This window comes from Gorilla gorilla, chromosome 4, assembly GCF_029281585.2.
Source record: "Gorilla gorilla gorilla isolate KB3781 chromosome 4, NHGRI_mGorGor1-v2.1_pri, whole genome shotgun sequence".
Taxonomy (NCBI): Eukaryota; Metazoa; Chordata; class Mammalia; order Primates; family Hominidae; genus Gorilla; species Gorilla gorilla.
In genome coordinates, this window is record NC_073228.2 from 16,894,341 (window position 1) to 17,031,965 (window position 137,625).

Genomic DNA, 137,625 nt, shown 5'->3' on the forward strand with positions numbered 1-137,625 from the left:
TGGGAGGACTTGGCGAGGAAGCCCCTGTCCTTGCCAGCCCCGTGATGTGGGAAGACTCTGAGATGTATGCGGCTGCTGCTACCCGCTTGGGTCATGCACTCACCTTTTCAGCATTTCCTGACCTGAGCGCTCCTCTGCAGAAGCCTGTGGCCACTGGTGCCAGGAGGAAGACTGTGGGGTGGGGAGGCAAGATGTGGGTTTTGGGTAAAAGGTCTTTCAATAAGGGGCAAAGAATTCGAGCTCATTCCTTACTTCACAGGGGCAGCAGCCTGTGGGGAATGAGTCACTGGGCTCAGAGCTGAGCGAAGGCTCCAGGGAGAAAGGCCACCACGAGGCTGTAGCCAGGGCTTCCTCAGAGGAGCCCCCCCGCCCCCACCAACCTTCAGAGAACACTCTGCTCCCCCTGTGCCCTCCTGGCTCCAAAATGACCACCTTGAAGGAAAAACCGGGTCACTAATTTTTCCCGGAACAGGCCAGGTGGAGACGGAATTCAGGAACACCCCTGGGGCACCGCGTGGGCTGGTTCTGGAATGCGTTGCCCTTGGGATTTTTTTCTTCAGTGATTTGTATCAGTTCCTCTTCAGAGCCAATCATTAACCTCGCTGAGAACCCTTGCTTGAGAAGCCACAGGAACAAGTGGCTGGTTGAGGCTGGAAATGTGGAGGTGGCTCCATGGTGCACCCAAATCTTCCGCTTCCCCAGACAGAGGAGCTGAGTTCTCAGTCATGGCCTGGCCAGGGTCCCCTGGTAGGGTCTCGGCCTGGATTCAGCCTCTGGTCGGATGGCAGAGGCCTGGATATGGACGTAGCCCCTCTGCTGTGAGCAGTGCTACCTTCTGGGAGCTGAGTGGGTTGGTGATGGCTGGGGATGGGGAAGCCGCTTTCAGCAGCATTCAGCAGGGTGGAGGGGGTTTAAGGTTTACCCACCCACGACAGCGTCACACCCCCTCTGGGCTGTAAAACACCAGCTGAGTGAGCAGCTCTGCTCTGGGCAGCAGCCCCACCCCTGCCTGGGCTTGGGTCCCCAGCCCAACATTTTTGGATCTGAGGTAGGCCTGGGCTCCTCCAGTTTAACCTCTCAGGCGACAATGAAGCCACTCAGACAGCCCACCCGTACCCCAATCCAGCTGGCGCCACCTCTCAGTCTGACCACCTGGCCCAAACCTTGCCCACTCTCAGACGACAAGGCCTTTGGGACAGGCCCCAGCGCCAAGCGGCCAAGACCAGCCTAGAGAACCAAGGCCAGGGGACGCTGCTGGGATGGCGTTTGGGAGTGGGCTGTGCACTGCAGTCAGGAATCCCCCACCCACAAGGCCACGGGACTGTCCCCCGTGCCTGGGGGAACTCTAGCCGGATTAGAGCCCTCCTGTGGCTGTGGCGAGAAAGGGTCGCCTGCGTTTTGGGAGGTGGGATGTCGCAGGGCCAGGAACCCTCCTGGCGCGCCAGCCAGCGCTTAGATAAGTCCAGGTTTATTTATGGGGTGCTGTCACGGGCGGCGCGGGCTCCGGGCGCCGCTTGAGCGTGGCCGAGGCGCCGCTGCTGACCATGACCGCGGGGTAGAGCGGCTCGAGGAAGGCTGCCAGGAAGCGGTAGAAGAGGCTGGCGCCACCCGCCAGGCCGTAGAAGGACAAGCCGCCGGCGTCGCAGTCGAGCGCCACGCCCAGCGTGCGGTGGTAGGCGCCGTGCAGCACGGTCTGCGCGTTGTCGTGCCACACCGATAACTTGAGCGAGTCCCACTCCAGGCACCACGAGTAGGGGTTGCGGCCCAGCAGGTAGACCACGCTGCGGCTCGGGCGGCCGCCGAGCGGGGAGCTGCGGTGGTAGGTGACGCCCAGGCACACCCACGAGTTGGACACCTCCACCTCCCGTCCTAGTGGCGGCCCTCGGACAGGCCGCGCGAGCACAGCATCTGCGGTCACTGCTTGAAGCCCGGGAAGGGGCCGCCCCCTGTCAGGGGCTCCAGGAGGATCCCCAGGTTCAGCACCCAGGGGGTCTCCTAGAGCTGGAACAGCTCGTCGCCGGTGGTGGTGGGGTCAAAGTTCAGGTTGCAGTAACCTGGCGGGTGGAGGTGGGGAAGCAGGGTCAGCAGCCTCCAGGGCAGGACGCTGGCTTGCAAGGCATTTGCATACAAGTCAGGGGATGCTTCCACCCACGCTCCTGTCCCCAAACTCAGCCCGCTGCTCAGACACAGCCTGCAGGGTGAGTGGGTGCTGCCCCAGGTCGCCGTCCTCCCCCTGCCATCAGACCCTAACATCGTCTCCCTTTGTATTTGTTCAGGCACACAAGACTGAGTGGGGGCCCAGTGAGGTGGCTCACGCCTGTAATCCCAGCACTTTGGGAGGCCAAGGCGGACGGATCACTTGAGGTCATGAGTTCGAGACCAGCCTGACCAACATGGTGAAACTCCATCTCTAATAAAAATACAAAAAAATTGGTAAGACATGGTGGCAGGCACCTGTAGTCCCAGCTACTCGGGAGGCTGAGGCAGGAGAATCACTTGTACCCAGGAGGGGGAGGTTGCAGTGAGCCGAGATGGCGCCATTCCACTCCAGCCTGGGAGACAGAGCGAGACTCTGTCTCAAAAAAAAAAAAAAAAAAAAAAAAAAAAAAAGGCCAGGCGCGGTGGCTCACGCCTGTAATCCTGTAATCCCAGAATTTTGAGAGCTGGTTAAAGAAGCTGAGGCCCATGTCCAGCAGCCGCATCCAGAGCTCAGCCAGGGTCTCTGGCAGCTGGGGGAAGCTCTGCGTTTCCTCACAGTTGATGCCCATCAGAGGTTCCATGCAGGCTGAGAACTGCTTCAGTCGGAGGAACCCCTGGATGCAGGGAGGGGCCAGAGGTACCACCCGTTAGCCAGGACCTAGGCCGATGCCACAGGCCCAGAGGCCTCCAGAACCATGGGCCGGTGGAGCAGAAGCTTCCCCTTTCCAAACCTGGGCATCTCCTTTCCCTCCTCCTAGCTATTTGGACATCAGAGGTCAGGGCTTTGCCAAGGGCTTGGCCACTGTGGCCTAGTGTGCATTAGGCAAAGGGGATTTTCAGAAAATGATGGGAGGATTTTTGTTGCGCCTTGAACTGCTTAGTAAAAGCCATTGCCAAATGCTTCCCATTGTGCACAGGGGACAAGGTGAGCAGTTGCCCTAGATGTCTGCCCAGGGTATGATGGCAGCTTAAAGGAAGCTGGAGTTCCCAAGCACAGGGTTTGGGCAACTCCAGGCACCGTCCAGAAAAGGCTGCTGCTTGGCCCCACCCACTACTTACAGCAGCATCTGTCCAGGCTTCAGGGCCAGGCCAGGATTGGGGAAGGAAAAGGGATTTCACGATTCTTTTTTTTTTTCTTTTTTTGAGACAGAGTCTTAGTTTGTTGCCCAGGCTGGAGTGCAATGGTGCAGTCTTGGGTCACTGCAACCTCCACCTCCTGGGCTGGAAAAGGGATTTCAATCCAGGCTATATAGATTGTTCTGGTCTCACTCTCAGCCATGATCCAGGGAAGTCTGGAGAAACTTAGACTGTGTTAGATGCCTGGAATCCCATGTGTTCCAGGAAAACCAAGGCAGGAAAGTTAGGGTAAGGCTGAGCTCTGAAGTGGAGAAAGCCAAGGGTGTTGGTGCAAGCTCAAGACAGAAGACCTGGAATGGGGAGGCTCCCTGAGGCAGGGGAATGGACACAGTGATGCACCCTAAAGGCTGATCTATGTGTGTGTGTGTGTGTGTGTGTGTGTGTTTTTGAGACGGAGTTTCGCTCTTGTTGCCTAGGCTGGAGTGCAGTGGCGCAATCTCCGGCTCACTGCAACCTCCGCCTCCTGGGTTCAAGCAATTCTCCTGCCTCAGCCTCCCGAGCAGTCGGGATTACAGGCATGTGCCACCACACCCGGCTAATTTTTGTATTTTTAGTAGAGACGGGGTTTCTCCATGTTGGTCAGGGTGGTCTCGAACTGCCAACCTCGGGTGATCTGCCCGCCTCGGCCTCCCAAAGTGCTGGGATTACAGGCGTGAGCCACCGCACCCTGCTGTGTGTGTGTGTGTGTGTGTGTGTGTTTTGTGTTTTTTTTTTTTTTTTTTTTGAGATGGAGTTGTGCTCTTGTTGCCCAGGCTGGAGTGCAATGGCATGATCTCAGCTCACTGCAACCTCCGTCTCCCAGGTTCAAGTGATTCTCCTGCCTCAGCCTCCCGAGTAGATGGGATTACAGGCGCCTGCCACCAAGCCTGGCTAATTTTTGTATTTTTAGTAGAGATGGGATTTCACCATGTTGGTCAGGCTGGTCTCCAACTCCTGACCTCAGGTGGTCCGCCTGCCTCGGCCTCTCAAAATGCTGGGATTACAGGCATGAGCCACCACTCCCGACCGAGATCTGATGTGTTTGTGGGTGGAGGGAGAGTGGAAGCTGCGATGGGGCCTGAGCCAGAGGCAGAGGGGTGGGACCTTGCCTGCAGACGTTGCTGGTCACTCTGGTTGATGAGCAGGGTGTGGAGCCAGACGCTGTCTCCTTCCAGCTTCAGGAGCTGGTTGTGGCTCTGCTGGATGGAGCTGCTCAGCATCCCCAGGGCGGCTGCTTCCTCTTTCTCCACGAAATCCAAGATCTGCATCTGCAGCTGTTTGACCTCCTGATGATCTCCGAGAAGTGGGTGTTCGCCTTACCTCGCATTGTCTGGATCAGTTTCTGGAGATTGTGGGGTGTGTAGAGAGGCATCCGTGAGCTCCACTCCAGCACCACCACTGTCACAGCCCGGAGCCCACCTAGGCATCCTGTCCGTGACTGCCTGGTCCCATGCCATCCACTCAGAGTCCTGGGAGGTCCCTGCAGCCTGATGCAGGGCACTGGGGAAGCCTGGGCCTGGGGTGGGGTGGGCCAACCTTACTGAGAGAAAGGCCACCCAACCCTGGTGCTTTTGGCTGTCAGCAGCGATGATCAGCATCTGCTTCCCCACAGTGTCCTGGACCTTTTGAACCTCGACCTGGGGTAAGGTGTTGGGGGAGAGGAGGAGGGGCCCCTGATTCAGAGAGGTGGCCTCAGAGAAGCCCTACTGCAAACAGGCCCATGTCCGAGCCCAGAAGAGACGTCCCTCATTCATTCTTCTGCTCAGCTTAATGAGAATGAGAGTGCAGTGCTGGATGGCCCACGGCCTAGCCCTCTGCTTGGAGGGCTGCTCCCACTCCCTGAGAGCCTGTCTCTAATTCGAAGGAATCAGGTTATTTGCTTCTAACAGTGATGATCATAGGGTTTCAGGCCACAGGAAAGGGCCTTGGAGAGCTCAGGAGGCGGCAGGGCCAGAAGGGGCATAGCAGGTATACAGCCATGTGGGCGCCCTGCGGCAGTGCTGCCAGGCCCAAGTCCCACATAAGCCTTTAGTCTCCACCTATCCCAGCAGCGGGGATTTTCATTGTTATATTACACAACAGTGCAATTCCAAGTGCTGTCCATGAACCACTGCTGGCTCTTAGCAACATAAGAAGCTCATGCCAGGTTGTAAATCAATGTAGTCCTTCCTTCACTGACAAAGTCTTTTTTTTTTTTTTTAAGGTGGTGTCTCGCTTTGTCCCCCAGGCTGGAGCACAGTGGTGCAATCTCAGCTCAGTGCAACCTCTGTCTGCCTCCCTGGCTCAAGCCGTATTCCCAGCTTAAGCCGTCTTCCCACCTCATCCTCCTGAGTAGCTGAGGCTACAAAATCTTGCAATGAAAAAAGTGTCAGCCGGGCGAGGTGGCTCACGCCTGTAATCCCAGCAATTTGAGAGGCCCAGGGGGGCAGATCACTTGAGGTCAGGAGATCGAGACCATCCTGGCCAACACGGTGAAACCCCGTCTCTACTAAAAATACAAAAATTAGCTGGGTGTGGTGGCGCGCGCCTGTAATCCCAGGTACTCAGGAGGCTGAGGCAGGAGAATAGCTTGAACCTGGGAGGCAGAGGTTGCAGTGAGCCAAGATCACCCCATTGCACACCAGCCTGGGCGACAGAGCAAGACTCCATCTCAAAAAAAAAAAAAGTATATATATATATATATATGCCGGGCGTGGTGGTGCATGCTTCTAATCCCAGCTAATTGGGAGGCTGAGGCAGGAGGATTGCTTGAACCTGACAGGTGGAAGTTACAGTGAGCTGAGACTAAGTTACTGCCATCCAGAGACTCAATATATATATATATATATATATATATATATATATATATATATACAGTATATTAAACACAATTTTTTTTTTTTTTTTTTGAGACAGAGTCTCACTCTGTTGCCCAGGCTGGAGTGCAGTGGTGCAGTCTTGGCTCACTTCAACCTCTGCCTCCCGGATCAAGCGATTCTTGATTCTCATGCCTCAGCTACTTGAGTAGCTGTGATTACAAGCGTGCGCCACCACGTCTGGCTAATTTTATTTTTTTTGATATATTTTAGTAGAGACGGGGTTTCACCATGTTGGCCAGACTCGTCTTGAACTCCTGGCCTCGAATGATCTGCCTGCCTCGGCCTCCCAAAATGCTGGGATTACGGGTGTGAATCACCGCTCCCAGCCTTAAACACAATTTGAAAATGGAGGCGGCCTGGCACCAGTGCTCACGCCTGTAATCCCAGCACTTTAGGAGGCTGAGGCAGGCAGATCATCTGAGGTCAGGAGTTCAAAATTAGCCTGGCCAACGTGGTGAAACCCCGTCTCTACAAAAAATACAAAAATTAGCTGGGCGAAGTGGCAGGTGCCTGTAATCCCAGCTACTTGGGAAGTTGAGGCAGGAGAATTGCTTGAACCCAGGAGGCAGAGGTTGCAATGAGTTGAGATCGTGCCATTACACTCCAGATTGGGCGACAAGAGAGAAACTCCATCTCAAAAAAAAGAAAGGAAAATGGAGGAAAGGGGGAGAGTCACACAACCTAAAGTGATGCGCTTGGATTTTGATATGTTGATAGAGGTTTCATACATACAATTCTGAATCGTTATTTAACTCACTAGTACTTTTTATGTCACAACATGACCCTGGTGACCATGACTTTAATAGCTGCTTAATTTTCTTCCAAGGAAATGTGAACAAAATAATGTCTTCATTTAGAAATATGACTGATGGGGGCTTGGCAGGGATTACTAGGCTCCGGAAGAGGCTGTGTTATCTTCCAGCCCAACTGTCCACATTTAGAAGTGACAACATTCATGAACTAAGTCAACATCCACCAAAAATAACATAAGATAAAGCTCACCGTTTTGGAACATGAAAATGACACACACAGACCTCACCCACCAATCTCTAAGCTGGGACGACAAACGCTTGCATTTAAACTTCTCTAAAATGTCAAATTAGCATATTCTTTCCCTCCATGTAAAGTTTCAATAAACTTGACTCAATCTGCCTTTATTTTAAAAACCTTACAAAAGATGTATTTAAATCCTTGAAAAAATTAACTTTAGGCTGGATGCGGTGGCTCAGGCCTGTAATCCCAGCATGTTGGGAGGCCAAGGTGGGCGATCACATGAGGTTAGGAGTTCGAGACCAGCCTGACCAACATGGTGAAATCCTGTCTCTACTAAAAATACAAAATTAGGCAGGCATGGTGGCACATGTCTGTATCCAAGGTACTCAGGAGGCTGAGGCAGGAGAATCACTTGAACCCAGGATGTGGAGGTTGCAGTGAGCCGAGATAGTGCCATTGCACTCCAGCCTGGGCAACAAGTGTGAAACTCTGTCTCAAAAAAAAAGAAAAATTAACTTTATACTGTGTGCACAAATAAATTTCTCTTATACAGCTAAATATGGTTACATACTTTGTCTAAAAAAATATTTTTTTCCACTAATGACACTTCACATGTATTTCTACATAAACTATCTTTCCATTCTTCTGGGAATGTGTCCTAAGAGCTGACAGACGGATGGTTGAAAATACCCTCACACGGCTGGGCACAGTGGCTCAGGCCTGTAATCCCAGCACTTTGGGAAGCCGAGGCAGGTGGATCACCTAAGGTCAGGAGTTTGAGACCAGCCTGGCCCACATGGCAAAAACCCGTCTCTACTAAAAATACAAAAATTAGCCGGGTGTGGTGGCGGGCGCCTGTAATCCCAGCTACCTCGGGAGGCTGAGGCAGGGGAATCGCTTGAACCTGGGAGGTGGAGGTTGCAATGGGCCAAGATGTGCCACTGCACTCCAGCCTGGGCAACAGAGCAAGACTCCATCAAAAAGAAAAAGAGAGAAAGAGAGAGAAGAAAAGAAAGAAAGAGAGAGAAAGAAAGAAAGAGAGAGAGAGAGAGAAAGAAAGAAAGAAAGAAAGAAAGAAACAGAAAGAAAGGAAGGAAGAAAGAAAAAGAAAGAAAGAAAGAAAGAAAGAAAGAAACAGAAAGAAAGAAAGAAAGGCAGGCCTTGACCACCCAGGCTCAAGCAATCCTTTTACCTCAGCCTTGAAAGAAAGAAAGAAAGAAAGAAGGAAGGAAGGCAGGCAGGCAAGCAAGCAAGCAAGCAAGCAGGCCTTGACCTCCCAGGCTCAAGCAATCCTTTCACCTCAGCCTCCCAAGTACCTGGGTTTATAGGTATGAGCCACCACTCCTGGCCAAGCATATATATTTTTCTTTTTTTGAGACAGGGTTTCTCACTCTGTTGCCCAGGCTGGAGTACAGTGGCACAATCATAGCTCCCTGCAGCCTTGAATACGATCCTCCTGCCCCGGCCTCCCAAAGTGCTGGGATTACACGAATGAGCTACCACATCTGGCCGATATTTTATTTTTATTTATTTATTTGTTTTTGAGACAGAGTCTCACTCTGTTGCCCAGGTTGGAGTGCAGTGGCGTGATCTTGGCTCACTACAACCTCCACCTCCCGGGTTCAAGTGATTCTCCTGCCTCTGCCTCCTGAGTAGCTGGAATTACAGGCACCCGCCGCCATGCCTGGCTCATTTTTGTATTTTAGTAGAGACGGGGTTTCACCATATTGGCTGGGCTTGTCTCGAACTCCTGACCTCAGGTGATCTGCCCACCTTGGCTTCCCAAAGTGCTGGGATTACAGGCGTGAGCCACCACGCCCGGCCCCAATCTTTTTTTTTTTTTTTTTTTAAATTGGGCAGTCCTCTGAATCAGAGTAAGTTCAGAAAGATTCTAGGAAAACCATGATCTTAATGAAAGTATTTAAGTAAAAATTAAAATGAAAATAGAAAACTTAGAAGCAATTTAATTGCCCTGTATAGAAAATTGATCAAGGAATTAATCTGGCTTCATGGAGTAACAGTTTACTCCAGGGGAAAGCTTTACTGATGAAAATCTTTCTGTGTGGTATGACTCTTATTAAAAATTTAGCTCTGTGCTGCCCCCTGGGCTTTATGGCTGGGGAGATCCAGTGATACTGAAATTATCTCCTGCCAGTACAGATGCTGTATCAGAGCCTCCTGCAAGTCCCAACTGGACTGTGGCCATGCAGAACTCCAGGGTTCTGGGCAGGTCCATGTCCTCTTTTGCAAGTAACTATTTCACTGGGCCCTGACCGAGATGGAACACCTAGTTCATGGGACATCAAGTGACCCTGTGGCCTGAGCTGCCCGTCACCAACTAGGTGTTGTGTATTACACCAACCGAATTAGGAGTAATGAACAAAAATTTTTTTCTTTTGTAGAGACAGGTCTTGCTATGTTGCCCAAGATGGTCTTGAACTCCTGGCCTCAAGCAATCCTCTCACCTCAGCCTCCCAAATTGCTGGGATTACAGGTGTGGGCCATGGTACCTGGCCAATTTTTTTTTTTTTTAAGAGACAGGTTCTGGCTGGGCATAGTGGCTCACGCCTGTAATCCCAGCACTTTGGGAGGCCGAGCCGGGTGGATCACGAGGTCAGGAGATCAAACCATCCTGGCCAACATGGTAAAACATTGTCTCTACTAAAAATACAAAAATTAGCTGGATGTGGTGGCACACGCCTGTAATCCCAGCTACTCGGGAGGCTGAGGCAAGAGAATCGCTTGAACCTGGGAGGCGGAGGTTGCAGTGAGCCTAGATGATACCATTGCACTCCAGCCTGGGCAACAAGAGCGAAACTCCATCTCAAAAAAAAAAAAAAAGAGAGAGACAGTGTCTCACTCTGTCTCTCAGGCTAGAGGGCACAGCTCACTGCAGCTTTGAAATCCTTGGCTCAAGTGATCCTCCCACTTCAGCCTCCTGAGTAGCTGGAACTACAGGCATGTGTCACCACGCCTGGCTAATTAAAAAAAAATTTTTATAGATGGGGCCTATGTTGCCCATCCTGGTCTTGAACTCCTGGCCTCAAGCAGTCCTCCCACTTCAGCCTCCCAAAGTACTGGGATTCCAGGTGCGAGCCTGGCAATTAGGAGCAATTAACATAGCCCAGAAATAGTGACTGCCTCTGAGACAGGGATACAATGACTTGGCACTTCGTGTTTATTTTGGAGGGAAGGAGAGATTATTTTTGCCTGTAGAAGGGTAGTTGTATCTTGTTCCATGGAGGCATGAAGTTGTTTTTTCACCATCTTTTTTTTTTTTCTTTTTTTCCGAGTCGGAGTTTCGCTCTTGTTGCCCAGGATGGAGCGCAATGGCATGATCTCGGCTTACTGCAACCTCTGTCTCCTGAGTTCAAGCGATTTTCCTGCCTCAGCCTCCAGAGTACCTGGGATTACAGGCACCCGCCACCACGCATAACTAATTTTTTTTTTTTTTTTTTTGAGACGGAGTCTGGCTCTGTCGCCCAGGCTGGAGTGCAGTGGCGCGATCTTGGCTCACTGCAAGCTCCACCTCCCGAGTTCACGCCATTCCCCTGCCTCAGCCTCCCAAGTAGCTGGGACTACAGGCGCCCGCCACTACGCCCAGCTAACTTTTTGTATTTTTAGTAGAGACAGGGTTTCACCGTGTTAGCCAGGATGGTCTCCATCTCCTGACCTCGTGATCCACCTGCCTTGGCCTCCCAAAGTGCTGGGATTACAGGCGTGAGCCACCGCGCCCAGCCTAATTCTTTGTATTTTTAGTAGAGACGGGGTTTCATCATGTTGGCCAGGCTGGTCTCAAACTCCTGACCTCAAGTGATCCACCTGCCTTGGCCTCCCAAAGTGCTGGGATTATAGGCATGAGCCACCACACCCAGCATTTTTCACCATCCTATGCAAGTTCAAGTATGTGCAGAAGCATATACATGTGAGGGGAACCAAACAGGTGGACTGAGCCAGTCACCACATTGTTGTCTCTCAGCCCCAAACCCACCCTCTGAACTCTGCTCCGAGCCACATTTTCCCCCTCCTAGCTCAACCTGGTAGGACAGGCTGAGGGAGACTGCAAGACGAGAGAAAAAAAGGAGGGACGATGTATTTCCTGTTGTGAGCCAAACCACAGAACACTGCTGTGTGCTGGCATAGCTGATTCCAGGAGTGGTGCTGGTTTCTTGGTGGTTTCTCTACCCTCTGAGAGGCAGCAGCTGCCACTGGCCAGCATGTCCTTCTCCATCGGTCCCCTCCTCTTGAATCTCCATCTTATTTTGAGACACAATCTCTGTCACCCAGGTTGGAGTGCAGTGGTGTGATCTCGGCCCACTGCAACCTCCACCTCCCGGGTTCAAGCAATTCTCGTGCCTCAGCCACCCAAGTAGCTGGGATTACAAGCATGTGCCACCATCCCCGGCTAATTTTTGTATTTTTAGTAGAAACAGGGTTTCACCATGTTGGCCAGGCTGGTCTCAAACATCTGACTTCAAGTGATCTGCCTGCCTCGGCCTCCCAAAGTGCTGGGATTACAGGTGTGAGCCACCACACTTGGCCTTATTTTATTTTTAGATTTAATTTTACATAGAGACAGAGTCTCACCACGATGTCCAGGCTGATCTCACACTCCTGGGCTCAAGCAATCCTCCCAGCTTGGGCCTCCCAAAGTGCAGGTGAATCTTTTTTTTTTTTTTTTTGAGACCGAGTCTCGCTCTGTCACCAGGTTGGAGTGCAGTGGCGTGATCTCTGCTCATTGCAACCTCTGCCTCCCGGGTTCAAGCCATTCTCCTGCCTCAGCCTCCCGAGTAGAGTAGCTGGGATTACAGGCACCTGCCACCATGGCCAGCTAATTTTTATATTTTTAGTAGAGACGGGGTTTCACCATGTTGGCCAGGATAGTCTAGATCTCCTGACCTCGTGATCCGCTCGCCTCGGCCTCCCAAAGTGCTGGGATTACAGGCGTGAGCCACTGCGCCCAGCCCTTTTATTTTTTTGAGGCGGAGTTTTGCTCGTTGCCCAGGCTGGAGTGCAATGGCGTGCTCTCGGCTCACCACAACCTCCACCTCTCAGGTTCAAGTGATTCTCCTGCCTCAGCCTCCCGAGTAGCTGGTCCGGCTAATTTTGTATTTTTTAGTAGAGATGGGGTTTCTCCACGTTAGTCAGGCTGGTTTCGAACTCCCTACCTCAGGTGATCCGCCTGCCTCGGCCTCCCAAAGAGCTGAGATTACAGGTGTGAGCTACCGTGCCCGGCCAAATCTCCACTTTAATAACCCCAATGTCTTCCCACTGTTCTCAGGTCCCAGGAGTGAGGACTGCACCCTGCAATCCCTACATTGTGATGCCTCAGTGTCCACTCCTGCCCTTTCCTTTCTCCACTACCAGTTAACAACTGCTGTGGTCTCAATTAGACCCTGACGGATGCACCCACGCATCCTGTTCACTAAGCTGTATGAGTCCATTTTGTCTCCCTACCTGAAAGTGCTGTCTGGAAGGGACTAACACCTTCTGAGGATCCCATGCCCCGCCTGATGCTGAAGTGATCAATACTTGTTTGTTGGTTACTTGTCACCAAACGTTCCTCACTCATCCTCTTCCTTGTACCTAGTCACTCACTCTCTTCCAGAAAGACTTGTCCCTTAAAAACCATCTCATGGCCGGGGATGGTGGCTCATGCCTGTAACCCCAGCACTTTGGGGGGCTGAGGCAGGAGGATCACCTGAGGTCGGAGTTCGAGACCAGCCTGGCCAACACAGCAAAATACTGTCTCTACTAAAAATACAAAAATTAGCCAGGCGCGCAGGCAGGCGCCTGTAATCCCAGCTACTCAGGAAGCCGAGGGAGAATTGCTTGAACATGGGAGGCAGAGGTTGCAGTGAGCTGAGATTGCACCACTGCACTCTAGCCTGGGTGACAGAGCGAGACTCCATCTCGGGAAAAAAAAAAAAAAAAAAAAAAATCTCACACTCCTCCCCTTGTCTCTTTCCAGCTCTCTGGTGGGCAGCCCATCTGTCCCACCTTCTGTTTCTCTGCATTCTCTGGGTCTTTTCAGATTCAGTAAAATGAAAGGGAGGAGGGAGAAGGCCCAACACCCCCTTTGGTGGTTTCAGTAGCAGGAGAAAAGGACTTGGTCAGCTGTCCTGGTAGGAAAGGTAGTTAAGTCATCTCCTGAAACCCATGTGAGAACCATCGACAGGAAGTGACAGTGGGAACCAGGAGACTGCAGTAATGGAAAACACACCACAGTTCTTGAGATTCAGAAGTTTGTTTCATATCTTTATTCACACAAAAAAAGTCACAGCATTTCAGACTATTCAAACACACAAACAGGAACAGAGGGTGCCCACCAGTGACAGCCTCGTCCCTAAGGTCCGGATCAAAGGCCACGCTGGAGGGTGGGGTGTCCTCTCGGGCCTCCTCTCTCATCATCCCGTGGCTCCCTGCTCCCAGCCTCACTGACACCCCCAAGAGCAGTTACAACTGTGCAGAAACAAAGCCACTTTAGAGGAGGCTGGGCCCCACCTCATTGCCATGGAAAAAGGCCAGATTCTGAGGAAAAGACAGAATCAGTGCTACTGTGTCATCAGTTGCGGGATGCTGGGCACTCCTGGGCCTGGCTGGCATCACCTGCATCCCAGACCTGGGGCAGAGAAAAAGGCAGGACCCTCCCCACTTGGCAGTACTGGGCAGCAGAGAGTGTGGGTCACTGGTCACGTGACAGCCCCAAACTGCCACGCAGACCTCTCTGATGTGATCAGCCAGACACTCAGAGGGCACAACGCTTTCAAGCAAGAACACCAGCCTGGCTCCTAAAGGGGGTGGGTGAAAAACGCTCCCAGAAATCTTAAGAACCCAGAGTCCTGGAGCGCTGGAACAATACAGGTGTCATTGGGTTGCAGCGAGGAGGGAAATTTGGTGAACACCAGCCCTCCGAGAGGGCGGAAATACCACTCCTATCTATTTCCCAGAGCACGTGCCTGTGCCTTGGGGCTCAAGAGCAGTCTTTTCATGGCGGCAACTATGGAATCTAAGAGGAATGAAGGAAACGGCGCCCTCAGGAGGTGCTCAACATCGGTGTCTGCCCCCCAGGCCTCCTTGCTGAACCTGGTGAGAAAGCTGGGGTTGGTCTAGGAGCTCCAGCCCACGCTGATCAGGCATGCCCCAGGAAAGCAGACAGGGACAAGCGCCTCAACGAGACTGGGCACAAGGCCGCAAACCAAGCTGCTTTTCCTCTGTCAGTCTGATGTTACTCATTGGACCTGGCCAAGGAGCGCCTCTTCCAAAGTCCTCCATCCTACCCGGCTCAGAGCAGTCCTTCCCGTGATCACTACTTTCCTTGGCTACATCTAACTTTTTTTTTCTCTGAAAGATACGACTGGATGGATGCCTGTGACTCTTGAAGGGGTGGCTGCTTTTACTGAGGACGGCAGTTCATCTAACACTTCACAGCTGTAAAATGTGGCGCATAGGTGTGTAGACGTCGATGTGTCAGCAGAAACCCCTGTATACCGGGTTCTATGCTATGCTACAGATACAGAGAAACAAAGAGAGTGAGGGTCCTAGGGAAAAGTTATGCCATCTGGGCATGGTCAGGTCAGAAGCTCAAAAGACATTTGGCACAGTCTGCAGTCATTTCCAGAAACTACTACCCAGACGTACCTTGGCAAGCAGGTGAGCTGTGGAGCACACAGGACATCACTTCCGAAGGTGCCCAGGAGCACCTGGCTCGAGGATGCTTTCATAGAAGGAGAAGTCCCCAGAGCCCCTTCCCTTTCTCTGTGCCACCTGCCATACTACTGAAGTTATTCGGGGCAGACAGGGTCCCCTGGCTCCACCGCATTCCATGACTGCTCAGCGAGACCCACATGCTCAGAAAGTGTGGACACAAACTCTGTGGATGCAGCCCGAAAGAGGGTGCTGCCGCATCCGGATCCTCGCCAGCATGGCACTCCAGAAAAGAAAGTAATGGCGGGGGTCGGGGGGGGGGGTGGTCAGAGACACAGGGGGTCCCCAGACTGCCTAGCACATACATACATACCACTGGGGACAGTACAGAGGGGAGCAGGTCCGCCAAGGTTAGAAACCAAGAGACACAAATATTGCACATTCAGTCAAGGCATTTCCAAGACAGTCACAGAAATAACTCTCTCTGAGACACAACATAACACATTTGGCAACTTTCAAAGAAACAGCCTTCCCCACTCCAAGCCATCAAAGGGTCCATAAGTGCCTTCATCTTTGGTCCAGTTGAAAAAGCCAGGGAAGGAAGACAGGGTCAATAGGGAGTAAGAAGAGGCTGCAGGTGCAGTTGCTACAGCTCCCACTTGTCTGTCTGACTCAGTGCAGGATGCCGCCTGTCTCAAACCTCCTCTTGGAGGGAAAACAAGCTCTCCAGAGGGTCCCGGCTGCTGGAGAAAGCTGAGGCAAAGCTGCATGTGGTGGCAGCCGGGAACCCCAAATCCAGAGCAATGATCACCAACCTCCAACCACAACAAAGGACACCCCATCCTCCCTTTCCTTGGAGGCTCTATTCATGGGAATGCGGGGTACTCTGGCAACTCTATGCTTTACCTAAAACCTCAATTCGACAAACTGCAGCTAGAACACTTTGCATCTGCTGCAGGTCTTGGAGGGTGCACAGGAGGGACGGTGTTCCGAAGCAGCTGCTAACGTCCACTGTGGCACACATAGGGTGAAACCATGGCACGGCACGGGAACAATCCTCTTGGCTCCAGCGTCCTTAAAGTACAGGCCATTTCCAAGGAGCTAGGCCTTCCGCCCTCATCCCCCCGATCCCCGAAAGGCTCCGACTGGGAACCCAGCCCAGCTGCTGTTGTGAAGATCTGTTCTAGTACTGGCTAAGCAAATGAAAGCAGGTTTCTGAAAAGGTATTCTGCAGCCAGAAGCCGCACTGTCTTCGGAGTCCTGCAGGTGGGGAGGGAGTTCCTTTAGTTTTGACCAGAACACTTCTTCACAGGGGGCCAGGATCAGCTGTGCTTTGCAGTGGCTCGGTCACTGGACAGGAGCGAGGTTTCACTTCACAGAGGGGCTCTGCTGACTGCTCTCCTGAAGGTCTGGAGTTTTTGGGGTCTTAGTTTACATCCGCGATCCTCTCTCCTGAAGAATCTGAAAGTTGGAGATGGGGGAGAGGCTGAGGCTGCTGAGGGAAAGACAGAGATGTCGGGGGATGCTTTCCACTGGACCCGATGAGTGGCATGATGGTCCTGTCATCCCAGGAAGCAAGCAGGGGTGCAGCCGCAGCCTCACCCGCAGTGCTTCTGGTGCGAAACACTCTCTTGCTGGGCACAGCTGGGTCTAAAGCTTATATGCTGTTGGACCAAAGCTTTGCCAACTGAAAGGAAGTGGTTCCAGCTTACCTGGTATCCATGATTTAGAAGCTGTGTGTGTGTGTGTGTGTGTTGGGGGTGAGGGGGGTGCACAGTGGAGGGAAAAGAAAGTTTTCCAGGAACTTAAGGGAGGTAAAGGTCACCAAGGTTAAGAAAACACCCTTTTCTCCTGAGGCAGTGAAAAAAGCACAGTTTTAAAGAATAAACGCAAAATACCTTCCAAGTCTGAGTTCAGAAATCCTACCCTGTAGTAATTAGTGGCAACCAGCTTTTCTTTTTCATTGATTTGGCAGAGGATGGAGAAAGTCTACCCTTTTTAGGTTCATATTTTCTAACTAAAAACACCTGTCAGTGCTCCGTAAATCCCAATTTAAATTACAACAGTCAAAAAGAACAAAACGAGGGGAAAATGCAATGCTGGCTCTAGAAGGCCAGGGAAGAAGTGAGGAGCAAGAGTTCAGGAAAAGCCCACGGAGGGGGTGCGAACAAGCAAGCCAGAGGCAACTGCCCAGGGAAGGGGCTCCTTACCTTCGCCTTTTCGCTCGGCTCTATGACAATGCCATTGGTAGAATTATTTAGTTCTCTGGAGACAACACAGAGGAATTCTGCCTGATCCTCATTGCCGTAGTTATAGGAAGATCCGATGCTGATGAGCTGATGAACCAAGAATACAGTGAACATTCATGTGGCAACCTTAACATACTTTCGAAAGTGCTACACAAATCACCCCTCTTCCGACTGAACTTTTAAGTTATCAAAGGTTTAACTCTTTATATGAGTTCTCTGTGACTACCAAAGCCCCCGGGGAGAAATGGGCCTGTTCTTCATCAGGACATCATTGGTGAGGCCTCCCCAGGAGGAAAAGTATGAGCTCCACTGTCCCCTCACCCAAGCTCTGAAGTCCCCCCCCAGTCAGTGGCAGGATTAACATGCCCACGCCCCGTCGAGCACACCAAGGGAAGACAGAACGCATCTGCCAACAAAATGGACACTTGCTTCAGTCACACACACAGCTGGCTCCTCTATCAGCAGAAGCCCTAGACTGGAGACAGGAGGCTCTGGAAAGCACCAAGCCAATCACTGATCAGCTACTGGAAATCATATGCTGCTGGTACTTTTTATTTCCAGACAGGGTCTAGCTCTGTCACCCAAGCTGGAGTGCAGTGGTGCAATCACAGCTCACTGTAGCCTCCACCTCCTGGTCTCAAGTGATCCTCCCACGTCAGCCTCCTGAGTAGCTGGGACTACAGGTGTATGCCACCATGCCTGGCTAATTCTTTTATTTTTGATAGAGAAGGGGGGTCTCGCTATGTTCCCCAGGCTGGTCTCCGAACTCCAGGACTCAAGCAATCCTCCCACCGTGGCCTCCCAAAGTGCCGAGATTACAGGTGTGAACCACCGTGCCCAGCATGCTGGTACTTTTAACCTTTTTGGATAATAGAATTCAGAATTTAATTCTAAAGAGGAAATACACACGCAGGGGAGCAGCTCAGGCAGAGGGTGAGGGCATCCCAGTGAGCAGGCGAGGCCTCACATGGGTGGCATGGCTGACTATGGTAGGATGGGGCTGGGGGCGCCTCCGCCTGTCTGAAACAAACTTCCTCATCCAGAAGGGAGGCAATAGGAACACCCTCCGTCTTCCCACGGGACAGTAATAAGATGAGAAATTAACAAGAAATTATTCATTTTAGTTTCACAAAGAATACATTAAAAAAATCCTTTGCTTAAGAGCTCATATTAGGAAAAATACTTCTGGAGTGGAGGGCATTAAACTCTTGGCAACGTTTTACAACCCATGCCCAGTAAGAACCAGGATGACAGACACAGGCAGAGTGGATTCCGTGGTGGAAGCTAAGTGTGAGAAATAATCACCGCTGGCTCTGAAGGCAGAGACAGCTTTGCACTTGATCTGTGAGATAACAGCATTAATGCAAAGTGTGAGTTTTCTTTTAGAAGGTAAGCATCTGGTGAGATAGCTGTTGACCTGTTAAAACTCTACATATAAGTAGGCATAATCCGTATAAAATCATATTTACTCAGGCGGTTGATCCCAGGGTGGCGAGTGGCGGCGACCGAGACCCTGAGTGCAGCCTGACCCGCCCTCGCACGCACGCCCTCCCTGGCCGGGCCCACTCGCCGCGCGCCTAGCCATGAACCTGGCGAGCCAGAGCAGGGAGGCCGGCGCCGGCCAGCTGCTCTTTGCCAACTTCAACCAGGACAACACAGAAGTGAAAAGGGCATCAAGAGCAGCTCGTCTTGGCTGTCGCGCTGTTGTCTGGTTAGTTCCAACCCTGGTTTCTGAAAGTATCACCTTGGAAGGCTTATGTTAGAGGACTTTTTTGGCTTTTTGAAATTGAAGTGAACCAGTTAATAAGTGGCAGAGGATCACTTGAATGTGAAATAGAAATATCAAGGACTACATTTTTCCAGTGGACACCACAGCTTGTGGGAAGTTAGTGATGTAGCAATGTCTGTTTTAAATGCCATGTCTAAAAGGTATGGAATGAAGAAAGGGACTTGACTTTCCAAAAAAAAAAAAAATCGTATTTACTCTATTCGCTCTGGCCTTCCTATGTTTTGAAGGCAACAGAATTTAACAAGTCTGCCATCTAATGGAGGAAAACAGTGAAGCTCCAACATAGCTTTGTTTTGATAGCTCAATCGTAAGCACGAGGCGGAGAGAAGTAGGGGAAACGGCCGCACCACACTTCCCATGGCGCCTGATCCTTCCTAGCACAGCTGTTCACCAAGCTCTTCATGGTGGATTACATAAGACATTCAGAACCAAAAAGTTCTGACCCTGGGAAAAGAAATGGAAGGATTGTTGTCGAATCCCAGTCTCCTTTAGGGACTCATTCTACAATCCCTGTGAGGGAACAAAAACCAAAGGCTTTGAGGCACTTCAAGCCTAAACTGCTCGTTGGCTCCCCTGGAAAGTCTGGGTGTGAAGCTAAGACATGATGCTCCTCTGTTTCCCCAACTCCTCACGTACCACTAGGCCAGCAGTGCCCACCAAATGGCTCTTTGCCCATGTTTTGGAATAGGATCCCACCTGGCCGTACCCGTCTCCCATGGTTATTAATTGGCCATCCACACTGATTGTTTGAAGAGCTGCAGACCCCTTGAACGGGGCCTGGGATTGCTGCTCTGTTAAAAGATGTACCTGTTCGAATTTCCAGCCGTCGGACATCGTGGACACCATCTGCGTGAGCTCTTCTTCCTGACACTGCAGGACTCTGTACACGTGCTTCACGGGGCCCTGCAACGACCAGGCGCAGACTGAGAACAGCACCAAGGACACCACAGTTTGCAGCTGCCCCAAGGAGGCTCTTCAAATGAATAAACACTGAAAAGGAGTTTGCTTGGAAATCTTTTCTTGGCAGCCACCCACTATCCCCTTTTACAAGTAGTACTGTGGCGTTTCTTTTTTTCCCTTCTCTTTAAAAAATGTTTTTCTTTTTAAATGACCACAAGCCAGCATACTGTGGCTTTTCAATAAAAACGTATCCAAAGAGTGAAAGAAAAAAAAGGTAAAATAATTCTGAACTTCAGAGGGATGAATGCTTGAGCAACTATGCCAACAAACTTAGATTTAATCCATTTCCCCAAGTCAAAAATAAAGTAAAATTATTATTATTATTTATTATTATTATCATTTTATTTATTTATTTTTGAGACGGAGTCTTGCTCTGTCGCCCAGGCTGGAGTGCAATGGTGCAATCTTGGCTCACTGCAGGCTCTGCCTCCCAGGTTCATGCCATTCTCCTGCCTCAGCCTCCCAAGTAGCTGGGACTACAGGCGCCCGCCACCACGCCCGGCTAATTTTTTGTATTTTTTAGTAGAGACGGGGTTTCACTGTGCTAGCCACGACGGTCTCGATCTCCTGACCTCATGATCCACCCGCCTCGGCCTCCCAAAGTGCTGGGATTACAGGCATGAGCCACCGCGCCCGGCCTATTTATTATTATTTTTTAAGACACATTCTCACTCTGTCGCCCAGGCTGGAGTACAGTGGCGCGATCTCAGCTCACTGCAACTCCGCCTCCCAGGTTCAAGCGATTCTCCCGCCTCAGCCTCCCGAGTAGCTGGGATTACAGGCGCCTGCCACTAAGCCTGGCTAATTTTTGTATTTTTAGTAGAGAAGGGGATTCACCATGTTGGCCAGGCTGGTCTTGAACTCCTGACCTCATGATCCACCTGCCCTGGCCTCCCAAAGTGCTGGGATTACAGGCATGAGCCACCGCACCCAGCCTTATTATTATTTTTGAGATGGAGTCTCACTCTGTTGCCCAGTCTGGAGTGCAGTGGGGTGATCTTGGCTCACTGCAACCTCCACCTCCCCAGTTCAAGCGATTCTCCTGCCTCAGCCTCCCGAGTAGCTGGGATTACAGGCATGTGCCACTACGCCCAGCTAATTTTTTATTTTTTTTCCTTTTCTTTCTTTTTTGAGAGAGTCTCGCTCTGTTGCCCAGGCTGGAGTGCAATGGCACCATCTCAGCTCACTGCAATCTCCGCCTCCCGAGTTCAAGCGATTCTCCTGCTTCAGCAGCCTCTTGAATAGCTGGGATTACAGCCGCCCACCACCACGCTTGGCTAAGTTTTGTATTTTTAGTAGAGATGAAGTCTCACCATGTTGGCCAGGGTGGTCTCAAACTCCTGACCTCAGGTGATCCGCCCGCCTTGGGCCCCCAAAGTGCTGGGATTACAGGCATGAGCCACCGTGCCCAGCCAATTTTTTTGGATTTTTAGTGGAGATGGGATTTCGCCATGTTGGCCAGGCTGGTCTTGACCTGAGGCGATCCACCCACCTCGGCCTCCCAAAGTGCTGGGATTACAGGCATGAGCCACTGCGTCCGGCCGACAATGCTGTATTTTTTCTTCTATGTTTTCTCCCAAAAGAGGTATAACGATCGCTGGGTGCAGTGACTCACGCCTATAATCCCAGCACTTTGGGAGACCGAGGTGGGCGGATCATCTGAGGTTGGGAGTTCAAGACCAGCCTGGTCAACATGGTGAAACCCCATCTCTACTAAAAACACAAAAAATTAGCCGGGTGAGGTGGCACGTGCCTGTAATCCCAGCTACTCGGGAGGCTGAGGCAGGAGAACTGCTTGAACCCGGGAGGCAGAGGTTGCAGCGAGCCGAGATCGCGCCATTGCACTCCAGCCTGGGCGACAGAGTAAGACTCTGCCTCGAGAAAAAAAAAAAAAAAAAAGAGGTATAGCTATCATTAACCAAAGTACTAAGGATTTCAAAGATTTCCTTCCATATTACATATAGTACAAATCCTCTGAAGATTTTAATTGGTTGTAACCACTTATTTTGGAAACCAATTGTATAAGTACAAAATTCAGAGTATCACAAAAGATCTGTGATGTTGGCCACAGCTGTCAAAGTCCCAGGTGTTTAAGATGCCATTATACTGCCTCTTTTTTCTCCCTTCCAAAGTAAACCACTTGTGCTCTGAAATGCACCAGGATCAATCACCTACAAAAAATACTATTCTAAGAAATAGGAGTCTGGGTATGGTTGCTCACGCCTGTAATCCCAGCACTTTGGGAGGCTGAGGTCGGTGGCTCGCCTAAGATCAGGAGTTTGAGGCCAGTGTGGCCAACATGGGGATACCCTGTCTCTACTAAAAATACAAAAATTAGCTGGGCGTGGTGGTGCACACCTGTAATCTAGCTACTCGGGAAGCTGAGGCAGGTGAATCGCTGGAACCCAGGAGGCAGAGGTTGCAGTGAGCTGAGATCGCATCACTGCACTCCAGCCTGGTCAACACAGCAAGACTCTGTCTCCAAAAAAAAAAAAAAAGAAAAAAAAAGAAACAGAGGAAAGTAGTTAGGTGGCAGCCACTAAGAGCTAAGAGGTCATGAAACCAAAGGTAGGGTTGAGGCCCACATCTTGGGCTTGCTTGGCTTGAATCCTGCATATGTGAGGGGCTACAGGTAAGTTCAAGGAGGTAACATGTTTGAAAATCCACACACAAAAAAATAAAGAAAAATACAAAATGAAACAAAACGAAAATCCACACACAGCCAACTTCATCTTAGAGCCACATACAACAAGTACAAAAGAGGGTGTCTTTGAATAACATCAAATCCATTTTTCAGTTTCACTACATAAAAAGGATGGAAAGATAGTTAACATCAAAAAGGTCTTGACATTCCTAGAACAAAAAAGCTTCCAAAGGGGTATAAATCCACAAGCCTTCAGAATCTAGAAGACTAATTAATTTAATTGCGGTCATCAAACAGAAATCTTATAATGCTCTCCACGAATTAGCTAATGATGAAGAAGGGAGAATGTTCAGGTACCATGACTTGAATCATTTCAAATTACATAATTCATGGTACTTTAAAATCTATAGTAAGCAATCATTTTTTTAGAATGTGGGAAATTGAGGATAAGGCTAGATTACCAAAATGTCTAAACTATTAAATATCTACAATAGTGAAAGATACCACGTAAACGTAAGATAGCAAAGAGACTGGTGACACTGGATCACATTCCAAGTGGTAATCTGCAAACCAACTACAAAGCCACCTTTGAACATCAAAAAGGAGCCTTTGAGCTGTCAGCTAGATGGGAGAAAACTAAATGAATAAGCCCTTCTCTTCACTTTTGCAAACTGCTGGAGATGAAGTGGATAAAAGAGTTAATTTTTCATCATTAGTGTCAGTTATTCATCCAAATATTCCAGTTAGAGCCAGAAAACTTTTTTTTTTTTTGAGATGGAGTCTCACTCTGTTGCCCAGGCTGGGGTGCAGTGGTGCCATCTCAGCTCACTGCAACCTCTGCTATCTTAGTTCAAGCGATTCTCCTGCCTCAGCCTCCCAAGTAGCTGGGATTACAGGCGCCCGCTACCACACTCAGACAATTTTCGTATTTTTAGTAGACAGGGTTTCTTTCTTTCTTTTTTTTTTTTTTAAGATGGGAGTTTCGCTCTTGTTGCCCAGGCTGGAGTGCAATGGCATGATCTCGGCTCACCACAACCTCCTCCTCCTGGGTTCAAGCCATTCTCCTGCCTCAGCCTCCCAAGTAGCTGGGATTACAGGCATGTGCCACCACCCCAGCTACTTTTGTATTTTCAGTAGAGATGGGGTTTCTCCATGTTAGTCAGGCTGGTCTTGAACTCCTGACCTCAGGTGATCCACCTGCCTCAGCCTCCCAAAGTGCTGGGATTACAGGCATGAGCCACCACGCCCGGCCAGTAGATAGGGTTTCACCATGTTGGCCAGGCTGGTCTTGAACTCCTGACCTCAAGTGATCTGCCCTCCTCAGCCTCCCAGAGTGCTGGGATTACAGGCGTGAGCCACCATACCTGGCCTAGAGCCAGAAAACTTTGATATATGAAATCTAACACAGAAAGACCAAGGCATTATTTTTTACTTTTAAAAGTAAACTTATGCCAGGCATGGTGCCTCATGCCTGTAATCCCAGCACTTTTGGAGGCTGAGGCAAGTGGATCACTTGAGGCCTGAAGTTCAAGACCAGCCTGGTCAATATGGTGAAACACCATCTCTACTAAAAATACAAAAATTAGCCAGGCATTGTGGCACACACTTGTAATCACAGCTACTCAGGTGGCTGAGACATGAGAATCACTTGAACCTGGGAGGCAGAGGTTGCAGTGAGCCGAGATCATGCCACTGCACTCCTGCCTGGGTGACAGAGCAAAACTCTGTCTCAAAAAAAGAAGAAAAAAGAATAATTTTCCTGCCTTCTTAATGGCAGGAAAATTCTGTGCTGCAATAGATTATACCTAAAGCATCTACTACCAGTATCTGATGGGAAAAGAGGCAATTATGCTACAACACAGGTAGTCATGGTGGAGCACGACTCTGCCTTCTGTTAACTCTGTAGTTGCAGTTTCTTAAAACAGTCTAATCGCATGAAAGAGAGGGTCTATTTTCCTGGCTATACTTCAAGCTTCTTTTTTTTTTTTTTGAGATGGAGTCTCCCTCTGTCGCCCAGGCTGGAGTGGTGCAGTGGTGCGATCTTGGCTCACTACAAGCTCCGCCTCCTGCGTTCACACCATTCTCCTGCTTCAGCCTCCCGAGCAGCTGGGACTACAGGCACCCACCACCATGCCCGGCTAATTTTTTTTGTATTTTTAGTAGAGACGGGGTTTCACCGTGTTAGCCAGGATGGTCTCGATCTCCTGACCTCGTGATCCGCCTGTCTCGGCCTCCCAAACTGCTGGGATTACAGGCGTGAGCCACCGCGCCCGGCCGACTTCAAGCTTCTTGAGGGCAAGGACTTTCAATTACTTACAGAATCCCAAGGGCCAAATAGAAGCTATTATGGCCATTCAAACACACGACAAACATATGACGAATGGCAGGATGTGAAATAGATGTGCCGTAACATCTTTCTTTCCTCTCACTAGGTGGGCAAATTCCCTTTCGCTCTTGTTACTGTATCTGAGTTAATATCAAAATCAAGGCCAGGTGCGGTAGCTCACACCTGTAATTCCAGAACTTTGGGAGGATGAGGTGGGCGGGTTGCTTGAGTTCAGGAGTTTGAGACCAGCCTGGCCAACAAGGCTCGTTTCTACCCAAAATACAAAAAATTAGCCAGGTGTGGTAGCTTGCAGCTGTAGTCCCAGCTACTCGGTAGGCTGAGGTAGGAAAATCACCTGAGCCTGGGAAGCCAAGACTGCAGTGAGCTGTGATCATGCCACTGCACTCCAACCTGGGCAACGGGAGTGAGACCTTGTCCTCCCTCTCCCCGCCAAAATCAAGACACTATCATAAAGAGCAGCTTGATATTATGTTCTTAGAAGCATGGTTCAGGCCGGGCGCAGTGGCTCACTCCTGTAATCCTAGCACTTTGGGAGGCCAGCCTGGGGGAGAGAGTGAGACTCTGTCTCAAAAAAAAAAAAAAAAAAAAAAAGCAGGGTTCACAAGCAGCTGCTGAAGCCTACCCCATGAGACTGGTTTCAAGTGGCTCACAGGAGCTGCATGTGACTCGATCACATGCTAAAGGCTCATCTCCATAAAGAGCGGCCAAGCTGGGAGCAGTGCCTCACGCCTGTAATCCCAGCACTTTGGGAGGCTGAGGTGGGCAGATCACCTGAGGTCGGGAGTTCGAGACCAGCCTGACCAACATGGTGAAACCCCATCTCTACTAAAAAAATACAAAAATTAGTCAGGCGTGGTGGCACACACCTGTAGTCCCAGCTACACGGGAGGCTGAGGCAGGAGAATTACTTGAACCTGGGAGGCAGAGGTTGCAGTGAGCCGAGATTGCACCACTGCACTCTGGCCTGGGCGACAGAGCGAGACCCCATCTCATAAAAAAAAAAAAAAAAAGCGGCCAACGGGTGGAACCAAGACCTCTATGGTCTTTAGGAGGGAGACATACTCAGGCAGAGAGCAGGTTTTAGACCTGAAGTGCCCTGGGAGCCTCCTCCTGCCATCTGGTAAGCAGCGACAATCTTCTCATTCTATTGGGACATAGGCCTATTCTGTTTTCTTTGTGGTTTCTTCTTTTCTCCTGTGCAGTTTGGCTGATTGTGCATTCCCTGCACTGCAAACGGTGTTCCACACACACCTCCAGCTCTAAGGGTAAAGGCATCCTTTTCAAATCACAGACCGACCAACAGAAGCCCACTTGAGACATCCCTCCTTAACAGTTCCAAATACATTACTTGTGAAGTTCTGTTCTCATTGTCCCGTATCCTTTCCTTAACCAGCCGCACAAGGGACGCGATGTTGTAAAACTCCGCTTCCTCCAGCACACCTGGAACAAGGACAAAACTGCAGTCAGATAGGTGCGAGGGATTGCCAGAAAAACACCAAGGAGAGGCTGAAGGTTACATGCTTGCTAAAAACTGCTTATTTATTTACTTATTTTTTGAGACGGAGTCTTACTCTGTCACCCAGGCTGGAGTTCAGTGGTGCGATCTTGGCTCACGGCAACCTCCGCCTCCTGCGTTCAAACGATTCTCTTGCCTCAGTCTCCCAAGTAGCTGAGACTACAGGCACACACCACCACACCCGGCTGTTTGTATTTTTTTCCCCCCGCCCGAGACAGAGTTTCATTCTTGTTGCCCAGGTTGGAGTGCAATGGCATGATCTTGGCTCACTGCAAACTCCGCCTGCTGGGTTCAAGAGATTCTGCTGCCTCAGCCTCCCAAGTAGCTGGGATTACAGGCGCTTGCCACCACACCTGGCTAATTTTTTGTATTTTTAGTAGAGACAGGGTTTCATCATGTTGGTCAGGCTGGTCTTGAACTCTTGACCTCAGGTGATCCATCTGCCTTGGCCTCCCAAAGTTCTGGGATTACAGGCGTAAAGCCACCGTGCCCGGCCAATTTTTGTATTTTTCGCAGAGACGGGGTTTTGCCATGTTGGCCAGGCTGGTCTCAAACTCCTAACCTCAAGTGATCCGCCCACCTTGGCCTTCCAAGTGTTGGGATTACAGGCATGAGCCACAGCTCCTGGCCTAAAAACTGCATTATTTAAATGTAAATCCAATCTCTCTCCTTCTGCTAGGAAATATCTCTTTGCTATTTTCGGTAAACCCATGACCTTTTCTCCAACATAAATTAGTCAAACGCCAGGGTATGTTCTGCTCACTCCATTTCAACCCTCCTTTCCCTACCTGGCACCTGCCCATTAGCTGCAGGACACTTTTCCCATATGTCACTTAGTTCCTGGAACTAGTCATGTTGGACACCTCCTGAACTTGATATTTTTGTCCAATCTGCCCTCAAAGGGACTGGGGGTGGGGATGGAGGTGTGTGTACAAATTTATGTGGGCCAAACTTAATAGGATGCTAATCATTTGAACAATATAAAAGGCAACCATTTAAAGACTTGCATGCTAAATGAACTCAAAGGCCTTAGGGCAACTATGAGACGTGTGATCCTACAGGAACAAATTTGCTATAAAGGCCATTATTAGGACAACTGACAAAACTGCAATATAAGCTGTAGATAAAAGCAGCAGTATTAAATTTCCTGAGTTTGATAACTGTACTGTCTGTGGTTACATAAAAGAGTATCCTTGTTCTTGGGAAATATATACAAATATTAAGGGGTGAAATCTGCAATCTATTCTCAAATAGTTCAGAAATAACTGTGGTGGGAGAGGCAAGCGGATGGGGGTAGGGAGGGGGGAATAGAGAATGAAGGACAATGCAAATATGATTTTAAAAAAAAAGGTTGGGCATGGTGGCTCACGCCTGTAATCGCAGCACTTTGGGAGGCCAAGGCGGGTGGATCACGAGGTCAGGAGTTCAAGACCAGCCTGACCAACATGGTGCAACCCCCGTCTCTACCAAAAATAAAAAAATTAGCCAGGCGTGGTGGCATGCACCTGTAATCCCAGGTACTCAGGAGGCTGAGGCAGGAAAATCGCTTGAACCCGGGAGGTGGATGTCGCAGTGAGCTGTGATAGTGCCATTGCACTCCAGCCTGGGCGACAGAGGGAGACTCCGTCGCCAAAAAAAAAAAGAAAAATGGTCAGGCGTGGTGGCTCATGCCTGTAATCCCAGTACTTTGGGAGGCTGAGGCAGGCAGATCACAAGGTCAGGAGATCGAGACGAGACCATCCTGGCTAATACGGTGAAACCCTGTCTCTACTAAAAATACAAAAAATTAGCTGGGTGTGGTGGCGGGCGCCTATAGTCCCAGCTACTCGGGAGGCTGAGGCAGGAGAATGACGTGAACCTGGGAGGCGGAGCTTGCAGTGAGCCGAGATTGCGCCACTGCACTCCAGCCTGGGCGACAGAGCAAGACTCCGTCTCAAAAAAAAAAAAAAACAAAAAAGCTGGGCATGATGGCTCGTGCCTATAATCGCAGCTACTCAGGAGGCTGAGACAGGAGGAGCATGTGAGGCCAGACGTTTGAGACCAGCCTGGGCAAGATAAGATAGTGAGATTCTGACTCTTAAAAAAACAAACAAAAAGATCTCCCCAAACCCCAAATACGACAAAAATAACGTTGAAAATTGGTTAATCTGGGATATAGGGAGTTCTCTGTGTCATTCTTGCTCTTTTCTTGCTTATTTTGAAGTTTTAAATTACTTCAAAATAAAGTTTTTTTAATTAAAGGCATTAGAAAAGATACTTAACTAAAAGAGGGTAATTGAATTTTTGTATCACAAAGGATAAATGCTTGAGGGGACAGATACCCCATTCTCCATGATGTGCTTATTTCACACTGCATGCCTATATCCAAACATCTCAGGTTGGGCGCGGAGGCTCAGGCCTGTAATCCCAGCACTCTGGGAGGCTGAGGCAGGTGGATCACTTGAGGTTAGGAGTTCAAGACCAGCCTGGCCAACATGGTGAAACCCTGTCTCTACTAAAAATACAAACAATTAGTCAAGCATGGTGGTGCACGCCTGTAATCCCAGCTACTTGGGAGGCTGAGGCAGGAGAATCGCTTGAACCCAGGAGGCTGAGGTTGCAGTGAGCCAAGACTGTGCCAGTGCACTCCAGCCTGAGCGAACAAAAAAAAAAAGAAAAATCTCATGTACCCCATAAATATATACACCTACTAGGTACTTACAAAAATTAAAAAAGAAAAATAAATAAGATTAAGATCACCCATGAGTTGGTAATTGTTGAAGCTGGATAGTGGATGCAAGGAATTCACTGTACTATTCCCATTACTTCTGTATGCGTTTGAAATATTGTTTAAAAAGGGACATTTAAAAAAAGAGAGAGAGAGCAATTCCTCTTTCTACTAGCTGAAACAGAGTTGTTTCGCAGTCACTTCATTAACTAGTACAGCCATTACAAGCTTTCTTACTCAGAGACAAAGCTCCCAGATCAGGGTGCCCTGGATTTAGGGACAGTCCCCTTTACAACTGAATGCCTTCAGTGGGACCATGCCAAGCCTTGTAGAAAGTGGACTAGACCCACTTATAGTCCCAATGCCCTACAAACCACAAAGATGAGGCAAGTGATGATACACCTGACAGTGAACTGGAGAATGAATTAGGTCAGCTGCAAACATTTACAGGGAAGCATGAGGCCAGAGTCTTAAAAGAAATGAGGCCAAGCCTTTATTATTTTTGTACAACTGTGAGTTCAAACCAAAATTAAAACTATAAATAACTGAATGTCAGAGATGTCTTGCTTCTTCAGACTACAGACACTCACTGCTAGCACACAAATAAATGTAAAAAAAGGATCGTGACAATTCTGGAGATTCGGAAAGAACTCCTGAAATTAACTGCAAAGCAGAGCTACCTATCTTCCTTCTCACCCAGGAAGCTGAACAAAGCCTAAGGAGGCTTCCTTAATCATGACTCCCTCAGACAAGACTGGTAGTTTCTGCTCTGTTTCATAAACCTGAAACTATACCTGCACATGCGCCTGATGAAAATGTCAAACAAAACTGAAATCTGTAAAACAACTTTAAAGATTCTACTTGCATTTTGAAAATCCCCAATGCAAACAGTGCTCTTACCTTCTTCTGCCAACTCCTTAGTGATGATGAGTTTCCCGTGGCGGAGGTAGTTGAGGATAGGACCAAAGTAGGTGGGGTCCCTGTCAATCAGATAGGCTCCTGTCTCATCCTGCCAACCAAACACAAGGGTATCATTGTGGACCTTTGAGGAGTATTTTAAACAAAGGCAGGGCAGGATTTCACCATCTTTGTCAGCGCCCCAAGACAACAATTCATTCCATCAGCTAAAAGACTTTAGTGATGGCAAGTTTTGTTACACATTTGTCACAAACTATTGGTAAGAAAGCTATAGCTTTATGTATCTTGTACATTAAGATCATCTTAGGTAGGGTGTTACAGACAGTCATACTCATTTAGGCGTTTACTTACTGGCTGGAATTCGCAATCTTTGCCTGGACAATAATTACAGTGACAAACATTCTTCTGTAGCGTGTTTGTTATTAAGAAAGGGAGAAAATGCCGTAGCTGTGTAATTGAAATCTTTGCTTGAGATGGACATTCTGACTTTTCCACTGCCTCTGAACTGCATTCCTAATTCCAAGAAAACCTCTGTGTAGTTGGCAATGCTCCTGAGCTCAAGGCCAACATCAGTGGGAGTTTGCACTGCCAGCTGTAATCTCACACACCCCAGCAGTGTGCCCAGAGGAAGCTCGGTACTGCCAGGACTTGGCTCTGAGCAGCTTTAATCCTACTCATCTTTACAGTAAAAGGAACAAGAAGAAACTGGCTTCTATTACCACAAGGAGGATATAGAGTAGATAAAAATAATTCCTTTATAAGCAAGGGTTTTGAAATCTCTTTAAAGTTAGGGCAGGATAGGTTTCCATCAATCTGAGATTTCTTAGAGGAGAGGAATAAACGAAAACAACAAATGTTTACGCAACTCCAGCTCTGTTTTGAGGTCACCAGCTGAGTGCTATATGGGATATAAGATGGTGTGAGTTATGGTCAGTGCCTTTAAGTTGAGAACTTAAAGGTGAATACGTAAAGTTAAAAAGAAATTGACACAGTTCAAACTGGAAATGGTTTAAGTGTCTTGTCACCTCTCAACCCTTTGGTTAGCAGCCATGCATCCTGCCCAAAATTTTCCCGGGAAAATTTTCATTTTCCTTCTGTCTTAGCCTAGATTTGCAGCGGCAAACAGTAACCTCTTTCCAAAAAACGCATTTGATCTAAATATGGACCTAAACCAGTGACTGTTAACAGATAAAAGTTCTGGAACCAGGACTATAGGAAAGCAGTGTGATATCACAAGGAGCGCTTCCTGCAGCTGTGGAAGCCCAACTTGGCAGAGGGGTCCGAGAGGGAGTCTGAGAAAGCTACAAGGATGCCTGAGCTCACCCTGACCCAGTTCTGGATGCATCTGGCACCGGCAGTGGGGGGACTGAAGAGGAGCCAGGGAAAACTCATGCAGATCTCAGTGGGATGTCAGGGGCAGAGAATATGGAGAAGGGGTGTGGAGTGCGTTCTCGTGGGTGCAGGTGGGCGCAGTGTGGGAAGGAGTCTCGGAGAACGAAGGGCGGGGTCGGGGAGAAAGCCAGAGTATGCCTCAGCATGGGAGAAGGGGAGTGGGAGGTCCCTCTGAGGCCCCTGCGAGTAGTGTGGGAGGGAGGGGGAGGATGGGGTCCCGGCCTGAGGGGGCTGCCTGTGAGGAGCGTGTCTCAGGACTCTGGGGACCGATCTACGAGAAACCAGGGGGTTCGAAGGCCCGGGGGCGCGCCCGAGGGCGGGGCACACCTTGTCTGAGTCCAGCTCCGGGTCCTCCTGGCAGCAGAGGCGGCAGAGAAATGACTTGGGCTCCCGGCCTAAGGTCTGTCTGGTGGTCACGAAGTAGGTGCCTCCCACGTTCAGCCTGACCCAGCGGGCCGCGCCGCCGCCCCCTGCCCGCTCGGGTGGTCCGGGACCCGGCTCCAGCGGCTGCGCGACGGCGGCAGCCGGGCGGCCATGCCCGCGGGGCGTGGGGCCAGCCGGGCGTGGGCTGGGGGGCCCGCGGACTGGGCCACCCCCGTCGCCCACCCCACTCCCGCCGCCCCCTCCCAGCCCCGCCATCGCCGGGTCCAGCTGCAGTTCCGCCATCTTGGACCGCCGCCGCCGCCGCTGCTGCCCGCGCGCAGCCGGGCCGGCCCATTTCTCGGCAGGGAGAGCCGGGCCGGCCCATCGGCGGGGGTGGGGCAGAGGGGAGAGGGACGGGAGCGCCCCCAACCAGCGCCCGGGGACCCGCGCGGCGGAGGCGCTGTGCCCGCCCCCGGGAAGATACTTCCGGAACCAGCCCTCATCTCTATTGGCTGATCTGCGAAGCAAGGCCCACCCCCTTGGCTTTGGGGTTGGCTGAGGAAAGATCTTCCCGTGACCCACTTCCGTTACTTGCTGCGGAGGACCGTGGGCAGCCAGGGTCGGTGAAGGTGAGTGGGGCTTGGGGCATTGGATCTGATCCCTGGAGGGCTCCTCTGCTCTGCCCTCTCCAAACCTCACGCCGACCCTTGTCACGCCCCCGTCAAGGACGCTGGGCCCTCGGCTTGCCCCGCTGGCAGAGTGTCCCTTGTGTAGCTGCCGCTCCTTGCCCCGCGATCCCTTCCTCAGCCCTCCTTGGCGCGCGGGGTCAGGGGGGCCCGGCTGTGTCCCGGACGCCGCTGATGTAGGCGCTGTCACAAGCCGTGTCTCGTGCAGTCCGCTCCCAGCGCGGCAGACTTCAATAGTTTGGTGGGGGGACTGGGGAAACGTTACGCAGACAGTGTTAACTTGCCGAGGGACGCTCAGCTGGCTGCGGTGCTGCGCCCTTCCCCTTCCTCCGGCAGCTTCCAGGATTCGAACGTATAGAGCGTTCAGGGCTCCTCGGGTGCAGAGTTCGGTTACTCATTCAAGAAAGATTCATTGAGCACCTCCTATGCGCATGATCTGTTCTAGGCGCTGGGGATTAAGCAATAGATTTTTAAGAATTAAAAAAAATTTCGCCGGGCGCGGTGGCTCACGCCTGTAATCCCAGAATTTTAGGAGGCCAAGGCGGGCGAATCGCGAGTTCAGGAGTTCGAGACCAGCCTGGCCAACGTAGTGAAACCCGCGCCTCTACTAAAAATACAAAAACTTAGCTGGGCGTGGTGGAAGGCGCCTATAATCCCAGCTACTCGGGAGGCTGAGGCAGGAGAATCGCTTGAACCCGGGAGGCGGAGGTTGCAGTGAGCCGAGACCACGCCACTACAGCCCAGGCGACAGTGCGAGACTCCGTCTCACACACACACACACACACACACACACACACACACACACACAATTATTTGTGACTTCCATTTTCCACTGATGTTGCGGGAAATCAGGGACCCCAAACAGAGAGACCGGCTGAAACCATGGCAGAAGAACGTGGATTGTGAAGATTTTACGGACATTTATTAGTTCCCCAAATTAATACTTTTGTAATTTCTTATGCCTGTCTTTACTGCAATCTCTAAACATAAATTGTAGAGATTTCATGGACACTTATCACTTCCCCAGTCAATACTCTTGTGATTTCCTATGCCTGTCTTGTCTTTAATCTCTTAATCCTGTCAGTTGAGGAGGATGTATATCGTTCCAGGACCCTGTAATAATTGTGTTAACTACAAAAATTGTACAGCATGTGTGTTTGAGCAATATGAAATGTGGGCACCCTGAAAAAAGAACAGGATAACAGCAATTGTTCAGGGAACAAGAGAAATAACCTTAAACTCTGACCGCCGGTGAACCTGGCAGAACAGAGCCATATTTCTCTTCCTTCAAAAGCAAATGGGAGAAATATCGCTGAATTCTTTTTCTCAGCATGGGATATCCCTGAGAAAGAGAATGCGCACCTAGGGGTAGGTCTCTGAACTGGCCCCCCTGGGGCGTACCTGTCTCTTATGGTTGAGACTGCAGGGGTGAAATAAACTCCAGTCTCCCATAGCGATCCCAGGCTTATTAGGAAAAGGAAATTCCCACCTAATAAATTTTGGTCAGACCGGTTGATCTCAAAACCCTGTCTCCTGATAAGATTTTATCAATGACAATGGTGCCCAAAACTTCATTAGCAATTTCAATTTCGCTCTGGTCCTGTGGTCTTGTGATCTCACCCTGCCTCCACTTGCCTTGTGATATTCTATTACCCTGTTAAGTACTTGATGTCTGTCACCCACAGACATCGTATACTCCCTCCCCTTTTGAAACTCCCTAATAAAAACTTGCTGGTTTTTGTGGCTTGTGGGGCATCACGGATCCTACCAACGTGTGATGTCTCCCCCGGATGCCCAGCTTTAAAATTTCTCTCTTTTGTACTCTGTCAAGCCAGCCGACGCTTAGGAAAATAGAAAAGAACCTATGTGACTATCGGGGCAAGTTCCCCGATACACTGATGTTTGGGAAAGTCTGTAAGGGTGCTTGGTTCCCTGGTAACTTTAAAATCACATGCCAATTGCCTTAACACCTCCCCTCCACAACAGGAAACAAGCTGTCCTGAGAAAGAAAGGAAGGACAGGACAGGTGTTTGACAACTTTCTTGAAGATCCTGAGAAAGATTGCTTCCGCCTCCCTTGCATTCCACTCCAAGCTTATAGAGATTTTTGACTTTGCAGTCTTTTAATATCTGACCCTGATCTTACTTAAAGAGGACTATTTTCCTATATTCTGCCTTTTTTTTTTAAGTGGCTGTAGTCGTTTTCCGTATTTTTCTCACATTTTCACATGTGTTGAATACCTCTTAAAATGCAGGCCGGGTGCGGTGGCTCATGCCTGTAATTCCAGCACTTTGCAAGGCTGAGGTGGGTGGATCACCTGAGGTCCGGAGTTTCAGCCCATCCTGGCCAACATGGAGAAACCCTGTCTCTACTAAAAATACAAAAATTAGCTGGGTGTGGTGGTGGGTGCCTGTAATCCCAGCTACTCCGGAGGCTGAGGCAGGAGAATTGCTTGAGCCTGGGAGGTGGAGGTTGCAGTGAGCCAAGATGATGCCACTGCACTCCAGCGTGGGGGACAGAGTGAAACTCCATCTAAAAAAAAAAAAAAAGTGCATAACGTGTGCTGGTGCTGCTAGGGTATAATCTGATGTGAATAAGAAGGTGCAGGTGTATTACCAATCTAGTTGGAAGGGGATAGCCCTTTTAAGTTTGTAAAACTCTGGAGCAAGTTGCTGTGCACAATTTCATGTGATACTTTTAGCAGCCCCCTGGGGCAAGCAGGATTGATAATGCCCATTTTACACATAAGTAAATTTTAGCCTAGAGAGTGCTCTGTTTAAGCCTTGTTGAAACTTAGGTGTGTGTCAGTTTCTGTCTACTGGAGAATCAGTGAATAAAACACAATCTGAGTGGAAATGTCTTTATTAACTTTTATGCAAGAAGAGTGTTATTTTTAGTAATTTTTCCAGAGGCACATGGAGGGGATAAAGAGAGCTGGGGTTTTTTTTTTTTTTGAGACAGAGTCTCACTCTGTGTCCAGGCTGGAGTGCAATGGCGCTATCTCAGCTCACTGCAGCCTCCGCCGCCCAGGTTCAAGTGATTGTCCTGTCTAAGCCTCTTGAGTACCTGGGACTACAGGTGCATGCCATCACGCCCGGCTAATTTTTGTATTTTTAGTAGAGACAGGGTTTCACCCTATTGCTCAGGCTGGTCTTGAACTCCTGACCTCAAGTGATCCACCCGCCTCAGCCTCCCAAAGTGCTGGGATTACAGAAATGAGCCACTGCGCCCGGCCAAGAGAGCTGGGCTTTTAAGGCTAAATAGGAGTTGGGAGAGAATGTATTTGTATGCCACGTTGCACACTTTGAATTTGAAAAGCTACACTGTCCTTTCCTTTTCTTTTTGAGACGGAGTCTTGCTGTGTTGCCCAGGCTAGGGTGCACTGATGCCATCTCAGCTCATTACAACCTCTGCCTCCTGGGTTCAAGTGATTCTTATGCCTCAGCCTCTGGAGTAGCTGGGATTATGGCGCGGGCCACCACGGCTGGCTAATTATTGTATTTTTAATAGAGATGGGGTTTTGCCATGTTGGCCATGCTGGTCTCGAACTCCTGACCTCAGGTGATCCAACTGTCTTGGCCTCCCAAAGTGCTGGGATTACAGGCGTGAGCCCACTGCGCCTGGCCGCACACCTTGAATTACCTTGAATTTGAAAAGCTACCCTGTCTTTTTTGTTTTTTTTGAGTTGGAGTCTTGCTGTGTCTCCCAGGCTGGAGTGCAGTGATGCAATCTCGACTCACTGCAACCTCCACCTCCTGGGTTCAAGTGATTCTTGTGAAGACTTGCATGTTTGTAAGATTTAAAGGATTCTCTCTAAGAGCTCTTATTTTGTTATTTATCATTTTTCCCAACTGAAAATTCACCTCATAAAAAAGACTTGTTTTTATTTGACTTATTTTTCAGGATCCCAAGATGGCTGGGCGAAAACTTGCTCTAAAAACCATTGACTGGGTAGCTTTTGCAGAGATCATACCCCAGAACCAAAAGGCCATTGCTAGTTCCCTGAAATCCTGGAATGAGACCCTCACCTCCAGGTCAGTATGTTTCTGAGAGGGAACCCCATACTTGCCACTGAATCTAGAAACAAAACAGTATTAAGGAATTACATATGAATTCTTGATGCCCTTATGACAACATATAAAGAAATCCTTGCATTGTCATGATGATCTTAGGAGAGGAAAGTGTGGTGACCCTCCAGGCCATAGGAAGAAGGGATAGGAAAATTACCATGTGAATTTTCTACTGCTTATGAACAATCCTAACTTTTGCCTTTCCTTGTGGGCAGGTTGGCTGCTTTACCTGAGAATCCACCAGCTATCGACTGGGCTTACTACAAGGCCAATGTGGCCAAGGCTGGCTTGGTGGATGACTTTGAGAAGAAGGTGAGACTTCACACCTCTAAAGCACTGAGCTTGTAACATGCCTGTGGGTAGGGAGCAGGAACAGGGATAATTACATACACAGCATGACAGCCAGATCCCTAAGGAAGCTTAGGAAGGATGCGTATGGCCAAAGGCCTTGTGGTCAATTGAACTGTAAATAGGTGCAGGAATTTAGGCTCTGTTCATTCAGCAGTACAGTGTAGCCTTAATCTGGGAGCCAGAGGGCTTTCTGATCAGCACAGGAGTTTTGACCTGCTCTGTTTCTGACCTGGGCCGGTTCACCCCTTCTTAGGCAACCTGGTGGTCCCCCGCTCCTGGGAGGTCACCATATTGATGCTGAACTTGGTGAAGACACCCGATCGGCATAACGCACTACAGCCCAGAACTCTTGGGCTCAAGCAATCCACCTGCCTCAGCCTCCAGAGTAGCTGGGACTACAGGCATGCGCCACCACGCCCCAGGGGGCTTTCAAGTTAAATGTTTGCCCACCTCCTGGGTTCCTTTTAGCTTCCTTCCTCCCTTTGGAACAAACTGACTTTTTTTCTACTCTTTTCCTGTCCTTTTTCTTTTGAGACGGAGTTTTGCTCTGTCACCCAGGGTGGAGTGCAGTGGCGCAATCTCAGCTTACTGCAGCCTCTGCCTCCCAAGCTCAAGCCATCCTTCTGTCTTAGCCTCCTGAGTAGCTGGGACTACAGGCGCATGCCACCACCACACCTGATAAATTTTCGTTTTTTTTTTTTTTTTTTTTTTGGTAGAGACAGGTTTTTGTCATATTGCTCAGGCTGGTCTCAAACTCTGGGCTCAGGCAATCCACCTCTCTGCTCTTCTTTTTTTTTTTTTTTGAGTTGGAGTCTCACTCTGTCACTCAGGTTGGAGTGCAGTGGCGCCATCTCAGCTCACTGCAACCTCTTTCTCCCGGGCTCAAGCCTTCCTCCCACCTCATCCCCCCGAGTAACTGGGACCACAGCACCACCATGCCTGGCTAATTTTTTGTATTTTTGGTAGAGACGGGGTTTCGCCATGTTGCCCAGACTGGTCTCGAACTCCTGAGCTCAGGTGATCCACCCTCCTTGGCCTCCCAAAGTGCTGGGAGTACAGGCGTGAGCCACCATGCCCAGCCTCTGCTCTTTTTAACTGTCCCTTATAGCTGTAATTTCTCATCCATCTATCCTCCTCTGATATTTACACAAGTCTCAATATCCAGAGTTCATTTGCTTATTCATTCAAAGATGCGTATGGAGGGCCTACTCTGTGCCAGGTAGTGTTAAGTGCTGGAGCCATAACACTAAGCAGTCTTTTTTTTTTTTTTTTGAGACGGAGTCTTGCTCTGTCGCCCAGGCTGGAGTGCAGTGGGGCCATCTCAGCTCACTGCAATCTCCGCCTCCCAGGTTCAAGCAGTTCTCTTGCCTCAGCCTCCCATGTAGCTGGGACTACAGGTGCTGGCCACCTTGCACAGCTAATTTTTGTATTTTTAGTAGAGACGGGCTTTCACCATGTTGGTCAGGCTGGTCTCAAACTCCCGACCTTAGCTGATCCGCCCGCCTCAGCCTCCCAAAGTGCTGGGATTACAGGCATGAGCCACCGCGCCCGGCTAACACTAAGCAGTCTTCTAAGGAGACCATTCATTACGCAGTGCTCCTTCCACCCGTCAGCTCCCTAGGGTTCCATGCAGAAGAGAAATCAGAATTTCTTTACAATTCAAGGTGCTAAGAGGCCATTTTTTGGTCATCAAGTCCAGCTGTGCTTTTCAAATGAAGAAAATGAAGCTCATCATCATAAAGAATTGTCCAGGGTTCCCAGTTAGTGATAGGGCTGAGAAGACCCTTGAGCTCCTGTTCCCAGTCTAATATTCTTTCTCCTCCAGTATTGAGATGTGTATTCGTTTCCGCTTGGGACACAGAATGTCTTTCAGTATGATCTTTAAGGATTCGTAGCTTCCAGCCCTTTGAGCTCCTGGGTGTATTGGCGATGACTCACTGTCCTTGTGTTTGTAGTTTAATGCGCTGAAGGTTCCCGTGCCAGAGGATAAATATACTGCCCAGGTGGATGCCGAAGAAAAAGAAGATGTAAGTAGTTGAGGCTCCTGCTTATTCTAAAATTCTCTTGATCTTGACAGCTCTCTATTATACCTAACTTAAGTTGGAGTGAATTAAATGGAAAAGAGTTAACAGCCATGTAAAGGAATGACTTGTCAATAAATGCAACAACATGGACGAATTTCAAAATAATTATGCGGAGTGAAAGAAGCCAACAAGAAAAAGAAGAGTATAGCATATGATTCCATCTTTGTAAGACTCTAGAAAATGTAGTTTGTCTACAGTGGCTGCCTGGGGATGGTTGAGAGGGGACTGCTGGTTTCACAGGTGGATACAAATATCAAAACTTATCAAATGGTGTTCTTTAAATATGTGCATTTTATCATATTTCAGATATACCTCAACAAACTGTTAGAAACAAGGAGTTGGAATTAGAAAAATTACCCAAGTAGTATTCAAATACCTAATTATTTGCTTGAAAGCACTGAAGGCCAACTATGGAACTCAGTGGCTCCACCAAAGAGAAGTCTGGCTAGGTGCTCAGGTGGCATGTCCTAACCATTCAGTGGCTGAGCCCTGTGAAAACAGGCATTCTGTAGGTCTTCGGATGAGGAACTTGCAGAAGCAGCCGGGTGCTGCCATCCTAAGCTGGTTTTCCATATGGGCTTCTCTGTGAGTGTTAGGAAAAGCTGTGGTTTGCCTGTCAGAGTGAGCGCCCCCACTCAGGGTAACCACGGTTTCTCCATAGAGCAATAGGACAGCAGGAGTGGGCTGGGGCGACTCCTACTTTAGCAGCTGCTGGGGTAGAATGCAGCCTGGTTTCAGAACTGAATTTCTCTTTCTTCTTAAAGGTGAAATCTTGTGCTGAGTGGGTGTCTCTCTCAAAGGCCAGGATTGTAGAATATGAGAAAGAGGTAAGGATGATGGGTAGCCGTTGCCTATAATATGGTTTCTCTCTTTCATGGCCACACATCTTTCACCTGGTGGCAGGAACCTGCCTTGGATATTCTGCTTTCCGTCTCTGTTTACATTAACTAAACACATTCCCCCTCTTTCCAGATGGAGAAGATGAAGAACTTAATTCCATTTGATCAGATGACCATTGAGGACTTGAATGAAGCTTTCCCAGAAACCAAATTAGACAAGAAAAAGTATCCCTATTGGCCTCACCAACCAATTGAGAATTTATAAAATTGAGTCCAGGAGGAAGCTCTGGTCCTTGTATTACACTTTCTGGACATTAAAAATAATAATTATACAGTTCTGGGTGTGTCTTCTTCTCTGTGGTTGAGATAATTAAGCCTCTCTTCTGAGGTGGCCTCACTGGCAGCGGGGTTTTTGTTTAAATGGAAAGGTGAGCCTAGACAGGTTTGTTGGGCTGGTTGTCTGACGGGCTATGTAGGCGCTGCTTACTGAGGCCCCAGGACTGCTGAAATGGCAACAAATAACACTAGGGGCTATGGCAGTGTATTTCACCGTGATGTAGTAAAGAATTGTTATCTGCTGATTCTCTTCAACTTCCTCTTTGGTTTCAAACCCCTGGTTCCAAGGGAGTGCTCCTGCTTGTCCATTAGTAAGTCACAAGAACAGCTGGTCCAAATAGCTAGGTGTAACAGCAGGGATTTACTTCTCTGTGCTTCAGCTTTTGAGCACAAAAGTGGTATTAGAAAAGGAAACTTTGGGCTGGGCATGGTGGCTCACGCCTGTAATCCCAGCATTTCGGGAGGCCCAGGCGGGTGGATCACCTGAGGTCAGGAGTTTGAGACCAGCCTGGCCAAGATGGTGAAACCCCATCTCTACTAAAAATGCAAAAATTAGCCAGGCGTCGGGGGGGTGGGGGGCACCTGTAATCCCAGCTACTTGGGAGGCTGAGGCATCTTGGCCTCAGCTTGAGGCTTGATTGAACCTGGGAGGCAGAGGTTGCAGTGAGCCGAGATCGTGCCATTGCACTCCAGCCTGAGTGACAGAGCGAGACTTTGCCTCTAAAAAAAAGGGAAACTTATGTTGCACAGTTAACTTACAGCTTTTTGCATTTGAACATGGAAAATTATTTTATTTTATTATTATTTTTTAAGATGGAGTCTCACTCTGTCGCCCAGGCTGGAGTGCAGTGGCACGATCTCGGCTCACTGCAACCTCCACCTCATGGGTTCATGCCATTCTCCTGCCTTAGCCTCCTGAGTAGCTCGGACTACAGGCGCCCGCCATCACGCCCGGCTAATTTGTTTTATTTTTAGTAGAGATGGGGTTTCACCATGTTAGCCAGGATGGTCTCGATCTCCTGACCTCGTGATCCGCCCGCCTCAGCCTCCCAAAGTGCTGGGATTACAGGCGTGGGCCACCGCATCCGGCCTGAACATGGAGAATTATTTTAACTTAATTTTTAAAATCCCCACTATTTACTATGGTTAGCAGACCTGAGCAACGTCAGGAAATAGAGATGGTTTAAAGCAAGGTAGTAGATCATAGAGTAATGCAAGTATTTTTAAAAAAAAAAGTATGGTGGTAGAAAGAATTGTCCTTAAAGTCAGAGGACCTGTTATGCCTACAACCCAATTGCTGATTTTAGATTGTTTACTGTCTTGAGACTTTAATTTTCTCATTTACAAATATCAGGATTGTAATGAGAATTAAATGAGATAACCTGGGAAGTTTCTAGGTAAGAAAGTAAGCAAAGGCTGACTTGATGTGGCTTAAATCCTGTAGGAAAAGTCTGCATGATCTACGCAGGGCAGACATGTGACATTTCTGCCATTTTTTTTTTTTTTTCTGAGATGGAATCTTGCTCTGTCGCCCAGGCTGGAGTGCAGTGGCACGATTTCTGCTCATTGCAACCTTTGCCTGCCGGGTTCATACCATTCTCCTGCCTCAGCCTCCCGAATAGCTGGGAGTACAGGCGCCCGCCACCACGCCCGGCTAATTTTTTTGTATTTTTAGTAGAGACGGGGTTTCATCGTGTTAGCCAGGATGGTCTCGATCTCCTGACCTCGTGATCTGCCCGCCTTAGCCTCCCAAAGTGCTGGGGTTACAGGCGTGAGCCACCGCGCCCGGCCCATTTTTGCAGGCGGAGTATATTGGAGAAGAGCAACAATGCCTGACAACCCTCGAGAAATCAGCGTAGTCTTAACGTAAGCAGAGGAGAGCCTGGGTGCATGGCTCCTGATTGGTAGGAGTAAGGCCGGGTTGAAGATGGAAGGCAGCGGAGGGGCGGAGTCTACTCCCCCCAAAACTGCTTGAGTCAACATATTGTTGACTGGGCAGAGATGAGGAGTGGTAGCTGTGCAAGGCCTTTAACGTGCGTAACAGAAGTACCACACCCTTCCCCTGCGAGACTGCAGTCACTGAACTGGCACTCAGCCATCCGGCTGAGGATCTGAGGATGCAGACGACAGCCAAGTGAAAGCGCAGGGATTTGAGAAAAAATGCAGTTTACTTGGAGCATAGTTAGAGCTCGCGCTGTTCAAGGAGAGCACCGCTGAGCCCCGTGAAGGTGTTGGGATGTGAAGGGGGCACCCCCAGCATTAGGGGGAGCCCTTTGGGAGATTCCCTGTGCTAAATAACAGTGAACAAACAGTGGGAACAGGCTCAGCTAAAGGCACGTGGGTGGGGAGGGGGTACTTTTATTTTTTATGCCCTCTTGGATTGTTCAGCATTTTTGCGTTGTACATGCATTAATTTTACATTAAAAAGGTAATTGGGCAGGGCGCGGTGGCTCACGCCTGTAATCACACCACTTTGGGAGGCCGAGGTGAGCGGATCACTAGGTCAGGAAATTGAGACCATCCTGGCTAACACGGTGAAACCCCGTCTATACTAAAAATACAAAAAATTAGCCAGTGTGGTGGCGGGCGCCTGTAGTCCCAGCTTGTTTGTCTGCTGCAGACAAAACTCCAGTCCCTGGCCGGGCCCAATGGCTCACGCCTGTAATCTCAACACTTTGGGAGGATGAGGCAGGAGAATGGCGTGAACCCAGGAGGTGGAGCTTGAAGTGAGCCGAGATCACGCTACTGCACTCCACCCTGGGTGACAGAGCGAGACTCCGTCTCAGGGAAGAAGAAAAAGAAAAAAAAATTAGCATTTATTCTCCCCTGTGTCCAAGTACACTTGCACACACATGCATCCTGACACCCTCTTCCTCCAAGCACAGGGTAGTGGGGTGGTGGGTGCCGTCTGAGTGTGGACAGAGCCCACTAGCAGGACTGAGGCCACAGAGTTGGGCAGCACCCCCACTGCCCTTGAGGCTAGGGACTGGAGTTTTTTGTTTGTTTCTTTGTTTTGAGACGGGCTTTCGCTCTGTTGCCCAGGCTGGAGTGCAGTGGCGCGATCACGGCTCACTGCAACCTCAGCCTCCTGGATTCAAGCGATTCTCCTGCTGCCTCCGCCTCCTGAGTAGCTGGGTTTACAGGCGCGTGCCACCACGGTTGGCCGGCTAATTTTTGTATTTTTGTATTTTTAGTAGAGACGGGGTTTCACCATGTTGGTCAGGCGGGTCTCGAACTTTGACCTCGTGATCCGCCCGCCTCAGCCTCCCAAAGTGTTGGGATTACAGGCGTGAGCCATTGGGCCCGGCCAGAGACTGGAGTTTTGTCTGCTGTTTAACTTCATAACGATAGACTGAAACATAACCCGCTCCGTGTCATTTGCTTGTGGGTTTGTAGCTTGCAGAGCACGTTTACGAGGCGAATGTTTGGATGTTGAACTCGTTCCAGGTACCAGCTCAAGAGAGACAACAAGAAATGGGGCCCTACTTACTCTGGCTGCGTAATGACGCCATAACCGGAAGCGTCCCGGGATGCAAAGCCTGATTGGACAGAAGCAGCTCCCCAGCTTCGGATCCCGGGAGCCCCGGTGTGGAGGGATTGGGAGGCGTTTCTGGGTCTAAAACAAGTGAGGGAAATTATAGTTGCAGGGATTAAAACGTTCCGACCACGAAGGGACTCGAACCCTCAATCTTCTGATCCGAAGTCAGACGCCTTATCCATTAGGCCACGCGGTCTCCTACTGTAGGAACCTGCTAGAGAGATCAATTTGATGGCCATTAAACGCTCCGGCGTGGCGCAGCTTCACTGCTCTCACCCTGGCCGCCTGTTGAGCGAAGCGCTCACCCTTCCTCTGGCCCCAGCCGCCCGCCTAGTCACCCCCGAGCGGAGCGGCACCTGGACTAGTCTCTGAGCCTCCCTGGGAATTGCGACCGCGTGGCCTAAGGGATGAGGCGTCTGACGTCAGATAAGATTGAGGGTTCCTTTGTGGTCGGGCTCTTTTGGAGCGAGCAGCCCGTGCCCGAATCCCAGCATAGTTTGAGGGTTTGTTCTTCCCTCCGCCCTCGTCCATCCCTATTCCTCCCAGCTATGCTCCACCGGCCTCTGCGCTCGCCGAGCATTTCTTCTCGGGGTTACAGGGCACCGCGGGCTCCTGGTCCCCGCGCGTCGTCACCGCATGGAGCTCTTGTGTAGCCCGGTGGGGAAGCCGCGCCCAGCCAGCGGTTCATCCTGTCGTCCCCATGGCTTCTCAGGCTTGGAGCGCGGTGACCCACAGCAGGGCCGTGTTTGGGAACTACGGTTGGACGCCTATCCAGGAGCACGTGGGTTTAGCGTCTTACCGCGCCCCAGTGGCCTAATGGATAAGGCACTGGCCTCCTAAGCCAGGGATTGTGGGTTCGAGTCCCACCTGGGGTGTCGAGAGGGCTGTGCTCGCAAGGTTACTTTTGGTGCCGGCAGCCAGAGACCTCAGAATCCACCACCACCTGCCCGCTACCTGCATGCCTCTGCCCTGTTTGCACCCCTCGCCTTCTCTTGCAGGACCCTCTGTTTGCAGTCGCGGTGGTCATTTACCTCTGGTTCTCCGGGGCTGCCCCGCCAGGTGGAGCTGGGGTGTCCTGGGATCCCTTTGGGCAACTTTATTCTTACGAGTTTCCCCAGCTTCGAAATTGTGGGGCCGTACCCGGACGAAAGCTGTTCATTCAAGGGCTTGGCAAGACCCGAGCTTACCGGCTTTAGGTGCTTGGAGGAGGTGGCTCCTCCTCAACACGTTGCACGGGAGTCGAACTAGAGACCAAGGTCGATTCCAGCATCCCTGAGAAGGGAAGAGAAAAGAAACAAAAAATTCCGTATAAGGAACTTTCACCTCTACCCCAGGTGGGACTCGAACCCACAATCCCTGGCTTAGGAGGCCAGTGCCTTATCCATTAGGCCACTGGGGCTTGTGGCACGTGGCCGTGCCATCCCTTCCCCTCATAAGCGAGTGGCCCCTTTTCCTAGAAAAGGCCTGAGAGAGGCGTGATCCATGAAGTGGGTCCGTCCCTGCCGCGCGCACTTTTGGTGAGCGGGCGGGAAGATACCGCGGTGCGCAGGGACCTGCCCCCATCCTTACTTAGCGAGCACCAGCCCCCAGCCCCCGGCACTGGGACGCCCCATGGAGCCCCGAGGGTCCGCTTGGAGGTTGCCTGGACACCCGGACCATGGGGTATGAAGACTGAGGTTTGGAGGTGTTTCCTTCCTACCGCCCTGAGCCTTGCTGTCCGCCTCTACAGAACTGATAAAAAAAATCCAGGAATTTTAGGAAAAAGTAGCGTAGGAAGTGAAGGAGAACAGACAAGTATTAATCATGAATATTGAAACATAAACACTGAAAATCTTGCTTATCATGAGGGAATGTACAACCAGGGGGAACAAGTTCTTCCAGTTGTAATAGTAGAAATATATATATACTAGATACTACAAGTATAGATAGAAAGGAAAATCAGCCAAGTAGATATTTCACCCTAATTCTAACAAAGAATAAGCACATTTTAAAATGTTACACACATTTAAAATCCATTATTAAAGGCTACAGACCGGGTGCGGTGGCTCACGCCTGTAATCCCAGCATCCCAGCACTTTGGGAGGGTGAGGTGGGGGGATTGCTTGAGCCCAGGAGTTCAAAACCAGCCTGGGCAACATAGCGAGACGCAGTCTCATTTGAAAAAAAGAAAAAAAAGAAAAAAAATTATTAAATAAAAGTCTACTCACATCCGAAGGATTTAACAGAAGAAGTTCAGCCAAGGGCAGCGTCGGTTACCATTGTGCTTCTCTTGGGACCTTGCCAATCTGCCCCAGCATCGCAGAGCAAAGGAGACTTGGGGACATTCTTTTCTGTTTCTCTCCAAAATGTAGAGTCTGCAGAAACCTGTCTCCTCCCCTTAATAGCAGCAAGAAGGATTTAACCCACTTGGCTCCGGTTTACTGCCTTGAGGATGCCCCCCTTTAAGTTCACTAACTTGTCCGTTGCTGGGATCCAGCACTCTGCCCCAGGGCCAACCTGCAGGGATGCCTTCTCTGCTTTCCTGCTGCCGGCCTCTAGCTAGGCATGTTCCCCCAACCCGCCCGCCCGGGGCTCAGCCTTGCCTTGCTCAGCTGTTCCTATTCGTCCCCAGGGTCCTCTTGTCTCCCTGGGTCTTGGATCTTACAGCTCCAACCTCACTCCCAGCTCCAGGTTTCCATTCCCTCTCCTGGGCATCACCACTGGGCACCCCTCCTCGAAGGCAAAACCACACTGATCCAGCTGTCCTCCCAAGGCCACTCCCCTTCATGACGTTGCTGTGTGAGTGCACAGCATCATCCATGTCACACCCCCACTCCCACAGTACCTAGGCCAATTTTCTGTCCTCATAATCCTCCAGCATCCGGTATTTCCTCCCCATCCCTGCTGCCGCCGCCCTAGTTCCAGAACGTGTCCCTGACTGCTCACAGGGGGTCAGTTGCCAGCCATGCACACTTTCCTACAGTCTCCTCGTTCTGTCATGGGCAGAGCAGTCTTCCTGCCACAGCCTCTGTAGGGGAAAGACTAAATGTCTTAGCTGTCACTTTTAAGTCCTTTCTTAAGGAGCCCAGTCAATGTGGCAGACTCATCTTGCACAGCTCCTTGCCCTCTGGGTTCCAGGCAAATTGGGCTACAAATCATGGCTGACATTCCCCAAGTACTAGCTCAGTGCCACTAACCACGTATTTATTCACTGAAATCCCACAATAACCCTATGAGGAAGGCGCTAATAACATAACCTCTGGTTTAGGCTGAATGCAGTAGCTCACACCTGTAATCCCAGCACTTTGTGAGGCTGAGGCAGGCTGATCACTTGAGGTCAGGAGTTTGAGACCAGCTTGGCCAACATAGTGAAACACCGTCTCTACTAAAAATACAAAAATTAGCTGGGTGTGGTGGGCGCCTGAGTTCCCAGCTACTTGGGAGGCTGAGGCAGGAGAATTGCTTGAACCCAGGAGGCGGAGGTTGCAGTGACCCGAGATTGCGCCATTGCACTCCAGCCTGGGTGGCAGAGTGAGACTCTGTCTCAAAAAAACAAACAAACAAAACAAGAAAAAACCCCCTAGTTTATAGGTGGGGAAACTAAGGTTCAGAGAGGTTAGATAGCAGCTGGGGGAGGTGGACGGATGGGAGCTGACCCTGAGCAGTTTGCTTCAGAGCCCATTCTCTCAATCACAAGTTTCCTGTCCAGACGCAGGCAGGCCTCGGAGTTGCCATTTTCCTAGCCTTTGCTGTTGGCCACCACTGGAGCCTCCAAGTGACATGCTGTTACCCTGCCAGTTCTCCCCTCCCTTCAGGCCCATCTCAAGCACATCTTCGCCAACCCTCCAGCTAGAACTAGTCACTCCTCTGCCTCCAGCAATCTACTGAGACCTTTCTTATGTCATTCATCGTGCTTCAGGTCCTGCTACTGTAAGAGGAATCAGTTTTTCCTCTCAGCTGTTATTATCACCTGATCAAATGTCAATTCTCTGGAAGAATATTGCTTTGTTCACTTCTGACTCCTCCCCACCCCACGCTGTGAGTGCCTGGCATTCACTTAGCATTTGCTGAATTACTGAATGAACTAGGAAATTTTGTACATCCTGCATATGAGCCTCAGCCCCCTCCTAGGCTCTGAGTCCCTTGAGGACAGGGACCACGTCTTTACTTTAAAGGAGCTATGCTAATCTTCTCTGTATCATTCCAATTTTATTTTATTTTATTTTTGAGACGGAGTCTCACTGTGTCACCCAGGCTGGCTGGAGTGCAGTGGTGCGATCTCGGCTCACTGCAAGCTCTGCCTCCTGGGTTCACACCATTCTCCCACCTGAGCCTCCCAAGTAGCTGGGACTACAGGCACCCACCACCACGCCTGGCTAATTTTATTTTTGTATTTTTAGTAGAGATGGGATTTCACCGTGTTAGCCAGGATGGTCTCGATCTCCTGACCATGTGATCTGCCTGCCTCAGCCTCCCAAAGTGCTGGGATTACAAGCATGAGCCACCGTGCCTGGCATTCCAGTTTTAGTATGCATGCTGCTGAAGTGAGCAAATTTTTGTAGTTTGTAAGTCATTTATAAATGAATTTTCCCCTTGTTTAGACTCATGTACTCACATAAAATAGATCAAAATCATATAGAACAGTTTAAGAAATTTATACATGCCAGAGCAATCTACTACTGCAATGCTAGCCTGAGAGGACTACAAAAATCTCCTTCCAGTTCCAACTTACTGTTCGTGCCTCTAAAATCCACTGCCTAATGCAGCACCTAACACACAATACCTTTTCTCCCTCAAGATACCCAGTGGTTTTGTTGGGGTGATCAGACCCAACACCAGGTCATGGGGGTGACAAAGTCTGGTGGAGTCAAAGGAATGAGAAAAAGATAGTTTGAGAGAGAAAGTGGGACCAGGGGACCATCGCGAGTGTGGAGGCTATGAAGTCCCCCAGCGCTGGGAGCCCACGCTATTTACTGGTGCTCAAACAAAGAAACAGGTGGTGAGGATATGGGGGTTGAAAGGAAACAGTGTATCAAGTGAATAAGAAACATATGGCTGCTTCAGAGAATGGGAGTGCTAGAAGCAAGGAGCCAGCAAGTCTAGCGGACATGCAAGCCCTGCCTGAGCTTCTCTCCCAACACTCAGCTTTTCTCCTAACATGCCCCCCTTCTCTTTTTTGTAAAACTGCCACAGCTATCATTGTTACTAGCATAAGGTGGCCTCTTTTTTAAATTAATTGAGCAAGGCAATTTCAGGCTGTGCAGCTCTTAATTGCCGGTTGGTGATCCAGCTTCATTTTTCTTAGGCCTTTTTCAAAATGGAATTGCTCTGGTTTGAATGCTTCCCACATATCTCCCCTTTCCCTTTTACAAGAGGACCGTTAATCCTAGGGGTTGCAGAAGAATGAAGGTCCGTTTTCTGTAACTTCTTCATGCTGAATGGGGCGATGATATTCCTGCCTACCTATTAGGGTCTCTTGTATTCAGGGTAGAGAGGAGTTCAGTCAGAAAGCATTGGTCCGTTAAGCATCTATAGGTAAAATCCTGGTGTTCCAGCAGTTTCTCAGCATGGCTCGTACTGGGGGAACCCGGTCCATGATTGGGATCCATGGCTCCTTCCAGTCTCCTGTTCCATGGTCATACACATCTTGAGGGCACCTACACGGTTTGCTCATCTCCTGCAAAAACACAAGCATACCCTCACCCCCATGTTAGTCAATCTACTGAAACAGAAGCAAAAACTTTTGTGGCTGCAGCTGGGAGGCAGGCCATTGCTGAAGCATTTGTAACTCAGCTTCTGCCTCTTTAGTTAATTACCATGGGGTAAAACTTACCCTTGATAATGAGAAGCAGGCCCCTTCTAACAGAAGGCACAGAGAAAGCAAATTGAAGCTTAAAAGCAATCCATAGGCTGGGCGCAGTGGCTCATGCCTGTAATCCCAGCACTTTGGGAGGCTGAGGTGGGAGGATTACCTGAGGTTGGGAGTTCAAGACCAGCCTGACCAACATGGAGAAACCCCATCTCTACTAAAAATACACACACACACACAAATTAGCCAGGCATGGTGGCGCATGCCTGTAATCCCAGCTACTCGGGAGGCTGAGGCAGTAGAATCGCTTGAACCCGGGAGGCAGAGGTTGCAGTGAGCCAAGATCGTGCCATTGCACTCCAGCCTGGGCATCAAGAGTGAAACTCCGTCTCAAAATAAATAAATAAAAGCAATCCTTAAACCTTCAATTTGCACTGTACAGGTGGGTCCACTAGATGCTGTGGCTCATGATAGATCTTCAGATGTTTGGTGGGCACCCACACAGGCACCTGATTGTCACCTGGAGAGACACAAGCAAATCCTCTTCCCCATAAATTATCTTTCATTTTTCCCAGCTCTTCGTATGTGCATCCCTCCACCATATATATTGTCCGGCCTTTTTATTTTCCTTTTGTCCTGTCAGGTGTTGTTCAGCTGCAGTCACGGGTTGATCTTTTTGTAAATTAAAAAAATTTAATGTTAATAAAGCTAAATGCAATTGCATATGCGGTGTCTTATATTCCTGGTCCCCTCCCTTTTGCTTTTATATTTGAGTTTCTAAAGTATGGTTAGCTCTTTCCAGTAATGCTTGTCCTTGTGAGTTATATGTAATACCTGCAGTATGGGTAATATTCCATTGTTGAAAAAATGTAGCCATGGCTTTACTACAGTATCCTGGGCCGTTACCAGTTTTGATTTTTTTCTGGGATTCCCATAACTGAAAAGGAAGATAAAAGATGTCTTTTAACATGAGCTGTAGCTTCCCCTGTTTGACATGTGGCCCAAGTAAAATGTGAATAGGTATCTACTGAAACATGAACAAAGGAGAATTTTCTTTTTTTTTTTTTTTTGAGATGGAGTCTTGCTCTGTTGCCCAGGCTGGAGTGCAGTGGCACGATCTCTGCTCACTGCAACCTCCACCTCCCGGGTTCATGCCATTCTCCTGCCTCAGCCTCCTGAGTAGCTGGGACTACAGGCGCCCGCCACCACGCCCAGCTAATTTTTTGTATTTTTAGTAGAGATGGGGTTTCATCATGTTAGCCAGGATGGTCTCGATCTCCTGACCTCGTGATCCGCCTGCCTCGGCCTCCCAAAGTGCTGGGATTACAGGCGTGAGCCACCGCGCCTGGCCCCGAAAGTACAGTTTTCTAAAAGCAGGAATACGTGTTACATCCATCTGCTAGATGGAATTTGGAGATAAACCTCTAGGGTTAACTCCTGTTCTTTTATGTGGCAGATGCAGGACTTGGCAGGCAGAACAGTGTTGCACAATTTCTTTAGCTTGTTTCCATGATAGACCATATCTTCTTCTAAGGCCTGAGGCATTAAGATGGGTTGAAGAATGAAATGTTTGTGCATCAGCAAAGGCTGCAGACACCAATGCATCCGCCCTTTGATTAAGTTTAGTTAAAGGACCAGGGAGGTTAGTATGTGCTCTCATATGAGTGGTATAGAAAGGGGAATGCCTTTATTGCACTGCTTTCTGTAAAGAATGAAATAAAAGATTAAGTTGTTCCATCAGTCACATTTCTAATTAAGGCACATTCAATATTTTGCATGGCTTGCACTACATAGGCTGAATCAGAAACAATGTTTACTGGCTGTTTAAAAGTTTTTAACACTATTATCACAGCCATAAGTTCAGCCCTTTGAGCAGAAAGAAGCAGTCTGTTTGAAAAACTTGCTGTTGAGGTCTTGCAAATGAGGCTTTTCCATTATTAGATCCATCAATAAAAACAGTAATGGCTCCTTCAGTAGGGGCTTTTTGAGTAATAGAAGGCAATATCCAGGACGTTAATTTCACAAACTGGAAGATTTTAGACTTAGGATAATGATTATCAAGAATGCCAGCAAAACTGGCCAAATTAACCTGCCATTCTTGGGAATTAATATAGGCTTGTTGAATTTGTTGTTTAGTTAATGGAACTATAATCTGATTTGGATCATGTCCCATTAGATTTGTTGTGCGCAGCCTCACTTGCCCTACTAGCACAGCAATTTGATCTAAGTACAGAGTGAGTGTTTTGGTTGTATGGTGAGGTAGAAAAAGCCATTCAACCAGATCATCTGCTGGTTTTTTTATTATTTATGGCAGGAATAGTAAAAGCAAATTTTTCATAATCTTGGGCAGCTAAAGGAATCGTAAAAAAGCAATCCTTTAGATCTATCACTATGAGAGGCCAGTATTTTGGGATCATTGTTGGGGAGGTCAGCCATGGTTGTAGCGCACCCATGGCTTGAATCACAGCATTAACAGCTTTTAAATCTGTTAACATTCTCCATTTCCCTGATTTTTTCTTAATGACAAATACAGGATAATTCTAAGGGGAGAAAGTAGGCTCTATATGTCCCTTTTGCAATTGTTCCTGCACCAGTTCTTTTAAAGCCTCCAGTTTTTCCTGTTTCAGCAGCCATTGCTCCACCCAAACTGGTTTGGCAGTTAGCCACACAAGAAGAATGGGAATTGGAGGCTCAACAATGGCTGCTCCTAAAAATGACACCCCAATCCGGTCCGATCTGTTTGTCCTTCTAAAGGTTCTGATTGGCCATTTTTATTTTTTCCTAGTTCTTTTCCTGGGTGATATCCCACATTTTTCATTATTTGTCTACTATTATTACTATATTGATCCATAGGAATAGATATTTCAGCATCCCATTATTTCAATAAGTCTCTACCCCATAAATTGACAGGAATAGGTATAATGATAGGCTGAATTGTCCCTTCCTGACCATCAGGCCCTTGAGACGGTAAAATCAAAGAACTCTGAAAAACTTCTGAGGCAGCTCCTACTCCAGCAATACCAATGGATGCCTTTTGTTTAGGCCAGTGCAGGGGCCATTGCTTTATAGCAATAATAGAGACATCAGCTCCAGTATCTACTAGTCCTTCAAAATCTTTTCCCTGAATAGTTACTGTGCAAACAGGTCTTTCATCAGACACTTGATTAACCCAATATACAGCCTTTCCTGCTGGATTACTATTACCAAAGCCTCCTGTTCTTTTCACTGTGCTGCTGCCTAGTTTTATGTAAGGTAACAGCAACAACTGAGCAATTCTTTCTCCTGGGGAGGCAGAAGGCAGACCACAGAGTCAAGGAACTAATAACAAATTGAATTTCTCCAGTATAATCAGAGTCAATTATTCCCGTATGTATAGTAACACCTTTTAAATTTTTTTTTTTTTTTTTTTTTTTTTTTGAGATGGAGTCTCACTCTGTCACTCAGGCTGGAGTGCAGTGGCATGATCTTGGCTCACTGCAAGCTCTGCCTCCCGGGTTCATGCCATTCTCTTGCCTCAACCTCCCGAGTAGCTGGGACTATAGGCGCCCACCACAACACCTGGCTATTAGTTTTTGTATTTGTTAGTAGAGATGAGGTTTCACCATATTAGTCAGGATGGTCTCAATCTCCTGACCTCATGATCTGCCTGCCTTGGCCTCCCAGAGTGCTGGGATTACAGTCGTGAGCTACCACACCTGGCACACCTTTTAAATTTAGACTAGACCTTCTAAGTAATAGACTGACTGTTCCTGAGGATAAGGGTCTCCTAACTCCCATGGGGACCTTTTTTGGTGGCTCCCCAGGAAGTAAGTGTGTCCAGAATTGGTTCCTTCTGGTGGGTTCTTGGTCTTGCTGACTTCAAGAATGAAGCCGCAGACCCTCATGGTAAGTGTTACAGCTCTTAAAGATGGTGTGTCCGGAGTTTGTTCCTTCAGATGTTCAGATGTGTCCGGAGTTTCTTCCTTCCGGTGGGTTTGTGGTCTCGCTTGACTTCAGGAGTGAAGCCACAGAACTTCGCAGTGTTACAGCTCTTAAAGGTGGCACGTCCGGAGTTGTTTGTTCCTCCTGATGGGTTCGTGGTCTTGCTGACTTCAGGAATGAAGCCACAGACCCTCACGGTGAGTGTTACAGCTCATAAAGGTAGTGCAGACCCAGAGGGAGCAGCAGCAAAATTTATTGTGAAGAGCAAAAGAACAAAGCTTCCACAGCATGAAAGGGCACCCCAGGGGATTGCCCCTGCTGGCTTGGGTGGCCAGCTTTTATTCCCTTATTTGGCCCCACCCACATTCTGCTGATTGGTCCGTTTTTACACAGTGCTGATTGGTGCGTTTACAAACCTTTAGCTAGACACAGAGTGCTGATTGATGTGTTTACAATCCTTAGCTAGACAGAAAAGTTACCCAAGTCCCCACCCGACCCAGAAGCACAGTTGGCTTCACCTCTCATAAGGAGATGGGAATTGTGCTGTAGAGGTCTATGGCAGCACTGCCTGCTGAAGTGGGGGACAATTGTTGCACGTTTGTAAGGGCACTGGCTGCACCTTGGTTTGTTGAGGGGCTCGAGGCGGGTCCCTCTTCCCGTTTCCTGAAAGAGGTTGTCCATCCTTGTTAAATTTAGAATGACACCGACTTGCCCAGTGTTTGTCTTTCTTACACTGGAGACATATACCGGGACTTTTCTGTTGACTGATGGTAGTAATGTTTGCCTTTTGATTTCCTTTTCTACATTCCTTTCTTGGGTGTCCAAATTGACCACAATTAAAGCAAGGGCCTGAGAAATGGGGTATATTCTTTCCTACTCTTAATCCAGCCATAGCCTGAGCTAAAAGAGTTGCCTTATGTAAGTTACCTCCAGTGCCATCGCAATCCTTAATATATTTAGCTAAATGAGCCATCCCTTTCAGGGGTCTAATAGCAGTTTGACACTCTGCATTAGCATTTTCATATGCAGGAAGCTGTATTACAACATCCTGAGCCGTTTTATCAGTAATGGCTTTATACACAGCCTCTTGGAGCCGAGCAATAAATCAATATATGGTTCTTTAGGTCCTTGACGGATAGAACTGACAGAAGGATATTTTTCGCCTGTAACATTTATCCTTTCCCATGCCTGTAAGCACACAAAGCGCAGCTGAACAATGGCAGCATCCTCCATTACTGCTTGATTTCTCTAATCGACCTCAGTTAGGGCCAACTGCCATTAACTGTTCAAAGGAAACAGGCACAGGTGGCTGTGCTTGTTTTTCCCTTGCCTGAGTTTGAGCTTCATCAGCCCACTAGGTTTTAAACTGCAAATACTGAGATAGGGTGAGAACAGATATTGTCAAAGTATCCCAGCCACATGGTATTAATCTATTATCAAGAGCCATATTTTTTAATAGAGTTTGCACAAAAGGAGAGTTCGGTCCGTATTGACTAATGGCTTGCTTAAATTCCTTTAGTAACTTAAAAGGAAAAGTGGCCAATTAGCTGTATTCTGTCCTCTCTGCTGGATGATGGTAACAGGAAATTGCCATGCTTCAAGGTCTCCCTCGGCTCTAGCTTTATGAATAGAATTTTCTATAGCATCACCAATTGCTCCAGGTTTTAATATTGCAACTATAGGAGTAGTAAGTTTTTCAGCTAATTCATCTTCTCACCCATTAAGAGGAGAGAGGAGGTGGCCATTCACTTAATTTAGCAGGGGGCGCCGACGGGCTAGTAAAACATACTTTTTTTAGTTTTCCTTTCTTTAATCTCCTCTGGTAGCTGTTCCTCACACTCAGAATCTGAAGCTAGTTTTTTACACTCATCCTCCTCTTCCTCATCTCAATCTGCCTCATCATCTGTTCGAAATGGCTCAAGAGCTGCCTTTATTAGCGCCCACATGACCAAACAGAAACTGGAATATCTGCTCCCTCTTTATACGCCTTTTTTAAATCTCTGCCGATTCTCTCCCATTCATCCAACTCCATAGTCGCTTGTTCCGGAAGCCATGGGCAAAACTGCTTTACTGTACTAAAGAGTGATAACAAATTCTGAGTACTAACTTTCACTCCCCCTCTTCGTAATAAATGCCAACAAATTCTGAGTATTAACTTTCGCTCCCCCTCTTCGTAATAAATGCCTTAAGAAATTTAAATAAGGCCGGGCGTGGTGGCTCACACCTGTAATCCCAGCACTTTGGGAGGCCGAGGCGGGCGGATCACGAGGTCAGGAGATCGAGACCGTCCTGGCTAACACGGTGAAACCTCGTCTCTACTAAAAAAAAATACAAAAAATTAGCCGGGCGCGGTGGTGGGCGCCTATAGTCCCAGCTACTCAGGAGGCTGAGGCAGAAGAATGGCCTGAACCCGGGAGGCAGAGCTTGCAGTGAGCCGAGATCGCGCCGCTGCACTCCAGGCTGTGCGACAGAGCAAGACTCCATCTCTAAATAAATAAATAAATAAATAAATAAATTTAAATAAGCAGAATGTCTGCTTTCACTTTATCCCATTGTTACCCTGGTTCCTCCGAGCGCTCAGCTTTCCTGCCGAGCTTCTTTTAGACGCCTTTGGGTGTCCTTTGACGATGCGTTCTCCGCTTTCACACGCTCTAGCGTTCCTTCACCAGGGTCTTTGTCACCCCACGTTGGGCAGCCGGGAATGTTGGGGTGATCAGACCCAACACCAGGTCATGGGGGCAACAAAGTCCGGCGGAGTCAAAGGAATTAGAAAAAGACAGTTTGAGAGAGAAAGTAGCACCAGGGGGCCATCGCCAGTGTTGAGGCTGTGAAGACCCCCCCAGCTCTGGGAGCCCACGGTATTTATTGGTGCTCAAACAAAGAAACAGGTGGTGAGGATGTGGGGGTTGAAAAGAAAGTGTATCAAGTGAAGGAGAAACATATGGCTGCTTGAGAGAATGGGAGTGCTAGAAGCAAGGAGCCAGCAAGTCTAGCGGACATGCAAGCCCTGCCTGAGCTTCTCTCCCAACACTCAGCTTTTCTCCCAATGCTCAGCTTTTCTCCCAACAGCTTTCTGTTACCCACGTCTCTTAAAACCTAAACCCCTTTGCCGGGCGCAGTGGCTCACGCCTGTGATACCAGCACTTTGGGAGGCCGAAGTGGGCGGATCACCTGAGGTCAGGAGTTCAAGAGCAGCCCAGCCAACATGGTGAAACCCCATGTCTACAAAAATACAAAAATTAGCTGTGCATGGTGGCGTGCACCTGTAACCCCAGCTACTGGGGAGGCTGAGGCAGGAGAATCGCTTTAACCTGGGTGAAGGAGGTTGCAGTGAGCCAAGATCACGCTATTGCACTCCAGCCTGGGTGACAGAGTGAGACTCCATCTCAAAAATAAAAAAACCTAAACTCCTAAACTTGAATTCAAGGCTCTCCACATCAAGCCGGTCTCTCTCCGGGTTCACCTCCTGCTGCAATGGTGGATCACCCTGCACAAATCCACCATTCAGTGCCTTTGCCTTCTTTGTCACCCCCTCCACCTCAGCCTCTTTTGTCTCCTGTGTTCATTGTTCTCTTCAAATGGCATGTCCGCCTCCCGTCTGCCTTTTCCATAGCTCGGCTCAAATGCCCACTTACCTGTCTCAGCCCTCCTACCTGGTTGTGTGTGTAGTTTCTTTTTGTTTTGTTTTTGAGACGGAGTCTGGCTCTGTCGCCCAGGCTGGAGTGCAGTGGTGCGATTATGGTTCACTGCAACCTTGAACTCCTGGGGGCTCAAGTGATACTCCTGCCTCAGCCTCCCAAGTTGCTGGGACTATGGACATGTATCACCACACCTGGCTAATTTTTGTAGTTCTTGTAGAGATGAGATCTTGCTATGTTGCTCAGGCTGGTTTTGACATCCTGACCTCGTGTGATCCTCCTGCCTTGGCTTCCAAAGTGTTTGGATTACAGGCGTGAGCCACCACGCCTGGCCTGTGTGTTCTTTCACAGCAGACATCAGAACCCTTTCCTGTTCCCCAGTGCTGTGTCGATAACTGTGCGGCTGATTTAACTGAGAGAAAAGGTAGGAATTGTTTTCTGAAGCATTCTGAATGAGAAGGGAAGCCTAATGAGTTTTGAATTTTATTGTGGCTAATACATTAGATGCATTATTAAGGTTTGACAACATGGTGACTGCCTATAAAGACTTCTGCAACCAGTGCCTGCAGCCTTCATTCCAAATGAACATTCTTGTGATGGCTCCAATGTTATAGACAAGCATTAACAGCCAAAAAGAAAAACAGAAATCTCCTTATGGTGTGAAAGTCCTCTCAGCTGCAGCTGCCTGGACGCCCAGAAGAGCCCTCCCAGCTGCAGAGGGTGATTTCAGTCCATGTCGACCCTCCTGCTTGTCTTTACAGCAGAATGAATTCTCTTTTGTCTCAGCCTTTCCCGATTCATGTTTTCTATCCTGAAAACAAAAAGACTGCAATTAGGCCCAGATGCCCAATCAGTGCTTTTCAAAGTGGTGAGAGGAGTTGGGAGCTCAACGGGAAGCCGAGCAGTTACACCAGCAGGCACTAGCCCGCAGGCCTCGGTCCCAGGTCAGCATCCTCTGCTCTTCCTAGAGTTTCTCCCAAGGCCGGCCTTGGACTCTCCCCTGCCCCTTCCTTACCTGTGTAGACTCTCGTCCACACAAATCAGCTTATAGCATCTTAGGGCATTTCCTGGTACCTGATTCTATGAAGTTTAACATCTTCTTTTGTTGGCTCCTTCGGTGCCTGGCTGGCCTCAGTGATCATGTCTCGAATTTTCTGCAGGCAATCTGCCAGATTCCGGAACTGATAGCGGCTGCTCTCAGAGGTGAGGATCAACTCTCCTAACCTGTTGATCTTGTTTTTATGCTGCAGAGAACAAATGAAAAACTGGAGTCCTACAGAGTAAAGGTTTAAAAGCCACTGAGGGATTTCTAGGGAAAGAAAGGGATGGTGGTTACCATGATGGCTATCTTCTGCCGCACGGGCTCCGCGATCCACTCGGCAGTTGCCAAATGGAACCTGACTTCCGCCTTGGAATTCACTGTGGAGGAAAGGGAGAAGGGAGCATGGGTGCCTGAGACTTCCAGGAAGGATCAACCCCTGAGTGACCAGTGACCATTCTGAAACAAAGGGAGGCCAGACACCTAACCATGTACATTGTAGCCTATGTCCAAGTTGGCTATGAACAAGCCTGCAAAGACAGTGAGGCACTTTTGGGCAAAAATAGACTTCCAGTAACTAAGCACCCAGTGCTTCTCTTACAGTTTTACTGGGTTCAAAAAAAAAAAAAAAAAAAAAAATGGAGGGAATGGGTTGCACCAGAATGAAAGAAACCTGTTCTTGGAGCTGGCTGCCACCTCACACTGTGATTTCTCTTTGTTTAGACTCACAAGCCGATCCTAGTCCTAGCAACCCACAGCTGAATGTCTGAGAATCAGACCACATTCAAAAGAATAAAGAGGATTATTATAAGCTGGCAGTATTAAAGCTTCTGCTGAAAAATCCCTTTATTTCATATGAACACAAACACAGAGCTCCTCAAGCCCATCTCCCAGCTACATTTTAAAGCAAAAGAAAGCAACAAGGCACCCCGTACCTTTGTTCACATTCTGCCCCCCAGGACCACTACTCCGACAATAAGATATTGTCAAGCGATCTGTAAAACAGAAGAAAGTACACACGCAAAACTGATTACCTCATGCCAAATGTGCAAACTGCTAATTAACTATCAACACAGCTATCGCTATTATATATCTTTCTCCTTCAATGACTTTTTTTTTTTTTTGAGACAGAGTCTCGCTTTGTCGCCCAGGCTGGAGTGCTGTGGCGCAATCTCGGCTCACTGCAACCTCCGCCTCCCAGATTCAAGCAATTCTCCTGCCTCAGCCTCCTGAGTAGCTGAGATTACAGGCATGCGCCACCACACCCGGCTAATTTTTGTATTTTTAGTAGAGACGGGGTTTCACTATGTTGGTCAGGCTGGTCTCAAACTCCTGACCTCGTGATCCACCTGCCTCGGCCTCCCAATCAATGACTTTTATATATAGTCATCCCTCAGTAGCTGTGGGGGATTGGCTCTAGGACTCCTGTGGATACCAAAATCTGCGAACGCACAGTCCCTGATATAAAATGGTGTATTTGTAAATAACCTGCACACATCCTCCTGCATACTTACAACCATCTCTAGATCACTTATAACACCTAATACAATATAAACAGTATAAACACTATGTAAATAGTTGTTATACTGTATTGTTTAGGGAATAATGAGAAGAAAAAAATTCTCCACAAGCTGCAACCATCCTTTTTGTTCTTTTTCAATTTTTTTTTTTTTTTTTCTTACAGACAGAGTCTCACTCTGTCACCCAGGATGGAGTGCAGTGATGCAATCAAAGCTCACTGCAGCGATCATAGCTCACTGCAGCCTCAGACTCCTGAGCTCAAGTGATCCTCCTGCCTCAGCCTCCCAAGTAGCTAGGACTACAGGCATGTACCACCATACCCTGCTGAATATTTTTTTTTTTTAAATTTTTTGTAGTTATGGGGTCTTGTTATGTTGCCCAGGCTGGTCTCAAACTTCTGGTCTAAAGTGATTCTCCCAAAGTTTTGGGGTTACAGGTGTGAGCCACTGTGCCCAGCCTCTTTTTCAAATATATTTGATCCACAGTTGGTTGATTCCATGGATGTGGAACTCACAGATACAGAGGGCCAACTATATATATAAATGTAACATTCAGATCAGTGAAGCTGGAGATTATTCACAGATGTCAAAACTGAAATTAGAGCAAGTAACTTTCTCAAAGTCACACAGACAGCAAAGAAAGTAAAATCAGGGCCGGGCACAGTGGCTCACGCCTGTAATCCCAGCACTTTGGGAGGCCGAGGCAGGCGGATCACGAGGTCAGGAGATGGAGACCACCCTGGCTAACACGGTGAAACCCCGTCTCTACTAAAAATACCAAAATTAGCCGGGCGTGGTGGCGGGCGCCTGTAGTCCCAGCTACTTGGGAGGCTGAGGCAGGAGAATGGCGTGAACCAGGGAGGCAGAGGTTGCAGTGAGCCGAGATCATGCCATTGCACTCCAGCCAGGGCAACAGTGCGAGACTCTGTCTAAAAAAAAAAAGAAAGTAAAATCAGGACTTGGCTATCTGCTTCTACTCCTGTACATTCCACCTGTATCTGCTGCCCTCACTTTTTGCTGCTTGTTTTCTGTTTGTTTTAAAGCAAGGATTATTTCAAAAGTTCAAACTAAGGGACAGAGTTAGTTTCATCCAAGATGTGGTGGATGTGGAATCTCAACAGACTATAAGCTCCAAGAGGGCAGGACTGTGTCTAATTCATGGTGTGTTCATGGGTGCTCCCTGGGCCTAGCTAACAGTTAGTGTTAAGACATCTGTTGGATATATGAGGAGCTGGGAGCTCTAGCTTCAAACACTGGCTCGATCACGAAGTGACCATGATCTTGGCAAAGTCTCACTGTTTTTCTGGGTCTAATTTTTGTTTTTAATCTGTAAAATGAGGTTTAATCCTTCCCTTTTTATAATTAATGAAAAGCAGTCTTGTTGTGTCTGAGGAATGTAGGGAAGGTATTATACTGGGAAAATTTCAAAAACTGCAAGAAGTTTGGGTGGCAAGGAACTGTGGCACCACGGTGGCAGAGAGCTGGTCCCAGTGAGCAGGAGTGACTCATCTTGGGACTGCTTTTAAGAGGATTTCCTCCTTTGGAAAAATCAAATTAAATCCACTTTCTGACTAGGTAACAAGTACACGCGCCACTGCAGGGGAACGGTTCTGCCATGGTGACTGCTGGCAACCTTGCACATAGCCAAAGCTTGAGCTGCAGCTGACCAAAGTCTCCATAGGAATGGAACGCTTCGGGATCCATGAGAGTGTGGGAGGCTGGTGAGGAGCTACTACCGAGCTACTGCCCACTTGCCTGCCTGTCTCCCCCTAGGAGGCTGTCACAAGACACTTCTCTTCGCCTCCAGTTCTGATGAGATAGGAGGCTTTCTGCCTCCTCCCCTACACACATGCACCCCTTAGGGCACAGCTTCATTTGTTTTTTTTGGAGACAGGGTCTCACTCTGGCACCCAGGCTGGAGTCCAGTGGCACAATGACGGCTCACTGCAGCCTCAACATCCCAGGCTGAAGCGAACATCCCGGGCTCAAGGGATCCTTCCACCTCAGCCTCTCAAGTAGCTGAGACTACAGGCGGGCACAGCTTCAAGCTACAAAACTGCTTCACTGCAGCATGGTATTGGCTCCTTAGCCACAGGGTGTCCTGTCCCTTGCATTGTGGTCATCTGGCCTGTTTCAGAGTCATCTTGAGCAAGGGCCACAGGGAGCCAACACCTTTGGCTGCTCTTCCTCGCACTGTCTATGGAAGTCATACACTCTCTGAATCTAAAAAGGCTCATTGTTTCTTTACAGGCTGTAACTGTTAGGCCTTGCTTATGCTTGACAGGTAAAAAATTTTACAGTTATGCAAATGGTTTATTTACATGGAAATGTCTCTCACTCTTGTCTCTCAGCCACCAAGTTTTTCTTATCTCTCTATTCCTCCAGGCAGTCACTGTATCCAGGGTGTTCCTTTCAGATATAGGTATCTCTCTACACAGATAGGGATATAAATATAGATACAGATATATTGATACACATATTCAGAAATAGATATTTCAGGCTGGGCACGGTGGCTCACACCTGTAATCCCAGCACTTTGGGAGGCTGAGGTGTGCAGATCATGAGGTCAGGAGATCGAGACCATCCTGGCTAACATGGTGAAACCCCGTCTCTACTAAAAAATACAAAAAATTAGCCGGGCATGGTGGTGGGAACCTGTAGTCCCAGCTACTCGGGAGGCTGAGGCAGGAGAATGGTGTGAACCTGGGAGGGGGAACTTGCAGTGAGCCGAGATCGGGCCACTGCACTCCAGCCTGGGCGACAGAGCAAGACTCCATCTCAAAAAAAAAAAAAAAAAAGATATTTCAGAGATATAGATATGTAAAAAACAAATGGTAGCTTATAAACTCTCCTGTGTCTTCCTCTTTCAATTCATCTATTGTAAAGAGTGCTCCACGTCATGAGAATGTTAAGAGCTCTACACTCATGTGGCACACAGCACAGTACAATGCGACTGGCCACACCATCATTTATTTGCTATTCTAAATAATGCTGCAAAGATTCTACTTCTGCACACCCGAGATAGTCTCTTTACTTTAATTGGGCTGGAGAGATCTGGAAGGAATGTGTGAGGGATGAGAGAAATGACTGATTTTTTTTTTTCGTCTGAGACAGAGTCTCGCTGTGTCGCCCAGGCTGGAGTGCAGTGGTGCAATCTCAACTCACCACAACCTCCGCTTCCCAGGCTCAAGTGATTCTTGTGCCTCAGCCTCCCGAGTAGCTGGGATCACAGGCGCCCACCACCACACCCGGCTAATTTTTGTATTTTTACTTACTTATTTTTGAGACAGAGTCTTACTCTGTTGCCCAGGCTGGAGTGCAATGGCAGGATCTCAGCTCACTGCAACCTCTGCCTTCCAGGTTCAAGCAATTCTTCTGCCTCAGCCTCCCGAGTAGCTGGGATTATAGGCCCTCGCCACCACACCCGGCTAATTTTGTATTTTTAGTAGAGATGGGGCTTTGCCATGTTGGCCAGGCTAGTCTTGAACTCCTGACCTCAGATGATCCAGCTGCCTTGGCCTCCCAAAATGTTGGAATTATAGGCGTGAGCCACTGCGCCTGGCCTAATTTTTGTATTTTTAGTAGAGATGGGGTTTCACCATGTTGGCCATGCTGGTCTCAAACTCCTGGCCTCAAGTGATCTACCCACCTTGGCCTCCCATATTGTTGGGATTACAGGTATGAGACACCATGCCCGGCCAACAGGCATGATTTTTTTTTTTTAATTTTTAATTTTTTCCAGAGAGAGTTTTGCTCTCGTTGCCCAGGCTGGAGTGCAATGGCACAAACTCGGCCCACTGCAACCTCTACCTCCTGGGTTCAAGCGATTCTCCCGCCTCAGCCTCCCAAGTAACTGGGATTACAGGCACATGCCACCACACAGCCAACTGATTTTTAAGAAAACAAAATTACTTACCTAGAGGGATGTCACTGTCAGCTTGCTTTGCACCATCCTGTAATGTAATGTACACAGTGTCAAATAAATATTACCTGCTGGGTGACTTCTAACTGGTTCAAGGCAACAAAGAAATGATGTAAAGCCACAACACAAACATTGTACATTAGTATTTTCAGGTCCCCTGCAAAATGATATCACCATGACAGAAAAAGCATCCTCAGACTCCAGAGGTACCACCTCAGAAACACTCCTCTACGAAAATGCATCTGATGTCTCCAGCCTTCCCTGCCCTAGCCTTAGCTAGTGTCAGGCACCATCAGAGGCCTGGCTCCAGCGGGAGGGGGAGCCACAGTGCACGTGCATCAGGGAACCTCCAAAAGCAACACCCTCTGTCAACCTGGAGCAACAAGCCTGGTGGGCCACCCTGTTCTTTCCGGGGCCAAAGGAGACTCCCACACAAGGCAGTCCACCTTGGACAGTGACTATAATTGCACCCTAAGGGTTTCTGTCAAACTAACTACTCACTCCAGGACTTCTCACCTCCATGTCTCTCTCTCTCTTGCTGTTCCTCAAGCAGCAACGCCCTTCAGCCTTAGATCTTTGTATCCACAAGGCCCAGTGCAAACGCCACCCACTCCGAGGTTTTTCTGGCCCTCCAGGCTCAAAGCATCAGTATCCTCAGGGGCACTCCCCCTGACTGCCTTCATTTCTATTTTTTTGAGATGGAGTCTCGCTCTGTAGCCCAGGCTGGAGTACAATAGTGCGATCTCAGCTCACTGCAACCTCCGCGTCTTGGGTTCAAGTGATTCTCCTGCCTCAGCCTCCTGAGTAGCTGGGATTACAGGTGCATGCCACCATGCCTAGCTATTTTTTTTTTTTTTTTTTTGTATTTTTGGTAGAGATGGGGTTTCACCATGTTGGCCAGACTGGTTTCGAGCTCCTGACCTCAAGAGAGCTGCCCGCCTTGGCCTCCCAAAGTGCTAAGATTACAGGCGTGAGCCACCACACCCAGCCTGTCTTCATTTCTTTTATCGTAGAATTATTTGGGAGTTGGCCGGGTGCAGTGGCTCACACCTGTAATCCCAGCACTTTGGGAGGCCGAGACGGGTGGATCACTTCAAGTCAGGAGTTGGAGACCAGCCTCGCCAACATGGTGAAACCTCCCCTCTACTAAAAATACAAAATTAGCTAGGCATGGTGGCACACACCTGTAATCCTAGCTACTGGGGGAGGCTGAGGCAGGATTGCTTGAACCCAGGAGATGGAGGTTGCAGTGAGCTGAGATCAGGACACTGCACTCCTGCCTGGGACACTGCACTCCAGCCTGGGTGACAGAACGAGACTTTGTCTTGGAAAAAAAGAAAAAAGAAAAAGGATTATTTGGGGGTGAAACCCTTATCCTACTCCACCTGTCTGCAGCACTGAAGATCATGGGCCACACCCTCCTTCCTGAAGCATGTTCCTTCTGTTCCTTCCAAAATTTTCCTCTTACCTTCCTAGGACTCTTTCTCACTCTCCTTTGCTAGCTCTTTGCAACTTTTAAACACTGACATGCCCTTGAGATACTTCTCTCTCTCTCCTCTTTCTTTCTCTAGAATACTTCATCTATGCTGATGAAAAGAGCCTGTTTTTTGTTTTTGTTTTGAGACGGAGTCTTAAGGTTGTCGCCCAGGTTGGAGTGCAGTGGTGCAATCTCGGCTCACTGCAACCTCTGCCTCCTGGGTTCAAGCAATTCTCCTGCCTCAGCCTCCTGAGTAGCTGGGACTACAGGCGTGTGACACCACACCCGACTAATTTTTGTATTTTTAGTAGAGACGGGGTTTCGCCATGTTGGCCAGGCTGGTCTCGAACTCCTGACCTCAAGTGATCTACCCTTGGCCTCTCAAAGTGCTGGGATTATAGGCATGAGCCACTGCGCCTGGCCAGAAAATAGCCTGTTTTTGACACCCAACTTTCTGGCTCAAACTCAAACCTTTCTTCTCAACTCCACACCCATATACCCAACTGCTACTCAACGTCTCTTCTCAGATGTCTAATGGACTCAAACCTTAAGCCGCCTCAGAGGACTTCCCTTACTAATAATCTGAGGTTAGCCTCAGCACTTTGTTGCAGCACCCTGGCCTATTCATTACACTACTTCTCACTACCTGATATTTTCCCTATTTGTTTACTGTCTGCTCCTTCCATTAGAATTAAGCTCCATGAAGGAGAGAGATCCTGTATTTTGTTTATCATGGCTGTATATGCTAGACTCAAGTAGTAGTAGACACAGTAGATATACAATAAACATTTTATTGAATGAATGAACAAACGACTGCTATTGCCACTCTCTCATCTCAGTTAATAGCAAGTCAATCCTTTCACTGCTCAAGGCCCCAGACTTGGCTGGGCATGGTGGCTCACGCCTGTAATCCCAGCACTTTGGGAGGCTGAGGCGAGCAGATCATTTGAGGTCAGGAGTTTGAGACTAGCCTGGCCAACATGGTGAAAACCCTGTCTCTACTAAAAATGCAAAAATATGAGCCGGGCATGGTGGTGCATGCCTGTAATCCCAGCTACTCGGGAGGCTGAGGCACAAGAATCACTTGAACCCAGGAGGCGGAGGTTGCAGTGAGCTGAGATCACGCCACTGCACTCCAGCCTGGATGACAGAGTAAGACCCCGTTTCAAAAAAAAAAAAAAAAAAAAAAAAAAGGCCTGGTGCGGTGGCTCGCGCCCGCGATCAAGACCAACTTGGCTAATACGGTGAAACCCCCTCTCTACTAAAAAAAAAAAAAAAAAAAAAAATTAGCCGGTTGTAGTGGTGGGCGCCTGTAGTCCCAGCTACTCAGGAGACTGAGGCAGGAGAATGGCGTGAACCCGGGAGGCGGAGCTTGCAGTGAACAGAGATTGCGTCACTGCACTCCAGCCTGGGCGACAGAGGGAGGCTCCGTCTCAAAAAAAAAAAAAAAAAAAAAAAGGCCCCAGACTTCAATTCCTCTTTTATTCTCACTTCTCACATCCAATCAATTAGCAAATCTTGCAGGCTTTCTTTCCAAAATATGTCTAGGATCTGACCAATTCTCATGACTCCTACTGCTTCCACCCTGCTTAACATCTCTTGCCCTATATTGCAATCTCCTTACTTGTCTCCCTGATCTTGGCATCCTCTATCTGTTCTCTGTAAGGCTCTCTGAGTGATCCTTGTAAAACTAAGATAATTCCATTCTGCTTCAAGCTCTCCAATAGGTCTCCCTTGCGTTCAGAGGAAAGGCTGGAGGCCATTAAGTCCTAGTAACAGGCCTTTCCCCAGCCATCCCTCTCTTTGGCTTTCTCTCCTGACCCCTGCTGAGCCACACCTGGGGATTGCTACTGCCTTCAGGTTATTGCACTTTCTCTTCGCTCTGCCTAGGATGCTCATCTGCCCCCTATTCTCATGACTTGCTGTCTGGCTTCTTCCAGGTCGTTATTCAAATGCCACCTCATTGACAGCGTTCCTAGACAATCCTACTTAAAATTGCAACCCTACTTCCTACCTCTGGCACTACTTCTTCCTTCTTGGCTTTATTTTCTGCAAAGTACTACCTCACACATTCTATATTAGTCATTTACTTACTGCTTGTCTCCCTCCATTAGAACATAAGCTCCACAAGCTTTAGAATTTCAATTTTGTTTGCTACTCCATCCCCTAGCCTAGCACAGCTTTTGTTGAGTGAGTGAGTGAATTAATGAACAAATGAATGGATATTCTTTTCCAGTCCTGTAAGTGGAAGCTCAATGGGTTTGGGTGGGTCTTATCTCTCTTGCTCCGGGGCTTGATTCAATGCCTGCACACAGCGGGCTAAATAAATGCATCCTGAAGGAACGACAGAGAAGCTGTTTTATTCGCGCGTCCTGGGGTTACTAGAGACAATGGACACTGTAACGTCCCAAAGGGTAGCAAACAACTTGGCAGCCTCTTGCCTTTATTGTCCGCCTTGGAAGGCCAGAATGCCCATATTTCCCTTGGGACTGGAATTTGGTCTTGAGGGCCAAGGACACGAACGTAGAAAAGCTGGCAGCCTCGAAAGAAGCATACCCAGCCGGCCTTCCGGGCTCCTGCACATCTCGCGCTACAGCGAGCACCCCACTCCCGGCCAGGTTAGCGCGGACAGCCAGCCCCCTCCCGCGGCGACCATCACGTAGCCCCCCGACGTAGCTCCACATCCGGCCAATGGGCCTGGGGTTCCTAACGTCACCCAGCAGCCTGACAAAACGCCCCTTCCGTCCAGTCCTTCCCGGCTCACCGGGACCCTCCAGGCGGTGTCCGAGCCCTGAGATTCGGGGTAGAGCTTGTCCAGGCTGTAGATGCTCTTGAACTCAGTGCCGTCTTTCTGCTTGTGCAGCGCCCGGCGTGGGCACCGTGCGGGCGGTGGGAGCAGCCAGACTCCGGCTCGGCTCAGGCCCCAGCGCAGGCACCTGGTGGCCGCCATGCTCAGGTCTTGCGACTGCTTCCGGCGGGCGCTTCCTCCCCGCGGTCCGCAAACTCGAGCCGCCCTCAAGCTTTGGTTCCGCGCAGTTTCTAGGTCCCGCCGAGGGGAGGCGGCAAGCTGGGGTCCCGCCGATGCTTTCTGGCCGGCCGCCTCCGGGAGGCCTGGTTGGCTGGGGAAGACGGTGGCCAGAGAGCGAGCTGCTACCGGAAGAGTGCCCCGATCTTGTGTCCCCCAGAAACACCACTTCTCTCCTTTCAGAGTCCGTGCCCTCCGCCTGGACCGCCCACTGCCCAATTCAAACAGCAGCGAGGCCTGCCCGGCCAGCCTGGGGCATCTCCCGCCCCGCGCTTCCCAGCCCCTTTACTCTGCTCTAATTTATCTTTTTTCTCTTCCTTTACAAAAATCACTCAGTCCTAATTATCTAATTGCTGTCTCCTAGCCGGAATGTGAGCTCCAGGAGGGCACCGGCTCACTGCTATATCCCCAGCACCCAGAACATGGCACATCGTGGGCACCCCATGAGTACTGATAAAATGAATTCTGTAGGAATGTATTTTTGAAAGTTGGGTTCTGGTAGAGCTGAGTTTTAGGAACGCCAGGCTCTTTTTACAAGGCAGCCTATGAGCAAATTCCCCGCTGAGCACGTGTGTGTACTGGCTTATACCCAGCAGCTCTGCAGGACAAATACCAGATGGGAGGAGAAGGCAGGTCACCGAAAGAAATGTTTGCAAAACCTGGAACATCGTCCCCCGCCCTTCAGCTTTATGGAGCAAGATGATGCTTTCTTCCAGCCAGGAGAGAGGGGGTCCCTCGGGAGGTAGGGAGAGAATTCAGAGAACTGCCGGCTAACTAGAACCCTTTCATAGCGCTGGTAAGGGATGAACTACAGACAAGTTCCAATTCTGAAAAAGGTTCACAGTAGAGCAAGCAGTGTTTGAAAACAGCTAAACCTTAGTTAAGTTACTGTGTTGAGAGGCTATGTGGTACATGGAAACAAAGCTAAATAAATGTTCATAATTATTAGTAATGCTAGCGATTGTTTCTTAATGAAGAGTTCTATTTTTAGGAACAAGCATAATTATCTAGAAAAATGTGCCCCCGGGGATGCTGGCTGATTGAAACAGGAGATTGTCATCACACCAAGCTTTTACCATCTCCGCATTATGGCTACAGCAAATCTTTAAGAAGGAATAAACCACTTTCTAAGCACTGGCTTTATAAGCTCAGACTAGAAAGGGGTGACAATTGACATATCTCGGGCTCTATCTCTGGTTGGGAGGAGAGTCTCCTGGGTCCCGCCCTGTTTGACTTAGTCCCAAGACCTCAAAGGGAATAGACGCATCTCTATGGCAACTGGAATAAGCTGCTCAGGGGAGCAAAACCAGGCATTCACTCAGGTCGGGGGCTAAGGGGTTATGAGTAATAAAGTCAGAACCTTTCCATGACATCATTGCTCTGAGGCTGGGCTCCAGCTCTGCACCTGACCCAAGGCAATAGGAAAAGGAAGCTGCAGGTTTCCATGGCCCCAAATAAACACAGCCTGCTTGGGCCATCTGGTGGCCTGGATTCTGGGAGAGGAGGTGGGTAGAGGAGAGAATGAGGCAAGCTGCCCTGGGGTGGAGAGAGGAGCAGCTGGCAAGCTCCTCTTACCTGCTGCTGCCATGAACTATCCAGAATGGGGGCCCTGGGAGAAAGGCCAGAAAGGGGCCACCTGTTCTCCCAAAAAGATGGGCACTAAAGGCTGAGGCCAGTCTTCCCTTTCTCCTCCTTGGTTTTCTATAGGCTGAGATGGTGCTTCAGGGAGGGGACATTCATGGGAGAAGAGAGGAAAGAGGTCATTTCTGGCAGCTGAGGAGCTTGCAGACACCAGCCCTTCTATAGGGCCTATGAGTTGGGGTACTATTCCTATGTAGGGGGTCCACAGGATTCCCCTTTCTTCTCCTCTGTACTGCCCTGGGTCAGAAGACCTCCTTTTTTTTTTTTTTTTTGAGATTGACTTTCGCTCTGTTGCCGAGGCTGGAGTGCAATGGCACGATCTCAGCTCACTGCAACCTCTGCCTCCTGGGTTCAAGCAATTCTCCTGCTTCAGCCTCCCGAGTAGCTGGGACTACAGGCGTGCACCACCATGCCCGACTAATTTTTGTATTTTTAGTAGAGACGGGGTTTCACCATGCTGGCCAGGCTGGTCTCGAACTCCTGACCTCGTGATGCGCCTGGCTCGCTCGGCCTCCCAAAGTGCTGGGATTACAGGCATGAGCCACCATGCCCCACCAGATGGCCTCTTAAAACTCATCATTGACCAGGTGTGGTGGCTCTCACCTGTAATCTCAGCACTCTGGGAGTCCAGAGTGGGTGGATCACCTGAGGTCAGGGGTTCAAGATCAGCCTGGCTAACATGGCAAAACCTCATCTCTACTAAAAAAATGCAAAACTTAGCTGGGCATGGTGGCATGCACCTGTAATCCCAGCTACTTGGGAGACTGAGGCTGGAGAATCGCTTGAATCCAGGAGGTGGAGGTTGCAGTGAGCTGAGATTGCGCTACTGCACTCCAGCCTGGGTGACAGAGCAGGACTCCGTCAAAAAACAAAACAAAACAAAACAAAACAAAACAAAACTCATCATTATGTGTAGATAGGGAATGTGCAATGAGGCATGGTGGATTGGTCAGGACTAAGTTTAAATATTTATTTTTTTATTAAAAAAATAGAAAATGTGTCCATGTCCTAACTGCTGGTAACTGTGACTATGACTTCATTTTAAAATTGTATTATTATTATTTTTTGAGACAAGGTCTCGCTCTGTCACTCAGGCTGGAGTGCTGGTATGATCACGGGTCACTGCAACCTCGGCCTCCCCGGCTCAAGCTATCCTCCCACCTCAGCCTCCCAAGTAGCTGGGATTACTGGCATGTGCTGGATAATTTGTGTATTTTTGTAGAGACAAGGTTTCTTGTCTCTACCAGCCTGGGCTGGTCTTGAACTCCTGGGCTCAAGCAATCCACTGACCTTGGCCTCCCAAAGTGCTGGGATAATAAGCATGAGCCACTATGCCCAGCCAAGTTTGAATATTTCTATGTGACCTTGAATTACTAACCTGACCTCTAAGTTTTTGTATCCTCATCAGTAAAATGGAGATTTTATAGTCATCTCATAAAGTTCCTGAGGATAGTAAACACATATAAAACACTTAACACAGTGCTTGGCATGAAGTCAGCAGGCAACAAAAATTAGCTGCTGCTAAGGGATGCTATGTGCATGCAGGTTCCTTAAGGGACACTTTTCTTTCAGACACCTGATTACTGTCGTCTTTTTTCCTCTGTAGCCCTGGAGTGGGAAATCCAGTCTGACGAGCTGTATTCCAACCCTCTTTCCTTCTTCCCTGAGGGGATGGGCAGCACAGAGCTGCCCCCCTCTCCCTGGAAGGTATTTCCTTCATTGCTACCCCTTATCTGCCTGGTCCCCTAAAACTGAGGCCACCCCCCAGCTCTCAGCTCAGGATCCCCAGGGAGGGCAGAGGCAGGTCTGTTTGGCTAGCTGCCCTCCCTAAGTGGGGTGGTGGGTTTGGCCCTGAGAGAGGAGAAGGGTGCCAGTTCAGGGGAGGAGAGAATGGGGCAGGGGCCGGGGGGCGGGGAGGAGCCCCTGGAGAGGCAGCAGGGAGTATCTGTCCACAGAGCAAGGACAAAGTGGTGATCAGGAGGGAAGAAGGGAAAGAAAGGAGGGAAGAAGGGAAAGAAATGCATCCAGAGGGCGGTTTAGAAAGCTGAGGGAGGCCAGGCATGGTGGCTTACTCCTGTAATCCCGGCACTTTGGGAGGCCAATGTGGGAGGATCATTTGGGCCCAGGAGTTCAAGACCAGCCTGGACAATATAGCAAGACCTGGTCCCTACAAAAAATTAAAAAAAAAAATTAGCCAGCATAGTCCCAGCTACTGGAGAGGCTGAAGGGAGAGGATCACTTTAGCCCAGGAGCTGGAGGCCGAGTAAGCTACAGTTGTGCCACTGCACTCCAACCTGGGCAACAGAGCAAGACCCTGTCTAAAAAAAAAAAAAAAAAAAAGGCTGAGGGAGAAAAGGGTGGCTGGATTCATGCCACGGCTTCCTTCGTCTCTCAGGTGTGACTGCTCCATGTGGTCACCACCACCTGCTCCCCATCCTGGTGACGACAGGTGACAACAGGATGGGAAAACCCAACAGCCACTTGCACGCTGCCCTTGTAAAACCCCCATGCTGTTCAGTTGATGTACTAAGCACAGCAGTTTGGGGCCCAGCCTTGGGCTTGCCACACCACACTTTTTTTTTTTTTTTTGAGACTGAGTCTCACTCTGTCGCCAGGCTGGAGTGCAGTGGTGTGGTCTAGGCTCACTGTAACCTCAGCCTCCCGAGTTCAAGCAACTCTTGTACCTCAGCCTCCGGAGTAGCTGGGATTACAGGTGCGCACCATCATGCCTGGCTAATTTTTGTGTTTTTAGTAGAGATGGGGTTTTGCCATGTTGGCCAGCTGGTCTCCAACTCCTGGGCTCAAGTGATCCTCCTGCCTCCGCCTCCCAAAGTGCTGGGATTACAGGCATGAGCCACCGTGCCCAGCCCCACACCACACTTTCCTCCCCTCCTGAGTTCAAGGGAAGTTGTTCCCCATCAGGACATTGGGGGAAGGAGTTTTGGGGAGAAGCCTGCATTTCCCCCCAGCTCCAGCTGGCCCCTGAGTCTACCTCCCTTAGAAGACTTTGAAAGCTTTTCCACAGACTCAGGTTGTGTGGGCTGGTGGAATTGGAGTCCACAGAGCTGCCTTTTTTTGTCTGCAGATGAGAGAGCGAAGCTAGCAAGAAACCCCTCAAAGATTCAGGAGCATTTTCCTCTCTGGTTTTGGAAGTCCCCCATTGGAAAGGTCCACCCAGGCTGCTGGCGCGAGAAGGGGTGGGTAGCGTTGGCAGTGTGAGGTGAAGGAAGATACCCTAGAGGTGCCCCCTTTGATCAGGATCCACAGTCCTGTTTCTAGGCTTCCAGTATCTGAGCTTGGACAGCAATTCTTTTTTGAGACGGAGTCTCACTCTGTCGCCCAGGCTGGAGTGCAGTGGCACGATCTAAGCTCACTGCAAGCTCTGCCTCCCAGGTTCACACCATTCTCCTGCCTCAGCCTCCCGAGTAGCTGGGACTAAAGGTGGCCACTGCCATGCCCGGCTAATTTTTTCTTGGACAGCAATTCTTAAGTTCAGGATGGACATTACTAAATCTGGAGAGGGCTGGGTGGAGCATGGGAAGTTTGAAAAACCGCTATCATTTTGCTTTTTTTTTTTTTTTTTGATGGAGTCTTGCTCTGTCACCCAGGTTGGAGGGCAGTGGTGCGATCTCGGCTCACTGCAACCTCTTCTTCCCGGTTCAAGTGATCCTCCCACCTCGACCCCCTAAGTAGCTAGGATTTTTGTATTTTTAGTAGAGACAGGGTTTTACCATATTGGCCAGGCTGGTCTCGAACTCTTGATGTCACATGATCTGCCTGCCTCAGCCCCCCAGAGTGCTGGGATTACAGGCATGAGCCACCTCACCCGGCCTATCATTTTGCATTGAGGAAAACAGAAAACCCAACAGACTGACGGCACTTCCAGAACAAGAGGGAGGCTGGTGTAATCTTGCTGATGGGGATCCCTCCAGAAGATGAACCCCTCTATGTACCGTCCTCTGTATAACATGGGGAGGAGACAGATATCTGAGGAAGAATGGGAGTGGTGAGGTTTTTCATGTATATGGAAGAGAGATGTGGGGTTTATCAGCTTGAAAAACACCAGGAGATGGCCCTCTTGTCATTCCTGTGACTGTCCTGTGTCATCAATGGGTGGCTCACCAAGGGCAGGTCAACTTCCCCATCCCTCATGGTCCTTCAGGGCATCAGTCTGGCCCTGGACTTCCTGCCGTGGCGTCTCATTGCACTTAGGAGGCCTGAGCTCCCCTGAACCTTCTGGGCTCTTAGGAGCCTGGCCTCCACCCTCTGTCCTGGCCACCCCCCACTGCCCCAGCTGCTCCCTGGGCCTCCACTTATCTTCCCGTTGGTTCCTCCCCAGCCTTCTGGTTTCAGCTTCATCATCACCTCTCCAGAGGTGCCCCGACCACCCTCGCTTAGCATTTCTCAATCTTTTTTTTCCATGATCGCTCCCCCTTCCTACCTCAAAGAGCCTATTTAGACATTTTCTCCGAATTGCTCCCCCAGGAATTTTAGTAACACTGTATATCTCTTCATGTGCTGTATTTATATATCTAGATATGATTTTTTGAGACAGGGTCTCGCTCTGTTGCCCAGGCTGGAGTGCAGTGGTATGATCATAGTTCACTTCAGCTTTGACCTCCCAGGCTCGTGATCCTCCCACCTCAGCCTCCTGAGTAGCTGGGACTACAAATGCACACCACCATGCTCTGCTAATTTTCAAAAAATGTTTTGTAGAGAGGGGGTCTTGCTATGTTGCCCAGGCTGGTCTCAAACTTCTGGGCTTTAGCAATCCACTTTGGCCTCCCAAAGGGCTGGGATTACAGGCATGAGCCACTGCGCCAGGCCGATTTTTTTTTTTTTTTAACTTGGTTCACCCTGTTGGGCCCACGTGCTCTAGCTGAGGTAGCACTACCCTCTTGCCCCAATTTTTCCATCATGCCGTATCTTTTGTTTGTTTATTTTGGGTGGATCTCCCCACACCAGAATATAAACTCCAAGGGAAGAGGGGCCCTGCTGGCTTGTTCACCATGTATCCCTAGCTGGCCCTCAATAAATATAGAAACTTCTGCCAGAGCCTGCTATTTGGAGCTGTTCAGTCTCAGGGAAGTGGGACACAGGATGTTACCCTCTCCCATGGCTGGGCGTGATGCGAGGCAGGTGTGTGCGATGCACAGAGATGGGCCATTTTTGCTTTTAGAATACTGGTGCATTTTTTATTAAAGAAGAGAATAAAGCATTTGTAAATATATTTCTCTCACGTATACTTCAAAGGTGACGCTGGTCAGCCACTGCAGAGCTGGGGAGCAGACAGGCTGGAGCTCTTCCCCCAACCCTTCCACACTCCTCTCCCCCAGAAAACAGACACAAACGGAGGGCAGGGAGCTGCCTAGCCTCAAAGGACAAAAGTTTCCCAGTTGCACGTACAGAAGGACTCAGTCGCCACCAGCTCCCATCACAGTGCCGCCCGGAAAGCAGGTGGTGTCTCCAGGAGGTCAGGGATGCTTGGTAAGAAAACCCCTTTACCCATTAGAAATAAATAAGGCATGAAGGTTCCCACTGGGATCCCGGTGCAGAGGCCAGGGCCCCCCCGCCTTCCACTGACTGTATGGCTCCTCTGGTTTCTAAGGTCTCAGGAAGGGCGGCAGAAGGAGCCAGAAGCCCTGAAGGGCTGCTCAGGGCAAGCTGGGGACCTGGGTGTCTCTTAGCTGAACTTGACTTTCTGACATCTTGAAGCAAAACTCCTGACGCAGCTGGGTCCTCAAAAGCCCCCCACAAAGGTGGGAGGTGAAGAGCAGGCATTTTATGGGAGGGAGGGAGGGAGCATGTTCCTCAGCCCCATCCCAATACAACACGATGCAGCATGGGGCGAAAACCCCAGTCCCCAGTGAAGGGGAGGCAGGGGTGGACATTGGGACCACCGGCTGGTGGTGCATGTCCAGAACATTCTGGGGGCTGCAGACATGACCTGTGCCAGGGTTGGCCTGTGGGGAGCGTGGAGTGACTGAGACATCATGGTCCCTGAGATGGGGGCAAGCACAGAGAGGGGAGTCAGAGGCCAAGCTTGGTTAGTTGGTGGCGGTGTGAAGGGATGGGGGCTCCCCACTGCCCCGGCCCCTGGAAAGCTTAAGGCCCAGCAGGCATTTCTGGGGTTGGAAGCCAAGGAGACCAGCTCTGAGCGAAACTGCACCACTCTGCTGAGGTGCTCCTTCTCCTCCTCCTCTGACTGGCTACAGATCTGCGGTGGGCCAAGAGTATCCAGGAACAAACCTGTCCTTGGCAGGGCTGGAGCAGGGACGCTCCAGGCCCAGCTGAGGCTTCCTGCTCTGCATGGCAGGGGACATCTCTGACCTGGTCAGGACCCTGGAGGTGGGACAGCTGGTGCTAAGGGAATGTCAGCACATCAGGGTTCAGGAGAAGCAGTGGGTGGTCCAGGAAACCCCTGAAACAGCTGGCCCTGGGGTCCCCTTTCAAGTGTTTCCAGTTGTGGCAAGGAGTCAAGGAGACCTTGCATTGCAAATCTCTTAGAAAAAACAAACTTAACCAAAAAAAAAAAAAAGCCAACTGATCCAGAATGGCTTTCAGAAGCCTGGTCACCAGTCTGAGGATGAGGCGCAGGGTCAGGAAGCCGGGGGCTGGGGGAGCTGGGGGATCCCTGGGGTAGTGGGGACATTTGGCTTTGAACTCTGAGCTGCGCCTTTGGGCTGGCGCGAGGTGGCCAAGGGCTCCTGGGAGGCAGGACAGGTGGGCTGCCTCCGCTCAGCAGGGAACATGCCGCGTGCTTCCGGATCAGGAGGCCGCGTGCTGTGGTGGCAGGCCGCTAAAGGGCGCTCGGTCTCTGGAAGCTGCACCGCCCAGGCCTGAGGGACCCCACGGCCTCCACCCTGGGGGAGGCTGCAGGCCGGAGAAGGGTCACTTGCTGCTGTGCGTCTTGACTTTGGTGGCGTTGATGTCAGCCTTGGTCTTCTGGATCCTGGAGAAGATCTCTTTGAAGAGCGCCTTGTACTCGGGCTGGCTCTGCTCCAGCCGCTTGTCCACGGCCTCCACGTGCTGGCTCAGGCTCTTCTCACCTGCCTTGACCTCACCCTGGCCCTCCTCACCCCCGCGCAGGTCCCTCCACGAGCTGTCCCGGGAGATGGGGCGCGAGGTCTGCACGCCGGCGTGCCGCACTCCGGCCCCGTGCTGCCGGCACTTGCTCAGCAGCTCCTCGTACTTCTCCAGCAGAGCGTGGTACTGCTCGTCCACCTCCCGCAGGATGGACATGCCCCGCTTGCGCACGCTGTTGGCGTGCAGTGTGAGGTTGCCCGCGTGCCGGCTGGCTGGGTCTTTGGCCACGATGGCGTTGAGCGCAGTGTCGCTGCAGCTCTTGCGCACCACGTGGCCTGGAGAGGCTGCCGGTGAGGAGACCCCGTCCTGGGCGCCCGAGTCGTCCCCGCGGCCGGGCTGGGGATCGTCGGCCTCAGGGGCCTGCGTGAGGGGTGCGAGCAGGGCCTCGGCCAGGTGGTCGTCCGGGCCCAGTAGGTAGGTCTTGGCCTGCTTCATCTGCTGCAGCTCCAGCAGCTCGGCCTCCAGCTCCTGCACACGCAGGCGACAGGCCTCCATCTCGCACAGCTGGTGCTCCAGCTCCGAGTACTCCTGCAGCACCGCGGTGTACTCGCGCTCCGCCCGCTCCTTGCGCTGCCGCTCCTGGCTCACCTGGGAGCGCAGCGCCCCCACCAGGGTCTGCAGCCGCTCGTTCTCCTGCTCCAGGGGCCGCGGGCCCAGCTCCAGGGAGGAACTGTGTAGGCGGAAAGCATCCTTGCACCTGGCGGGTAGTGGAAGTCGCAGCGGGGTGGGGGCGGAGGAGAGGGCAGTGGTCACGGGCACGGCCAAGGCGGAGCAGCCCAGCCAGGGCGCTTACATCTCTCTTGTTCTCTGGGCTGAAACTGTTTGCCCCTCTCCGTTGGCTCTCCACCCTCCTCCACCCTTCTCCCCCTGCTCTCTGCCCCCGGAGGCTGACCACTACGGACCGCCTCTGTCAGGTTGCCTGGTTCTCTCCAGAGCTTGGCCCATGAGAGGCACTGGCTAGAGGTCCGAGGGGGGAGCAGAGGCCGTGGGGTGTGTCTTCTTTGGGCTCTCCATGGTTAATGGTGACCAGGCAGCCTTCTCCATACCTTCTAGGTGCCGGTAACCTCCCTTCCCCCTTGCGCTTTGAGGCCTAGGGCTGGTGGCAGCTCCTCTCTGCTGCAACCCTGGGGCACTATAGTGTCCCTGTGGTTTCCCTACCCCCTGCCCACACCTCTTCTTCATTTAACTTCTCCATTACTCTGTGTAAGAGACTGTTTCCTGCCAGGACCCTTATTGAAACACCCACTACATATGACACATCATGTATTTTTCCATTATTAAGTGGTTGTCTGGTCTTAGATTTAATGGGAACTGAAAAGCACAGTGGGTTACCCCTCCTGGGTTAGCATGCTGGCTGAGCCTCTTACTAAACAGGTGACCTTGGATAAGACACACAACCTCTGAGCTTCAGTTTTATCATCTGGAGAGTAGGCATAATAAAACACCCCCAACAGTGTTGCAATAAGAATTATATCAGCATAGTGGCAGCACACAGCCAGGGCTCAGTAAACGCCAGCTGCTGTGACTGTCATTAGCAACAGGACCAGTCTCTCTGATGGCCTGGATGATGCACCAACTGCACCCTGCTGCCTGCTGCCTCTCCTTCCTCCCATGGCTGGCAATCCCAGAGACACCAAGCAGCGCTCGCACCTACCGGGGGCTGGTGCACAGCTCCTTGAGGCAGGGGAAGGTGTGGATGGTACGCCTGCGTTCCCGCTTCTCCCGGAGCACTCGCAGCTGTTCCAGGCCTCTCAGTTGCTCCACCTGGGCCTGCAGCTCCTCCACCTGAGCCTGGAGGCGCTCAATGGTCTCCGTCAGCCTGGGGGCGGGGCGGTGGACACACAGGGACTTTAAGGGGATGGGGCCAGTTTGCCTCACGGCAGCCCTGGCTCCCTGAAGATGGAGGGACGTTGGGTAGGAGGCAGACAGGTACCCTTGAGCCGCTGTCTGGTCCTGAGGTAGGGTGGGGAATTCTATGCATGCCCAAGGACCCGCCCTTCTTTTGTACCTCTCAGGCGAGCTGATCGCTTCTCCTCTGTGCCACCTCAGTTCCTTGTCACTCCTCTATCACTTATTGTCCTGCACTGCCATAAAATATTTGCATGCCTGCCTTCTCTTCCAGGCTGTGAGGTATTACAGGGCAGGACAATGTCTTTGCTTCCCCATCGTTGCATCCCCAGTGTCTAAAGAAGAGCCTGGTGCATAGTTGGTGCTTAAAGCAAGGTTGCGGCCTGAATGTTAAACCACACAAAATCGACAAGGACAAGCTCACTCCCATCCCCGGTTCCTAGGGAGACGTGCGCAAGTCACACCCATCAGTCCATGGGCCCCTGTGTACACTCAGCCCTGGGGCTCTCCCTCGCCCGCCCCCCAGCCCTCAGCCGGGCCCTCACCCATGGATCTTCTGCTGGGCAGCCTTACTCTCCAGCACCAGCCTGTGGTTGGTCAGCTCCAGGTCCCGGGCTGTCAGGTCCAGCTGCTCATAGACTTTGGCGTGCTGCTCGTTCACGTGCCGCAGCGTGTCCAGCTGCTTGGTTAGGTACTGGGGGTGGAAGGACATTGAGTAACTTTTTAGAATTGGGCAGGAGCAAATGTCTCTGCATAGACCCTCCTCCTACTTCTTTTTTTGTCTTTTTTCTTTTCTTTTCTTTTGAGACAGAGTCTCACTGTGTTGCCCAGGCTGAAGTGCAGTGGCATGATTTTGGCTTACTGCAACCTCTGCCTCCTGGGTTCAAGTGATTTTCATGCTTCAGCCTCCTGAGTAGCTGGAACTATAGGTGCCCGCCACCATGCCTGGCTAATTTTGGTATTTTTAGTAGAGACAGGGTTTCACTATATTGGCCAGGTTGGTCTTGAACTCCTGACCTCAAGTGATCTGCCTACCTCTGCCTCCCAAAGGGCTGGGATTATAGGCATGCACCACCACGCCAGCCTCTTTTTTTTTTAAATTAATTAATTTATTTTTTTTGAGACGGAGTCTCGCTCTCTCGCCCAGGCTGGAGTGCAGTGGCGCGACATCAGCTCACTGCAAGCTCCACCTCTTGGGTTCACGCCAACCATTCTCCTGCCTCAGCCTCCTGAGTAGCTGGGACTACAGGCGCCCACCACCATGCCTGGCTAATTTTTTGCATTTTTAGTAGAGATGGGGTTTCACCGTGTTAGCCAGGATGGTCTCGATCTCCTGACCTCATGATCCACCCGCCTTGGCCTCCCAAAGTGCTAGGATTACAGGTGTGAGCCACCGTGCCCAGCCCTTTTTTTTTTTTTAACTTCTAAAATCTTTTTTATGCCTGGCGTGATGGCTCACGCCTGTAATCTCAGCACTTTGGGAGGCTGAGGCGGGCAGATCACGAGGTCAGGAGATGGAGACCATCCTGGCTAACACAGTGAAACCTCGTCTCTACTAAAAATACAAAAAAAATTAACCGGGTGTGGTGGCGGGCGCCTGTAGTCCCAGCTACTCAGGAGGCTGAGGCAGTAGAATGGCGTGAACCCGGGAGGCAGAGCTTGCAGTGAGCCCAGATCGCGCCACTGCACTCCAGCCTGGGTGACAGAGTGAGACTCCATTTCAAAAAAGAAATAAATCTTATTTATTTTTTTTTATTTATTTTTAAGACAGGGTCTCGCTCTGTTGCCTAGGCTGGAGTGCAGTGGCACAATCACGGTTCACTGCAGCCTCAACCTCCAGGCTCAAGCAATCCTCTCACCTCATCCTCTTGAGTAGCTGGGACCACAGGCTTATGCCACCATAGCCAGCTAATTTTTGTATTTTTTATAGAGACAAGGTTTCGCCATGTTGCCTGGGCTCAAGTATTTCACCCACCTTGGCCTCCCAAAGTGCTGGGATTACAAGCATGAGCCAGCAGCCCCTTCTCCCCTTCTAAGGACAAGTTTGCTTTGATATATTTGTCTTCAGCTGAGTGGGGCTTAAAAATGGTGGTTCAGGCTGGGCCTGGTGGCTCATGCCTGTAATCCTAGCACTTTAGGACGCTAAGGTGGGAGGATCACTTGGGCTCAGGAGTTAGAGACCAGCCTGGGCAACATGGTGAGACTTGGTGTCTACTTAAAAAAAAAAAAAATCTGGTTGTGCAATAGGGCTGCCTGAGATAGCACAGTTGTGAACTGTACCAGGCTATTGGGCTAAGGCTGTGTCCGATAAGCTGGCACCTTATTCTAAGTTGCATAAAGGCACACACAGGCCAAGGGGCCCTTGAGGGGTGTGGGCAAGCACATGCAGGGCCCTCACCTCGATCTCCTGCACCTGTTCCTCATTGGTGGAGTACATCTGCTGCAGGGACCCCTCCAGCTCCTTGTTCCTCTCCAGCAGAGTCTTACCCAGCTCCGCAGCTAGGTGCAAGTCTAGGATAGGAGAAACACGAGCATGAGAACAAAGGCAGAGGACGCCCATTCATGTTCCGAGCATCTACTCTAGGTGACCCCAGTGTAACCAAGACACTGGGAGCCTCCAGGCCTGGGAGGAGAGGTAAGCCAGGAGCTAAGCCTTTGCACTGTTATTTCTGCCTGGAATGTTCTTTTTGTGTGTGTGAGTGTGTGTGTGTGCAAGATTTAATAAAAAACAAACAAAAATAGGAATGGTTGCTTTCAACATTTTCCAGGTTGTGAAAGTTTTGCCACGATTCTCAGGGGTGTGGTTCTAAGCTGCATCAGTGGAACAAATACAAAATGCTGTCCTCCTCCTAGGCTGGAAGGCAGTGCACCTTCTCCTCTTAACAGCCAGACTAGCGGGTGAGGAGTCAGTGCTGTGCCCAGACCAAGCTGGAGTGTCCGCATGGCTTCTTCTCTGACCAGTGGGGATTCCATCTACCTTGAGGCGTGCTGGCTGGGCCCTGTTTCCACACCAGCGCGTGGTGAGACAGCGTAGCTTATCAACAGGCTGCTGGGCCTTAATACTGACAGTGAGTGTGGCGGGTCACAGCCAGGAAGGGACTAACACAGATGCCCTCCCAGCCCCCACTGCTGGCCTAATTTTAGAATACCACGGAAAAAAGCTTTGATGAAGACAACAGGAAGTCAACACAGCAGACAGTGGTGTGGACAACCCAGAAGCCAGCCTCATGCATGGAATGTTCTTTCCTGATACTTCCAGGACTTGTTCCCTCTTCTCCTTCAAGTCTGTGCCTGTCACCTTCTCTAGATCTTTCCCCAATCACTTGATTCAAAGTCACACTGTTCCCTGCCCTGCAGTCTCTCCCCCGCTTCATCTTTCTCCTTAGCACTTAGCACCATCTAATTTCCCAAGCAAGTTACTCCTTTATCTTTTTCAGCTCCCCCAACTAACTGTGAGCTCATGGGGCAGTTTTTTTTTCTTTTAAGGGATGGGACCCAGGCTGGGGTGCAGTGAGTATTCACAGGTGTGATCATATGTGCTGCAGCCTTGAACTCCTGGGCTCAACGATCTTCCTCCCTCAGCCTCCCAGGGCAACATAGTGAGACCTCATCTCTATTAAAAAAAAAAGAAAGGTGGTGCAATGCGGCTGCCTGGGATAGGATCCCTTGAGCCCAGGAACTCAAGGCTACAGGGTATATGATCATGCCTGTGAATAGGCGTGGGACTATAATACCGGTTGCTGGGACTACAGGAATAGTACAATTTTTTTTTTTTTTGAGACGGAGTTTTGCTCTTTTTGCTCAGGCTGGAGTGCAGTGGCGCGATCTTGGCTCACTGCGACCTCTGCCTCCCAGGTTCACGCTAACCATTCTCCTGCCTCAGCCTCCCGAGTAGCTGAGACTACTGGCGCCCGCCACCATGCCTGGCTAATTTTTTGTATTTTTAGTAGAGATGGGGTTTCACCGTGTTAGCCGGGATGGTCTCAATCTCCTGACCTCGTGATCCGCCCGCCTCGGCCTCCCAAAGTGCTGGGATTACAGGCGTGAGCCACCGTGCCTGGCCTTTTTTTTTTTTTTTTTTTAACTTCTAAAATATTTTTTATGCTGGGATTACAGGCACCCACTACCACGCCCGGCTAATTTTTTGTATTTTTAGTAGAGACGGGGTCTCACCATGTTGGCCAGGCTGGTCTTGAACTCCTGATCTCAGGCCTCCCAAAGTGCTGGGATTACAGGCATAAGCCACCACACCTGGGCTAAAATTCTTAAAATTTTTTTGTAGAGACAGGGTCTTGTTATATTGCCCAGGCTAGTATCGAACTCCTGGCCTCAAGCGACCCTCCTACTTTGGCCTCTCAAAATGCTGGTATTACAGGCGTGAGCCACCGCACCTGGCAGGGCAGGGATTTTTATCTGTTTTGCTCATGAATATCCCCAGGGCCTAGGACAGTATCTAGCACAGAATCAGTGCATAATTTGTCTTTTTGGAAGATTGAGTGATAGACGGACATAGGGGCAAGGTGCCATGGGGTGATGGGCAAGGGAGAGCTTCACTCTCCCCAGGAGGCTCAGGCAAATGGGCAGCTTTCGAGTTGGACTTTGAAGGGTGGATAGGAGGCTGAGTGCGGTGGCTCACACCTGTAATCCGAGCACTTTGGGAGGCCAAAGTGGGAAGATCACTTGAGGTCAGGAGTTCGAGACCAGCCAGGCCAACATGGTGAAATCCTATCTCTACTAAAAATATAAAAATTAGCTGGGTGTGGTGGCGCAAGCCTGTAATCCCAGCTACTTGGGAGGCTGAGGCAGAAGAATCGCTTGAACCTGGGAGGCAGAAGTTGCAGTGAGCCGAGATCATGCCACTGCACACCAGCCTGAGTGACAGAGCAAGACTCCGTCTCAAAAAAAAAAAAAAAAAAGAAAAAAAGAAAGAAAGAAAGAAAGAAAAGGGTGAATAGGAGCTTGCTGAGAGGCAGAGAGAGCAGAAGGGCTTGCTGAATATTAAAACTGGAAGAGGATACAGAACTTTTTGGCCCAACTTCTTGATTTTATGGATAATGAGCAGGACAGCAGAGTGACTTGCCCATGGTCACCCAGCTGGTTTATGTCCATGCTGGGGGGAGAATTCAGGTATCGGGCTCCTGGTTGGGTACCACTTGACCCTAGTGACATGTGCCCAGCTCTCAAACCTTCTTTCCCTGAGCAGCAGAAACATCCTCTTCCCCCAGCAGCCCTGGTGCTTGTACCCTGTAGGATTGGAACCTTCCCTCCCTGACCCCAGTCCAAGGGAAATGAGGACCCATCAGACAGGCTAGGAGGGAATCTGTCTGTTTTTAGGGGGATGTTGTGGGGGATGGGTGGGTAGAGAGAAGGAGTTAGAAGGAAACGGCAGGTACTAAAATCCCTAAAAATTCTCTTCGTGGGTCTGAGTTGTGTGATGATACCTAGACATTTGGAGTGGATACAATCCTCCCAACAACACACATATGTATATTAAATATATTTATTATTTTTTGTTTCTTTTTTTTTTTTTTTTTTTTTTGAGACGGAGTCTCGCTTTGTCTCCCAGGCTGGAGAGCAGTGGGGCAATCTCGGCTCACTGCAACCTCCGCCTCCCGGGTTCAAGCCATTTTCCTGCCTCAGCCTCCCAAGTAGCTGGGATTGCAGTCGCCTACAACCACATCCAGCTAATTTTTGTATTTTTAATAGAGATGGGGTTTCACCATGTTTGTCAGGCTGGTCTCAAACTCCTGACCTCAAACAATCCACCCACCTCGGCCTCCCAAAGTGCTGGAATTACAGGTGTGAGTCACTGTGCCTGGCCTGTTTTTTGTTTCTAAAAAGAGGCAGGGTGATAAAAATATTCTAAAATTGATTGTGGTGATGGTTGCATAACTTTGTGAATATAATAAAAACCGTTGAGTTGCACACTTTAAATGAGTGAATTGTATTGTGTGTTAATTAAATCTCAATAAATCTGTTAAAAAAAAAAAAAGATTTAGGCAGCTTAATCCAGAGACGGAGAAGGGTGAGAGAGAGCGGGTCCTCAGAGAGGTCATTAGAGCAGGCTCAGGCTGAGTTTCACAAGGCTGTTTTCTTTTTAAAATAGCTTTAATGTTTTTCATAAGGCAAGATTGGTGTAAAAAAATCAAACAGTACAGAAAGGTTAAAAACTGGTGATTTAGGCCGGGTGCAGTGGCTCATGCCTATAATCCCAGCACTTTGAGAGGCCGAGGAGGGTGGATCACTTGAAGTCAGGAGTTCGAGACCAGCCTGGCCAACATGGTAAAACCCTGTCTCTACTAAAAACAAAAATTAGCCAGGCGTGGTGGCGTGTGCCTGTGGTCCCAGCTACTTGGGAAGTCGAGGCAGGAGGATCACTTGAACCTGGGAAACAGGTTACAGTGAGCCGAGATTGTGCCACTGCACTCCAGCCTGGGTGACAGAGAAAGACCCTGTCTCAAAAAAACAAAACAAACAAACAAACAACAACAACAACAAACTGGTGATTTAAAAATTAGAGGCCAGGCCAGGTATGGTGGCTCACGCCTGTAATCCCAGCACTTTGGGAGGTCGAGGTGGGAGGATTGCTTTAGTAAAGGAGTTCAAGACCAGCCTGGGCAATATAATGAGACCCTGTCTTTACAAAAAATAAGAACATTAGTGGGGTGTGGTGGCATACACCTGTAGTCCCAGCTACTTGGTGAGCTGTGATTGTGCCACTGGACTCCAGCTTGGGTGACAGAGTGAGACATTGTCTGTCAAAAAGAAAAAAAAAAAAAAGAAAGTGTAGACTGGGCACAGTGGTTCATGCCTGTAATCCCAGTGCTTTGGAAGGCTGAGGTGAGAGGATAGCTTGAGGCCAAAAGTTAGAGACTAGCCTGGGAAACACAGTGAGACCCCATCTCTGCTGGAGTGCAGTGGTGAGATCTCGGCTCACTCTGCAACCTCTGCCTCCCAAGTTCAAGCAATTCTCCTGTCTCAGCCTCCCAAGTAGCTGGGACTACAGGCGCGTGCTACCACGCCCAGCTAATTTTTGTATTTTTAGTAGAGATGGGGTTTCACCATGTTGGCCAGGATGGTCTCGATCTCTTGACCTTGTGATCCGCCCACTTCAGCCTCCCAAGGTGTTGGGATCGCGCCCTACCTGAGACCCCATCTCTACAAAAAAATTGTAAAATTAGCCGGGCATGGTGGTGCATGTCTGTGGTCGCAGCTACTAGAGAAGTTGATGTGGGAGGATTGCTTGAGTCCAGGAGTTTCAGATTAGAGTCATCTATGATTGCAACACTGAATTCCAGTGAGACAAAGCAAGACCCTATCTCTGAAAAAAAAAGAATGAAACTAATTAACTTGGTTGTACAAAACGTTTTGTGCAAATCACCGCCCAATTCCTTAGGACACAGAATTCCTTGAACAAAGGGTAGGCCTAGGTACCTGGAACAAAAGGTAGGCCTAGATACAGAATTCCTAGAAATACAATTCCTGGGACAAAAGGTAGGCCTTCTTGAGGCATTCTGTCAAAAGACTGTCCAGGAAAGCACTGGTCTGTTTCATTTTATGAGGCTGCTTCTTAAAACAGCTCTCAATCTAGGCTGACGATGTAAATCAGATCAAGATGCATAAAGGCAACTCTACTGGGGCCAATATGATGTGATTCAGGGATCCAGTTCTCTACTCCTTTCCCTTTTTAGACATAGTGATAGTTCTAGGGTCTCTGGAGGACGGATGGGCTCTATACTCCCGGACGGAAAGTTTCCTAGATACGGTTGTTTCGGCTGAGCCCTTGCTATGCATTGGACAGAGGCCTGAGAAATAATAGCTGGGGAGCCCAAGGGATGTCTTTAAAAAGAAACCTAGACCTGGGGTGGAAGTTTTCCTTTGGGATGAGCCCAGGCAAGCACTGACTCTTGGTGGGCAGCTGAGGGCAGAGCCTTGCGCCTTCAGCCAAGCTGGGGGCAGAACTGACATTGCCTTGTGAGAGGCAGAGGGGCCAGACCAGCCACCGGGCCTGGACATAAAGGCTGAACTGCCCCACAGGAACAAATCTGGAGTCTGCTCCTGTGCACTGAGGTGAGGTTTTGAAACAGCCAAAGTGGAGCCTCCAGGGCTGGGTTTTAGCCAAAGGAGGGCCCTGTGTCATCTGGAGAAAGAGTGCAAAGCTGCTATCCTAGAGCAAGGCTGCAGTAACTTAGCCTGGAAAAACAAAGGCAGCTTTCCCAAACATCTACCTCAGCCATTGAAAACAACAACAACAAAGAAACCAAATCATGTAAATCATAGGTAAGAACTTTTAGCCTTGAGCAATTAACCTTCTGATGAGGATGCCAAGAAAAAACTAGTTACGTAACATAAACCTAGTAAGGGAATGAGGATATATGCTGTATGAATTTATGACCTGTCAGTTGGGCAAAAGTCTGGAGGTATCTACAAATTGTAAAGTTTGATGTAAAGATCATTGAACTGGGCAACATAGTGAGACCCCTGTCTCTACAAAAAAATTAATTAGCTGGGCGTGCTGGCGCTTACCTGTAATCTCAGCTACTCAGAAGGCTGAGGCAGGAGAATTGCCTGAACCTGGGAGGCGGAGGTTGCAGTGAGCCAAGATCGTGCCACTGAACTCCAGCCTGGGCGATGGAACGAGACTCTGTCTCGAAAAAAAAAAAAGATTGAACTACAGCCCTGTACTATATTGTGTGCATGGCAGTAACTCAGGACTCAGGAGCCGGGCAAGATCACCTTCAGTTTGTGATGAGACAGCCATGCTATCTTCCTGTTTTCCATAGTGGGACTCAAATTTAGCTCATCCTGAACAGTATCCAGCAGTTCAGATATACATGAAAGAGATCAGAGGGCTACTCTCCTAAATGTTTTCCCCCTTGGAAACTGTTACGTGGTCTGCAAAGAGGCCATTGCTACTGATTCTACCTCCTGCCGTGGGTGTTGGAGGACATGCTCCACGTAAGTGGCCTTCATGGAGCCCCTGCAGCTTAACTAGAGTGCAAAGCCACTGCATCAGAGGTGAGTGAAGAAAGCCCAAGTGCAGTGCAACATCATACCCCCTACTTCCAGGTTAGTGTCTGGGCTGTGTGTAGATTTCTAATGCTGGCAGGCCAGGGTGGTATACCACCCTATACACCAGAGACATCAAAGGTTGCCCTTTGAAGGCAGTGAATCGACTTGGGCCACCTAGTGATTCAGGGACAGGTAGAAAGAGAAACACAATAGAAGCTGTTTGGGGGCAGAGAGGCAGGTCTCAGATCATTTTAGGGAAACTGGATCACAGTGCAAGCTAAGCTGGTCAAAGCTGCCAGGAGGGATCAGGGAATAGTCTAGAAGTTGCAGAGCAGGGAACTGAGTGGAGCCAAGTACTAGGGAGAAGACACCAGCTACCAGAGGGTGGGTGATGGCTCCAGGCTCAGAGGAGAGAGGCCTGGGAATGGGAGAATGGGGGAGCTGGCTAGACAGGAAGTGAAAGTGGAGTAACAACCTGTCACAGCTGGATGAATAGAACACACCAGACCAAGCTGGGGAAGGTACTAAGTCTGGGCTATGGGTTTGAACTGTGCAGGTCAAAAGAAAAAAAAACAACAACATTAAGTCTGGGTTGGCACCTCCCCTGCCTGGACCCCAGGGTTTTCTGGGGTCTCCTTCAGGAGGTTTTAGTGGTTTTACATGAAGCAATGCCCCAGAGGCCTGAGAAGGAATGTCTGGGGAGCCCAGGGCCTGTCTTTGAAAAGAAACTTAGAAATCCCACTGTCCCTCACTGGCTCGGGCACCACAGATTCCAGAGCAGAGACGCAGCAAAGGGAGAGGGGACATTTTCAGGGAGGACAAAGGTAAGGGTGTGGGCTCCAGGTTGTGGACACAAGTACCACCTGGCAGGGCTATGGGGTCCTGTTCTCAGCTCCAGGGCACGACTGTCAGCCACTCTGGGTCCACAGAATCAGGGTCAGGTCACCTTTGGGGTAACCAGGGTGGAGGCAGGACCTCCCTCCCGTTGCCAGGTCAGAGCTCTCCTGAGGCTGAGGACTCAAGGTCAGCTAGGCAGGCGGGGACAGCACGGGTACCAAGGACTTCAAATCTGTGACTCAGCAGCTGCCTCTCAGCCTGGAAAGAGGAACGCACAGGGCCTGCCATGCCTGGTCCAAGGTGGGGGAGGAAGGTGGGCCGAAAGAGGGAGTGCCAGTGCTTAATAATTAATGGCTTTTTCTTTCTTTCTTTTTTTCTTTTTTTGAGACAGAGTCTCGCTCTGTCGCCCAGGCTGGAGTGCAGTGGCGCAATCTTGGCTCACTGCAAGCTCCGCCTCCCGGGTTCACACCATTCTCCTGCATCAGCATCCCGAGTAGCTGGGACTACAGGCGCCCGCCACCGCGCCCGGCTAATTTTTTGTATTTTTAGTAGAGACGGGGTTTCACTGTGTTAGCCAGGATGGTCTCGATCTCCTGATGTTGTGATCCGTCCGCCTCGGCCTCCCAAAGTGCTGGGATTACAGGCGTGAGCCACTGTGCCCGGCTCTTTCTCGGCTTTTTTTTTTTTTTTTTTAAGACAGAGTTTGCTCTTGTTGCCCAGGCTGGAGTGCAATGGCGCTATCTCAGCTCACTGTAACCTCTGCCTCCTGGGTTCAAGAGATTCTCCTGGCTCAGCCTCCTGAGTAGCTGGGATTACAGGCATGTGCCACCACGCCTGGCTAATTTTGTATTTTTAGTAGAGACGGGGTTTCTCCATGTTGGTCAGGCTAGTCTCGAACTCCCGACCTCAGGTGATCCGCCCGCCTCAGCCTCCCAAAGTGCTGGGATTACAGGTGTGAGCTGCTGTGCCCAGCTGGCTTTTTCTATTTTTATAAATGCTCGTGGCAGTGGGCAGAGGGAACACAGCGAGAATCTAGGACCTCACTTGTCCCACGGCTGCTTTCCACCAGGACAGAGCATCAAAGCCAAACAGGATCTCTACAGTCAAGCTTCTGGAAAGTGGAATCAGGGCCTGCCCTTGGGGCAGGAGGAAACAGACAGGAGGGAAGACGAGGTGGCTGGCTGAGAAAACCATTTCTGGGCCACTCACAGGCAACCAGGGAGCAGCTGGGTGGAAGAGAATTTGTGGGTTGGGAGATGCAACAGGCCTTTGACACCCAATATGGCTGGCCTTTGGCCCGTGCTCCGTCCCACCATCCAGCTCTCCATGCCTGGGCCCTGGGGCACAGGGCGGGCAGGGCCCACGGGAATGCCCCACAGAACCCGTGTCTGATGCTTCCTTCAGCCCCTCCCTCCCTATTTTCCAGCCTTCTCATGTCGCTCCATGACTTGGTACAAGCATCTCTTCCCCCTGGAATGCCTTCTTCCCTCCCTCTCCTGGGGAGCCTCCAGCTCAAAAGGGCCTTGGCATAAACCTTTCTAAGTCTCTGCTGTCCCCGTTGCTGGGCCTACAGCTGCAGAACCCCTCACTCTGACGCCATTGTGAGTTTGGTCCTATTTCTGTCTTCTCTAATGTAACGTGGAGTCCTCTGAGGGCAGAGATTATGTCCTCAGGCTCAGCACAGTACCTGGCCCACAGTAAGCAGACATCCAGCTTTTGGCGGGAAGCTCCAGTTTATTCTGTCTCATTTCTGCTTTCCCTCCTGGTTCCTGGCCTTTGGCTACCATTGGAGCTGCCAGGCCAGGCCAACAGCTGCAGACCAGCAGGGCCAGAGAAGCAGAGGCCTGCCGGGCCCATCCCTCCCGGCAGCCCAGAGCACGGCCACCCAGCGCAGCTGGAGTCTCAGATCCTTCTCTCTCTCAAGAAGCTGCACATCTCTGCGCATCTCCCACCTCTACGCCCTGGCTCCTTTCCCATTTCTGGGCCAGGAACAGTGCCAAAGCCTTCATTAGGGGTGCAGGAATTAAGTGAGACAGCAACAATATTGGCATCGGCCTCCCTGAAAACCATCTTCTCAAGAACTCAGTTTCTGATCTTTCTTTCTAAGCCTGGCTCTTCCAGGAAGCCCTCCCCACTGCCCATAATACTGTGCCACCAGCCGGGCGTGGTGGCTCACGCCTGTAATCCCAGCACTTCGGGAGGCCAAGGCGGGTGGATCACCTGAGGTCAGGAGTTTGAGAGCAGCCTGGCCAACATGGTGAAACCCTGTCTCTACTAAAAATACAAAAATTAGCCAGGTGTGGTCCCAGCTACTCAGGAGGCTGAGGCAGGAGAATCACTTGAACCCGGGAGATGGAGGTTGCAGTGAGCTGAGATTGCACCATTACACTCCAACCTGGGTGACAGAGGGAGACTCTGTCTCAAAATAAATAAATAAATAAATAAAAAGAAAAAAGAAAAAAATACTGTGCCACCTACACTTAGTTACAAGCCTGCCTCCTTCACCTGCCAGGGTATACCTTCAGGGTCAGGGCTGTGACTATTCCCAGCTCCCAGGATGGTGTCTGGTACTTAAGGGGAGCCTAATAGGTGTTCATGGAAAAATTTACTGCCCAGGATGGGAGAGGGGGTTGTCACAATGTGTGGATGTGTGTGTGTGTGTGTGTGTGTGTGTGTGTGTGTGTTTGAGAGGAGCTGTATCTCATTTCAGCCAAGGAGGCTGAGGCCAGAGTCCAGGGCACAGACCATGGCAGGGCCTAGTCCAGCATCCCCAGTCCCACCCTGGTCCCCCTGAGGCTATGATTAACCCTTGTCCTCAGCACAAGGACAGAGCCTCATCTGCCAGCCAGTCTTGGCCATGTGGGGAAGTAGGTCAGGGGCTTCAGAATCCGGATAGCTGCTGCACATCAGGGCAAAGCCAGCCCTCTGGAGCCTTGTGGATGGAGACCAGGGTGTGGGCACACCACAGCAGGCCACAATGGCACAAACTGCAGCAGACTTATGTCCACACCCCCCAGCTTGCTGGAGGCCATGGGAAGGTCACTTCTCCCTGGACATGTTTCCTCGCCCCTTCCAGCTCTCACCATCCAAGAAGGAGGCATCTTAGGGGAGGAGAGGATAGAACTGACTCCACTCCAGCAGGCCTCCTCCTCCTTCCTGTCCCAAAAGCCCCACCCCCCACTCCCAGTGATGTCACTTCGGCCACCTCATCACCAGCTTCTAACCCCCTTCCAGTCGCCCTTTCTGTCCTCAGATGGCAACTGGGGGCAGCGGAGATGTATCCCTCTTTATTCAGTCTCTCGCCTGGCACACTGGCCGGGATTCCCGAACCTGACCCCCTCCAAACCATGAGCCATTTGCAAGGGGACCGGGCAGGGGAGGGCTAAGCGACTCCTGACTCTCGAAGGCAGATGGGAGACTTGACTTTCTGCTTCTTCACCAGCAAAGACGCGGTACCACTTCTCCCTGAGTAGGAAGCGAGTTAGGGAAACTTTCTAGGAGTCTTAGAGCTCATAAATCCTGTCAGGGACGGGTGCTGCTGGATTTGGCGTGAGATAACTTCCCTCTACACACAAGCCACCCTCCCAGCAAAACATGACGAAGGAGCCGCCTCCCGGCCTCAGAAGACTCCTAGCTAGCGCTCAGGCCCCGTAACAATACCAGGGGCGGCCGAGCAGTTGCTGCCTCCAGGACGGGGTGGGCGAGCTGGATGACGGATGCCCTGTCGTCTGGGAAAATAGGAAGACCGCCCCCCGCCCCCCACTTTTGCAGGTCTCCGCCCGTCCGGTCCGCGTCTTCTCCGGCAGCGCCCCCTCTCTCCACGTCCCGGTTCTCCAGACGCGTCCCTCCTCCGAGTCGGGCGCGCCCGGTCCAGCCCAGCCCCTCCCGGGGTGATAGCGCCCAACAATGGAGAAGCGGACAGGGGTCACCGGGCGCTCCCCGCCTTCCTGCCCTGGTCGCCCCCGCGCTCACCCTGCTCCAGGTCCTGCTGGTCGTACCAGGACTCCTCTTCCTCCGCGGAGAAGTCCTCCATCCCGGCGGCTCTCCGCATGGCCCCGCGGGCGGCGGGCGGGTGCTGCGGCGGCGCAGCTCAGGGCCGGTGCGCGCGGCCCGGGACAATGCGGCGGAGGCGGGCCGGGCCTCCAGCGTCGGGAACTCGGGCTACAGAGCCCGCGCCGCGCCCCCTCGCCATCAACCGCTCGCCGGGAGCCCACGCGGGGCCTGGCGCTTTGCCAGGGTCCGGCCCGGCCGGGGTCCCGCAGAGCCGGGGGCACCGGGCTGCGGCGACACAAAGGGTGGAGGGGCGGGGACGGCGGGTGGGACAGTGGCAAGGAGGATCCGGGCCCGCAGGCGGGTCTGGGGCGCTAGGAGCGCGCGGGTGCCGTGGCGGGCGCCCCCTGCCCGGCTCGGGTCCGCGCTGCCCCTGGCCCGCCCGGCGACACCCGGAGCCGCCGCTGCATCTTGGCGGAGCCCGCCTGCAGCTTGCGGAGCTCGGCTCCGCGGGGTGGGGCCGGCCGCCGCCGACCAATCAGGAGATGTATGCAAAGCTGGAGGCGGGGCCGAGGGCGGGACCCTCCTGGTGTCTTGGTCTGGGAATTGCTTGATCAACCCTTTCGTCCTACTTCCCCCTACGACCTATTCAGTTTATGTCTCATGTCTAAAATTATGCTATTTTAGAAGTTGTTGTCTCTCCTAGATCTCCTGGAAGCAAGAATATTGTTTCTCTTTCACAGCTGGCTACTCACCTCCTAGAACAGGCTGCTCACCAGTCGGGCGCGATGCCTGACTCCTGTAATTCCAGCACCTTGGGAGGCCAAGGCGGGCAGATCGCCTGAGGTCAGGGGTTTCGAGACCAGCCTGGCCAACATGGCGAAACCCCGTCTCCATTAAAAATACAAAAATTAGCTGGGCATGGTGGCGCATGCCTACTCGGGAGGCTGAGGCAGGAGAATCGCTTGAACCCTGGAGGCAGAGGTTGCAGTGAGCCAACATAGCGCCACTGCACTCCAGCCTGGGCGACAGAGGGAGACTCTGCCTCAAAAAACAAACAAACAAAAAACAAACAACATGCTGGTCATTGATACCTTCCATCGACATTCTTTGAATGAATGAATACTAATTTACAGTTGCCTTTGGGAACTGCGTGTTTAAGTGCTTGTGGCTAGAAACCACAGGCTGAAAGTGGCAAAGTTTGAGCGTGTGTTACCTGCATTCAAGGTTCTGTTTTCCTTTCCTTGGGACCCATATCCTATATCCAGTTATACCCATTAAAACTATACACACTTGCATCTGTCCAAGCATTCTTTCCTTAGAGGAGTTTTCGGACTCAAGCATTCACGTAACTCATTTTTATTGGGACCCTAATGTGGTGGTGCCGTTGAGAATCTCTGAATAATGTTGTGATATATCCAACGAATGACTTGTATCCAGAATATAGAAAGAACATCTGCATAGTCATAAGAAAAAGGCACGCAACCCAGTAGAAAAGTGGGTAAAAGATTTGACCAGGTAATTCACAAAAGAGGATACACAAATAACTGAATAAATATGCAACAAGGTACTGAACTTCTTTAGCCATCAGAAAAATGCAAATGAAAACCACAATGAGGTATCACTACCCAATCACCAGAGTGGCTTTAGGAAAAAAAAAAAAAAAAAAAAAAAAGGCCAGGCGTGGTGGTTCATGCCTATAATCCCAGCAATCTGGGGAGGCTGAGGTTGGGAGGATCACTTGAGCCTGGAGTTCAAGACCAGCCTGGGCAACATAGCAAGATCCTATTTCTACAAAAAAATTTAAAAATAAAAATTAGATGAGCATAGTGACACACGGCTGTAGTCCCAGATACTTTGGGAGGCTGAGGTGGGAGAATTGCTTGAGTCTACGAGGTTGAGGCTGTAGGGAGCTGTGGTCATGCCACTGCACTCCAGCCTGGGTGACAGAGCAAGATCCTGTCTCAAAAAAAAAAAAAAAAAGACAAAAAATACCTAGTATTGGCAAGAATGTTGAGCAACTGGAACTCTCTCACCCTGCTGGAGGGAATACATAGGACGACAACCACTTTAGAAAACTGCCCGGGCGTGGTGGCTCATGCCTGTAATTCCCAACGCTTTGGGAGGCCAAGGCGGGTGGATCGCTTGAGGTCAGGAGTTCAAGACCAGCCTGGGAAACATGGTGAAACCCTGTCTCTACTAAAAATACAAAATTAGCTGGGCATGGTGGCACATGCCTGTAGTCCTAGCTACTCGGGAGGCTGAGGCAGGAGAATTGCTTGAACCTGGGAGGCGGAAGTTGCAGTGAGCTGAGATTGCGCCACTGCACCCAGCCTGGGCGATAGAGCAAGACTCCATCTCGGAAAAAAAAAAAAAAAAGACTGCTTGATAACCATGAAAGCTGAATAACGTAAGCTGTTGTAGGTTGTGTTCCCAGGCAGCTGATCCTGAGATGGAGATTAGCATGCAGGAAGTTGATTAGGGATATCAATCATATTGGATTAGAGGGAGAAAAAAGAAAGGAAGTTGACTAGGGAGTGCTCTCATGATCAACACCTGCAGGAAAGGGAGGGAAGCAGGGTTGGTGGGGGAGAAGCTGGGTTGGTATGTAGCCTCTGCAACAGCCTCCTCTGATCCCTGAAGAACTTTGAATCCGGGGTGACCCTTCAAAGCTATTCCAAGTATCAGTGGGGGAGGGGGCCTTTATATCCCCCACCCTTACATATCAACCAGTCATTGAATGACGCAGGTCGTTCCTAGGAGGCATGTTGACCTTGGCCAAATAAGTTCTTTTCAGCTGAGACTAGTTTGCACAGAGGCCTGGCAGCTGGGACTGCCAGCCAGGGGTCCTCCCAGCAGCTAAGGGAATAGGTCCTTTCGTTCTGAAAGAGTTGGGGATACATCACAGCAGCCACTATACATGCATACCCTATAACCCAGAAATTCTATTCCTATATATGTGCAAGAGAAATATGCACATACCTTATCCCAAAGACATGTACAAGAAAGTTCATAGCCACAGTATTCATAAGCACCCACACTGGAAACAACATAAATGTCCATCAACAGTTGACGAAGAATATGTGGCATGTTCATGTAATGGAATGTTATATAGTACAAATACAATGATCCACTGTCATGGGCTTGGCTAAAAAAAAAAAGTTGAGTGAAAGATGCCAGACACAAAGAGTAAATACCTGTATTTGTCTCTTATTGCTTCTGTAACAAATGACCCCAAATTTAATGGGCTTGAAACAACACAAATTTATTATTTTATAATTCTGTAGAAGTCTGACAAGGATCACTGGCTAAAGTCAAAGCATTGGTAGAAGCTGTGTTCCTTCTGGAGGTTCCAGGGGAGTATCTGTTTCCTTGTCTTTTGCACCTTCTAGAGGCCACCCCATAGTCCTTGGCTCATGGCCTCTTTGTCAATCTTCAAAGTCAGCAACAGAAGGTGGAGTCTTTTTCACATCCCACCACTCTTACCTTTTCCACCTCCCTCTTATAAAGGACTCTTCTGCTTAAACTGGGCACACTGAATAATACAGCATAATCTCCCTGTCTCAATGTCTTTAACTAAATCACATCTGCAAAGTCCCTTATGTTGGGCAAGGTAACATATTCAGAGATTCTGGGGGTTAGGATGTGGATATCTTTAGTGGTTATGATTCTATCACAGCACTGCATGATTCCATTTTATATAAAGTTCATGGCCAGGTGCAGTGGCTCACGCCTGTAATCCCAGCACTTTGGGAGGCCGAGGCAGGCAGATCACGAGGTCAGGAGATCGAGACCATTCTGGCTAACACGGTGAAACCCCGTCTCTACTAAAAAAAAAATAAATAAATTAGCTGGGCGTGGTGGCAGGCACCTGTAGTCCCAGCTACTCAGGAGGCTGAGGCAGGCGAATGGCGTGAACCGGGTAGGTGGAGCTTGCAGTGAGCCGAGATTGCGCCACTGCACTCCAGTCTGGGTGACAGAGCGAGACTCTGTCTCAAAAAAAAAAAAAAATAAATAAATAATAAAAATAAAGTTCATGTGTCTGGAATCCCAGCTACTCGGATGGGTGAGGCAAGAGGATCACTAGAGGCCAGGAGTTTGAGACGAGCCTGGGCATCACAGCCACCCTGTGTCTCTATAAAATATAAATAATAATAAAGTTAAAAACTGGCAAAATGAATCAAGATAGTGTTTGGCTTTGGGAAGGCATGTGGAGAATTCTAAGTGGCTGGGAATCTTTTTCTAAAATTTTTTAAACTTATTTTTGAGATGGGGTCCCAGGCTGGGGTGTAGTGTCATAATCATAGTTCACTGTAACCTCAAAGTCCTGGGCTCAAGTGATCCTCCTGCTTTAGCCTCCTAAATGGCTGGGACTGCAGGCTTGTGCCACCACACCCAGCTGATCTTTTTTTTTTTTTTTTTTTTTTTACGATTGTGGTGAAACACACATAAGATTTACCATTTAACATTTTTAAGTGTACAGTTTAGTGGTATTCAATACATTTATAACGTACAACTATCACCACCATCCATCTCCGTAGCTATTTTCATCTTGTAAAACTGAAACTCTGTACCATTAAACACTAACTCCCATTCAGGAGAATTCTATCTCCTGAGCTGGGTGCTGGTTACACAGGTGTGTTCACTTTGTGAAAATTCACCTACCTGTACACTTAAGATGTGTGCACTATTCTGAAGATATATTATACTTTGATAAAATAGTTTATTTACTAAAGAAGAAGAAGCCAGGCACAGTGGGTCACGCCTATAATCCTAGCACTTTGGGAGGCTGAGGCGGGCGGATCACTTGAGCTCAGGAGTTCTAGACCAGCCTGGCCAACACGGTGAAACCCCATCTCTACCAAAAATACAAAAATTAGACAGGCATGGTGGTGCACGCCTGTAATCCCACCTACTCAGGAGGCTGAGGCAGGAGAATCATTTGAACCCGGGAGGCAGGGGTTGCAGTGAGCTGAGATGGCCCCACTGCACTCCAGCCTGGGCAAGAGTGAGAGTCTGTCTCTAAAATAAAATAAAATAGCATAACATAACATAACATAACATAACATAACATAACATAACATAACATAACATAACATAACATAAATAGAAGAAAAACACCCTATGGCTGGCCTAAACTCTTCCGTGAGGAGGAAAATCAGATCTGCCTTCAAGGAGGAAATTCTTCAGCCTCCATGAGCTACAGGTCAACAAGCCCCGGATCCAGTTCAAGCCTTTTCCTGTGATGTAGTCAAGCAGGGTAGAGAGCCGACCCAGGGGTGGCAAGTACAGACCACCTGACCTGACCTTGGTAACCCAGGACCTGGCACCTCACCTGAGTGTCAGGAAACCTATTTCGTGGTGTTCCTTGCCGCGGGCATCAAAACACGGCGCTGATGGCAAAGATTCCCCGGTGGGCTCGATGCCCACCAAGCCTTGGGCACTGTGAAGCCCTGGAGTCTTGTGACCCCGGCGGCCGAGAGCACTTCCCTGCGTGCAGCCCAGGCTCCCAGAGCTCCCTAGCACCTCCAGCCCAGGTTCTGGATGGGGGAACGGGGCACAGGCAGGGGACCCCGGGAGCTCCCGGCCACCGCGCGAAGATGGCCAGGCCCTCCCAGCGAGCGCCGCTTAGGCGCGGGGCGGGGCTGAGGACGCCGATGCGACAGCCGATGGCACCGTCGCTGCTGCTCACCCCCAGCCTGCATCCCCCACCTCTGCGCGCAGCCCGGCTCAGCCCAGCCCACAGGAAGTGACGGCTCGCGGGCTACGCTGGCGGCAGAGGGACCGCACCACCCCCAACCGCACAGCGGCGTTGCGGGAGGCGAAGGGCGTCGACCGATCTCGCGCGCTGCACATCTCGGGTTGAGGTTAAAGGATCGGGCGACATCTGGAAACCTTCCAAGAGTCCCCACACCCCTGCAAGCGGCGCCTCCCTCCCTGTCCCCGGACACGTTCGCTCCAGCCCTGGGCGCACACTGTACTGAATGATCTCGCCCCATCTGTCCCCTCCACCAGTCTGAGGTCAGCGCCTGGCGGGGTAAGGCGCTCAGGACATTGGAGTGAGTGAGGTCATCTGCTGCCCATCCCCCTCTCCCCCATGCACCGTCTGAGTTTGTTCCAGACAATCGTGTGCTCTGAAGGGTACATTATTTCAGATTCTCACGGTTCTTGCGGTCGGGAAGTGCCTCCATATGTCTACCTCAAATCTCTGCAGTGTGAACCCTCTAGGCCTGTCATCAGTGGGGTGACCTTTAGGAGACTTGTGCTGATGATATCCAACCTTACTCCTCTGATACCTCCTGGGCTGGTTGGGAGGGTGCGATGAGTTCATACACGCCAGCGCTTAGATCAGCGCTGGGGTCTGCCGAGCACGAGTCAGTGACTATTAGGGCCTTATTATCGGTTTTCACCTGGAGGAACTATTCCTTGCCCCTCACTACCCCATCTCTGGCAGGGCTCCTAAGGCAGGCTGGGGATGCCAGTGCAGGGACTTTACCTTTTTGGCTGGGGAGGCAGGTGGAGCCTGCAGTCAAGGCTCAGCCTTGGGAGAAGAGACCTGGGGAGAAGCCCCAGGTGCATTTGCCCGCTGAGGGCTGCCTGGGCTCCCCCGCCTCTAGCACAGCCGCGTCACAGCATGGAGGCTCTCTGCGTGGGACCCTTCTGCTTCCCGGCAGACTGAGAACTCCTTGAGGGCAGGGACTCTGGCTGGCACATGGCAGGTCTCCCAATGAATGAAGAAATGTTCTAAGCCATTTTTCTTGGCCTTCCTTCTTCGGCCTTCTTCCCAGTGACCCCCTAACTCCACAATTCACAGCGTTCCTTATCCCTTTGCCCCAGGTCAGATCCACCTGCCCTGCCTGAAAAACTCCTAAAACTAATCAAAGATGAATCTGCCAGGCGCGGTGGCTCACACCTGTATTCCCAACACTTGGAGAGGCCGAGGAAGGTGGATCACGAGGTCAGGAGTTCGAGATCAGCTGGGCCGACATGGTGAAATTCCATCTCTACTAAAAATACAAAAATTAGCTGGGCATGGTGGCGAGCACTTGTAATCCCACCTACCAGGGAGGTTGAGGCAGGACAATCGCTTGAACCCAGGAAGCGGAGGTTGCAGTGAGCCGAGATTGTGCCATTGCACTCCAGCCTGGGCGACAGACTCCATCTCAAACAAACAAACAAACAAACAAACAAACAAACAAACAAAAAGATAAATCTGAGAAAGAGGTGGCCAAAATGTGTCATTCCTATTGACTAAAGTGGGTGATCAACTGGCTCCTCCTCCTGTAATCACCCAAGCTGGAAGCCCAGGAGTTATTGTCATTCATTTGTCCAATAAATATTTATGATGTGTTAGACATGGTGCTGAGTGCTGAGGATACAGAGAACAAGACGGACTCAGTCCTTGCTCACAGGAAGCTTGAATTTCAGTAGAAGAGACAGACATCAAACAATTAAAAAGACAAAAATAGGCTGGGCGCGATGGCCCATGCCTGTAATCCCAGCACTTTGGGAGGCCGAGGCTGGCAGATCATGAGGTCAGGAGATCCAGACCATCCTGGCTAACACCGTGAAACCCCGTCTCTACTAAAAATACAAAAAAAAATTAGCCGGGCATGGTGGCGGGCGCCTGTAGTCCCAGCTACTCGGGAGGCTGAGGCAGGAGAATGGTGTGAACCCGGGAGGTGGAGCTTGCAGTGAGCCGAGATGGCGCCACTGGACTCCAGCCTGGGCGACAGAGTGAGACTCTGTCTCAAAAAAAAAAAAAAAAAAAAGCAAAAATATTTACAATAGTGTTAAGAACATGGGGGACTGAAGTAACAATGGTGGAGCTGGGAAATCTCTCAGGGAAAGAGACTTTTTTTTCGAGGCAGAGTCTCACTCTGTCACCAAGGCTGGAGTGCAGTGACATGATCTTGGCTCACTGCAACCTCCGCATCCCAGGTTCAAGTGATTCTCCTGCCTCAGCCTCCTAAGTAGCTGAATGATCTCGCCCCAACCCGAGTAGCTGGGATTACAGGCCACTGCCACCGCGACTGGCTAATTTTTGTATTTTTAGTTGAGATGGGTTTCACCATCTTGGCCAGGCTGGTCTTGAACTCCTGACCTCGTGATCCAACCCCCACCCCCCTCGGGCTCCCAAAGTGCTGGGATTACAGGCGTGGGCCACTGCACCCGGCTGGAAAGAGACTTTTAAGATAAGACCCTGGAGGATGAAAAGGTGACAGTCACATGAGGAGTGGGAGGAGGGATGTCCCAGGCAGAAGAAACAACCTATACAAAGATCCTGGGCAGAAAGACTTAGAGTGGTTGAGAAAAATGAAGGAAGACCCACGTGGGTGGAACCCAGGGACTGAAGGGAGGAGAAGTAGGCTCAGACCTTGCGGGGCCTTGGAGGTTGCTCCTGACGCAGTGCTCAGAGGAGTCTTCATGGGGGAGTGATGTGAGCTGCATGTTCAAATTACTTGGGCTGTTCTGCAGAGAGTAGGTGGGAGAGGGGATGAGTGGAGGCTGCTACAGGTGGGAGGTTATGGGACCCTGGCAAAGGTGAGGGGATGAGTGGAGGCTGCTACAGGTGGGAGGTTATGGGACCCTGGCAAAGGTGAGGGCGGGGGAGATGAAGGGCCGTAGGATGATACAATATATATCATTGATGGATAACACCATAGGACTTGGTGATGAATTGGTTGGGGTTGGTGGGGGGGTGGTAGCAGGAAGAGAGGCATCAAGGGTGACATGGGCCAGGCGTGGTGGCTCATGCCTGTAATACCAGAACTTTGGGAGGCTGAGGCATGCGGCAGATCACTTGAGGTCAGTAGTTCGAGATCAGCCTGGCCAACATGGTGAAACCCCGTCTTTGCTAAAAATACAAAAATTAGCGGGGTGTGGTGGCGCACACCTGTAGTCCCAGCTATTCGGGAGGCTGAGGCAGGAGAATCACTTGAACCCAGGAGGCGGAGGTTGCAGTGAGCTGAGATCATGCCGCTGCACTCCAGCTTGGGTGACAAGAGCAGAACTCCATCTCAAAAAATAAATAAAAATAAAAATAAAATAAAATATGGTACCAAATTCTCTGACACTCCTTCCATGGAGAGGTGGGGTAGAGGTCCTCTCCCTTGGAATCTGGTGACCTTGTGACTATTTTGACCAATAGAGTGTGGTGAAAGTGACTTTCTATGTTACTTCCCTCCCAGGCTGGATGCTGAACAGATATGCAACTTCCCCCTTGTTCTCTTGAACACCCTCTTTCCTTTTCTTTCTCTCTCTCTTTTTTTTTTCTTGAGACAGGATCTCGCTCTGTCACCCAGGCTGAGTGCAGTGGTGAGATCATAGCTCATTGCATTCTCAACCTCTCAGGCTCAAGCGATCCTCCTGCCTCAGCCTTCTGAGTAGCTGAGACTACAGGTAATTGCCACCACACCTGGCTAGTATTTTTTTCTTATTTTTTATAGAAATGGAGTCTTGTTATCTTGCCCAGGCTGGTCTCGAACTCCTGGGCTCAAGCGATCCTCCAGCCTTGGCCTTCGAAAGTGCTGGGATCACAGGTGTGAGCCACTGTGTCCCCTTCCTATTTTCATATGCATCTTTTGGGTGTTCCCTCACAGAGCCCAGTGTCCTTGCTGAGAGAGGTCCAAGCCACATGGAGAGGTCACACGTTGGTGTGTCTGTCTTCAGCCCCAGCTGAACCCAGCCTTTGGGTCCTGCCAGCTCAGGCATCAGATGTATGAGTAAAGCCACCTGGTAATTTCAGCCCCCCAGCTGTTCCAAGTTAACCCCAGCACCAGCCATTCTGGTCTTCTCAGCTGAGACCGCAGATATTGTGAAGCACAGACCAGCCACCGCAGCTGAGTCCTGTCTGAATTCCTGACCCATGGAATTTGTGAACATAATAAAATGGTTATAGTTTTACACCAAGTTTGGTGGAAAGGTTGTTACGCAGCAATGGTACCTAGAACACATATGAGACAGAAAACCAAGTTCCAAGACTCCACCTTGTCAATACCACCTGCCTGCTTCCTCTCCATCTATCTGTGACTGCTTTGGTTCAGCCCTCATCAGCTCTCACCTCCCAGCTGGATTCCCCATGTTCAGGTCATTTCTCTCTCCTGCTGCAGCCAGGATGGCTTCATTAAGATCTAATGACATCTCATGACATCGCTCCCCTGCTTCTCAGGCTCTTTGTTGCTCATGGAATAAGATTAATGCCTTTTATCAGGATGTATGCAGCCCTTTATGGTCTGCTCCTGGTCCACTTCAAGCGTATCTCCTGTCTCTCTACATTTCACTCAAATCAGGTGTCTGTCTTCCTCCCTCCCTCCTCTCTCTTTTTTTGATTTTTAAAAATATTATAACAGTCTGGGCACGGTGGCTTACCTCTGTAATCCCAGCACTTTGGGAGGCCGAGGCTGGCAGATCACGAGGTCAGGAGATCCGGACCATCCTGGCTAACACGGTGAAACCCCGTCTCTACTAAAAATACAAAAAAAAATTAGCCGGGCATGGTGGCGGGCGCCTGTAGTCCCAGCTACTCGGGAGGCTGAGGCAGAAGAATGGCATGAACTCAGGAGGCAGAGCTTGCAGTGAGCCAGGACAGCACCACTGCACTCCAGCCTCGGCGATGGAGAGAGACTCTGTCTCACACACACACAAAAAATTATAATAGAGGCCAGGGGTGGTGGCTCATGCCTATAATCCCATCTCTTTGGGAGGCCAAGGTGGGTGGATCACCTGAGGTCAGGAGCTGGAGACCAGCCTGGCCAACAAGGTGAAACCCCATCTCTACTAAAAATACAAAAATTAGCCTGTTGTGGTGGCGCGTATCTGTAATCCCAGCTACTCAGGAGGTTGAGGCTGGAGAATCACTTGAACCTGGGAGGCGGAGGTTGCAGTGGGCCAAGATCGCGCCACTGCACTCCAGCCTGGGTGACAGAGAGAGACTCTGTCTCAAAATAAAAAATTAAATAAATAAATAAAATACAAATATTATTATTTTTTATATGCCTAGCTAAATTTTTGTATTTTTAGTAGAGACAGGGTTTCACCATGTTGGCCAGGCTGGTCTCAAACTCGGGACCTCAGGTGATCCACCTGCCTCAGCCTCCCAAAGTGCTGGGATTACAGGCGTGACCCACTGCGCCTGGCCTCAGTAAATGTTTGTTGGATGATTGACGATTGAACTCAGAAAAAGGGTGCCAGGGAGGGCCATGACAGCCACAGACCTGCGAGTCTTCCTTTTATGGTGGGCATAAAGGAGAACAGGACATGGTTTCTATATGCAGACATCACAGTGAAGAACCTACCAGGGAACCCTCAAATTGATCAGGGATACGTAATTAAAAAAATTTTTTTAAAAGCTCTGTTTTATTTGGTTTTATTTAGTAAGTGTATATATATATGTATATATCTTTTTTTTTTTTTTTTTTTTTTTTTTTTTTGGAGACAGAGTCTCACTCTGTCGCCCAGGCTGGAGTACAGTGGTGCCATCTCGGCTCACTGCAAGCTCCACCTCCTGGGTTCACACCATTCTCCTGCCTCAGCCTCCCGAGTAGCTGGGACTACAGGCGCCCACCACCATGCCCAGCTAATTTTTTTTAATGTTTTATTTTTTAGTAGAGATGGGGTTTCACCGTGTTAGTCAGGATGGTCTTGATCTCCTGCCCTCGTGAACCGCCCGCCTCGGCCTCCCAAAGTGCTGGGATTACAGGCGCGAGCCACCACGCCCGGCCGAGAATATTCTTTCTTCATACATCCAGACTTATTTCTTAAAATGTTTACTATAAAAGCTTTCACACACACACAAAAGTAGACAGAATGGTGGAACGAATTGTTTTTCTTTGCTGCAGTAGATTTAAAAGCAAATGCCCAGTCACTACAGACATCAATATGCGTCACTGGAAAACAACTGACAGCATTTTAAAAACATAATTACTGGTGGAACTAGGGAGGATGTTAAGCTTAACTTAGAGAATGTAAATAACGGTCAGGGATGAATGGGTATTTTTCCACTTAGATATGTTAGTGGTCAAGTTCCTCAGGACAATGTTATTTTTTTTCCATGCCGTGGTGGGGTGAATGCACAGAGACCTTGTAAGATTTCCTGGCATTAAGATGATCTAAAGGCGGGGCGTGGTGGCTCACGCCTATAATCCCAGCGCTTTGGGAGGCTGAGGGGGGGGTGGATCACAAGGTCAGGAGATCGAGACCATCCTGGCGAACATGGTGAAACTCCGTCTCTACTAAAAATACAAAAAAATTAGCCGGGCATGGTGGCATGTGCCTGTAGTCCCAGCCACTTGGGAAGCCGAGGCAGGAGAATTGCTTGAACCTGGGTGGTGGAGGTTGCAGTGAGCCGAGGTTGCACCATTGCACTCCAGGCTGGGTGACAGAGCGAGACTCCGTCTCAAGAAAAAAAAAAAAAAAGATGATCTATGGAGGAGAATGCCCATCTGAGTGGTAGAAGACCCCCTGAGGCTAGGTGACGGTGGACTCAATTAAATCCAGTAATATTTCCATGTCACTTGGAGTTCCTGGTTGCAAACCACAGAAATGGCTCTGAGTGATGGGCAAGACCAAAGGGGTCAAAATTTCACCTGGAGTGGCTGGTTAGCAAGAGTTCTCAATTCTTTTCTTCTCCTTCTTCTCCTCCTCCTTCTTCATACCTTCACTTGCCTTTATTATTTTTTCTTCTTTTTGAAGGCTGAGCACGGTGGCTCCTGCTTGTAATCCCAATGCTTTGGGAGGCCCAGGCAGGAGGGTCACTTGAGCTCAGGAGTTTGAGACCGCCTGGGCCACATGGCAAAACCCCATCTGTATAAAAAATACAAAATTAGCCGGTCGTCATGGTGTGCACCTGTAGTGCCAGCTACTTGGGAGGCTGAGGTGGGAGGATTACTTGAGCCTTGGAGGTAGAGGGTGCAATGAGCTGTGATCATGCCACTGCACAGTCTGAATGACAGAGGGAGACCCTGTCTCAAAAAACTAAAAATAAATAAAGAAATAAACTGTTAGCATGTTGCCAGTTTTTGTCATTGTGCTAGCTATGTAGTGTTATCTTACTGTGGTTTCAATTTGCATTTCCCTAATGATTATGATTGAGAGTTTTTAATGTCACTCTGGCCTGGAATGCGGTTGAGTGATTTGTAGAATAGACTGGATTTTTTTTTAATGCCAAATAAAGGAACTATTCATTCATTATCTTGGAATGATTAGAAAAGCCATGAAACCTGCCAAGGATTTTGCCCAGGGCGGGGAAAACCCACCTCTGGAGAAAGGCTAGAGCTACCCTATCATTGCCCTGTGGAGTTTGTTTGTTCAGTGAAATGGCGACACCCTTCGCACTCCTCTTTCCCTCCACACCCGCTCCACCCTGCCACACTTTTGCTCCTAGATGGCGTGCCCCTCATTTTTCACCTGTAGAATTCCTCTTTAAGTGAATGTCACATCCTTTTGAAGCATCTAGGGGCCAGGCATGGTGGCTTACATTTGTAATCCCAGCACTTCGGGAGGCTGAGGTGGGAGGATCCCTTGAGGCCAGGAGTTGGGGATTAGCTTGGGCAATGTAGCAAGATCCTGTCTATACAAAAAATGAAAAAAAATTAGCTGGGCATGGTGGTGTGCACCTGTAGTCCTAACTACTCAGCAGGCTGAGGCAGGAGGATTGCTTGAACCCCAGCATTCGAGGCTGCAATGAGCTATGATTGCACCACTGCACTCCAGCATGGGCAACAGAGTGAAACCTCATCTGTAAAATGCATGCATGCATGCATGCATGAATGAATGAATAAATAAATAAATAATAGGGCTGGGCATGGTGGCTCACACCTGTAATCCCAGCACTTTGGGAGGCTGAGGCAGGCGGATCATTTGAGGTCAGGAGTTCAAGACCAGCCTGGACAACATGGTGAAACTCTATCTCTACTAAAAATACAAAAAAATTAGCTGGGGGTGGTGGCGGGCCCCTGTAGTCCCAGCTACTCGGGCGGCTGAGGCAAGAGAATTGCTTGAACCCAGGAGGTGGAGGTTGCAGTGAGTTGAGATTGTGCCACTGCACTCCAGCCTGGGTGGGCGACAGAGCGAAACTCCATCTCAAAAAATAAAAAAGCATCCAAGATTTCCAGAAGCTTCTAGACATAGCTTGCAAAATGATGTTGTGGAAAAAGCGCAGCCTCATTTGGATGAGCTCCTTACTACCTGTGTGGCTTTGGGCAAGTAATTGCTTTAAGCCTCATTTTCCCCAAGTGTAAAATGGGGATAAAATAATACCTCAGAGGTAGCTATTAGAGATATCGTCATTGTCGTCTTGTTTTGATTTTTTTTCCCCCCGAGATGGAGTCTTGCTCTGTCGCCCAGGCTGGAGTGCAGTGGCGTGATCTCGGCTCACTGCAACCTTTGCCTCCCAGGTTTAAGCAATTCTGCTACTTCAGCCTCCAGAGTAGCTGGGATTACAGGCGTGCGCCACTACGCCCAGCTAATTTTTGTATTTTTGGTAGAGACGGGGTTTCACCATGTTGGCCAGGCTGGTCTCGAACTCCTGACCTCGTGATCCGCCTGCCTCGGCCTCCCAAAGTGTTGGGATTACAGGCGTTAGCCACCGCACCCGGCCCTGTTTTGATGACTAATCTGCCTCTATTACAGGCTTATTTGGCTGTACCCTGGCCGCTTCTTTCCTTATCCCTCTCCCTAGCTGCTCGCCATAAAGAGCAGGCTGTACTACTTATGTCCGCTGTGTCCGTCCATGACACAGAGTTGGCAAATATCAGACCCTCAGCACATTTGTTGAAATGGACGAATCTCGAAGGATTCTCTGGGAATCTGGTGGCTAGAGAGGGGTCGGGACCGCGAGGGACTCTCGCGCTCATCAAGGCGAGGAGCTGCTTTCCTGGAGTATGGAAACTGAGTCAGCGCCTCCCTCCCTCATAACCGAGGTCCTGCGGGACTGTCTGAACACGTGGGTTTGACAGGTCAGAAAAAGGGAGAACCAAGAGAGTGGATGCTCAGAAAACATGAATGGGAAAGACAGACTGAGAAGGAGGAAAGTGGGATGGAGAGGGCCAGCTGAGACGTGGGCCAGAGGCGGGAGCGGGGATGAAGGGTGAGGACCGGGGCGGGGGACGAGCTGCGAGGAGGGTTTTGGGCCCTGGGGACTGCGTGGTAGCAGCGGAGGCGGGTACAATGCTCCGACGCAGAAGGAAGAGCGCCGAGGCTCCGGGTGGGACCTGAGAAGGCGCCCGGCGTGCGGCGGCGCTGGGTTGGAACCGCGGACTCCGCGGGTCTTCGGCGGCGGGCGCGGCAGGTGCAGGAGGCGGAGCCACGCGGGGGCGGGGCCTGTCGGGGCGGGGCCGACGAGGGCCGGGGGCGGGGCGCGCCGCTTGTCTCCTGCGAGAGCCGCGGGGGCCGCGGAACTGCAGCCGGAGCTGAAGCCGGAGCCGGGCTGGAGTCTGGGCGGGGGCCGGGCCGGAGCGGGCTCCAGAGACATGGGGTCGACCGACTCCAAGCTGAACTTCCGGAAGGCGGTGATCCAGCTCACCACCAAGACGCAGGTGCGCCACGGGGGCCCCGGCGTCCCCATCCACCTGCCGGGCTGGGGGCTGGGCAGGGCCGGGGGTACGCGAACTTGGCTCGCCGGGAGATGGGGGCACGGGCGGGCCCCGAGCGTAACGCCAAGGCCAGCGCCGGAACGGGACCCCGCGGCCTGTACCTGGAAGCTCCATCCCCTGGCCCTAGTCCCCCACCCTCAGCCTCCTCTCCTGGGAACACCCCTCGCCCCGAAGCCGCTGCTGCCACCTTAGGCTGACGTGTGCCTACTCCCCGAGCCGGCGACACAGCTGTCCGCCCCCTGTCCCGCCCCGCGGCGTCCCCAGCTTCGCATCTCCAGCCTCCCGCCGCCCCCACCCACCCATCCACCGTCCGCTCCCCTCCCTGCCCCTCATTGCCCGCGGGTCCCGGACGCACAGTCCCTGTTGACTCAATGCAAACAAAGCCTGGCTGGCGTCCGCCCGGGTCGGAGAAACAGCTGGTGTGCGCGGCAGAGGCCTCGCTGGGCCCTGGTCGATGCCCGTGGGCAGGGAAGGCCCAGGTCTTCCTGGGAACACGCAAAGAGTGGCGGGCAGCGAGGCAGCCTGGTGAGGGGCCCTGTCCCCAGGCCTACTGAGCACAGCCTCCCAGCTGGGGACCTCTCCAGGGGCCTTCCCCGAGGCCCTGCGAGGGAAAGGCTGTTAGCCTGTGTGCTCTGTTCTCTGGCTCAGGGATGGGGACCCGCAGGATGGCCCTCAGTCAGCTGGTGAGGGGCCTAAGGACCCTCCAGCCTAGTCCATGCTCATAACTCTCCTGTGAGTCCACAAGTGGCCCAATAGCCACCTCCTTATACCACCTGGCCCCAGCAAGACTGCTTCTCTGCCCACCCCTTCTCTCCTGGCTTTTTGAATCAGGCCACCGTGGCCACAGAGATGCTCGGCCCTGACTCCCCAGGTCCCCCATTTTCAGGGGACACAGAACCTGCTGCCATCTGGGATCTTCCTGTTTCCTGGCCCCCCACCTCCTGCTCTCCAGGACTCTCTCTTGCTGCTGGAGGTTAGAGTGGGATGGAGGAAGCCAGCTCCCACAGCCAGCTGGTCACAGCTCCAGGGGCCAGACCTTGCTTGCTCACCCCTTTCCCCACCCTGGAAGGGTCAAATGTGCGGCAAATGCCCAGGGCCTCTGGAGAGTCCAACCCCAGCTGAAAGGCTCTTGATAGAAACCAGACCTCACTTCTCTCCATTCCCCACGGCTCCTGGGTCGTTCTGGAGCTTGGCTTTTTTAGGATGGGGTTTTCGTTCTGTGGGTGGCAGGGACGGTGGCAAGTGGGCTAGCCCCTCAGTGTAGGGCTGCAGGGAGAGGAGTGGGGAGGCAGGGAGGAAGGGAGGCTCCCACGTTTACCTGCCTGGGGAAGAAACACCTTGTTGGAGGATTGCGCTGTGGGCTCGGCAGCTGGGGTCCTTTGCCAGGCCAGTGGGGCCAGCTCAGCAGACTACCAAAGGCTCTGGAGTGGCCTAGATTCCTACCTGCTCAGGCCTTTTCCCCAAAATACTGTGTCCCTCTGTCTTTCCCTGGCTACAGCCCTATGATGGGCCACTTGAGATGGTGCTGTTCTGTTTCCCAGCTGAGGACACTGAGTAGGCTTGGAATATAACCTGGATAGGCTGGAGATCAGACCAGCCTTCTGGAGAGCACTGGGTCCTGTAGGCGGACGGGGGCCTGGGCTGCCTGGGGGGAGAGGCCCTCAGCGGCTGAAGCCTTGGACTCTGTGTAAGTGACCTGACTTGGGTAGCTTGGGTGTGAGGATCAGAACCCAGATGATCATCACTGACCTTACCACTTGGAGTCCCCAAGGAGATTCAGGCCAGTTGTCAATAGGATGATATGTGGTTCCAGGCTCTTACAGGGTGTGGCTTGGGCAGTAGACAGGCAGAACTAGCCCCTTTTCCTGTGGCCTGGGCCTGTATCCCTGCTGCTCCACCTTCCTCGCCTTCCTGCCCTGCATCCTGTTTTCTTCCTGCCCCATGGTCCAGTCCTGGGTCAGGCCTGACCCTGGTCCTGAGAGCCAGCCGCTTTGGCTGTGTTTCCTGGTGCTTCCTCATAGTAGGTGGGGCTCTGGAGGGAGACAGTCCTAGACCTGGAACCCTCTCCCAGATCCCGCCTGTTTGGAATTCTCTGCTGCAGGCCAGATGAACCTGGCGGGTGCATATTTACATGTGTATACATGTATGTGCATGGGAATGCATGGTGACACAGTCCTCTAGAGCAGGCTTAGCAGGCTCGAGGACTAGGGGACCTTCCCCCTGCACACCCTGAGAGTCAAAAGATACAACTGCTCCCCCAGGTCTGAGTGGGGGTCTAGTCTGAGCAGGGGCCTGGAATCAGGGTTAAGAATATCTGATTTTGGGCCGGGCATGGTGGCTCATGCCTGTAATCCCAGCACTTTGGGAGGCCGAGGTGGGCGGATCACCTGAGGTCAGGAGTTCGAGACCAGCCTGACCAACATGGAGAAACCCCGTCTCTATTAAAAATACAAAAATTAGCCAGGCGTGGTGGCACATGCCTGTATTCCCAGCTACTCGGGAGGCTGAGGCAGGAGAATCGCTTGACCCCAGGATGCAGAGGTTGCGGTGAGCTGAGATCATGCTTCTAGCTTGGGCAACAAGAGCGAAACTCTGCCTCAAAAAAAAAAAAAAAAAAAAGAAAAAAGAAAAATCTGATTTTGGCCAGGCGTGGTGGCTCATGGCTGTAATCCCAGCACTTTGGGAGGTGGAGGCAGGAGGATCGCTTGAGCCCAGGAGTTTGAGACCAGCCTGGGCAACACAGCAAGACCCTATCTCTAAAAAATAAAAAAAATTAGCTGGGCTGGGTGGGGTGCGCCTGTTGTACCAGCAACTTGGAGGCTGAGATGGGAGGACTGCTTGAGCCCAGGAGTTCAAGGTTACGGTGAGCTATGATTGTGCCACTGCACTCCAGTCTGGGCAACGGACCAAGACCCTGACTCAAAAACAAACAAAAGAAAAAGAATAAGGGGAGAAGAATACCTGGATTTTTACCAGGGTAGCTCAGTTTCTGTGGCCCTAGCAGCAGGGGCCTGCCTACCTCCAGCAAAAACACTTCCTTCAAAGATCAGATATTGGCCAGGTGCGGTGGCTCACGCCTGTAATCCCAGCACTTTGGGAGGCTGAGGCGGGTGGATCACAAGGTCAGGAGATCGAGACCATCCCGGCTAACATGGTGAAACCCCATCTCTACTAAAATATACAAAAAAATTAGCCAGGCGTCGTGGCAGGCGCCTGTAATCCCAGAGGCTGAGGCAGGAGATTGGCGTGAACCCGGGAGGCACAGCTTGCAGTGAGCCGAGATTGCACCACTGCACTCCAGCCTGGGCCACAGAGCAAGACTCGGTCTCAAAAAAGAAAAAAAAAAAAAGATCAGATATTAGAAGCTTCCTTGGGCTGGGTGGAGGCCAACTGGGGTCATTGAGGCAGGTGCTGAGCCACGTTTCTCCCATTAGAAGCCTAAGGGGCCTCAGTGACCCTGACTAATGCCTGTAGCATCAGCTTGGCCTGGGCAGGTGGTCACCAAATCCGAATGTCCAAGCCACAGTGGGACCAGGAGAGGAGGCCCAAGCTGAGGAAACAGGGAGGCAAAGTCCTGTTCCTAAAGTTCAAGGCTGGGATCTGTCATGGCTGGGATCTCTCCTCTGCTTCCAGAATGGGCTAGTAAGTCTCTTTCTTCATTTTGGATTTAGTCCCCCGGTGACACTGCCTGATGAACTAGGTCAGAGGTCATGCCTGCTTGTGCTTAGTTTCTGCCCTTTGAAGGGGGTAGTAGCTACCTGGGAGGTGGGAAAAGTGTCAGGGATGGCGGCTTCCCAGAGGCACTCCCAGATGGCTCTGTGGGTTTCCTGGGATGTCCTTCCTTACCCCACCCTGGCTCCAGGCCACCCAGACTGGGGTGCCATGTCCCTGCGCTCCAGGGAGTGCCAGAGGGCTGTCCTGGCTGAGGGCCCAAGGGCCAGCAAACCCCAGCCCCAGGGCCCTCCTTTAGCCTTTGTTCCTCTCCCCCAGTGAAGAACTCGCTCTACCAGTTCTGGGACTGAGAGTCATGGCCACATGTTACCCTGCAGCTCCCTGGGGTGGGGTGGGGGTGTTTGCTCTGGGAGTGGGCTGGGGTATGCGTGGACCTTGGTGAGGCATGCGACCCCAACTCTGAGTTTGGAGAGTTCCATGGGTGCTCAGCCCTGCTCTGTGGCCAGGCTGAAGGGGTCCCCAGGACTGAGCGCAGCTTCAGTGGAACAAATATTGGCTGAATATCTGCCATATGCTTTACTGGCAAGGTCAGGGACTGATGGGGCTTCAAGGCATGTGCACCCAGACTGTGCAGGCAGGAAAAACGCAGGGTGGGGGGGGGGGGCCGGAGGTTCCCAGGTGGGAGCAAGCAAGCCTGGGGCTCTGGGAGGCTTCTTAGAAGAAGTAGCTTCAGAGACCAGAATTATTATTATTAAATATTTAGAGACAGGGTCTCAGTCATGCACGCTGGGGTACAGTGGCACAATCACAGCTCACTGCAGCCTTGAACTCCTGGGCTCAAGTGATCTTCCTGCCTGAGCCTCCTGAGTGGCTGGGACTACAGGTGCGTGCCACTACACGTGGCTAATTTTTTCTTTTTTTTTTTGTAGAGATAGTCTCACTATGTTACCCAGGCTGATCTCCAACTTCTGGGCTCAAGTGATCCTCCTGCTTCAGCATCCCAAAGCGCTGGGATTACAGGTGTGAACCACTCTGTCACCGAGGCTGGAGTGCCATGGTACGATCCTGGTTCACTGCAGCTTCAACCTCCCTGGGCTTAGGCAGTCCTCCCACCTCAGCCTCCCAAGTAGCTGAGATGACAGGTGTGTGCCACCATGCCCAGCTAATTTTTTTTTATTTTTTTTTGTAGAGATGGTATTTCGCCATGTTGTTCAGGCTGGTCTCAAACTCCTGGGCTCAAGCAATCCATCTGCCTCAGCCTCCCAAAGTGTTGGGATTACAGGTGTGAGCCACTGTGCCCAGCCATTATTATTATTATATTTTTTATTTTTTTGAGACGGAGTCTCACTCTGTCGCCCAGGCTGGAGTGCAGTGGTGCGATCTTGGCTCACTGCAACCTCCGCCTCCTGGCTTCAAGTGATTCTCCTGCCTCAGCCTCCCCCAGTAGCTGGGATTACAGGCATGCGCCACCATGCCCGGCTAATTTTTGTATTTTTAGTAAAGAGGGGTTTCACCATATTGGCCAGGCTGGTCTCAAACTCCTGACCTCGTGATCCGCCCACCTCAACCTCCCAAAGTGCTTGAATTACAGGCGTGAGCCACCTCGCCTGGCCTATTATTATTATTATTATTTTTGAAATGGAGTCTCGCTCTGTCACCCAGGCTGGAGTGCAGTGGCATGATCTTGGCTCACTGCAACCTTCACCTCCCGAGTTCAAGCAATTCTTCTGCCTCAGCCTCCTGAGTAGCTGGGACTACAGGCATGCACCACCACACCCAGCTAATTTTTGTATTTTTAGTAGAGACGGGGTTTCACCACATTGGCCAGGGTGGTCTCGAACTCCTGACCTTGTGATCCGTCTGCCTTGGCCTCCCTAACTGCTGGGATTATAGGTGTGAGCCACCTCACCTGGCCATTATTACTTTTTTGAGACAGAGTCTTGCTCTGTTGCCCAGGCTTGAGTGCAATGGTGCCATCACAGCTCACTGCAGCCTGGACCTTCTGGGCTTACGGGATCCTCCCACCTTAGCCTCCTTAGAGGTTGGGCAGGACCACCTGGTGAATTTGTTTTTATTTTTTGTAGAGATAGGGTCTCTACAAAAGCCATGTTGCCCAGGCTGGTCTTGAACTCCTGGGCTCAAGCAATTCTCCCACCTTGGCCTCCCAAAGTGCTGGGATTACAGACATGAGCCACCATGCCCGGCCCCAGAATTATTTTTAAATAAGATATATATTTTTTTCTGATGATAAGAGTAACATGTATGAAGTGCAGGCTTGTGGTGGTAGCAGGGACCTCAGGTTTTATTGGCCGTAGGATTTCAGAGAAGGAAAAAAGCTGTGTTGGAGAAAGCAGGAAGGTGTCTTGCAGGAAGTGACACTCAGAAGGAGCCGTAAAGGGATGGGCCCGAGGAGGTGCACGTGCCTTGGACACTCTGGTCCCTTTAACAGATGAACATTCAAAAGGAAAAAAACAGTAACATGTGCTCTTACAGAAAAACATAAAGAAAAATATAAAACCACCCAGAGAGAGAGTTGCTACTAACATTCTGGTTCATTTTCTTCTAGTCTTTTTTTTTTTTTTTTTTTTTTTTTTTTTTGAGACAGAGTCTTGCTCTGTCACCCAGGCTGGAATGCAGTGGTGCGATCTCGGCTCACTGTGACCTCTGCCTCCTGGGTTCAAGCAATTCTCTGCCTCAGCCTCCTGAGTAGCTGGGATTACAGGCACCCATCACCACGCCCAGCTAATTTTAGTGTTTTTAGTAGAGACGGGGTTTCACCATCTTGGCCAGGCTGGTCTTGAACTCCTGACCTTGTGATCCACCCGCCTCAGTCTCCCAAAGTGTTGGGATTACAGGCGTGAGCCACCTCACCCGGCCTCTTCTAGTCTTTTATTCATGTATAATTTAACATGAATTGTGAGCATCCTAGAGGAAGTTTTATATCTTGTGTACTTTTTTTTTTTTGAGATGGGGTTTTGCTCTTGTTGCCCAGGCTGGAGTGCAGTGGCATGATCTTGGCTCACTGCAACCTCTGCCTCCTGGGTTCAAGTGATTCTCCAGCCTCAGCTTCCCGAGTAGCTGGGATTACAGTTACAGGTGCCTGCCACCGCGCCTGGCTAATTTTTGTATTTTTAATAGAGACAGAGTTTCACCATGTTGGCCAGGCTGGTCTCGAACTCCTGATCAGGTGATCCACCCACCTCAGCCTCCCAAAGTGCTGGGATTACAGGCATGAGCCACTGTGCCTGGCTGGGCATGTGTGTTTTTAAGGCCTGTTGCCTCCATAGGAATGGATTTTGGAATGCATTGTTGTGGGGAAAAGGGGAAGAGGGGAAGAGAGAACAGCTTGGGTGAAGGTCAAGAGAAGAGATGGCAGGGTGGAGTCCTGGAGTAGTAAATGCAGGTGTGTGTGTGTATGACATACACGTGTGTACGCATGTGTGTCTGTGTGCACGTGTGTAAGGCATGTTTCTGTGAGATCTTGGCTGAGTGCTGGGCTGAGGTTTGGACCTGTCCCAGCAGGCAGTGGGGAGCCCCTGAAGGGCTCTGGGTGAGGAAGCAGTGCCTGTGGCAGCGGTGCCGTGGTGCATGCAGGATGCCACCTCGGTGCATGGGTTGGCAGCAGCATAGAGGCAGGGTTGAAAGAGGTGGATTTGAAGTTGGCAGCCCTGGCAAGGGCAGCCTGAGCTGCAGCGCTGGAGGTGGGCGCTGAGAGGGGCGTGTTGGGGTCAGAGAGCCGCAGAGGTGAATTCACCAGATGTGGCAGCTGTTTTGGGTGTGCTGTGAGAGGGCAGAGCCGGAGGCCTGCGGCGGGCATCCTGGGTGACTGGAAACGGAGTACAAGTCACCTTTGTCTTCTTCCCATGGAGAGAGGGCACGGTCTTGACCTGGATCCCTGGGCATTTGACCTAATGGTGTGGCCTGGGGCTGTGCCCAGGTGGGGAGGTTAGCCTGCTTTGCCAGGGGAGGATGGTGACTTAACCAGGGTCACACACCTCCTCAGGGGTGGCGTTGGGCTTTGGCTGACTCTGTGCCTAGCTGACCCCTGACCATGCATGCCTGGTGTCTCCAGCCTGACTGTGCTGTCCAGGGGTTGTGGTGGCTGAAGGATGTCCCCCACCCATGTGGGAAGGCTCTGGGACCCCAGCAGGTAGGGGGACTCTGGCTTCCCTCTCAGGGTCTCTCCTGGCCACAAGTTGGGCAAACTAGGCCCTCTGGCCAGGAGTTGTGTAACTCTGGACCCTTGGTCCCCCCACAGCCCGTGGAAGCCACCGATGATGCCTTTTGGGACCAGTTCTGGGCAGACACAGCCACCTCGGTGCAGGATGTGTTTGCACTGGTGCCGGCAGCAGAGATCCGGGCCGTGCGGGAAGAGTCACCCTCCAACTTGGCCACCCTGTGCTACAAGGTGAGGGCTGCCCAGTCCCTCCTGCTACTCTTCTACCCTCCCAGCCCACAGCAGGAGAAGGCAGGCGCATCCAGGGCCTCCCGCCCCACAGGGGCAGGCAGCCCTGTGGCCTCACTCAGCTCTTCCACTTCTCTCTGTGGTTCTCCTTGCTGGGCGGAGGGACCACGGCAGCCGTCATTTATGGGGGAGTCCTCCAGGCCACATCTGACTGAGCACCTTCCACAGATCAGTTCATTTAGCTCCCTCTGTGGGGTGGGTACTGCCAGGGTCGCCAGTTTACAGATAGGGAAACTAAGGCTGGGAGACTCACTTAGCAAGGCCTCAGCCATCCAGTGGCTAGCTGGGCCCTGGCTGTCCTGATGCTCCAAGCTGCTCTGGCCTGTGTCCCAGTCCCCCCAGGCTGGCCGACCCCAACTCCAGGTGGCTCCTCTGCCTGTGGCCCCACTGTCTCTCCTCTGTAGCCTGGGTGCCCACCCTGACCCTCCTCTGCAGCCTGGGTGCCCACCCTGACCCCAAGTGCCAGGGTCCTCTCCCCACCTTCCAGCCTGCCCTCTGCTCCTGCCTGCCCCCACAGGCCGTTGAGAAGCTGGTGCAGGGAGCTGAGAGTGGCTGCCACTCGGAGAAGGAGAAGCAGATCGTCCTGAACTGCAGCCGGCTGCTCACCCGCGTGCTGCCCTACATCTTTGAGGACCCCGACTGGAGGGGCTTCTTCTGGTCCACAGTGCCCGGGGCAGGGCGAGGAGGGGTCTGTGGGCCTGGCCAGGGCTGGGTGGGAGGCAGAGTTGGCATCACAGGGAGAGCGCCCTTTAGGGCCGGCCATGCTCCTCCAAGCCTCTTCTGGGATTTGAGAAGTACAGGGGTGGGGCCAGTGGGTGCTGCTGAGGGATGGTGTTCAATGCCACCTCCTTGGGCCCTCAGTTCCCCTCCCATGGGGGTTTCTGTGCCCACAGTCCGGAGGAAGTAGGGTATGGAGAGAAGCTGAGAGCCAGGGGTCACTGGGCAGAGGTGGAGGCAGAGGAGCTGGGCCCTCTGAGGGCCGGAGAGGGACCACACTGTCCTCTGTCCCCCACACCACCTGCCCTGGGTTTATGTCCAGGTGAGGTGCTGAGGGATGCAACACAGCGATTCCTAGCAGGGCTGAGACTCTTGATGTTGGGGTCACCGCCCGGCCCCCTCCAGTCAGTAGGGGAGGTTCCCTCGCTGTTCCCGGCCCGGCTCCCTGCTGTGCCCCACTTCTGCCTTGGGAGGTTTGGGGCAACCAGGAGTCCACTTCCTGTCCCTTCATTCCTCTGCCCATGGGTGCCCGCCTGGGCTCAGCCCCTGTCCTCCACCACCCCCCAAGCCCTGGGCCACCTCTTCCTGGCCAGCTATCACTGAGGCAGCCTGTGGGTGCTGTGTCCCCAGCAGGGAGAAGAGGATGATGAGCATGCCAGGCCCCTGGCCGAGTCCCTGCTCCTGGCCATTGCTGACCTGCTCTTCTGCCCGGACTTCACAGTTCAGAGCCACCGGAGGAGCACTGTGGTGAGTGTCCCCCAGCCCCCCACCCCCAGGCTGAGTAGGCTCTGGTCCTGGGTTGGGGCCAGGCCAGTTGAAGTTCCCTTGGGCGGATTGCATTGGGGGCCAGGGGGGCTCCAGGAGAGCTGAGCTGCCTGGCACGTGTAGGCCTGGGTGGCAGCTGGTACCTGAGGGAAGCCAGTTGGGGCTGGCCCTGCCCACTGCATTCGGATGGCTGGGCACAGACACCCATTGTCTTTGCCTGCCCAGGGGTGCGGGGCTCAGACACAGGAGGGCTGGCCCTCTTGCTTCCTGTGGTGGCATGGACTTCACCTTGAGTCTTCTCTGCCCACCCTCAAACCCGGGGCACCCAATCCCCTGCCCCTCCCTCCCTCTCTCCCTGTCCCAAACTGGACTGAGCAAGTGAAAGAACCAGTCTGAGATGGAAGAAAAATGAGCTTTCAAGAGGCCTAAGAATATTCACTCCTGCTCTTGTGCATGAGGGCCAGGCCATTTTGAGGACCTGTCTTCAGGAGAACTGGCAGTCTCTGCCCCACGGGACTGTGTGAGGCTCGAGGTGGCCAGGTTCTGACCCAGGCTGCTGTTCACCTCTCGACCCCCTAACCCGGCTTCTTCCTGGCCTGTCCCCAGGACTCGGCGGAGGACGTCCACTCCCTGGACAGCTGTGAATACATCTGGGAGGCTGGTGTGGGCTTCGCTCACTCCCCCCAGCCTAACTACATCCACGATATGAACCGGTGAGCTTCGCCCAGGCCCACAGTGCAGCTGGACCCCGGGCCGGGCCCCCACACAGCTCAGAAAGAGCCCATGGGGTCTTTCCAGAAGACCGTCCTCACCTGTGACCCGACCTTGACCTTACAGGGGTCAACGGGAGTGACTTCCTTCCACGGACCTGGGCTGGGGCGCTGGGTTGGGTGGGCAGCACCTCCAAGAGGGGACTGGGATCCTAAGGTGCCCTCCCCCTTCCTCCTACAAGGATGGAGCTGCTGAAACTGCTGCTGACATGCTTCTCCGAGGCCATGTACCTGCCCCCAGCTCCGGAAAGTGGCAGCATCAACCCATGGGTTCAGTTCTTTTGTTCCACGGAGAACAGGTGAGGGCCCTTGGCCTTTCTGGGCTCTCTTCCCTCTTATTCCAGGCAATCCAGAGCTGAGTCCATTCGCCAGCTCTGGGTCTCGTTTGAGGGGAGGTGCTGCCCCCTGGTGCTGATGAACTTTAACTTACCAGCCACACCTCACGCTAGCCCCGTCTCTCCTTGGAGTCCTCCACAGGACAGAATCTGGGGGCCCCTCAGTAATCCGTCCCTGGGTCCTCCATCAAGAGCCGCCTGTCCAGTAGAAATAGGATGCAAACCACGAGTGCAATTTTAAAATTAAAAAAGTTAAAAAGTAAAATTGGGCCAGGCGCGGTGGCTTACACCTGTAATCCCAGCACTTTGGGAGGCCAACGTGGGCAGATTACCTGAGGTCAGGAGTTTGAGACCAGCCTGGCCAACATGGTGAAACCCTATCTCTACTAAAAATACAAAAATTAGCCAGGCTTGGTGGCGGGTGCCTGTAATCCCAGCTACTCGGGAGGCTGAGGCACGAGAATCGCTTGAACCCGGGAGGCGGAGGTTGCAGTGAGCCGAGATCGCGCCACTGCGCTCCAGCCTGGGTGACAGAGTGAGACTCCGTTTCAAAAAAAAAATAAATAAATACAATTAATTAATAATATATTTCATATAACCCAATATACCCCAAACTTTAGCATTTAACATGGAATCAGTATACAACATTACTGAGCTGTTTGACATCCCCCTTTTCATACTAAGTTTTCAAAATCCAGTGTGTATTTTGCACTTATAGCAGGTCTTGGTTCCGATCAGCCACATTCCAAGGGCTCGACAGCTCCCTGTGGCTTGAGGCTGCTGTGTGGGACTCTGCAGCTTAGAGACCGGGTCAGGGAGTGTGTGACAAATACCCCGAAGGGCAGGGAGGCCCAGCCCACATGGGGCACTCATGGACTGTGGGGGACACGTGAGCACGGGGTGGGGGGAGGGTGTCACACGTGCCACGTGGCAGGGTTGAGTATTTGAGCAGGTAGCTCCCACTGGGAGCTGTGTTGGCTGCATAGGGTCTGTGCCCGGCAGGTGGTGGTCGACCTCCGCCTTCCAGACTCTGGTCCCTACATGACACGCCTTATTCTTCAGGTTTCCTAGCCTTCTGTTCAACCTTCCACCCTACTCCAGAAGAGAAGGGAGCCAGGCGACCCCCTCCACAAGCCACAGTCCGAGGCTGGCCAGAGTTTTCTTTCTCACCAGCCTTATCAGGCAAACTGCCACCCTTTGTCCCTCACTTAACCTCTCTGGGTCTCAGCTTCCTCATCTGTAAGCTGAGCAGCTTGAACCCTGACATCTTGAGTCTGAGTGGAGTCATTCTGTGGCTTGGGAGCTGGTTGGCTGAGCGTGGGCTCTGCTCCCTGAGGGGAAGCCCACCTTCTCCACGGGCCTCCATTCCCATCTCTGAGGACCCAAGGGAGGGTATCTGCCCCTTAAGACCCTAAGGGGTATGAATATGTCCTAATCATGGCTCTGGGCTTCCCACACCCACTCTTTCCAAGCCACTCCCTGGCGTGGTGCTAAAATGCTTGTTGAATGAGGCTGACCTTCCCACGTGGCCAGAGAGGTGTGGCCAGGGGGCTGGGCCCCAGTGCAGCCTCTGCAGCCTTGTCCCTCTCCTGCTGCAGACATGCCCTGCCCCTCTTCACCTCCCTCCTCAACACCGTCTGTGCCTATGACCCTGTGGGCTACGGGATCCCCTACAACCACCTGCTCTTCTCTGACTACCGGGAACCCCTGGTGGAGGAGGCTGCCCAGGTGCTCATTGTCACTTTGGACCACGACAGCGCCAGCAGTGCCAGCCCCACTGTGGACGGCACCACCACTGGCACCGCCATGGATGATGCCGATGTAAGGATGGGAGCATGGAAGGGACAGCTGCCGGGGCCATGGGTTGTGGGGAGGATGCCTGCTCACCAGGGGCTTCTCCTCTTGGCAGCCTCCAGGCCCTGAGAACCTGTTTGTGAATTACCTGTCCCGCATCCATCGTGAGGAGGCAAGTCCAGTCCCCACAGTGGCTTTGCAGGGTGCGGGGGGATGCAAGTGAGACAGGGATATGGGGGATCCTGACCCCTCCATGAAGGAACCATGCTCTCTGTGGGCTGGGGCCACCCTAGGTGAAATAGTGGCAGGACTGTGAGGGTTTCAAGATGCAGGAAGGGCTGATGGCCTCACCTGGGTAGAGGTAACTGGGAAGGCTTCTAGGAGGAGGTGACTGATGTCATTTCAGAGGTGGTGGGGACAAAAGCGGAATGACAGTGGACAAGGGCTTCAGACCAAGCAGTCCCAGTTCATGTGTCTTGTGATCTTGGTGGGAAGGTGCTTGAACTCCCAGAGTTCTAACTTCTGCAGCTAAAACACAGGACCCTAGCTGCCTTCTCACCCCAGCTAGTGGCAGGCCTCAGTAAATGACAGAACAGTGGAATGCTCCTCGAGTTGTGATGGAGTGATGGGGGAGTATTTTGGGGAGGGGTAGAAGGATGGAACCTGCCAACCATAAGTCCAAGGTGGGCAGGGACAAGGTTGAGGGTGTGCATGTGTGGGAGTTCACTGAGAGCAGCAGCCTTGCTCAAGGGGCGCACAGCCCAAGGACAGAGAGTCTGCAGTCTAGTGGAGGGGCCAGGGCTGTCCACAGCTATGAGGGACTCCGCTTCCTGAGGCATCGCCCCAGGACAGCTATGGGTGATAGCATCTGGGCCCTCTGGCTCTGGAGGTGGGATCTGGCTCTGGGGGATGGAGGGGGGCATTTGTTGGGGGCCTGGGCTGGGAAACTGGAGCTGCAGGGATTGGGCTGGACAGGCCCCCTGCTCTGCCCTCGCCCCCAGGACTTCCAGTTCATCCTCAAGGGTATAGCCCGGCTACTGTCCAACCCCCTGCTCCAGACCTACCTGCCTAACTCCACCAAGAAGATCCAGTTCCACCAGGAGCTGCTAGTTCTCTTCTGGAAGCTGTGCGACTTCAACAAGGTGGGCCAGCCTCGAGGGGCCCTGCAGGGAGATGGAGAGCAGCTGCCCCAATAGCCCGGGGGCAGGGACAGTGTCAGACTGAGGGGGGTGGGGCAGAGCTGCCCCTCCCTCGAACTCAGCCCACTTGGCCCCTCCCCGCACCCCTAGAAATTCCTCTTCTTCGTGCTGAAGAGCAGCGACGTCCTAGACATCCTTGTCCCCATCCTCTTCTTCCTCAACGATGCCCGGGCGGATCAGTGTAAGACCAGGGTGGGGGTGGGATGCTGGGGGCTTTCCTGGCGGCGAGGTGGAGGGCTGGCTATCTGCCCTGACTCCCAGGAGCTCAGGCCTGGCACTCTGACCTCCTAGGAGGGAGGCCTCCAAAATGGTCACTGCCTGGGCCCCTCCTTCCCCCTCCCACCTGAGTGACCCCTCCCACGCCACCTGCCGCAGCTCGGGTGGGCCTGATGCACATTGGCGTCTTCATCTTGCTGCTTCTGAGTGGGGAGCGGAACTTCGGGGTGCGGCTGAACAAGCCCTACTCAATCCGCGTGCCCATGGACATCCCAGTCTTCACAGGGACCCACGCCGACCTGCTCATTGTGGTGAGGGGGCTCGTGTGGCCGGGCCCAGGAGGTGCAGGGGCGGTGTTCTCTTGGCGGAGTCTGGAGGCAGCGGGGACCCCACGGTGCCCCTGTCCCTCCTGGCACAGGTGTTCCACAAGATCATCACCAGCGGGCACCAGCGGCTGCAGCCCCTCTTCGACTGCCTGCTCACCATCGTGGTCAACGGTAGGGGCCCGGAGCTTGCACTCCCCACGCTCACCACCAGGTGGTGTCAGGCCACAGGCCAACCTGCCACTTGCTCCAGGTTTCAAGCCCCTCCAGCCCACAGAAAGAACGCAAGCTTGTGTACCCTTCATAGTAGCCACATTAAAAAAAAAGGGTGACAACAATTTAATAATATGTTTTATCTATCATCATCTCAACATGTAGCCGATATGAAAATTACTAATGAGATATCTAATATTCCCTTCTCACACTCAGTCTTGTCGCCCAGGCTGGAGTGCAGTGGCACCATCTCAGCCCACTGCAACCTCTGCCCCTTGGGTTCAAGCAATTCTCATGCCTCAGCCTCCTGAGTAGGTGGGATTACAGGCGTGTGCCACCACACCTGGCTAATTTTTGTATCTTTAGTAGAGACGGGGTTTTGCCATGTTGTCCAGGCTGGTCTTGAACTCCTGACCTCAGAGGATATGCCCACCTCAGCCTCCCAAAGTGCTGGGATTACAGGCATGAGCCACTGCATCTGGCCTTTTTTTTTTAAAAAAAAAAATTTAACAATTTTTTTGACATCTGAAGGAGGTTAGCCCAGTTTATGGGAGCCACTGGTAGTCCGATAACATTTTTACTTTATTTTTTATTTATTTATTTTATTTTATTTTATTTTATTTTTTATTTTTAAGACAGAGTCTCACTCTCTGTTGCTCAGGCTGGAGTGCAGTGGCACAATCTCCATTCACTGCAACCTCCCAGGTTCAAGTGATTCTCATGCCTCAGCCTCCCAAGTAGCTGGGATCACAGCATGTGCCACCACAACTGGCTAATTTTTTTTTTTTTTTTGTATTTTTAGTAGAGACAGAGTTTTGCCATGTTGGCCAGGCTGGTCTTGAAGTCCTGGCCTCAAGCAATCTGCCTGCCTTGGCCTCCCAAAGCGCTGGGGTTACAGGTGTGAACCACCACACCCGGCCATATTTCATTTTATTTCTAATTATAGTGACGGGATCTCACTATGTTTCCCAGGCTTGTCCTGAACTCCTGAGCTCAAACGATCCTCCTGCCTCAGCCTCCCAAAGTGCTGGGATTATATAGGCGTGAGCCACTGTGTCTGGCCTCTTGTGTGTTTCATACGTGCAGCACACGTGTTAGGACTAGCTGTGTTTCAAGCACGAAATGGCCACACGTGGCTGATGTCCACTGTGTTGGGCAGTGCAGGTTTGGACATTTGGAGTCACATAGTATGGGGATGTGGAGGCCCCACCCTTTCTGCCTTTGTCCTCCCTGTCCAGCCCCTACTCCCCCGCCCCAGCAAGGACTATGCACAGCTGCTGGGGAGAGGAAGCAGAAGGAGCCAGGCTCCCTGGGGTTCAGGACCTAGCAAGGCAGGTGGCCATGGGCTGGGGCAAAATGCCTTCAGTGTGAACATCTTTTGGAGAGGATGGTCATGGCTAGGGGTGGCTGGTCTGTCTGTGGTCTGGTTTAGACTGCAGGGTGGGTAGTGTGGGGTGGTAGAGGCCTCTAGCTGGGCTGTGAGCTTTGGGGTCAGGACTGTCCCTTCCCCTCCTGGTTCACTCTCTGGTTCCATCTCACAAATCTTAACTGAGCTGGTTCCGAGAACACACTTGTGACCAAGACAGCCCTGGTCCCTGCCCTGTGGAGCCCTCAGCCTAGTGAGGGAAAATGACACAAGACAAGGAAGTGTTCAGATCAGCATGGAACTTCAGTCTGGGTGTGCCCCCAGGGTTGGGTCCCGAAATACATCTCTAGTGACATGGCAGCTTGACGTTCTAGAAAGATTTAAAGTCTTGAGTTTGTATCCCTGCCCGATCATTTCATTACTGGGGAACTTGGGCCAAGTTTACAACCTTCTCTGAGCCTCAGTTTCCATGCCTGTAAAATGGGGATGATCTTGTCTGTGTCCTGCCTCCCTCGTGGTATGGGGGGGACTGGCATGGGTGGGATGTGTATGGCTTTATAAGCAGGACAGCTGTCTTCATGGTCCAGGGGTGAGGGTGGGGCCTAACTGCCTCCCGGGACTCGGCACACAGTATGGCCAGTGTGGACTCAGCCTCTTAGGGCCTTGGTCGTCCTGGCTCTGCAGGGGGCGGGGAGGGATTGAGAGCAGGAGCCTGTTGTTCCACCCCGGCCTAGGATGTGCAGGGATGGCTTGGGTGGGGGGCCCAGGAGTGAGCTGACCCCTCCCTTACAGTGTCCCCCTACCTCAAGAGCCTGTCCATGGTGACCGCCAACAAGTTGCTGCACCTGCTGGAGGCCTTCTCCACCACCTGGTTCCTCTTCTCTGCTGCTCAGAACCACCACCTGGTCTTCTTCCTCCTGGAGGTCTTCAACAACATCATCCAGTACCAGTTTGATGGTGAGGCACCAGCCTGAGGCCCTGGTGATCAGGGTGGCCAGCGGGCCTACTTCCTACGTAAGGAGGGCACAGCCCAGAAGGTGGCCTCTGGGAGGTGCTGGCCTGCTTGCCTTCTGCCCCCAGTTCATTCATTCAGTGTACATTTATTGAGCATCTACAGCGTACCTGGGTGCAGGGGATGCAGTGGGGAACAAAGCTTTGCTTCTTGCCCTGTGGAGCTCATAGCTGGGGATGGAGGCAGGGAAGGAGGCTTCAAACAGATGATGGACATCTGAATTTTTTTTTTTTTTCCGATGGCGTCTCACTCTGTCGCCCAGGCTGGAGTGCAGTGGCGCGATCTTGGCTCGCTGCAACCTCCGTCTCCCAGGTTCATGCAATTCTCCTGCCTCAGCCTCCCAAGTAGCTGGGATTACAAGCGCCCCCCACCATACCTAGCTAATTTTTTGTATTTTTAATAGAGACAAGCAATCTGCCTGCCTCGGCCTCCCAAAGTGCTGGGATAACAGGCATGTGCCGCCACATCTGTCCTGAAATGTGATAAAAGGGGAAGTACAGAGTAGTAAGACCCTGATGGGTATCTTAGCAGCCCGTCTGCCCAGTGTCACAGACATCCGGCTGCCTGCTGTCACTTCAAGCCTTGCCACTCGTTAGCCCTGTGACCAGGGCATGTCACTTGACCTCTCTGAGCCTCAGTTCCCTCATCTGTAAGGTGCTCATGACGATGGTTCTAAGGGTCCACAAGGTGTTGGGAAGATGGGGCAAAATAACCCCCAGAAGGCACTTAGCACAGTGCCTGGCAACTTAAAAATGATCAGTTTCTATTATTGCTATTTCCAAAGTCAGACAAATTTGCAGTGATCTCTGAGGGAGAAATAGGGGTAAGGTGGGGCAAGAGACAGCACATGCAAAGGCCCTGGGGTGGGAATGTGGAACTGAAAGTGAAGAGTATGGCATAAGGCAGGACCAGAGATGGGGACTGGGGCCTGAGAGCCAGGAGAAGTCAGCGTTGGGGGATGGACGGATCCTCTGTGACTTCTCCTGGTCACCTTGCTCAAGGGGAGGGGGGAAGAGAGTCAGAATATTTAACAGCTGGCCTGACGTGGATGCTGCCATGCTGGGGCCTGCCCTTTTTGCCAGGTGTTAGCTGTTTAGTGCTGGGTTGTGGCGGGAACTCAAAGGCACTGGGGCGGGGGTGTTGTGAGGTGCTCAGGCCTGACATTCTGGGATAGCCATAGTGGGCACACACAGCCAGTGCCAGCCCTGCCCCAGCACCCTCTCTTGGGCTCCCTGTACCATCTCCAACCCCTTGGGCAGACACCCTCCTGTCCTCCAAACTCCCCCTTCCAGGAAGCCCACCCAGATTGGACGGGGGGAGCTGGAAGGGGCCTCCCTGAGGCGAGGCATGCTCCCTGCCCACAGGCAACTCCAACCTGGTCTACGCCATCATCCGCAAGCGCAGCATCTTCCACCAGCTGGCCAACCTGCCCACGGACCCGCCCACCATTCACAAGGCCCTACAGCGGCGCCGGCGGACACCCGAGCCCTTGTCTCGCACCGGCTCCCAGGAGGGCACCTCCATGGAGGGCTCCCGCCCCGCTGCCCCTGCAGAGCCAGGCACCCTCAAGACCAGTCTGGTGGCTACTCCAGGTCTGGTGCTAGTGGATGGGACAGGAATGTGGATACTGGTGTGGCTGGGGGAGGGACATGGTCTCGGGGTGTCACCCCCATCTCTGGCAAAGAGCATGGCTTATGTATGGAAGCCGAGGGGATGGGGCTGGGCAACGGGGATGGGGGGAGGGTACTGGATGGGCTTAGCATATGTAGCTTGGTGTTGGGGACAGAGCCTCAGGGCGAGTGTAGACTCTGGAGGGATGGGCACAGGGATGGGGGAAGGTACTGGATGGGCTTAGCATGTGTAGCTTGGTGTTGGGGACAGAGCCTCAGGGCGAGTGTAGACTCTGGAGGGATGGGCACAGGAGAGGGTGTTACAGTGATCAGACACTGCCTCTAGAGCCGGTGGAGGTTCCAGAGGGAAGCAGGAGTAAAACAAATAAAAAATAAAGTGGGTGGAGGAAGGGCTAGAAGCGTCACTGTGGCAGGGGGTCCTCACTCCCACCTGTGCCCTGCCCAGGCATTGACAAGCTGACCGAGAAGTCCCAGGTGTCAGAGGATGGCACCTTGCGGTCCCTGGAACCTGAGCCCCAGCAGAGCTTGGAGGATGGCAGCCCAGCCAAGGGGGTGGGTGACGGGGACTCCTGGAGCCGGGCGTGGCTGGCCCTTCCCTTCCTCCCTGGTCTCTGCAGTGGGGGCTGGGCCGGGGCACTCTGGGGTCACCTGCAGCAGAGGGGCAGTTACCCAGTGCCCAGGGCATTAGGGTCAGCGCTGCTGACTCCCTTGGCGGGGGGGGGGGGGGGGCTTTCACAGACCCCTCCCTTGTTTACTGGTCCCGGGGGGCCTTTCACAGACCCCTCCCTTGTTTACTGGTCCCGGCGAAGCCCTTGGCCTTCAGACTTCTCATCCCTCCGCCTTATCTGAGCTGGCCTTTACCCGGCCTGCCCTGTCAGCTGCTGGCCTTAAACCTGTCACTAGGTTGGGCTGGGCCTAGGGCCTGGGGCAAAGGCTGCTGGGCTGGGCCTTCCCCTTTGTGGGATTTCCAGCTGCCAGTGGAGAGGGCTCATTGCCCCCCACTCCACCCCTCACCCACCACCACCATCCCTCACCCCTGTTCCTTTCTGGGGGCCAGGAGCCCAGCCAGGTGTGGAGGGAGCAGCGGCGACCGTCCACCTCATCAGCCAGTGGGCAGTGGAGCCCAACGCCAGAGTGGGTGAGGGACCCTGTGCCAGGCGAGCGGGGGCTGGGGTTTGGGCAGATGGTACTGAGGCGGGAGCTGGGTTGGGGCTCCTTGGCCCAGGGAAGCTCAGTGAAGATGGCAATGTGTCCGAATCAGAGGACCCTAGCATAGAAGCCTGACTCTGGGTCGGTCCTTCCGGCTGGTGACATCCCACGTGTTCAGCCTCTCTGGCTCGGTTGCTTCCTCTGTCTACACTGTTGCCAGAGTCCCCAGCAGGATTACGCTCCAGGTGCCCACAGTGCTCTCTTCCTTAATAAATCACTCTTTCCGACTTCCTCCCCTGAATCTCATCCCCACACCCTGTGTCTCCTGAGATCACGCCAGTTGCGCTGGGACAGGGATAATTACTGTCCCTGCCTGACCACGCTGTTGTGAGGGCTAAAGGCCACAGTCTCCCGAGAGGCACGTGGCACAGCTCTGGCTTAACGCGGGGCCATGGCGCTTGCCATCAATAAGGATTAACTGTTCCCGGGTCCTGCTTGGTGCCAGGCTCATGCTGCAAGGAGCAGGGGTACTTTCTGCCTTGGGGAGCCTGTGGTTCTGGGTCAGGGTCAGGCTTGCCCCGCAGCCTCCGGGGGCTGCTTTCTCAGCCCCAGGAACCCCGTCCCTCGCCAGGTCCTCTCCTGGAAGTCGAAGCTGCCGCTGCAGACCATCATGAGGCTGCTGCAGGTGCTGGTTCCGCAGGTGGAGAAGATCTGCATCGACAAGTGAGTCGGGCGCCGGCAGGGCCGGGGGTTGTGGGCGGGGCCGGGGGTTGTGGGCGGGGCCGGGGTGTGGGCAGGTGGGCTCTGGGCGGGGCTAGCTTAGGCTTAGGTAGGCGTGTGATGGGAAACATGGGTCTTGGGTGGCCAGGGTGAGCCCGGTGCTCCCCTGGACCACGTGAGTGTGCTGGAGATACCCGTCTCCCCACAGGGGCCTGACGGATGAGTCTGAGATCCTGCGGTTCCTGCAGCATGGCACCCTGGTGGGGCTGCTGCCCGTGCCCCACCCCATCCTCATCCGCAAGTACCAGGCCAACTCGGGCACTGCCATGTGGTTCCGCACCTACATGTGGGGCGTCATCTATCTGAGGTGGGCCCCGGGGGGTGGGGTGGTGTCCGCCTGAGAGCCTGCCCAGCAGGGCTCAACAGGGACCTCAGCTCTGGGCCCCACAACCCATGGTGGACTTCATGTCAAGACAGTCAACTAAGGTGGCCTTGCCTGGTTGACGGTGGCACCGGCTGCCCAGGGTGGGACATCGGGATGGAAAGGGTTGGCTTGGCCATTCCTGCTGCCCAGTTCCTCCTGGTGCCTTGTCTGCAAGGTGCCCCAGCACCTGGGTAACCCCCCATTTCCTCCACAGGAATATGGACCCCCCTGTCTGGTACGACACCGACGTGAAGCTGTTTGAGATACAGCGGGTGTGAGGATGAAGCCGGCGAGGGGCTCAGTCTAGGGGAAGGCAGGGCCCTGGTCCCTGAGGCTTCCCCCATCCACCATTCTGAGCTTTAAATTACCACGATCAGGGCCTGGAACAGGCAGAGTGGCCCTGAGTGTCAAGCCCTAGAGACCCCTGTGGCCAGGACAATGTGGACCGGCTCAGATCCCCCTCAACCCCTCGGCTGGACTCACAGGAGCCCCATCTCCGGGGCTGTGCCCCCACCAGAGACCACTGCCCCCAACACTCGGACTCCCCCTTTAAGACCTGGCTCAGTGCTGGCCCCTCAGTGCCCACCCACTCCTGTGCTACCCAGCCCCAGAGGCAGAAGCCACTGGGTCACTGTGCCCTAAGGGGTTTGACCAGGGAAACACGGGCTGTCCCTTGAGGTGCCTGGGCAGGGTAAGGGGGTGCTTCCAGCCTCCTAACCCAAAGCCAGCTGTTCCAGGCTCCAGGGGAAAAAGGTGTGGCCAGGCTGCTCCTCGAGGAGGCTGGGAGCTGGCCGACTGCAAAAGCCAGACTGGGGCACCTCTCGTATCCTTGGGGCATGGTGTGGGGTGGTGAGGGTCTCCTGCTGTCTTCTCCTGGGTCCGTGGAAATAGCCTGGCTCCCTCTTACCCAGTAATGAGGGGCAGGGAAGGGAACTGGGAGGCAGCCGTTTAGTCCTCCCTGCCCTGCCCACTGCCTGGATGGGGCGATGCCACCCCTCATCCTTCACCCAGCTCTGGCCTCTGGGTCCCACCCTCCAGCCCCCCGTGTCAGAACAATCTTTGCTCTGTACAATCGGCCTCTTTACAATAAAACCTCCTGCTCCACATTCTGACTCTGTGGTTGAGGCGAGGGGCCAGGTGTGGCTCTTGTCTTCAGGGGAGCTGGGGACTCTGCACCCCAGAGGGCCCCCAGTGCATGACTGGGAACCAGCATTTGTTATTTTCTTGGGTGGGAAAGCAGGATCAGACCCTGTCACCTAGGGTTTGGGCCCCTGGGCTGTTGCTGCCCAGAGAAAGAGCCCACAGCAGAGGCCATGGGGCCTCCCCAGGCAGCCACTGAGACAGCGCTGGGAGGGCTATGCTTGCTAGTGACTCACTTCGGTGGGGGTGGGTGAGGAGGAGGGCAGAGCCTCACCTGCAGGGCCAGGGCTGCCCTCTCTGGCCTCGTCCCAGGCAGAGCCCACTGTTTGCACTGGGCTCAGGGAGACGGATGGCCTGCCACACCTGCCCTTTCTCTTCCGTTCCTGCCCCACCTGATGGCTCAGATCAGCCAGGCCTGGGACCGGCAGCCAGGGGCCACAGCCTGCATGGTGAGCCAGCTGCAGAATGTCACCGGGAGCTCTGTCCTAGAGAGAGGGTGTGCTGGGGAGGGGTGGGGGTGGAGAGACACTAGCCCGGACTTGTCTCTCCCACCTCTTCCCCCGGATCAGACCAAGGAAGAACTGGGTTAGGCCCCTCCTGGCCCAGAAGCAGGACTGTCCCAGCCCCACAGCCCTACTCAAAAGGACCATTCCTTCCCACCATGTCCGGAGGAGCAGTTCTGTCCCTGGGAACGAATGCCATGAGCCTGAATGCAATCGATCAGACAAATAGGGTTTATGCGGCAGGAGAGAGCTGTTGAACCCTGCCCGGCAGCTAATGAATGAGCTCATTAGAAGACAGGTGTGTAGGGAGAGGAGCTGGCCTCCCAGCTCGGAGCTCTGAGCTCTGAGGATGTCCAGAGCCACACTTGGACCGGGTGCTCTTCTCGCAGCAGGGGGCAGACCCCTGAGGCCTGGCTGGAGAGGGGCGCCCCTCGCCAAGATCCCCAGACTCGGTCATGTAGGTCTGACCCTCCCAGAGAGTAGCCGTGAGGGGGCCCCTGCCAGCCTCCTGGGGTGCACCCTTGGCTTGCGGATTGTGGTGGGAAGGCAGGGGGCAGGCATGTGCCCAGGCCTGGCCGTGGGCATCAGAAGCTCAGTGTCCAGGCCCCTGCTGTTGGCCTCTGGCTCTAGGCAGTGCCCTCCCCTTCAGTGAGGCTCTGGGGAGCAGGAGGCCTTGAGAGCCTCAGGCTGGTCTCGGCACCTCAGAATGAGGCATCTGCTCAGAGACACTGGGCTACCATCTTCCGCATCTTGGCACTTCGAGGTTCTGCCGGGGGTGGGCAGCCTCAGGCCCCCAGGTAGACCTCCACCAGGCCTCCCACAGAGTGCATGCGGTAGAAGACCCCCAGAGGCAGGCCGAAGTTGACGATGGCGAACCATATCTGGTAGCCGTAGAAATCCTTTTCTAGCCCGTTCTCAAACTCCGGGTGTATGCCAAATGCAGGCATCATCCACAGCTGGGGGAGAGGATGTGCTGAGTTAGGGAAGGGCTCTCCTGTGCCCCAAGGTACTCAGTTCAGGGGAGGCAGCCCCCAAACCTGCAGCCCCTCCAGTGCCACCCCCACCTCCCGCTCAATCTTCTTCTAACCCTTGGGCTTTTAGTGTGAGCTCTTCTTTCCCCCAGATCTTTCTCGCCCTACTGCAGAAGGCCTTAGCTATCCCCAGCCATCTCTGTGAGCTTGCCTGTGGCCAGCCTGAACTTCAGATGGGTCAGGAGACCCCAGGCTGCCGCCACGTGTGGGGAGAAGCAGGAATTCCCAGCGCGCCACCTGCTCTGTCAAGCTGGGCATCCCCACCCTGTACCCTGAGCTCGGGCTTCACTCCTCGGCTACCTACTTTTAATTTTTATTATTTATTTATTTTTTTGAGACAGGTCTCACTCTGTCCCTCAGGCTGGAGTGCAGTGGCAGGATCACAGCTCACTGCAGCCTCAACCTCCCGGGCTCAAGTGATCCTCCCACCTCAGCCTCCCAAGTAGCTGGGACTACAGGCATGCACCATCATGCCTGGCTAATTTTTATTTTTATTATTACTATTTTTTAAGATACAGAGTCTCACTCTGTCACCCAGGCTGGAGTGCAGTGGCACGATCTCAGCTCACTGAAACCTCTGCCTCCTGGGTTTGAGCAATTCTCGTGCCTCAGCCTCCCGAGTAGCTGGAATTACAGGTGTGCACCACCATGCCTGGCTAATTTTTGTATTTTTAGTAGAGATGGGGTTTACCATGTTGCCCAGGCTGGTCTCCAACTCCTGGCCTCAAATGATCCACTCACCTCAGTCTCCCGAAGTGCTGGGCTTACAGGCGTGAGCCACCGTGCCCAGACTAATTTAGAATTTTTTTTTTGTAGAGACAGGGCCTCCCTGTGTTGCCCAGGTTGGTCTTAAACTCCTGGGCTCAAGGGATCCTCCTCCCTCGGCCTCCCAAAGTGCTGGGATTACAGGTGTGAGCCACTGTGCCCTGTCATTTCTGCTAGTTATGACCCCCTGCCCCCTCCTACCTTCCTGTCCAAATTCTACCCCTTCCTCAAGGCTCAGATCAAACCTTCATGAAGCCTTCCTTGGCTATGCAGGCCCACAGTTCCTTTGCTGAGCTCCTAATGCACTTTAGAGCCAATTTATTCTCTGCCTGGACCAGAGGTTTCATTTCTCGGGTATGTTTTCAGTGCATTGATTGCTTGGAGTCAAACAACCCTGAGTTGTCCCAGCCCTGCCACTTACAGGCTGTGGGTACTTGGGCAGGTACAATAACCTAAGCCTTAGTTTCCTCCTCTGTGAAAAGGGACAGCAATAGTGTGTGTTGCATGGCGTTACTGTCACGATTCAATGAAGCGTAGAGACATTGCATGGAAAGGTGTACCTGGGACTTCCACCAGAAGCTGGGCAACCATTATCAACATCTTCCTCTAGGAGTGTCTTAGAAAATCAGGTACTTCCTGATCTCTTCCTTTGACTGAACCCAGGGATGATGAATTCAGTGGTGTCTTCCCAACTAGACAGGAAGTTTCTGGAGGGTGGATGTCTTACATATTTGTTTGTGAAGAGCACTTAGCCAAGTGCTTGGCACATTCATTTGTGCCAGGCACCCTGTAGGGAACTGGGGGGACACTCTCAAGCAGCATCAAGCTAGTTGGAAAAAGATGTGTCCTTGATCCATCCCTTCCTGAGTGAGGCTTTCTGGGTCTGCCTGGCCCCCTCTACCCTCCAGGCCCCTTAGCCCAGCCACTTACTGTGATATTGCAGAGGATGAGGAAGAGTGAGATCTCCTTGAGTGCCCTCCGCTTCCAGTTCAGGTGGCTGTAGGAGTGGATGTAGGCCAGTGAGGCCTGCTGCAGGCCCTGGCCCAGCTCCAGCAAGGAGCCTCTGCGGGGAGGCTCAGCCTCCTGCTTTCCTGCCAGGCCCTCGGGAACTGTCTCCCAGAGTGGGCGCCGGTGCAGGCCCTCGATGATGAAGAGGTTCTGAGCGATGTGCTGCAGGATGAGCAGCAGCGAGTAGGCCAGGATGAGGCGGTTGAGCAGCTCATGCGGGCGCTTGGCCACAATGGCCACGATGGAGAAATAGGCGATGCCCATCTGGCCCAGTGCAGCACCCATTAGCAGCACCACATCCAGGCTGCGGGTAGGGTTCTTGACCGTGTCCAGCTCTCTCTCCTCCAGCCCGTGTATGGCTGTGCCCACCAGGCACGCCAGACTCATGGTGGGCAGCACAGCCACATAGAAGGCATAGTAGAGGGTGAAGTACTGGCGAGCAATGGCAGGGCCACTGGCCTCGATTTGGAAGAGCACAAAGATGCACACACCTGCCAACAGCACCAGCAGGCCCAGCAGCGGCCCGAAGATGGCCCCGTGCAGGTGGAAGGGTGCGGTGCCAGGGTGGGCATCCATGTGGGGTGCCACGCGGCGGCCCACGTTCTTCCACATGACAAACAGCACAGCACAGCAGATGAGGCAGTACTCAGTGCTGAAGGGGTAGAGCATCAGGAAGCCTCTCCGGAAAGCTGCACACGCAGTGGCATTGAGGCACAGACAGGTGTTGGTCTCATTGCCTGGGAGGGAGGCAGGGTGGGAGGGACAGACATTCAGGCAGGCTCTGCTCTGAGAAAACTGGCTACACAGATACCTCCCATTCCCTGGAATACGCTAGAGCTGAAAGAGACCCAGCCGCTCATTTTACCAATGTGGAAACTGAGGCCCAGGCAAAGAGATCACAAATCCCACAGAATGGTCATTCTTTTTCAAAGGAATTGAAGACTTCAGATGCCAAACTTACGTAAAGCATTAAAAACATGATGCCAGCCAGGCGCAGTGGCTCATGCCTATAATCCCAGCACTTTGAGAGGCCAAGGCAGGAAGACTGCTTGAGTTCAGGAGTTCAAGATCGACTTGGGTAACATGGTGAGACCTCGTCTTTACTAAAAATAAAAAACATGGCCAGGTGCGGTGGTTCATGCCTGTAATCCCAACACTTTGGGAGGCTGAGGCAGGTGGATCACCTGAGGTCAGGAGTTCAAGACCAGCCTGGGCAACATGGTGAAACCCCGTCTCTACTAAAAATACAAAAATTAGCTGGGCATGGTGGCACGTGCCTGTAATCCCAGCTACTCGGGAGGCTGAGGCAGAAGAATGGCTTGAGACTGGGAGGCAGAGGTTGCAGTGAGCCAAGATTGTGCCATTGCACTCCAGCCTGGGCAACAGAGCAAAACTCCATCTAAAAAAAAAAACACTAAAAACAAAAAACAAAAACAAACAAAAAACATTAGCCGGATGGCACACACCTGTAGTCCCAGCTATTTGGGAGGCTGAGGTAGGAGGATCACTTGAGCCTGGAAGGTTGAGGCTGCAGTGAGCCGTGTTCCCATGACCGCATTCCACTTTGGGTGACAGAGTGAGAGTGTGTCTCAAATAAACCAAAAACCGAAACCCCAAGAACCCTCACATGATGTCTCTGGTGCCAAATGTCACCTCCACAGATTACTTCCTGGGCTCAAGGGAAAACCCGTGGCTGTGACAGCGGAACCCAGCGATCGGCCTCAGCAGCACTCAGGGTCAGGTCATCAGTCATTAGTACCTTGCCATCCCTGTCCCTCAGAGCACACAGCATCACCTGGAAGAAGCTGGGGCCGAAAATATCTAACCTGAATCTAATCAAGATTTTGTCTATACTTCCCGTTCCAAGGAAAAGTAGGGGAGAGGGATGTGAGTTAAACACTGCCAAGAGGAAGCAACCTGACAAGTCTCAAGGTCAGTGGGAAAACACCAATTTAGACTTAACCAAATGCATTGCATGTTTGAACAAACCATCTGTAAAAGACATTTCTGGGGCTAACTGGAGAAAGTGGGATATAGATTGATTTAGGGGACAGAATGAAGTTAAAGGATTTTGTTAACAATTGTAATAGCATTGTGGTCATGTGGGGGAATACATCTCTTTCTAAAGAGATGCACACTGGGTCCAGCATGGTGGCTCATGCCTATAATCCCAGCACTTTGGGAAACTGAGGAGGGAGGATCACTTGAACCCAGTAGTTTGAGATGAGTCTGGGCTCAGAAATTTTTTTGTGAGACTCCATCTTTACAAAAATTTTAAAAATTAGCTGGGTGTGCTGGCATGTGCCTGTAGTCCCAGCTACTCAGGAGGCTGAGGTGGGAGGATCGCTTGGGCCCAGAAGTTTGAAACTGTAGTGAGCTATGATTGCACCACTGCACTCCAGCCTGGGTGACAGAGAGAGACCCTGTCTCAAAAAGAAAAAAAAAGAAAGAAAAAAGAAAAAAAGATGCATGCTGAAATATTTTGAGATATAATGTCATGATTTCTGTAATTTAAGTACTTCGGCAAAAATTAAAAATAAATAAATATGGCCAAATGTTAATAATTATTATGCCTAGGTGATGGGTATGTCTTGTTCTTCTACTCATTTGTAATGCTTGAATCTTATTTTATTTTATTTTGTTTTATGACAGTTTTACTCTTGTCACACAGGCTGGAGTGCAATGGCACGATCTCGGCTCACCGCAACCTCCACCTCCCGGGTTCAAGCAATTCTCATGCCTCAGCCTCCTGAGTAGCTGGGATTACAGGCACCCACAACCATGCCTGGGTAATTTTTGTATTTTTAGTAGAGATAGGGTTTCGCCATGTTCGCTAGGCTGGTTTCAAACTCCTGACCTCAGGTGATCTGCCTGCCTCGGCCTCCCAAAGTGCTGGGATTATAGGCGTGAGCCACTGTGCCCAGCCCTGAATTATTTTATAATTTCAAAATCCATGATGTCACTTGGCAAAAATTCTCTCTTTGCACAGCTTTTCTGAGAAATGCAAGCAGAGTATATAGAATGCTCACAGTACACAGGCGTGTCGTGACTGATGCAGCGGGTATGTGAATGTGTGGATGTGCTGGGAGGGCTGGGCTGCAGGGCGTGATGGTGATGCCACCCAGGGTGGGGTGGGGCATGTACATACAGGTGTGGCTCAATCCCACAGAGCAGTGTTCCCATGTAGGGTATGGGATGCAGCCTCTAGGATAGGAGGTGAGGCATATGGGACAATCTTGGGAGTTTTTTCTGCCCAGATATCTTCCGTCCCACCTGATTGATGAGGCCAGGCACCTAAAATTGTATTAGGAAGATATTCCTTTCAGCCCGGGAGGCTGTTGAGTTGCTTGCAAGTAAAATGCAAATACCGTGGGCGGGGTGCATACCTGAAGGACTTAGTGGCTCGCTCAGCCAGGATCAGTGGCTGGCTTGCTGATGGCTAGCTGGACACCTGGAGTTGGGTGCAGGGCGTCAGCACCTGATGGGGTGGGATGGGGACCACTGGCAAACTTCAGTTTTCTGTTGATTCCTAATCTGGCCTCTAGAGTTTGCTCCCAACTCTATAGACCTACTGAGCCTCACCTGTTTTAGAGAGTGTAGCATTTATATGTGTGTGTGTGTGTGTGTGTGTGTGTGTGTGTGTGTGTGTGTGTGTTTCAGGGCAAGGAAGACCTGGTCTCCTTTCCATACCTGTGGATTTTTCCATGAGGATGCCAAGCTCAGCTTCGATCTCTCGGTGCATGGAGTCATTGGTAACGGCCAGAACCCACAGCAGCAGGTTTGTGGCCAGGGTCAGCATCAGGCCACACCTGGGGGAAATGCCACACTCTTCTCACACACCCTGGCCAGCTCCCCAGGTGCCAAACCCTCACCATCCGCTGTTGTTGGGGCAACCACTCACTCCCAACCACTCACTCCCTAGTGTCACGCTGGCACTAGGACACAAGAGGCAGCCCTGGGGCCACCTAGGACACATCCCAGACTAACCTATAGCCCCACGGCCACCCTGACCAGGGAAGTGGTGGGGAGGACAGAGAGGCCAGAGGGTTTGGGAGGGAGAGAAGTCTTACCTAGTGAAGTTGGTCTGGACCCGAACACAGTCTTTGCAGTGTTTCCAGAGCACCCAGGTCTGAAAGAGACAGGGCCTTGAGCCCAGGGGCTGGTGGAGGTGGTGGGACCACAATGTGAGTTCCTGGGGTGCATGCGTGTATTTACAGTGAAAGACACAGGGAGAAAGACTGGGTCGGAATCTTGGCTCTACTGCTTCTTGCTGTGTGGTATTGAATCAGTGGCAAACCATCTCTGAGCCTTAGTTGCCTCAGCTGGGAAAAGGGACCAAAAAGCCTACCCTTTGGGGAAGTGCTTTCTTGTTGGGGGAAATAAGACTGTGGGAACGAAGCACCCAACACAATGCCTGGTGACAAGAGAAACCTAAGAGGAAGCTGGAGATTGTATTCTTTTCTTTTTG

At 51.4% G+C, this 137,625-nt stretch overlaps 6 protein-coding genes, 2 long non-coding RNA genes, 3 other non-coding genes and 1 pseudogene across 19 annotated transcripts in view; 3 read left to right on the forward strand and 9 right to left on the reverse strand.

The window, feature by feature from the left end:
- Positions 1–1,468: 1,468 nt before the first annotated feature.
- LOC101151424 (E3 ubiquitin-protein ligase TRIM65-like) lies at positions 1,469–13,574 on the reverse strand (annotated as a pseudogene).
- Positions 13,395–32,201, reverse strand: KCTD2 (potassium channel tetramerization domain containing 2). Of its 2 annotated transcripts, XM_063706113.1 has the most exons (7): positions 31,953–32,201; positions 31,663–31,833; positions 29,926–30,034; positions 26,151–26,242; positions 19,659–19,754; positions 17,024–17,149; positions 13,395–16,274 (listed from the first exon to the last, which is right to left on the reverse strand). In XM_063706113.1, exons 1-7 carry the CDS (start codon positions 32,199–32,201, stop codon positions 16,245–16,247), a joined length of 873 nt encoding a protein of 290 aa, XP_063562183.1. In that variant the 3' UTR covers positions 13,395–16,244. The 2 variants fall into 2 exon arrangements, with proteins under 2 accessions (XP_063562183.1, XP_004041003.3); XM_004040955.5 differs by having other exon boundaries at positions 31,663–32,131.
- Positions 32,202–32,204: 3 nt separating this feature from the next.
- ATP5PD (ATP synthase peripheral stalk subunit d) lies at positions 32,205–40,065 on the forward strand. The gene is made up of 6 exons (XM_004040956.4): positions 32,205–32,327; positions 36,288–36,418; positions 36,670–36,766; positions 38,761–38,832; positions 39,654–39,716; positions 39,862–40,065. The coding sequence occupies exons 2-6, from the start codon at positions 36,297–36,299 to the stop codon at positions 39,991–39,993; spliced, it is 486 nt and encodes a 161-aa protein (XP_004041004.1). The 5' UTR covers positions 32,205–32,327; positions 36,288–36,296; the 3' UTR covers positions 39,994–40,065.
- Positions 40,066–41,440: 1,375 nt separating this feature from the next.
- Positions 41,441–46,337, reverse strand: LOC109027006 (uncharacterized). Of its 2 annotated transcripts, XR_008680279.2 has the most exons (4): positions 45,810–46,337; positions 44,790–44,874; positions 43,555–43,680; positions 41,441–42,845 (listed from the first exon to the last, which is right to left on the reverse strand). It is a non-coding gene; the product is annotated as an uncharacterized lncRNA (long non-coding RNA). The 2 variants fall into 2 exon arrangements; XR_002006108.4 differs by lacking the exon at positions 41,441–42,845 and having other exon boundaries at positions 42,892–43,680.
- On the reverse strand, positions 43,726–43,798 carry TRNAR-UCG (transfer RNA arginine (anticodon UCG)). The gene has a single exon. It is a non-coding gene; the product is annotated as a tRNA-Arg (tRNA).
- TRNAR-CCU (transfer RNA arginine (anticodon CCU)) lies at positions 44,405–44,477 on the forward strand. Its single transcript has one exon. It is a non-coding gene; the product is annotated as a tRNA-Arg (tRNA).
- On the reverse strand, positions 44,929–45,001 carry TRNAR-CCU (transfer RNA arginine (anticodon CCU)). The gene has a single exon. It is a non-coding gene; the product is annotated as a tRNA-Arg (tRNA).
- Positions 46,338–57,419: 11,082 nt separating the features above from the next.
- MRPL58 (mitochondrial ribosomal protein L58) lies at positions 57,420–68,067 on the reverse strand. Of its 2 annotated transcripts, none has more exons than XM_031007476.3 (6): positions 67,672–68,067; positions 63,425–63,461; positions 58,924–58,983; positions 58,286–58,368; positions 58,024–58,193; positions 57,420–57,760 (listed from the first exon to the last, which is right to left on the reverse strand). In XM_031007476.3, exons 1-6 carry the CDS (start codon positions 67,855–67,857, stop codon positions 57,676–57,678), a joined length of 621 nt encoding a protein of 206 aa, XP_030863336.1. In that variant the 5' UTR covers positions 67,858–68,067; the 3' UTR covers positions 57,420–57,675. The 2 variants fall into 2 exon arrangements, with proteins under 2 accessions (XP_030863336.1, XP_030863337.1); XM_031007477.3 differs by having other exon boundaries at positions 57,420–57,755; positions 67,672–68,060.
- A 6,672-nt stretch (positions 68,068–74,739) lies between these two features.
- Positions 74,740–92,839, reverse strand: CDR2L (cerebellar degeneration related protein 2 like). Of its 2 annotated transcripts, none has more exons than XM_004040953.5 (5): positions 92,329–92,839; positions 80,906–81,018; positions 79,053–79,201; positions 78,314–78,478; positions 74,740–77,356 (listed from the first exon to the last, which is right to left on the reverse strand). In XM_004040953.5, the coding sequence occupies exons 1-5, from the start codon at positions 92,405–92,407 to the stop codon at positions 76,465–76,467; spliced, it is 1,398 nt and encodes a 465-aa protein (XP_004041001.1). In that variant the 5' UTR covers positions 92,408–92,839; the 3' UTR covers positions 74,740–76,464. The 2 variants fall into 2 exon arrangements, with proteins under 2 accessions (XP_004041001.1, XP_055244974.1); XM_055388999.2 differs by having other exon boundaries at positions 74,740–77,329; positions 92,329–92,547.
- Positions 92,840–104,759: 11,920 nt separating this feature from the next.
- On the reverse strand, positions 104,760–109,822 carry LOC109027050 (uncharacterized). The gene is made up of 3 exons (XR_002006171.2): positions 109,689–109,822; positions 105,754–105,916; positions 104,760–105,321 (listed from the first exon to the last, which is right to left on the reverse strand). It is a non-coding gene; the product is annotated as an uncharacterized lncRNA (long non-coding RNA).
- HID1 (HID1 domain containing) lies at positions 107,529–129,816 on the forward strand. 4 transcript variants are annotated; one of them, XM_019028260.4, is made up of 19 exons: positions 107,529–107,882; positions 115,870–116,019; positions 116,594–116,764; positions 117,427–117,540; positions 118,165–118,271; positions 118,511–118,627; positions 120,262–120,484; positions 120,573–120,629; positions 121,459–121,599; positions 121,747–121,837; positions 122,032–122,183; positions 122,291–122,369; positions 124,567–124,731; positions 126,151–126,378; positions 126,863–126,969; positions 127,475–127,555; positions 128,198–128,289; positions 128,495–128,653; positions 128,925–129,816. In XM_019028260.4, exons 1-19 carry the CDS (start codon positions 107,817–107,819, stop codon positions 128,986–128,988), a joined length of 2,364 nt encoding a protein of 787 aa, XP_018883805.4. In that variant the 5' UTR covers positions 107,529–107,816; the 3' UTR covers positions 128,989–129,816. The 4 variants fall into 4 exon arrangements, with proteins under 4 accessions (XP_018883805.4, XP_004040999.4, XP_055244975.2 ...); XM_004040951.5 differs by having other exon boundaries at positions 107,530–107,882; positions 117,424–117,540; XM_055389000.2 differs by lacking the exon at positions 107,529–107,882 and adding an exon at positions 112,540–112,668 and having other exon boundaries at positions 117,424–117,540.
- Positions 129,817–130,562: 746 nt separating this feature from the next.
- OTOP3 (otopetrin 3) overlaps positions 130,563–137,625 on the reverse strand; it is a 14,199-nt gene continuing 7,136 nt past the window's right edge. Inside the window, exons 4-7 of one of the 2 annotated variants that reach the window (XM_019026674.2) lie at positions 137,228–137,286; positions 136,848–136,966; positions 133,080–133,894; positions 130,563–131,309 (exon numbers count right to left, since the gene is read on the reverse strand). In XM_019026674.2, coding sequence (XP_018882219.1) covers positions 131,139–131,309; positions 133,080–133,894; positions 136,848–136,966; positions 137,228–137,286 — 1,164 coding nt within the window. In that variant the 3' untranslated portion in view covers positions 130,563–131,138. The remainder of the gene's footprint in view (positions 131,310–133,079; positions 133,895–136,847; positions 136,967–137,227; positions 137,287–137,625) is intronic. The other variant, XM_063705936.1, reaches the window with a different exon arrangement.

Bases quoted from the DNA above. Each gene is read 5' to 3' on its own strand.
- KCTD2 (XM_063706113.1), bottom strand. From the start codon at position 32,201: ATGAGGGCTGGTTCCGGAAGTATCTTCCCGGGGGCGGGCACAGCGCCT. The intron at 31,834-31,952 runs GCGGGAGTGGGG...CAGCCGCTGGAG, and splicing joins GGCGGGGCTGGGAGGGGGCG to CCGGGTCCCGGACCACCCGA. The intron at 26,243-29,925 runs GTAAGAGCACTG...TCCTTGTTCCAG, and splicing joins TAAGGAGTTGGCAGAAGAAG to GTGTGCTGGAGGAAGCGGAG.
- ATP5PD (XM_004040956.4), top strand. From the start codon at position 36,297: ATGGCTGGGCGAAAACTTGCTCTAAAAACCATTGACTGGGTAGCTTTT. The intron at 36,419-36,669 runs GTCAGTATGTTT...CCTTGTGGGCAG, and splicing joins AATGAGACCCTCACCTCCAG to GTTGGCTGCTTTACCTGAGA. The intron at 39,717-39,861 runs GTAAGGATGATG...CCCTCTTTCCAG, and splicing joins TTGTAGAATATGAGAAAGAG to ATGGAGAAGATGAAGAACTT.
- MRPL58 (XM_031007477.3), bottom strand. From the start codon at position 67,857: ATGGCGGCCACCAGGTGCCTGCGCTGGGGCCTGAGCCGAGCCGGAGTC. The intron at 63,462-67,671 runs GTGAGCCGGGAA...ATTACATTACAG, and splicing joins ACACCGCCTGGAGGGTCCCG to GATGGTGCAAAGCAAGCTGA. The intron at 57,756-58,023 runs GTACCAGGAAAT...TTTTCAGGATAG, and splicing joins GTTAAACTTCATAGAATCAG to AAAACATGAATCGGGAAAGG.
- CDR2L (XM_004040953.5), bottom strand. From the start codon at position 92,407: ATGCGGAGAGCCGCCGGGATGGAGGACTTCTCCGCGGAGGAAGAGGAG. The intron at 79,202-80,905 runs GTGAGGGCCCTG...TTCCACCCCCAG, and splicing joins AACAGGTGCAGGAGATCGAG to TACCTAACCAAGCAGCTGGA. The intron at 78,479-79,052 runs GTGAGGGCCCGG...CCCCGCCCCCAG, and splicing joins GCCCAGCAGAAGATCCATGG to GCTGACGGAGACCATTGAGC.
- HID1 (XM_004040951.5), top strand. From the start codon at position 107,817: ATGGGGTCGACCGACTCCAAGCTGAACTTCCGGAAGGCGGTGATCCAG. The intron at 116,020-116,593 runs GTGAGGGCTGCC...CTGCCCCCACAG, and splicing joins TGGCCACCCTGTGCTACAAG to GCCGTTGAGAAGCTGGTGCA. The intron at 116,765-117,423 runs GTCTGTGGGCCT...CTGTGTCCCCAG, and splicing joins CCGGGGCAGGGCGAGGAGGG to CAGGGAGAAGAGGATGATGA.